Here is a 141,627-nt window from a genome sequence, read left to right on the forward strand (position 1 = left end):
TAGATTGGCTATTTAAGCACCGAAAACAAGGCAGTGATGATTTACCTGCATAATCAGCCACTTATTAACATTATGTATATATATATATATATATATATATATATATAGCAGTGATGGCGAACCTTTTAGCGGCCGAGTGCCCAAACTGTAACCCAACACCCTGCTTATTTATTGCGAGGTGCCAACCAAAAATTAAAGCAGTAACTTATTGCTCCCTGTTCAACAACTTTCAATCATATTGTCCTCCGGAGGACAGCAACACAGTAGAAAGATGGAAAATTTTAGCTTCTTTCCAGTGTCCCCCTCTGTACAGAGAATTGTGGGGCCAGCAGGAGGTCCTCCAAAGATAATTTGGCCCTGTCTACTCATTCTCCCTCTTCCTACAGTCCCAAGTAGCGAAGTAAGTATCAAAATATGACTGAAAGCAGCACCTTTTAAGTTGCTTGGAACTGCAGGAAGAGTCTTTGAGTCTTGTCTGGTGTGCTGGGGCGATGGCCCGGGTGCCCACAGAAAGGGCTCTGAGTGCCGCCTCTGGCACCCGTGCCATAGGTTCGCCACCACTGATATATAGGCCTATTTATTCTAATATTATACTCTTCCTCCGCTAAAAATACTTCTCAGAAAAGGTAAGACGGGTATTTTTACTCTTCTTGAACCAAGCTATTGCTATTGGCACATTATGTGCAATCTGCTCACCTCCTTCTGCTCTATAACATGCTGCCTGCAGATACAAGAATGTGTCAAATTTTCTTTGCTCCGCCTGCTCTATACCATGCTGCCTGCAGATAGGACACTATTTACAATCTTAAACGAAGAATGAAAAAAAATCAGGCGATACCGCTTGTGAGGCTCACTGATTATATTTGATGGTGAGCTTTGGAGAGTACTAGTTCTTTCCGTCAGACAGGATGTTATGCACGAAACCGAAAATTTACAGCAGTTTATACACACTAGACAGTGATCTGCAAAGGACATTAAAAAAAAACCTTTAAGACAACAGGATGATATATACATAGACATCTCATTTACAATATGATGTTAAGAAACAGACTAAAAACCTGTAAGGTGTGACAAGAGAGCTCTGGCTCTTATCTGCTTGTGGCCCCCGGGTCAGAGATGGGATGGGGGGGGGGGGGGGGGGGATCATGAGGCTGGCACGCGGTTATTAAGACCACTTTGCAAGGTGTTAAATCTTTGTATTAATTTATACTCCCGCACTCGGGTTATACACATCCCTAATTTATACTCGTATTCTTTCCTTTCCCTCCGTGTTTTGAAATGTCCCATTAAAACAATATTGCACAGATCTCCCGTGGCATGGTCCTCTCTGGAGAAATGTACGGCCGCTCCTTTCCTTTTGTTTTTAATATGGGATCGGTGCAGGTCCAAGCGCTGAGGAAGTCTCCCGGCTCTCTCCCCCACATACAGGCCCGTGGTGGGACACTGGCCACACATAATAAGGTGCACGGCATTGGACTACATTCAGGAAAATATCCCCGTCATCTTATGTACCTGCTTTGCTTGTGGTACAGGTACACGGTCACCCGTGGGAATGCGCCGACACGTTCCGCGTCTGTTTTTGCAGGCAGGATGAGGCGCCATTTTCTGATGGTTACTGGAAGGAAAGGAGACGGAGGACCGGGAATTCTTCTTTTAGCCTCTTATCTTTATGAAGAATGGGTTGGAGTTCCCTGGCAATAGCACGTGGGCGCTCCAGGTATGGGCTGCAGGTGACTACTAGGGGCACTCAGGCCTCCTTTTGGGTCTCTGTATGTGAGGAATCTGTCTCTGCTGACGGATGGTGCTTTGCTCATTTGGTTGTCAGTGACTTTTGGTCGGTAGTCCAAGTGGAGAAATTGAGGCGGTAGCTCCAGGAGGTGATTATTTTCCAGGCCCGTCTTGTCGGAGCAGATACGGTTGTGACGTGTAGCGTGGCTGTATATAATGGATTGTCTGGTGTGTTTGGTGGCATGGGTGGGAGCTGTCATTTCTCGGGGAGGCTGTTCCGTCTGTTGGTCTGTGGTAATGTTGGGGCCCTGTTTTGGAATAAGATGACTGTGCATATGTGACTGTGTTGTTGTTTAGGACATCTAGCACCAGGATGAAGGACTGTAAAGCAAGCACACTTCCATGCCGGTGTATGCCTCCTCTGGCAGGGTGTGCTTATCTTTGAACATCTTGTGCCCTGCTTTGAGCGCCTCAGGTTCAACTACACAATTTTTAAGGCTTTTGGTTCCTTTAAATATTCACATATCTAATAAACCAAAAACAAAGCAAAGCTTCCAGTCACAAGATACTAGAGAAGCTTCAGAAGAAGGCTGGATTCACACTACCGTTGCCCGGCGTACCGTAGCACTGCGGGCACACGGCAGCACGCGGGGAGAGGAGGAGGGGGAGAGCGCTGCTCACTCCCGCCCCTCTCCATAGGGATGTATGGCGCAAGGCGCCGTATGCCATGAAAAGATAGGGCAAGTCCTATCTTTTCACGGGGTACGGAGTGGTACGGTGCCGCACGTGTGAATGAGGCCGCCGAAGAAGGAGGAGGAGGAGCAGCTACAGCATCTACTACACACATGTGCTTTATTGAAAGAGCATAAGTCAAAATTCCATCCATTTGCACATACATACAGCATATACTGTGTGGCAGCACAGATCAAAACACGACATATACAATAAATTAAGATGGACACTTAGTGTTGACAGCACACAGGAGTATAATTCTCAACTGTGCCATGGAAACACTACACAGGCGCAGTGCTCGCTCACTGAAGCTAACTAAACAGGCACTGCATTTTAATGACGGTGACGACACAGTGTAAGATCGGGAAAGGGTGTGGGGTGAATGGGGAGAGGGTAGGGGTAACACTTGCCTGAAGCTTTATTGAAAGACAGACACAGAAGGAGAGAAAGTAAGGAAGGAAAAGTGCCAAAAGTCCACTTCCTGGTTTGGTCCATTTGCATAATGTATGCATAACCCATAATCAAGCAAAGAGTGAGTGGTTTTTTGTTTTTGCCAGATATACACAGGCGTGTTTCCTAAAACACCGGATCTATGCAAAGTCCAGCATCTTGTACTAAAGTGCAGCCATCCGGTAAAGTCCACATCTACCACACACAGGCCCTGCCACTTCCACTAACCATGGCACACTTGTTCACTGGCTACGCGGTCACTGTAGCCAACCAACAGCACATGACATTTCAATTATGGAGACAGCACCTAGTGAATTTGGGGAAGGCTGTGGGGAGAAAGGGGAGAGGGTGCAGAGTTCACAGGCCTGAAGCTTTTTTTGACATACAGACACACAGGCGGGGGAAACTAGCAAGGGGAAGTTGCTGATCTTCCACTTCCTGGTTTGCACAATTAGCATAATTCATGCAAAACCCACAATCCCCGTTGCAAAAGTCCAAAACGAGTCCAAAAGACAGGCTTTCGGTGGGAGCCGGGTAGGGGGCAGTGCTGGGACTCGCCCCGAGGAAGGTGCTGAGCTCCAGGGGGATCATCCCTGCTCACAGTAGGGGGTCTATCAAGTTGGACATGGTCTGCCCTGCTCTCATTGGGTTTATGCAGTTAAGATAGAGACTTGTGCTTCTACAGTGTTGTTGTTGGTGGTGGGGGTTGAGTAGCTATCTCTGATGTTATCCTCCTTGCATGAGAAGAAAGAAAAGGATTTCCACCATGGGTATCATTCTCTTCTTCTTTATTGTTTATAGGTCATTTCATAATCCTACAGACTGCAGCGGTCATCTTGTCCCAGGTGAAGCGCCTCCTGGTGTAGCACATGGCATTCATATAACAGTTGATAAAGAGCCCAGCTACGTGGATATCCTTAGAATGGCGCAGGTGCCCTGCATCAGTCCGTAAAGAACGGCACGGTACGGTACGGTACGTCATGGTGTTGCAGGAGGTCCTGCGCTGTATCAAAAAGAGGAGCCAGGGAGCCACAATAAAAGTGGGAGGGTAGCATTAAAGAGGGTGCATTATATGTTGCCTTATGGGTTATTATATGGAGATGGGGTAAGGAACCGAAGCCACTGGTCCGCAGGCACATGGTATTGCTGACAAGGTTTTCAAAGGTAAGCAAGAAAGTGTCCAAGTCAGTACCTTTATCCAGCAACCATGTCCGCAGCTTTGGGACATAGCTCTCTGGCAACACTGCAGCAGATGGTTGTAGCTAGCGTACCTGCAGCTCGTGTTCACCATTCAGTTTTGCTCGCTCCCACCGTTCTGCAGCCTCTGCTCGCTCACACCGTTCTGCAGCACCCATGAAGGTTTCATATGCAGCACGGTAGGCACATCCACTGTATTAGCCATAGATGTCCAGTAGATGAAGATCCCACCTCTAGGCATTCATCTTGAAATGTTCACAATATTTTGAGTCTCGGTGGGTAAACACCCCAGCCCTCCTGCTCTATAACATCCTGCCTGCATATAGAAAACCAAGATAAGCAAGATAGAGCTGCTGGTTGAGGGCTCATTTCTCCAGCAGGCAGCACCCGCTTTTCCTCCTCTCCACCTGCGCTCCAGCGGTCATAGCACCGCATCTCATCTCTATTTCTACTTATACCTTGCAATCCGTGCCTGGCGAAGGTCTGATTTTATAAGACCGTAACGTTGCAAAATAATAATTTTTGTTGGATTGCTATACTGTTTATTCTAGATTAAATAAGTTCTCCTCAATTTTTGACCTATACGGCCTCTGTATATATGGTGTAGTAACCTACTTGTGCACCCATATACTCCGAAACATCGAGTGACGTGTATTTTTTCCAAGAGCTGCCGGGTAAGCTGCATTCCACTACCACACTACCGCCAAGTGGCTGAAATGGGGTATTACTTGAATCTATTTAGATGTCTGTAAGTTGCAAGGGTTACAAGTTGGATTTACAACTTATAGTTTTATGTTGTATGATTGTTACATTATGTATCTTCCTTAGGTTTTCACAAGCTTTCAAAGGCTGCCAACCCAGAGTGCAGAGTGTCTAGACAGGCCAAACCTAAAAATATAGGATCTGTCTAGAGCTCTGGTTCTTTGGCTTGAGATTTGTGCTGTGAACACACTGCCAAATTGTATGGCGATTGTCGTGCTGCTAATGCAGCAGAGCCGATCTGGCTCCAAAGGAGATTCTTCCCAGTGAAGCTGACCACTGGTCCACGCTAACATTTTTTATGGTCACAGCCAGACCACCTACAGCCTTGCTAGCCTGAAAACAAGGGAGCCATCACCAGCTAAAAGATGTTGTTTAAGAATCTCATAAATATCATCTGCCGGAGGAGATGGACACCTAAACTGGGAGTGCCGGCCGAAGATACCTTCTACACACGCGGCCTCCCCCTCTTCCAGCTTTACCTTGCCGGCCCAGATGGCTGCGGAAGAGGAGCTTACATCAGAACCCCAGGCTTCCGGGACACCTCCGGCCTAGCCGCCAACATAGCCGGCCACTCTGGGTTCTAGTTCCTGCTGTCAGCCCTGGTAGGGATATTGCAATAGGACACTGTTGGTGGTGGATGCGAAAAGAAGGCCAGGGTGCACTACTCCGGCTTCAGTGAGTCATTGCAGAGGCCCGTGGAGCACCATAAAGGAGTCTGATGTGTCTTATTGGAGAGCCCCATTTGGTGAATACAGATACGCACACATCCAGAAAAGTCTTGAGGGCATCCGCGATGTTGACTACTACAGTCTAAAGGATATGGCGGACACTTTTCTGTAACGCTATAAGAGTTTATGACTTTTTCTGTTGCCCATATATTATATTACAAATAAGTTTCACTCTATTAACTAGGGATATTTGCCAGTTTCCCATCTTGTGTAAAGGGATTAACCTTCTCCGTAAGTGCCGTTGAGATAAATAGAGAGGAAAGCGCATGAGCGCCCATCTTTTCTATTAATTTGGGGCAAAATGGAAACCCTGTTCTTGTGATACAAAGTGGGTCCCTCTACTAGGACCCCTATCTGTCTGCAAGCCATTCCCTATCCTCTGCATATGGGAAAAATTGTAGTGAACGGACAACCCCTTTAACTTACCAGCATTTGGCCAATACACAGGAATAACATGTTGATCGCTGCGGGGGCAGACTGCCAAAACACTTACGTATAAGAAGAATGGGGGTCCTATACGAACTTGTGAATGGACAGCAGGGTGTGGCCGCGCTCCCGGCCGCGCTATTCATACTCCATACCGCCGGTAGCTGATCCCTGGGCTCTAATGGAGTAATAGTCCACATGCACAACTTTCTGCTCCATCAGTGAGAGAGCAGTTGTTCTTGTAGACCATACTCCCACCTATGTGTCCCACCCCTAGGAACAACAAGGCCTCTTCTGCGTGTTCCCTGTGTTTATTAGAGACCTCCGGGGATCACTGCCTCTCGGGCTCCGCTTCCTGCCCCTGTCTTCAGTCTCCCATCAGGTAGTTTGTTGAGTAAAAGGAACAACATTGTTTTGCCCCTACCGGGGACTAAGTGTGTAATGTGCAGGGCACCCAGAGTTGATATTACGCCGCACCTGTGGGTGCAGCTAATGTAACGTTCACTCTCTAGCGTCTCCAATAGTCGCTGCTACCGTAGAAGCTGCCGCCCTGTGATTTGCGTGGTGACACTTTATTATATGGTCCTATAACATGAGACGGCAGCGATCCCCCTCATCCATGTCACAATGCAGGACGCAGGAAAAAAGACAAACAACTGTATCTTCATTTCAGATCTTTTATTGGAGCAATAAGCAACATTGTAATAAAAGTATTACTGGCCCTGTAATAAATAACACAGTGGTCGCGGTGACTCTCGGGTCAGGCCCGGTGGAGACCACAGAACGAGCTGCAGTCCCCATTGCCCTGGCCCAAGAACCACTGGACCCAAAGATCCAGAGGAAGGCAAAGAAACCTCCCGAGATTTATACTTAAGGGGGGAAAAAAATTCCTTCCTGACCCCACATGCGGCGATCGGATCTACGTCCCTGGATCAGGTCTGTCCTGCTGCATATTGCTGTATGTGTGCGGGGAGAAAAAAAAAAAAAGGAAATACAAATACAATCCAATATACATGACAAAATATCGTTTTACTGTATAGCATCGCAAGGAGCTAATACACAGTAAATGCCCAGCTCCTGTGAGCTAAGGCCGAGTTCACACCTGTGTCTTTATTTCAGCCATAAATAACAGAAGTGTAACAGAAGATAACCTTCCATACGTGAGTGTCTATGGGGAACAGAGGGGGATCAGAAGAGCTTCCGTTCACCTTCCGCTTTTTGTTTCCGTTACAATCTCCCAAAAGGGAAAGTGTAAGGGAAAGCCCCTACACAGGTGCGGACCCAAGTGTTTTACTCCTAGGAGCTCACAATTGAATATATATAGTAAATTCCCTGCTCTAATGAGCTCACAGTGTAATGTCCTCGCTCCTAGGAGCTCACACTCAAATATACAGAAAATGCCCAGCTCTTTGGTGTTTAATATCACTCGCTGGAAAACTACTGGGGCAGGGGACTGGCTAACTATTGGGCAGGTGGCTGGCTAACTACACTGGCAGGGGGCTGGCTAACTACTGGTTCAGGGGGCTGACTGACTACACTGGCAGGGGGCTGGCTAACTACTGGGACAGGGGGCTGGCTGACTACACTGGCAGGGGGCTGGCTGACTACTGGGGCAGGGGGCTGGCTAACTACTGGGGCAGGGTGCTGGCTGACTACACTGGCAGGGGGCTGGCTGACTACTGGGGCAGGGGGCTGGCTAATTACTGGGGCAGGGTGCTGGCTGACTACACTGGCAGGGGGCTGGCTGACTACTGGGGAAGGGGGCTGGCTAACTACTGGGGCAGGGTGCTGGCTGACTACACTGGCAGGGGGCTGGCTGACTACTGGGGCAGGGGGCTGGCTAACTACTGGGGCAGGGTGCTGGCTGACTACACTGGCAGGGGGCTGGCTGACTACTGGGGCAGGGAGCTGGCTAACTACTGGGGCAGGGGGCTGGCTGACAACACTGGCAGGGGGCTGGCTGACTCCAGTGGCAGGGGGCTGGCTGACTACTGGGGCAGGGAGCTGGCTAACTACTGGGGCAGGGTGCTGGCTGACTACACTGGCAGGGGGCTGGCTGACTACAGTGGCAGGGGGCTGGCTGACTACTGGGGCAGGAGGCTGGCTAACTACTTTTGTGGCAAAATTAGGGGGCCTCGGCTTATATGCGACAATATATACGGTAGTACATTCCCTGCTCTAATGAGCTCACAGTCTAATAATGTCCTTGCTCCTAGGAGCTCACACTCAGATATACAGAAAATGCCCACCTCTTTGGGCCTAACATTTTAATATACAGGACATGGATCCTTAGAATCTAATATACAGTGTAATATCGCTGGCTGTATACTAGCTCTCCTCGGAGCCAGTACACAGTGAATGCCCAGCTCCTGTGAGCTAAGGCCGAGTTCACACTTGTGTCTTTATTTCAGCCATAAATAACAGAAGTGTACTGCAGGGATTAACAAACCCAAACCTTAAATTTGGTACTTGCCCCTGTACCTTAATAAACCATCCAACCGTTTGGTACTTGACCTTGTACTTTGATAAACCATCCAACCGTTTGGTACTTGACCTTGTACTTTGATAAACCATCCAACCGTTTGGTACTTGACCTTGCACTTTGATAAACCATCCAACCGTTTGGTACTTGACCTTGTACTTTGATAAACCTTCCATCCGTTTGGTACATGACCGTGTACCTAGACTAACCACCCAACCGTCTGGTACTTGACCGTGTACCTAGACTAACCACCCAACCGTTTGGTACTTGACCGTGTACCTAGACTAACCACCCAACCGTCTGGTACTTGACCGTGTACCTAGACTAACCACCCAACCGTTTGGTACTTGACTGTGTACCTAGACTAACCACCCATCAACAGACCGGGAAACTAAATGTTTGGGTAATGTGGGAAGGCCACAGCGTTTATTAAGAACTAAAATAAATTATTAAATAACGTTATAAATTAAAACATTTCCCAACTTGCTAGGCCCGCTTGGCATCTTCAAAATCTTGAGAACCAACTTCGCCCGAAATGGCGGCTGCGTCCCTGCAGCCGGCATGTGGGCATCTTCCAGCGCCTTAGGGCCTGTGTAACTTCCGCCTTCGCTGTGACAACTGTAGGAAAACAGAAGGAAACAGCCAGAACCAAGGAAAGAAGAGCTGAAAAGAAATAATTCTGAGGGCAGGGTGGGAGGGTGACTTCTCGCCTCTTCGGTCCAGGGGGCAGAAGGAAAGAGGCCCCCCCACGTGCTCTCGGACTTTATAAAACCACCGGGCGGGTCCTTACCCGCCCCCAAACACCACCTCCTGTGACCTCACACGGGAGGAGTAAAGGGGCAAGCCCCACCAGCCTACCAGAAGGCTTGAAACCACCCCCTACAGTCCTCAGCCCCTTCGCTAGTTGCTTTGGGGCTTGTTATAACAGAAGATAACCTTCCATACGTGAGTGTCTATGGGGAACAGAGGGGGATCAGAAGAGCTTCCGTTCACCTTCCGTTTTTTTGTTTCCGTTACAATCTCCCAAAAGGGAAAGTGTAAGGGAAAGCCCCTACACAGGTGCGGACCTAGGAGCTCACAATTGAATATATACTCTAGTATAAGCCGAGTTTTTCTGCACAAAAAAAATTGCTGAAAACCTCAAACTGGGCAAAGGGTGCTGCCACACGTTTTTGAACCGTTTTTAAAAGGACTGAAAACGCATGCGTTTTGTATGTTTACCACGCGTTTGGCTGGTTTAAACCTGTCTTTCTGAATTTCTACAAGTGTAGGCAGATGAGAAACAGATTAAAGCCAGCATGCAGAAATGCAACCGCTTTGACAAACACAATGAACACGCACCTTGCAAAACGCAGACAAAAAAAAAAAAGGCAGGGGAGAAAACGCCATGTTAATATACTTCAACCTAAAACCCATTGAAAAAGCCAATATATGCAAATATGATGCATTTTTTCAGGGATACAAAAACGCAAAAAAAAAAACGCCACGTGTGTCACCGCCCTTAACCGAAAACCCATTGAAAAAGCCAATATGCAAATATAATGCATTTTTCAAGGATGCAAAAACGCAATGAATAAAACGCAGCAAAAATGCCACGTGTGTCACCGGCCATAAAAACAATCAAAAGACGGTCCAAGAATGCCCCGTGGGGCGGCACCCTTCTAATCAAGTCAAGGAAAAAAATAAAGTCACAACTCACATTTCCGCGCAGACTATGACGCAACCCGCCGCTGTCATCATATTGTGTCTGCCGGCCGGCCCGCACTCTGATGTCAGCAGTGTCACACGGACCTGCTGCTGCCGGACCGAAGAAAAGAAGACCTTCGAGGGCGCCGGAAAGGTGAGTTTTTTTTTCAGGAATTGGGCAAACAAGGGCTAGCTGAGTGCAGTGGCAAGGGGCTGGCTGACTACTGGGGAAGGGGGCTGGCTGACTACTGGGGCAGGGGGCTGGCTGACTACTGGGGAAGGGGGTGGCTGACTACTGGGGCAGGGGGCTGGCTAACTACTGGGGCAGGGGGCTGGCTGACTACTGGGGCAGGGGGCTGGCTGACTACTGGGGAAGGGGGCTGGCTAACTACTGGGGCAGGGGGCTGGCTAACTACTGGGGCAGGGGGCTGGCTAACTACTGGGGCAGGGGGCTGGCTAACTACTGGGGCAGGGGCCTGGCTGACTACTGGGGCAGGGGCTGGCTAACTACTGGGGCAGGGGCTGGCTAACTACTGGGGCAGGGGGCTTGCTGACTACAGTGGCAGGGGGCTGGCTGACAACTGGGGCAGGGGGCTGGCTGAGGGCTGGCAAAATCAGGGGCCTCGGCTTATATTCGAGAATATGCGGTAGTACATTCCCTGCTCTATTGAGCTCACAGTCTAATGTCCTTGCTCCTAGGAGCTCACACTCAGATATACAGAAAATGCCCACCTCTTTGGGCCTAACATTTTAATATACAGGACATGGATCCTTAGAATCTAATATACAGTGTAATATCGGTGGCTGTATACTAGCTCTCCTCGGAGCCAGTACACAGTGAATGCCCAGCTCCTGTGAGCTAAGGCCGAGTTCACACCTGTGTCTTTATTTCAGCCATAAATAACAGAAGTGTAACAGAAGATAACCTTCCATACGTGAGTGTCTATGGGGAACAGAGGGTGATCAGAAGAGCTTCCGTTCACCTTCCGGGTTTTTGTTTCCGTTACAATCTCCCAAAAGGGAAAGTGTAAGGGAAAGCCCCTACACAGGTGCGGACCCAAGTGTTTTACTCCTAGGAGCTCACAATTGAATATACATAGTAAATTCCCTGCTCTAATGAGCTCACAGTCTAATGTCCTCGCTCCTAGGAGCTCACACTCAAATATACAGAAAAGGGCAGGAGGTTAGGCAAGGCCAAAAACCGTATGCCCGCTTTGACCAGTGGTAAAAGCATGCATAGGGTTAATTTTGGAGGTGGGCTACAAGAGGACGAAGGGGATTGCAGATGTCGTCAGTTCCTCTTCCTCTGGGATCCGCACGCCTGGGAGAAATGCTCTCCCGCCTGAAATGGTTGAACCTATGAGCTAACAGTCTAATATAAAGTACAAGGAATAGCGTTTACTGTATACTATTTTCTTGGAGCTAATATACAGTAAATGCCTTGCTCCCAGGATCTAACAATCCAATATACAGGTGATGACCTGCTCCTAAGAGCTTAACGGAGTTTTCCATGAATATAAAAAAAACAAATACTTACCTCTCTCCTGCTCTCGGTTGCCACACGGCTCTGGTACTGCCGGTACATGGGTCGGCACCTGGCCAGAAGTTCCGTGGGTTCACAGGACCTGCTACAGCCCATGAGTGGCCTCCTGGGACATTGCGTTTTCCAGGAGACTGCAGTGAATCGCGTGACTCCCTGGAGCTAGTGGACTGAAGCAGGCCCAAAACTAGAAGTGCCCCAGTGACCCGGGCTTCTTACATAACTGTCTACTCATTTGGCCAACATCTATCCTGTACATTATTATTGGGTAACACCCCCCCCCCCCCCCAAAACCTAACCCACCAGTCTAATATATAATCTACGTCCCGCTCCTAGGAGCTCACACTATAATATACAGTAAATGTATAATGGCTCCTAGGATCTAATATACAGTAAATCCCATTTACACTGTGGTATTTAACGTAGATTCTCTGATCACTGTCAAATACTGGGTCTAAATCAGGTCTTCTGACCCTGATTATGGGGACGCAGTATGAGGGGAGCTGCTGCTGCAGCTGGGGGGGGCGCAGTATGAGGGGAGCTTCTGCTGCTGCTGGGGGGGACGCAGTATGAGGGGAGCTGCTGCTGCTGCTGGGGGGGACGCAGTATGAGGGGAGCTGCTGCTGGGGGGGACACAGTATGAGGGGAGCTGCTGCTGGGGGGGAACGCAGTATGAGGGGAGCTGCTGCTGGGGGGGGGGGACGCAGTATGAGGGGAGCTGCTGGGGGTGGGGCAAAAAGGCTAAGGGGGAAAAAATCTCAGCGGCGTGCTACATGCGCCATGACTTTTGTTCCTCCTCCGCCCCTCCAATGGTTGGGAGGTAGATTTCACCGCCTACTATTGACTTCAACTGGAGAGAGATTTTGGCAGCAATTTGTAGATTGTAAATTGGTATCAAAATCCAGTCCTCAGTTCTCACAGCAAGAAACATAGATGTTTTCTGCTGAGATTATTTGTGGGTAAATGGTTCTAAATTGCACCATTCCCCCCCCCCCCCCCCCAAATTATACTGTGCATGACCAACGCGCCGCGGAGCCCCACTTACCTGGATGCGTCCTCTTCAAGATGTTGAGTGCAAGTGACGGCAGATGTCTCCGGGGCAGAAGCCTCAACATTCTATTCCCATTGTGATGTCATGTGGTGTCTGTGATGTCATGTGTCCTGTGATGTCACCACCACTAACACTGTTGTTGTATCAAGTTTAACAAAATAAAGGGAAAAAAAAATCACTTAAAACAAAATCATTCCTATAGTCTGTCCAGTACAGCAGGTACATGGAATACAATGCTGGATTTTTTGGCACAGCAGTAAATGGCGTTTCTGGGAAGGAGTTTTGTATTTCACTGTGGAATTTGATGTCTTTTCGGCGGTTACAAGTGCGACCCCCTTGACAAATTACACTGTGGCCCCGAGTTGAATAAAGGTTGTGCAGCCCTTGTTTAATGTATGATGGAAGATGACTACAGTTGCCTAGATTGGCTATTTAAGCACCGAAAACAAGGCAGTGATGATTTACCTGCATAATCAGCCACTTATTAACATTATGTATATATATATATATATATAGCAGTGATGGCGAACCTTTTAGCGGCCGAGTGCCCAAACTGTAACCCAACACCCTGCTTATTTATTGCGAGGTGCCAACCAAAAATTAAAGCAGTAACTTATTGCTCCCTGTTCAACAACTTTCAATCATATTGTCCTCCGGAGGACAGCAACACAGTAGAAAGATGGAAAATTTTAGCTTCTTTCCAGTGTCCCCCTCTGTACAGAGAATTGTGGGGCCAGCAGGAGGTCCTCCAAAGATAATTTGGCCCTGTCTACTCATTCTCCCTCTTCCTACAGTCCCAAGTAGCGAAGTAAGTATCAAAATATGACTGAAAGCAGCACCTTTTAAGTTGCTTGGAACTGCAGGAAGAGTCTTTGAGTCTTGTCTGGTGTGCTGGGGCGATGGCCCGGGTGCCCACAGAAAGGGCTCTGAGTGCCGCCTCTGGCACCCGTGCCATAGGTTCGCCACCACTGATATATAGGCCTATTTATTCTAATATTATACTCTTCCTCCGCTAAAAATACTTCTCAGAAAAGGTAAGACGGGTATTTTTACTCTTCTTGAACCAAGCTATTGCTACTTGGCACATTATGTGCAATCTGCTCACCTCCTTCTGCTCTATAACATGCTGCCTGCAGATACAAGAATGTGTCAAATTTTCTTTGCTCCGCCTGCTCTATACCATGCTGCCTGCAGATAGGACACTATTTACAATCTTAAAAGAAGAATGAAAAAAAATCAGGCGATACCGCTTGTGAGGCTCACTGATTATATTTGATGGTGAGCTTTGGAGAGTACTAGTTCTTTCCGTCAGACAGGATGTTATGCACGAAACCGAAAATTTACAGCAGTTTATACACACTAGACAGTGATCTGCAAAGGACATTAAAAAAAAACCTTTAAGACAACAGGATGATATATACATAGACATCTCATTTACAATATGATGTTAAGAAACAGACTAAAAACCTGTAAGGTGTGACAAGAGAGCTCTGGCTCTTATCTGCTTGTGGCCCCCGGGTCAGAGATGGGATGGGGGGGGGGGGGGAGGGGGATCATGAGGCTGGCACGCGGTTATTAAGACCACTTTGCAAGGTGTTGAATCTTTGTATTAATTTATACTCCCGCACTCGGGTTATACACATCCCTAATTTATACTCGTATTCTTTCCTTTCCCTCCGTGTTTTGAAATGTCCCATTAAAACAATATTGCACAGATCTCCCGTGGCATGGTCCTCTCTGGAGAAATGTACGGCCGCTCCTTTCCTTTTGTTTTTAATATGGGATCGGTGCAGGTCCAAGCGCTGAGGAAGTCTCCCGGCTCTCTCCCCCACATACAGGCCCGTGGTGGGACACTGGCCACACATAATAAGGTGCACGGCATTGGACTACATTCAGGAAAATATCCCCGTCATCTTATGTACCTGCTTTGCTTGTGGTACAGGTACACGGTCACCCGTGGGAATGCGCCGACACGTTCCGCGTCTGTTTTTGCAGGCAGGATGAGGCGCCATTTTCTGATGGTTACTGGAAGGAAAGGAGACGGAGGACCGGGAATTCTTCTTTTAGCCTCTTATCTTTATGAAGAATGGGTTGGAGTTCCCTGGCAATAGCACGTGGGCGCTCCAGGTATGGGCTGCAGGTGACTACTAGGGGCACTCAGGCCTCCTTTTGGGTCTCTGTATGTGAGGAATCTGTCTCTGCTGACGGATGGTGCTTTGCTCATTTGGTTGTCAGTGACTTTTGGTCGGTAGTCCAAGTGGAGAAATTGAGGCGGTAGCTCCAGGAGGTGATTATTTTCCAGGCCCGTCTTGTCGGAGCAGATACGGTTGTGACGTGTAGCGTGGCTGTATATAATGGATTGTCTGGTGTGTTTGGTGGCATGGGTGGGAGCTGTCATTTCTCGGGGAGGCTGTTCCGTCTGTTGGTCTGTGGTAATGTTGGGGCCCTGTTTTGGAATAAGATGACTGTGCATATGTGACTGTGTTGTTGTTTAGGACATCTAGCACCAGGATGAAGGACTGTAAAGCAAGCACACTTCCATGCCGGTGTATGCCTCCTCTGGCAGGGTGTGCTTATCTTTGAACATCTTGTGCCCTGCTTTGAGCGCCTCAGGTTCAACTACACAATTTTTAAGGCTTTTGGTTCCTTTAAATATTCACATATCTAATAAACCAAAAACAAAGCAAAGCTTCCAGTCACAAGATACTAGAGAAGCTTCAGAAGAAGGCTGGATTCACACTACCGTTGCCCGGCGTACCGTAGCACTGCGGGCACACGGCAGCACGCGGGGAGAGGAGGAGGGGGAGAGCGCTGCTCACTCCCGCCCCTCTCCATAGGGATGTATGGCGCAAGGCGCCGTATGCCATGAAAAGATAGGGCAAGTCCTATCTTTTCACGGGGTACGGAGTGGTACGGTGCCGCACGTGTGAATGAGGCCGCCGAAGAAGGAGGAGGAGGAGCAGCTACAGCATCTACTACACACATGTGCTTTATTGAAAGAGCATAAGTCAAAATTCCATCCATTTGCACATACATACAGCATATACTGTGTGGCAGCACAGATCAAAACACGACATATACAATAAATTAAGATGGACACTTAGTGTTGACAGCACACAGGAGTATAATTCTCAACTGTGCCATGGAAACACTACACAGGCGCACTGCTCGCTCACTGAAGCTAACTAAACAGGCACTGCATTTTAATGACGGTGACGACACAGTGTAAGATCGTGAAAGTTTGTGGGGTGAATGGGGAGAGGGTAGGGGTAACACTTGCCTGAAGCTTTATTGAAAGACAGACACAGAAGGAGAGAAAGTAAGGAAGGAAAAGTGCCAAAAGTCCACTTCCTGGTTTGGTCCATTTGCATAATGTATGCATAACCCGTAATCAAGCAAAGAGTGAGTGGTTTTTTGTTTTTGCCAGATATACACAGGCGTGTTTCCTAAAACACCAGATCTAAGCAAAGTCCAGCATCTTGTACTAAAGTGCAGCCATCCAGTAAAGTCCACATCTACCACACACAGGCCCTGCCACCTCCACTAACCATGGCACACTTGTTCACTGGCTACGCGGTCACTGTAGCCAACCAACAGCACATGACATTTCAATTATGGAGACAGCACCTAGTGAATTTGGGGAAGGCTGTGGGGAGAAAGGGGAGAGGGTGCAGAGTTCACAGGCCTGAAGCTTTTTTTGACATACAGACACACAGGCGGGGGAAACTAGCAAGGGGAAGTTGCTGATCTTCCACTTCCTGGTTTGCACAATTAGCATAATTCATGCAAAACCCACAATCCCCGTTGCAAAAGTCCAAAACGAGTCCAAAAGACAGGCTTTCGGTGGGAGCCGGATAGGGGGCAGTGCTGGGACTCACCCCGAGGAAGGTGCTGAGCTCCAGGGGGATCATCCCTGCTCACAGTAGGGGGTCTATCAAGTTGGACATGGTCTGCCCTGCTCTCATTGGGTTTATGCAGTTAAGATAGAGACTTGTGCTTCTACAGTGTTGTTGGAGGTGGTGGGGGTTGAGTAGCTATCTCTGATGTTATCCTCCTTGCATGAGAAGAAAGAAAGGGATTTCCACCATGGGTATCATTCTCTTCTTCTTTATTGTTTATAGGTCATTTCATAATCCTACAGACTGCAGCGGTCATCTTGTCCCAGGTGAAGCGCCTCCTGGTGTAGCACATGGCATTCATATAACAGTTGATAAAGAGCCCAGCTACGTGGATATCCTTAGAATGGCGCAGGTGCCCTGCATCAGTCCGTAAAGAACGGCACGGTACGGTACGGTACGTCATGGTGTTGCAGGAGGTCCTGCGCTGTATCAAAAAGAGGAGCCAGGGAGCCACAATAAAAGTGGGAGGGTAGCATTAAAGAGGGTGCATTATATGTTGCCTTATGGGTTATTATATGGAGATGGGGTAAGGAACCGAAGCCACTGGTCCGCAGGCACATGGTATTGCTGACAAGGTTTTCAAAGGTAAGCAAGAAAGTGTCCAAGTCAGTACCTTTATCCAGCAACCATGTCCGCAGCTTTGGGACATAGCTCTCTGGCAACACTGCAGCAGATGGTTGTAGCTAGCGTACCTGCAGCTCGTGTTCACCATTCAGTTTTGCTCGCTCCCACCGTTCTGCAGCCTCTGCTCGCTCACACCGTTCTGCAGCACCCATGAAGGTTTCATATGCAGCACAGTAGGCACATCCACTGTATTAGCCATAGATGTCCAGTAGATGAAGATCCCGCCTCTAGGCATTCATCTTGAAATGTTCACAATATTTTGAGTCTCGGTGGGTAAACACCCCAGCCCTCCTGCTCTATAACATCCTGCCTGCATATAGAAAACCAAGATAAGCAAGATAGAGCTGCTGGTTGAGGGCTCATTTCTCCAGCAGGCAGCACCCGCTTTTCCTCCTCTCCACCTGCGCTCCAGCGGTCATAGCACCGCATCTCATCTCTATTTCTACTTATACCTTGCAATCCGTGCCTGACGAAGGTCTGATTTTATAAGACCGTAACGTTGCAAAATAATAATTTTTGTTGGATTGCTATACTGTTTATTCTAGATTAAATAAGTTCTCCTCAATTTTTGACCTATACGGCCTCTGTATATATGGTGTAGTAACCTACTTGTGCACCCATATACTCCGAAACATCGAGTGACGTGTATTTTTTCCAAGAGCTGCCGGGTAAGCTGCATTCCACTACCACACTACCGCCAAGTGGCTGAAATGGGGTATTACTTGAATCTATTTAGATGTCTGTAAGTTGCAAGGGTTACAAGTTGGATTTACAACTTATAGTTTTATGTTGTATGATTGTTACATTATGTATCTTCCTTAGGTTTTCACAAGCTTTCAAAGGCTGCCAACCCAGAGTGCAGAGTGTCTAGACAGGCCAAACCTAAAAATATAGGATCTGTCTAGAGCTCTGGTTCTTTGGCTTGAGATTTGTGCTGTGAACACACTGCCAAATTGTATGGCGATTGTCGTGCTGCTAATGCAGCAGAGCCGATCTGGCTCCAAAGGAGATTCTTCCCAGTGAAGCTGACCACTGGTCCACGCTAACATTTTTTATGGTCACAGCCAGACCACCTACAGCCTTGCTAGCCTGAAAACAAGGGAGCCATCACCAGCTAAAAGATGTTGTTTAAGAATCTCATAAATATCATCTGCCGGAGGAGATGGACACCTAAACTGGGAGTGCCGGCCGAAGATACCTTCTACACACGCGGCCTCCCCCTCTTCCAGCTTTACCTTGCCGGCCCAGATGGCTGCGGAAGAGGAGCTTACATCAGAACCCCAGGCTTCCGGGACACCTCCGGCCTAGCCGCCAACATAGCCGGCCACTCTGGGTTCTAGTTCCTGCTGTCAGCCCTGGTAGGGATATTGCAATAGGACACTGTTGGTGGTGGATGCGAAAAGAAGGCCAGGGTGCACTACTCCGGCTTCAGTGAGTCATTGCAGAGGCCCGTGGAGCACCATAAAGGAGTCTGATGTGTCTTATTGGAGAGCCCCATTTGGTGAATACAGATACGCACACATCCAGAAAAGTCTTGAGGGCATCCGCGATGTTGACTACTACAGTCTAAAGGATATGGCGGACACTTTTCTGTAACGCTATAAGAGTTTATGACTTTTTCTGTTGCCCATATATTATATTACAAATAAGTTTCACTCTATTAACTAGGGATATTTGCCAGTTTCCCATCTTGTGTAAAGGGATTAACCTTCTCCGTAAGTGCCGTTGAGATAAATAGAGAGGAAAGCGCATGAGCGCCCATCTTTTCTATTAATTTGGGGCAAAATGGAAACCCTGTTCTTGTGATACAAAGTGGGTCCCTCTACTAGGACCCCTATCTGTCTGCAAGCCATTCCCTATCCTCTGCATATGGGAAAAATTGTAGTGAACGGACAACCCCTTTAACTTACCAGCATTTGGCCAATACACAGGAATAACATGTTGATCGCTGCGGGGGCAGACTGCCAAAACACTTACGTATAAGAAGAATGGGGGTCCTATACGAACTTGTGAATGGACAGCAGGGTGTGGCCGCGCTCCCGGCCGCGCTATTCATACTCCATACCGCCGGTAGCTGATCCCTGGGCTCTAATGGAGTAATAGTCCACATGCACAACTTTCTGCTCCATCAGTGAGAGAGCAGTTGTTCTTGTAGACCATACTCCCACCTATGTGTCCCACCCCTAGGAACAACAAGGCCTCTTCTGCGTGTTCCCTGTGTTTATTAGAGACCTCCGGGGATCACTGCCTCTCGGGCTCCGCTTCCTGCCCCTGTCTTCAGTCTCCCATCAGGTAGTTTGTTGAGTAAAAGGAACAACATTGTTTTGCCCCTACCGGGGACTAAGTGTGTAATGTGCAGGGCACCCAGAGTTGATATTACGCCGCACCTGTGGGTGCAGCTAATGTAACGTTCACTCTCTAGCGTCTCCAATAGTCGCTGCTACCGTAGAAGCTGCCGCCCTGTGATTTGCGTGGTGACACTTTATTATATGGTCCTATAACATGAGACGGCAGCGATCCCCCTCATCCATGTCACAATGCAGGACGCAGGAAAAACGACAAACAACTGTATCTTCATTTCAGATCTTTTATTGGAGCAATAAGCAACATTGTAATAAAAGTATTACTGGCCCTGTAATAAATAACACAGTGGTCGCGGTGACTCTCGGGTCAGGCCCGGTGGAGACCACAGAACGAGCTGCAGTCCCCATTGCCCTGGCCCAAGAACCACTGGACCCAAAGATCCAGAGGAAGGCAAAGAAACCTCCCGAGATTTATACTTAAGGGGGGAAAAAAATTCCTTCCTGACCCCACATGCGGCGATCGGATCTACGTCCCTGGATCAGGTCTGTCCTGCTGCATATTGCTGTATGTGTGCGGGGAGAAAAAAAAAAAAAGGAAATACAAATACAATCCAATATACATGACAAAATATCGTTTTACTGTATAGCATCGCAAGGAGCTAATACACAGTAAATGCCCAGCTCCTGTGAGCTAAGGCCGAGTTCACACCTGTGTCTTTATTTCAGCCATAAATAACAGAAGTGTAACAGAAGATAACCTTCCATACGTGAGTGTCTATGGGGAACAGAGGGGGATCAGAAGAGCTTCCGTTCACCTTCCGCTTTTTGTTTCCGTTACAATCTCCCAAAAGGGAAAGTGTAAGGGAAAGCCCCTACACAGGTGCGGACCCAAGTGTTTTACTCCTAGGAGCTCACAATTGAATATATATAGTAAATTCCCTGCTCTAATGAGCTCACAGTGTAATGTCCTCGCTCCTAGGAGCTCACACTCAAATATACAGAAAATGCCCAGCTCTTTGGTGTTTAATATCACTCGCTGGAAAACTACTGGGGCAGGGGACTGGCTAACTATTGGGCAGGTGGCTGGCTAACTACAGTGGCAGGGGGCTGGCTGACTACTGGGGCAGGGGCCTGGCTGACTACAGTGGCAGGGGGCTGGCTAACTACTGGGACAGGGGGCTGGCTGACTACACTGGCAGGGGGCTGGCTGACTACTGGGGCAGGAGCCTGGCTAACTACTGGGGCAGGGGGCCGGCTGACTACAATGGCAGGGGGCTGGCTAACTACTGGGTCAGGGGGCTGACTGACTACACTGGCAGGGGGCTGGCTGACTACTGGGACAGGGGGCTGGCTGACTAACTGGCAGGGGGCTGGCTGACTACTGGGACAGGGGGCTGGCTAACTACTGGGGCAGGGTGCTGGCTGACTACACTGGCAGGGGGCTGGCTGACTCCAGTGGCAGGGGGCTGGCTGACTACTGGGGCAGGAGGCTGGCTAACTACTTTTGTGGCAAAAATAGGGGGCCTCGGCTTATATGCGACAATATATACGGTAGTACATTCCCTGCTCTAATGAGCTCACAGTCTAATAATGTCCTTGCTCCTAGGAGCTCACACTCAGATATACAGAAAATGCCCAGCTCTTTGGGCCTAACATTTTAATATACAGGACATGGATCCTTAGAATCTAATATACAGTGTAATATCGCTGGCTGTATACTAGCTCTCCTCGGAGCCAGTACACAGTGAATGCCCAGCTCCTGTGAGCTAAGGCCGAGTTCACACCTGTGTCTTTATTTCAGCCATAAATAACAGAAGTGTAACAGAAGATAACCTTCCATACGTGAGTGTCTATGGGGAACAGAGGGGGATCAGAAGAGCTTCCGTTCACCTTCCGTTTTTTTGTTTCCGTTACAATCTCCCAAAAGGGAAAGTGTAAGGGAAAGCCCCTACACAGGTGCGGACCCAAGTGTTTTACTCCTAGGAGCTCACAATTGAATATATATAGTAAATTCCCTGCTCTAATGAGCTCACAGTGTAATGTCCTCGCTCCTAGGAGCTCACACTCAAATATACAGAAAATGCCCAGCTCTTTGGTGTTTAATATCACTCGCTGGAAAACTACTGGGGCAGGGGACTGGCTAACTATTGGGCAGGTGGCTGGCTAACTACACTGGCAGGGGGCTGGCTAACTACTGGTTCAGGGGGCTGACTGACTACACTGGCAGGGGGCTGGCTAACTACTGGGACAGGGGGCTGGCTGACTACACTGGCAGGGGGCTGGCTGACTACTGGGGCAGGGGGCTGGCTAACTACTGGGGCAGGGTGCTGGCTGACTACACTGGCAGGGGGCTGGCTGACTACTGGGGCAGGGGGCTGGCTAATTACTGGGGCAGGGTGCTGGCTGACTACACTGGCAGGGGGCTGGCTGACTACTGGGGAAGGGGGCTGGCTAACTACTGGGGCAGGGTGCTGGCTGACTACACTGGCAGGGGGCTGGCTGACTACTGGGGCAGGGGGCTGGCTAACTACTGGGGCAGGGTGCTGGCTGACTACACTGGCAGGGGGCTGGCTGACTACTGGGGCAGGGAGCTGGCTAACTACTGGGGCAGGGGGCTGGCTGACAACACTGGCAGGGGGCTGGCTGACTCCAGTGGCAGGGGGCTGGCTGACTACTGGGGCAGGGAGCTGGCTAACTACTGGGGCAGGGTGCTGGCTGACTACACTGGCAGGGGGCTGGCTGACTACAGTGGCAGGGGGCTGGCTGACTACTGGGGCAGGAGGCTGGCTAACTACTTTTGTGGCAAAATTAGGGGGCCTCGGCTTATATGCGACAATATATACGGTAGTACATTCCCTGCTCTAATGAGCTCACAGTCTAATAATGTCCTTGCTCCTAGGAGCTCACACTCAGATATACAGAAAATGCCCACCTCTTTGGGCCTAACATTTTAATATATAGGACATGGATCCTTAGAATCTAATATACAGTGTAATATCGCTGGCTGTATACTAGCTCTCCTCGGAGCCAGTACACAGTGAATGCCCAGCTCCTGTGAGCTAAGGCCGAGTTCACACTTGTGTCTTTATTTCAGCCATAAATAACAGAAGTGTAACAGAAGATAACCTTCCATACGTGAGTGTCTATGGGGAACAGAGGGGGATCAGAAGAGCTTCCGTTCACCTTCCGTTTTTTTGTTTCCGTTACAATCTCCCAAAAGGGAAAGTGTAAGGGAAAGCCCCTACACAGGTGCGGACCCAAGTGTTTTACTCCTAGGAGCTCACAATTGAATATACATAGTAAATTCCCTGCTCTAATGAGCTCACAGTCTAATGTCCTCGCTCCTAGGAGCTCACACTCAAATATACAGAAAAGGGCAGGAGGTTAGGCAAGGCCAAAAACCGTATGCCCGCTTTGACCAGTGGTAAAAGCATGCATAGGGTTAATTTTGGAGGTGGGCTACAAGAGGACGAAGGGGATTGCAGATGTCGTCAGTTCCTCTTCCTCTGGGATCCGCACGCCTGGGAGAAATGCTCTCCCGCCTGAAATGGTTGAACCTATGAGCTAACAGTCTAATATAAAGTACAAGGAATAGCGTTTACTGTATACTATTTTCTTGGAGCTAATATACAGTAAATGCCTTGCTCCCAGGATCTAACAATCCAATATACAGGTGATGACCTGCTCCTAAGAGCTTAACGGAGTTTTCCATGAATATAAAAAAAACAAATACTTACCTCTCTCCTGCTCTCGGTTGCCACACGGCTCTGGTACTGCCGGTACATGGGTCGGCACCTGGCCAGAAGTTCCGTGGGTTCACCGGACCTGCTACAGCCCATGAGTGGCCTCCTGGGACATTGCGTTTTCCAGGAGACTGCAGTGAATCGCGTGACTCCCTGGAGCTAGTGGACTGAAGCAGGCCCAAAACTAGAAGTGCCCCAGTGACCCGGGCTTCTTACATAACTGTCTACTCATTTGGCCAACATCTATCCTGTACATTATTATTGGGTAACACCCCCCCCCCCCCCCAAAACCTAACCCACCAGTCTAATATATAATCTACGTCCCGCTCCTAGGAGCTCACACTATAATATACAGTAAATGTATAATGGCTCCTAGGATCTAATATACAGTAAATCCCATTTACACTGTGGTATTTAACATAGATTCTCTGATCACTGTCAAATACTGGGTCTAAATCAGGTCTTCTGACCCTGATTATGGGGACGCAGTATGAGGGGAGCTGCTGCTGCAGCTGGGGGGGGCGCAGTATGAGGGGAGCTTCTGCTGCTGCTGGGGGGGACGCAGTATGAGGGGAGCTGCTGCTGCTGCTGGGGGGGACGCAGTATGAGGGGAGCTGCTGCTGGGGGGGACACAGTATGAGGGGAGCTGCTGCTGGGGGGGAACGCAGTATGAGGGGAGCTGCTGCTGGGGGGGGGACGCAGTATGAGGGGAGCTGCTGGGGGTGGGGCAAAAAGGCTAAGGGGGAAAAAATCTCAGCGGCGTGCTACATGCGCCATGACTTTTGTTCCTCCTCCGCCCCTCCAATGGTTGGGAGGTAGATTTCACCGCCTACTATTGACTTCAACTGGAGAGAGATTTTGGCAGCAATTTGTAGATTGTAAATTGGTATCAAAATCCAGTCCTCAGTTCTCACAGCAAGAAACATAGATGTTTTCTGCTGAGATTATTTGTGGGTAAATGGTTCTAAATTGCACCATTCCCCCCCCCCCCAAATTATACTGTGCATGACCAACGCGCCGCGGAGCCCCACTTACCTGGATGCGTCCTCTTCAAGATGTTGAGTGCAAGTGACGGCAGATGTCTCCGGGGCAGAAGCCTCAACATTCTATTCCCATTGTGATGTCATGTGGTGTCTGTGATGTCATGTGTCCTGTGATGTCACCACCACTAACACTGTTGTTGTATCAAGTTTAACAAAATAAAGGGAAAAAAAAATCACTTAAAACAAAATCATTCCTATAGTCTGTCCAGTACAGCAGGTACATGGAATACAATGCTGGATTTTTTGGCACAGCAGTAAATGGCGTTTCTGGGGAGGAGTTTTGTATTTCACTGTGGAATTTGATGTCTTTTCGGCGGTTACAAGTGCGACCCCCTTGACAAATTACACTGTGGCCCCGAGTTGAATAAAGGTTGTGCAGCCCTTGTTTAATGTATGATGGAAGATGACTACAGTTGCCTAGATTGGCTATTTAAGCACCGAAAACAAGGCAGTGATGATTTACCTGCATAATCAGCCACTTATTAACATTATGTATATATATATATATATATATATATATATATAGCAGTGATGGCGAACCTTTTAGCGGCCGAGTGCCCAAACTGTAACCCAACACCCTGCTTATTTATTGCGAGGTGCCAACCAAAAATTAAAGCAGTAACTTATTGCTCCCTGTTCAACAACTTTCAATCATATTGTCCTCCGGAGGACAGCAACACAGTAGAAAGATGGAAAATTTTAGCTTCTTTCCAGTGTCCCCCTCTGTACAGAGAATTGTGGGGCCAGCAGGAGGTCCTCCAAAGATAATTTGGCCCTGTCTACTCATTCTCCCTCTTCCTACAGTCCCAAGTAGCGAAGTAAGTATCAAAATATGACTGAAAGCAGCACCTTTTAAGTTGCTTGGAACTGCAGGAAGAGTCTTTGAGTCTTGTCTGGTGTGCTGGGGCGATGGCCCGGGTGCCCACAGAAAGGGCTCTGAGTGCCGCCTCTGGCACCCGTGCCATAGGTTCGCCACCACTGATATATAGGCCTATTTATTCTAATGTTATACTCTTCCTCCGCTAAAAATACTTCTCAGAAAAGGTAAGACGGGTATTTTTACTCTTCTTGAACCAAGCTATTGCTATTGGCACATTATGTGCAATCTGCTCACCTCCTTCTGCTCTATAACATGCTGCCTGCAGATACAAGAATGTGTCAAATTTTCTTTGCTCCGCCTGCTCTATACCATGCTGCCTGCAGATAGGACACTATTTACAATCTTAAAAGAAGAATGAAAAAAAATCAGGCGATACCGCTTGTGAGGCTCACTGATTATATTTGATGGTGAGCTTTGGAGAGTACTAGTTCTTTCCGTCAGACAGGATGTTATGCACGAAACCGAAAATTTACAGCAGTTTATACACACTAGACAGTGATCTGCAAAGGACATTAAAAAAAAACCTTTAAGACAACAGGATGATATATACATAGACATCTCATTTACAATATGATGTTAAGAAACAGACTAAAAACCTGTAAGGTGTGACAAGAGAGCTCTGGCTCTTATCTGCTTGTGGCCCCCGGGTCAGAGATGGGATGAGGGGGGGGGGGGGAGGGGGATCATGAGGCTGGCACGCGGTTATTAAGACCACTTTGCAAGGTGTTAAATCTTTGTATTAATTTATACTCCCGCACTCGGGTTATACACATCCCTAATTTATACTCGTATTCTTTCCTTTCCCTCCGTGTTTTGAAATGTCCCATTAAAACAATATTGCACAGATCTCCCGTGGCGTGGTCCTCTCTGGAGAAATGTACGGCCGCTCCTTTCCTTTTGTTTTTAATATGGGATCGGTGCAGGTCCAAGCGCTGAGGAAGTCTCCCGGCTCTCTCCCCCACATACAGGCCCGTGGTGGGACACTGGCCACACATAATAAGGTGCACGGCATTGGACTACATTCAGGAAAATATCCCCGTCATCTTATGTACCTGCTTTGCTTGTGGTACAGGTACACGGTCACCCGTGGGAATGCGCCGACACGTTCCGCGTCTGTTTTTGCAGGCAGGATGAGGCGCCATTTTCTGATGGTTACTGGAAGGAAAGGAGACGGAGGACCGGGAATTCTTCTTTTAGCCTCTTATCTTTATGAAGAATGGGTTGGAGTTCCCTGGCAATAGCACGTGGGCGCTCCAGGTATGGGCTGCAGGTGACTACTAGGGGCACTCAGGCCTCCTTTTGGGTCTCTGTATGTGAGGAATCTGTCTCTGCTGACGGATGGTGCTTTGCTCATTTGGTTGTCAGTGACTTTTGGTCGGTAGTCCAAGTGGAGAAATTGAGGCGGTAGCTCCAGGAGGTGATTATTTTCCAGGCCCGTCTTGTCGGAGCAGATACGGTTGTGACGTGTAGCGTGGCTGTATATAATGGATTGTCTGGTGTGTTTGGTGGCATGGGTGGGAGCTGTCATTTCTCGGGGAGGCTGTTCCGTCTGTTGGTCTGTGGTAATGTTGGGGCCCTGTTTTGGAATAAGATGACTGTGCATATGTGACTGTGTTGTTGTTTAGGACATCTAGCACCAGGATGAAGGACTGTAAAGCAAGCACACTTCCATGCCGGTGTATGCCTCCTCTGGCAGGGTGTGCTTATCTTTGAACATCTTGTGCCCTGCTTTGAGCGCCTCAGGTTCAACTACACAATTTTTAAGGCTTTTGGTTCCTTTAAATATTCACATATCTAATAAACCAAAAACAAAGCAAAGCTTCCAGTCACAAGATACTAGAGAAGCTTCAGAAGAAGGCTGGATTCACACTACCGTTGCCCGGCGTACCGTAGCACTGCGGGCACACGGCAGCACGCGGGGAGAGGAGGAGGGGGAGAGCGCTGCTCACTCCCGCCCCTCTCCATAGGGATGTATGGCGCAAGGCGCCGTATGCCATGAAAAGATAGGGCAAGTCCTATCTTTTCACGGGGTACGGAGTGGTACGGTGCCGCACGTGTGAATGAGGCCGCCGAAGAAGGAGGAGGAGGAGCAGCTACAGCATCTACTACACACATGTGCTTTATTGAAAGAGCATAAGTCAAAATTCCATCCATTTGCACATACATACAGCATATACTGTGTGGCAGCACAGATCAAAACACGACATATACAATAAATTAAGATGGACACTTAGTGCTGACAGCACACAGGAGTATAATTCTCAACTGTGCCATGGAAACACTACACAGGCGCACTGCTCGCTCACTGAAGCTAACTAAACAGGCACTGCATTTTAATGACGGTGACGACACAGTGTAAGATCGGGAAAGGGTGTGGGGTGAATGGGGAGAGGGTAGGGGTAACACTTGCCTGAAGCTTTATTGAAAGACAGACACAGAAGGAGAGAAAGTAAGGAAGGAAAAGTGCCAAAAGTCCACTTCCTGGTTTGGTCCATTTGCATAATGTATGCATAACCCATAATCAAGCAAAGAGTGAGTGGTTTTTTGTTTTTGCCAGATATACACAGGCGTGTTTCCTAAAACACCAGATCTAAGCAAAGACCAGCATCTTGTACTAAAGTGCAGCCATCCGGTAAAGTCCACATCTACCACACACAGGCCCTGCCACCTCCACTAACCATGGCACACTTGTTCACTGGCTACGCGGTCACTGTAGCCAACCAACAGCACATGACATTTCAATTATGGAGACAGCACCTAGTGAATTTGGGGAAGGCTGTGGGGAGAAAGGGGAGAGGGTGCAGAGTTCACAGGCCTGAAGCTTTTTTTGACATACAGACACACAGGCGGGGGAAACTAGCAAGGGGAAGTTGCTGATCTTCCACTTCCTGGTTTGCACAATTAGCATAATTCATGCAAAACCCACAATCCCCGTTGCAAAAGTCCAAAACGAGTCCAAAAGACAGGCTTTCGGTGGGAGCCGGATAGGGGGCAGTGCTGGGACTCGCCCCGAGGAAGGTGCTGAGCTCCAGGGGGATCATCCCTGCTCACAGTAGGGGGTCTATCAAGTTGGACATGGTCTGCCCTGCTCTCATTGGGTTTATGCAGTTAAGATAGAGACTTGTGCTTCTACAGTGTTGTTGGAGGTGGTGGGGGTTGAGTAGCTATCTCTGATGTTATCCTCCTTGCATGAGAAGAAAGAAAGGGATTTCCACCATGGGTATCATTCTCTTCTTCTTTATTGTTTATAGGTCATTTCATAATCCTACAGACTGCAGCGGTCATCTTGTCCCAGGTGAAGCGCCTCCTGGTGTAGCACATGGCATTCATATAACAGTTGATAAAGAGCCCAGCTACGTGGATATCCTTAGAATGGCGCAGGTGCCCTGCATCAGTCCGTAAAGAACGGCACGGTACGGTACGGTACGTCATGGTGTTGCAGGAGGTCCTGCGCTGTATCAAAAAGAGGAGCCAGGGAGCCACAATAAAAGTGGGAGGGTAGCATTAAAGAGGGTGCATTATATGTTGCCTTATGGGTTATTATATGGAGATGGGGTAAGGAACCGAAGCCACTGGTCCGCAGGCACATGGTATTGCTGACAAGGTTTTCAAAGGTAAGCAAGAAAGTGTCCAAGTCAGTACCTTTATCCAGCAACCATGTCCGCAGCTTTGGGACATAGCTCTCTGGCAACACTGCAGCAGATGGTTGTAGCTAGCGTACCTGCAGCTCGTGTTCACCATTCAGTTTTGCTCGCTCCCACCGTTCTGCAGCCTCTGCTCGCTCACACCGTTCTGCAGCACCCATGAAGGTTTCATATGCAGCACGGTAGGCACATCCACTGTATTAGCCATAGATGTCCAGTAGATGAAGATCCCGCCTCTATGCATTCATCTTGAAATGTTCACAATATTTTGAGTCTCGGTGGGTAAACACCCCAGCCCTCCTGCTCTATAACATCCTGCCTGCATATAGAAAACCAAGATAAGCAAGATAGAGCTGCTGGTTGAGGGCTCATTTCTCCAGCAGGCAGCACCCGCTTTTCCTCCTCTCCACCTGCGCTCCAGCGGTCATAGCACCGCATCTCATCTCTATTTCTACTTATACCTTGCAATCCGTGCCTGACGAAGGTCTGATTTTATAAGACCGTAACGTTGCAAAATAATAATTTTTGTTGGATTGCTATACTGTTTATTCTAGATTAAATAAGTTCTCCTCAATTTTTGACCTATACGGCCTCTGTATATATGGTGTAGTAACCTACTTGTGCACCCATATACTCCGAAACATCGAGTGACGTGTATTTTTTCCAAGAGCTGCCGGGTAAGCTGCATTCCACTACCACACTACCGCCAAGTGGCTGAAATGGGGTATTACTTGAATCTATTTAGATGTCTGTAAGTTGCAAGGGTTACAAGTTGGATTTACAACTTATAGTTTTATGTTGTATGATTGTTACATTATGTATCTTCCTTAGGTTTTCACAAGCTTTCAAAGGCTGCCAACCCAGAGTGCAGAGTGTCTAGACAGGCCAAACCTAAAAATATAGGATCTGTCTAGAGCTCTGGTTCTTTGGCTTGAGATTTGTGCTGTGAACACACTGCCAAATTGTATGGCGATTGTCGTGCTGCTAATGCAGCAGAGCCGATCTGGCTCCAAAGGAGATTCTTCCCAGTGAAGCTGACCACTGGTCCACGCTAACATTTTTTATGGTCACAGCCAGACCACCTACAGCCTTGCTAGCCTGAAAACAAGGGAGCCATCACCAGCTAAAAGATGTTGTTTAAGAATCTCATAAATATCATCTGCCGGAGGAGATGGACACCTAAACTGGGAGTGCCGGCCGAAGATACCTTCTACACACGCGGCCTCCCCCTCTTCCAGCTTTACCTTGCCGGCCCAGATGGCTGCGGAAGAGGAGCTTACATCAGAACCCCAGGCTTCCGGGACACCTCCGGCCTAGCCGCCAACATAGCCGGCCACTCTGGGTTCTAGTTCCTGCTGTCAGCCCTGGTAGGGATATTGCAATAGGACACTGTTGGTGGTGGATGCGAAAAGAAGGCCAGGGTGCACTACTCCGGCTTCAGTGAGTCATTGCAGAGGCCCGTGGAGCACCATAGAGGAGTCTGATGTGTCTTATTGGAGAGCCCCATTTGGTGAATACAGATACGCACACATCCAGAAAAGTCTTGAGGGCATCCGCGATGTTGACTACTACAGTCTAAAGGATATGGCGGACACTTTTCTGTAACGCTATAAGAGTTTATGACTTTTTCTGTTGCCCATATATTATATTACAAATAAGTTTCACTCTATTAACTAGGGATATTTTCCAGTTCCCCATCTTGTGTAAAGGGATTAACCTTCTCCGTAAGTGCCGTTGAGATAAATAGAGAGGAAAGCGCATGAGCGCCCATCTTTTCTATTAATTTGGGGCAAAATGGAAACCCTGTTCTTGTGATACAAAGTGGGTCCCTCTACTAGGACCCCTATCTGTCTGCAAGCCATTCCCTATCCTCTGCATATGGGAAAAATTGTAGTGAACGGACAACCCCTTTAACTTACCAGCATTTGGCCAATACACAGGAATAACATGTTGATCGCTGCGGGGGCAGACTGCCAAAACACTTACGTATAAGAAGAATGGGGGTCCTATACGAACTTGTGAATGGACAGCAGGGTGTGGCCGCGCTCCCGGCCGCGCTATTCATACTCTATACCGCCGGTAGCTGATCCCTGGGCTCTAATGGAGTAATAGTCCACATGCACAACTTTCTGCTCCATCAGTGAGAGAGCAGTTGTTCTTGTAGACCATACTCCCACCTATGTGTCCCACCCCTAGGAACAACAAGGCCTCTTCTGCGTGTTCCCTGTGTTTATTAGAGACCTCCGGGGATCACTGCCTCTCGGGCTCCGCTTCCTGCCCCTGTCTTCAGTCTCCCATCAGGTAGTTTGTTGAGTAAAAGGAACAACATTGTTTTGCCCCTACCGGGGACTAAGTGTGTAATGTGCAGGGCACCCAGAGTTGATATTACGCCGCACCTGTGGGTGCAGCTAATGTAACGTTCACTCTCTAGCGTCTCCAATAGTCGCTGCTACCGTAGAAGCTGCCGCCCTGTGATTTGCGTGGTGACACTTTATTATATGGTCCTATAACATGAGACGGCAGCGATCCCCCTCATCCATGTCACAATGCAGGACGCAGGAAAAAAGACAAACAACTGTATCTTCATTTCAGATCTTTTATTGGAGCAATAAGCAACATTGTAATAAAAGTATTACTGGCCCTGTAATAAATAACACAGTGGTCGCGGTGACTCTCGGGTCAGGCCCGGTGGAGACCACAGAACGAGCTGCAGTCCCCATTGCCCTGGCCCAAGAACCACTGGACCCAAAGATCCAGAGGAAGGCAAAGAAACCTCCCGAGATTTATACTTAAGGGGGGAAAAAAATTCCTTCCTGACCCCACATGCGGCGATCGGATCTACGTCCCTGGATCAGGTCTGTCCTGCTGCATATTGCTGTATGTGTGCGGGGAGAAAAAAAAAAAAAGGAAATACAAATACAATCCAATATACATGACAAAATATCGTTTTACTGTATAGCATCGCAAGGAGCTAATACACAGTAAATGCCCAGCTCCTGTGAGCTAAGGCCGAGTTCACACCTGTGTCTTTATTTCAGCCATAAATAACAGAAGTGTAACAGAAGATAACCTTCCATACGTGAGTGTCTATGGGGAACAGAGGGGGATCAGAAGAGCTTCCGTTCACCTTCCGCTTTTTGTTTCCGTTACAATCTCCCAAAAGGGAAAGTGTAAGGGAAAGCCCCTACACAGGTGCGGACCCAAGTGTTTTACTCCTAGGAGCTCACAATTGAATATATATAGTAAATTCCCTGCTCTAATGAGCTCACAGTGTAATGTCCTCGCTCCTAGGAGCTCACACTCAAATATACAGAAAATGCCCAGCTCTTTGGGCCTAACATTTTAATATACAGGACATGGATCCTTAGAATCTAATATACAGTGTAATATCGCTGGCTGTATACTAGCTCTCCTCGGAGCCAGTACACAGTGAATGCCCAGCTCCTGTGAGCTAAGGCCGAGTTCACACCTGTGTCTTTATTTCAGCCATAAATAACAGAAGTGTAACAGAAGATAACCTTCCATACGTGAGTGTCTATGGGGAACAGAGGGGGATCAGAAGAGCTTCCGTTCACCTTCCGTTTTTTTGTTTCCGTTACAATCTCCCAAAAGGGAAAGTGTAAGGGAAAGCCCCTACACAGGTGCGGACCCAAGTGTTTTACTCCTAGGAGCTCACAATTGAATATATATAGTAAATTCCCTGCTCTAATGAGCTCACAGTGTAATGTCCTCGCTCCTAGGAGCTCACACTCAAATATACAGAAAATGCCCAGCTCTTTGGTGTTTAATATCACTCACTGGAAAACTACTGGGGCAGGGGACTGGCTAACTATTGGGCAGGTGGCTGGCTAACTACACTGGCAGGGGGCTGGCTAACTACTGGTTCAGGGGGCTGACTGACTACACTGGCAGGGGGCTGGCTAACTACTGGGACAGGGGGCTGGCTGACTACACTGGCAGGGGGCTGGCTGACTACTGGGGCAGGGGGCTGGCTAACTACTGGGGCAGGGTGCTGGCTGACTACACTGGCAGGGGGCTGGCTGACTACTGGGGCAGGGGGCTGGCTAATTACTGGGGCAGGGTGCTGGCTGACTACACTGGCAGGGGGCTGGCTGACTACTGGGGAAGGGGGCTGGCTAACTACTGGGGCAGGGTGCTGGCTGACTACACTGGCAGGGGGCTGGCTGACTACTGGGGCAGGGGGCTGGCTGACTACTGGGGCAGGGAGCTGGCTAACTACTGGGGCAGGGGGCTGGCTGACAACACTGGCAGGGGGCTGGCTGACTCCAGTGGCAGGGGGCTGGCTGACTACTGGGGCAGGGAGCTGGCTAACTACTGGGGCAGGGTGCTGGCTGACTACACTGGCAGGGGGCTGGCTGACTACAGTGGCAGGGGGCTGGCTGACTACTGGGGCAGGAGGCTGGCTAACTACTTTTGTGGCAAAATTAGGGGGCCTCGGCTTATATGCGACAATATATACGGTAGTACATTCCCTGCTCTAATGAGCTCACAGTCTAATAATGTCCTTGCTCCTAGGAGCTCACACTCAGATATACAGAAAATGCCCACCTCTTTGGGCCTAACATTTTAATATATAGGACATGGATCCTTAGAATCTAATATACAGTGTAATATCGCTGGCTGTATACTAGCTCTCCTCGGAGCCAGTACACAGTGAATGCCCAGCTCCTGTGAGCTAAGGCCGAGTTCACACTTGTGTCTTTATTTCAGCCATAAATAACAGAAGTGTAACAGAAGATAACCTTCCATACGTGAGTGTCTATGGGGAACAGAGGGGGATCAGAAGAGCTTCCGTTCACCTTCCGTTTTTTTGTTTCCGTTACAATCTCCCAAAAGGGAAAGTGTAAGGGAAAGCCCCTACACAGGTGCGGACCTAGGAGCTCACAATTGAATATATACTCTAGTATAAGCCGAGTTTTTCTGCACAAAAAAAATTGCTGAAAACCTCAAACTGGGCAAAGGGTGCTGCCACACGTTTTTGAACCGTTTTTAAAAGGACTGAAAACGCATGCGTTTTGTATGTTTACCACGCGTTTGGCTGGTTTAAACCTGTCTTTCTGAATTTCTACAAGTGTAGGCAGATGAGAAACAGATTAAAGCCAGCATGCAGAAATGCAACCGCTTTGACAAACACAATGAACACGCACCTTGCAAAACGCAGACAAAAAAAAAAAAGGCAGGGGAGAAAACGCCATGTTAATATACTTCAACCTAAAACCCATTGAAAAAGCCAATATATGCAAATATGATGCATTTTTTCAGGGATACAAAAACGCAAAAAAAAAAACGCCACGTGTGTCACCGCCCTTAACCGAAAACCCATTGAAAAAGCCAATATGCAAATATAATGCATTTTTCAAGGATGCAAAAACGCAATGAATAAAACGCAGCAAAAATGCCACGTGTGTCACCGGCCATAAAAACAATCAAAAGACGGTCCAAGAATGCCCCGTGGGGCGGCACCCTTCTACTCAAGTCAAGGAAAAAAATAAAGTCACAACTCACATTTCCGCGCAGACTATGACGCAACCCGCCGCTGTCATCATATTGTGTCTGCCGGCCGGCCCGCACTCTGATGTCAGCAGTGTCACACGGACCTGCTGCTGCCGGACCGAAGAAAAGAAGACCTTCGAGGGCGCCGGAAAGGTGAGTTTTTTTTCAGGAATTGGGCAAACAAGGGCTAGCTGAGTGCAGTGGCAAGGGGCTGGCTGACTACTGGGGCAGGGGGCTGGCTGACTACTGGGGAAGGGGGCTGGCTGACTACTGGGGCAGGGGCCTGGCTGACTACTGGGGCAGGGGCTGGCTAACTACTGGGGCAGGGGGCTGGCTGACTACTGGGGCAGGGGGCTGGCTGACTACTGGGGCAGGGGGCTGGCTGACTACTGGGGAAGGGGGCTGGCTGACTACTGGGGCAGGGGGCTGGCTGACTACTGGGGAAGGGGGCTGGCTGACTACTGGGGCAGGGGGCTGGCTAACTACTGGGGCAGGGGGCTGGCTGACTACAGTGGCAGGGGGCTGGCTGACTACTGGGGAAGGGGGCTGGCTAACTACTGGGGCAGGGGGCTGGCTAACTACTGGGGCAGGGGGCTGGCTAACTACTGGGGCAGGGGCCTGGCTGACTACTGGGGCAGGGGCCTGGCTGACTACTGGGGCAGGGGGCTGGCTAACTACTAGGGCAGGGGGCTTGCTGACTACAGTGGCAGGGGGCTGGCTGACAACTGGGGCAGGGGGCTGGCTGAGGGCTTGCAAAATCAGGGGCCTCGGCTTATATTCGAGAATATACGGTAGTACATTCCCTGCTCTAATGAGCTCACAGTCTAATGTCCTTGCTCCTAGGAGCTCACACTCAGATATACAGAAAATGCCCACTTCTTTGGGCCTAACATTTTAATATACAGGACATGGATCCTTAGAATCTAATATACAGTGTAATATCGCTGGCTGTGTACTAGCTCTCCTCGGAGCCAGTACACAGTGAATGCCCAGCTCCTGTGAGCTAAGGCCGAGTTCACACATGTGTCTTTATTTCAGCCATAAATAACAGAAGTGTAACAGAAGATAACCTTCCATACGTGAGTGTCTATGGGGAACAGAGGGGGATCAGAAGAGCTTCCGTTCACCTTCCGGGTTTTTGTTTCCGTTACAATCTCCCAAAAGGGAAAGTGTAAGGGAAAGCCCCTACACAGGTGCGGACCCAAGTGTTTTACTCCTAGGAGCTCACAATTGAATATATATAGTAAATTCCCTGCTCTAATGAGCTCACAGTGTAATGTCCTCGCTCCTAGGTGCTCACACTCAAATATACAGAAAAGGGCAGGAGGTTAAGCAAGGCCAAAAACCGTATGCCCGCTTTGACCAGTGGTAAAAGCATGCATAGGGTTAATTTTGGAGGTGGGCTACAAGAGGACAAAGGGGATTGCAGATGTCGTCAGTTCCTCTTCCTCTGGGATCCGCACGCCTGGGAGAAATGCTCTCCCGCCTGAAATGGTTGAACCTATGAGCTAACAGTCTAATATAAAGTACAAGGAATAGCGTTTACTGTATACTATTTTCTTGGAGCTAATATACAGTAAATGCCTTGCTCCCAGGATCTAACAATCCAATATACAGGTGATGACCTGCTCCTAAGAGCTTAACGGAGTTTTCCATGAATATAAAAAAAACAAATACTTACCTCTCTCCTGCTCTCGGTTGCCACACGGCTCTGGTACTGCCGGTACATGGGTCGGCACCTGGCCAGAAGTTCCATGGGTTCACAGGACCTGCTACAGCCCATGAGTGGCCTCCTGGGACATTGCGTTTTCCAGGAGACTGCAGTGAATCGCGTGACTCCCTGGAGCTACTGGACAGAAGCAGGCCCAAAACTAGAAGTGCCCCAGTGACCCGGGCTTCTTACATAACTGTCTACTCATTTGGCCAACATCTATCCTGTACATTATTATTGGGTAACACCCCCCCCCCAAAACCTAACCCACCAGTCTAATATATAATCTACGTCCCGCTCCTAGGAGCTCACACTATAATATACAGTAAATGTATAATGGCTCCTAGGATCTAATATACAGTAAATCCCATTTACACTGTGGTATTTAACATAGATTCTCTGATCACTGTCAAATACTGGGTCTAAATCAGGTCTTCTGACCCTGATTATGGGGACGCAGTATGAGGGGAGCTGCTGCTGCAGCTGGGGGGGGGCGCAGTATGAGGGGAGCTTCTGCTGCTGCTGGGGGGGACGCAGTATGAGGGGAGCTGCTGCTGCTGCTGGGGGGGACGCAGTATGAGGGGAGCTGCTGCTGGGGGGGACACAGTATGAGGGGAGCTGCTGCTGGGGGGGAACGCAGTATGAGGGGAGCTGCTGCTGGGGGGGGGGACGCAGTATGAGGGGAGCTGCTGGGGGTGGGGCAAAAAGGCTAAGGGGGAAAAAATCTCAGCGGCGTGCTACATGCGCCATGACTTTTGTTCCTCCTCCGCCCCTCCAATGGTTGGGAGGTAGATTTCACCGCCTACTATTGACTTCAACTGGAGAGAGATTTTGGCAGCAATTTGTAGATTGTAAATTGGTATCAAAATCCAGTCCTCAGTTCTCACAGCAAGAAACATAGATGTTTTCTGCTGAGATTATTTGTGGGTAAATGGTTCTAAATTGCACCATTCCCCCCCCCCCCCCAAATTATACTGTGCATGACCAACGCGCCGCGGAGCCCCACTTACCTGGATGCGTCCTCTTCAAGATGTTGAGTGCAAGTGACGGCAGATGTCTCCGGGGCAGAAGCCTCAACATTCTATTCCCATTGTGATGTCATGTGGTGTCTGTGATGTCATGTGTCCTGTGATGTCACCACCACTAACACTGTTGTTGTATCAAGTTTAACAAAATAAAGGGAAAAAAAAATCACTTAAAACAAAATCATTCCTATAGTCTGTCCAGTACAGCAGGTACATGGAATACAATGCTGGATTTTTTGGCACAGCAGTAAATGGCGTTTCTGGGAAGGAGTTTTGTATTTCACTGTGGAATTTGATGTCTTTTCGGCGGTTACAAGTGCGACCCCCTTGACAAATTACACTGTGGCCCTGAGTTGAATAAAGGTTGTGCAGCCCTTGTTTAATGTATGATGGAAGATGACTACAGTTGCCTAGATTGGCTATTTAAGCACCGAAAACAAGGCAGTGATGATTTACCTGCATAATCAGCCACTTATTAACATTATGTATATATATATATATATATAGGCCTATTTATTCTAATGTTATACTCTTCCTCCGCTAAAAATACTTCTCAGAAAAGGTAAGACGGGTATTTTTACTCTTCTTGAACCAAGCTATTGCTACTTGGCACATTATGTGCAATCTGCTCACCTCCTTCTGCTCTATAACATGCTGCCTGCAGATACAAGAATGTGTCAAATTTTCTTTGCTCCGCCTGCTCTATACCATGCTGCCTGCAGATAGGACACTATTTACAATCTTAAAAGAAGAATGAAAAAAAATCAGGCGATACCGCTTGTGAGGCTCACTGATTATATTTGATGGTGAGCTTTGGAGAGTACTAGTTCTTTCCGTCAGACAGGATGTTATGCACGAAACCGAAAATTTACAGCAGTTTATACACACACGCACTGAAAATGGCTGACACGCATAGCCATTTTCAGTGACACGCGGCCGCCGGAGAGTTAAGTTTCATCTTCGGCTCCTACACGGCCGGGTGCAGTAGCCGGCAGGCTGAGAGATTGTCCAGCACATTGTAATAAATAGATGATGTGGAAAATCCCCATATACTGCCATACTGTAGTATATGGTAGGATCAATCACACAACCTAGGATTAAAGTACCCTAGAAGTTAAATAATTATACATATTTGTTATTTAAACTATAAATATCACAAAATTATGTTTTTTTTTGTCAAGGTGACACACCACCCGAGTTATGCTCGTTTTTTTGGCGAATTTTGACACACCAAGCTCAAAAGGTTGCCCATCACTGCACTAGACAGTGATCTGCAAAGGACATTAAAAAAAAACCTTTAAGACAACAGGATGATATATACATAGACATCTCATTTACAATATGATGTTAAGAAACAGACTAAAAACCTGTAAGGTGTGACAAGAGAGCTCCGGCTCTTATCTGCTTGTGGCCCCCGGGTCAGAGATGGGATGGGGGGGGGGGGGAGGGGGATCATGAGGCTGGCACGCGGTTATTAAGACCACTTTGCAAGGTGTTAAATCTTTGTATTAATTTATACTCCCGCACTCGGGTTATACACATCCCTAATTTATACTCGTATTCTTTCCTTTCCCTCCGTGTTTTGAAATGTCCCATTAAAACAATATTGCACAGATCTCCCGCGGCGTGGTCCTCTCTGGAGAAATGTACGGCCGCTCCTTTCCTTTTGTTTTTAATATGGGATCGGTGCAGGTCCAAGCGCTGAGGAAGTCTCCCGGCTCTCTCCCCCACATACAGGCCCGTGGTGGGACACTGGCCACACATAATAAGGTGCACGGCATTGGACTACATTCAGGAAAATATCCCCGTCATCTTATGTACCTGCTGTGCTTGTGGTACAGGTACACGGTCACCCGTGGGAATGCGCCGACACGTTCCGCGTCTGTTTTTGCAGGCAGGATGAGGCGCCATTTTCTGATGGTTACTGGAAGGAAAGGAGACGGAGGACCGGGAATTCTTCTTTTAGCCTCTTATCTTTATGAAGAATGGGTTGGAGTTCCCTGGCAATAGCACGTGGGCGCTCCAGGTATGGGCTGCAGGTGACTACTAGGGGCACTCAGGCCTCCTTTTGGGTCTCTGTATGTGAGGAATCTGTCTCTGCTGACGGATGGTGCTTTGCTCATTTGGTTGTCAGTGACTTTTGGTCGGTAGTCCAAGTGGAGAAATTGAGGCGGTAGCTCCAGGAGGTGATTATTTTCCAGGCCCGTCTTGTCTGAGCAGATACGGTTGTGACGTGTAGCGTGGCTGTATATAATGGATTGTCTGGTGTGTTTGGTGGCATGGGTGGGAGCTGTCATTTCTCGGGGAGGCTGTTCCGTCTGTTGGTCTGTGGTAATGTTGGGGCCCTGTTTTGGAATAAGATGACTGTGCATATGTGACTGTGTTGTTGTTTAGGACATAATAGCACCAGGATGAAGGACTGTAAAGCAAGCACACTTCCATGCCGGTGTATGCCTCCTCTGGCAGGGTGTGCTTATCTTTGAACATCTTGTGCCCTGCTTTGAGCGCCTCAGGTTCAACTACACAATTTTTAAGGCTTTTGGTTCCTTTAAATATTCACATATCTAATAAACCAAAAGCAAAGCAAAGCTTCCAGTCACAAGATACTAGAGAAGCTTCAGAAGAAGGCTGGATTCACACTACCGTTGCCCGGCGTACCGTAGCACTGCGGGCACATGGCAGCACGCGGGGAGAGGAGGAGGGGGAGAGCGCTGCTCACTCCCGCCCCTCTCCATAGGGATGTATGGCGCAAGGCGCGGTATGCCATGAAAAGATAGGGCAAGTCCTATCTTTTCACGGTGTACGGAGTGGTACGGTGCCGCACGTGTGAATGAGGCCGCCGAAGAAGGAGGAGGAGGAGCAGCTACAGCATCTACTACACACATGTGCTTTATTGAAAGAGCATAAGTCAAAATTCCATCCATTTGCACATACATACAGCATATACTGTGTGGCAGCACAGACCAAAACACGACATATACAATAAATTAAGATGGACACTTAGTGTTGACAGCACACAGGAGTATAATTCTCAACTGTGCCATGGAAACACTACACGGGCGCACTAAAGCTAACTAAACAGGCACTGCATTTTAATGACGGTGACGACACAGTGTAAGATCGGGAAAGGGTGTGGGGTGAATGGGGAGAGGGTAGGGGTAACACTTGCCTGAAGCTTTATTGAAAGACAGACACAGAAGGAGAGAAAGTAAGGAAGGAAAAGTGCCAAAAGTCCACTTCCTGGTTTGGTCCATTTGCATAATGTATGCATAACCCATAATCAAGCAAAGAGTGAGTGGTTTTTTGTTTTTGCCAGATATACACAGGCGTGTTTCCTAAAACACCGGATCTAAGCAAAGTCCAGCATCTTGTACTAAAGTGCAGCCATCCGGTAAAGTCCACATCTACCACACACAGGCCCTGCCACCTCCACTAACCATGGCACACTTGTTCACTGGCTACGTGGTCACTGTAGCCAACCAACAGCACATGACATTTCAATTATGGAGACAGCACCTAGTGAATTTGGGGAAGGCTGTGGGGAGAAAGGGGAGAGGGTGCGGAGTTCACAGGCCTGAAGCTTTTTTTGACATACAGACACACAGGCGGGGGAAACTAGCAAGGGGAAGTTGCTGATCTTCCACTTCCTGGTTTGCACAATTAGCATAATTCTTGTTAGCCCGTAGGCATATAGCCGTTGGGCTAGGGACTGCAGGCAGTGGGGAGGGCAGCTAAGGGTTAACTCTCTCTCCCCCCCCCCCCTTTTCAGCAGGAGTGGGTTACTGGCTACGTGACCGGGGGCAGGGCTAGTGCTAGCCACACCTGGGGGGCTGAGCTTAGGGCTTAAAAGAGGGTCAGAACTCTCACTCACCCTCTTTCAGGAATCCTTCTCGGTGGAATCATCTCCTGCAAGATCTGGACTACTATGGCTACTGATGACGCCATCCGTCATCGTCTCCGGGCTGAAGGCTCTGCCTGGTTGTCCTCCCTGCTTGCGGAGGCGCAGGCTGAAGATGCGGCGCCGTCGGCTCCCCCACCTCAGGAAGTGCGACGCTCCGGTAGGTTGTCACGGCCGCCTCAGCGCTTGTCCCCATCAGCGCAGGCGGCCGTGAGTACTTCTCTGCCCGCGGCGGCTCCGTCTCCCGCCGCGCGCACCCCAGCGCCTCCCTCCTCTCACCATCGGAACGGGGGACGCAATCCCTCTCTGTCACCGCGCCCGGAAGCGGTGAGGAGAGAGGAGTCCCCCGATTTCATCCCCCCCACTCCGGTTCCGGCCAGGGCCTCTGCAGGCCGGAGCCGGCGCCCATTAGTTAGTGTGGCAGCCGGGTCGGGGGGGGTTAATCCTCCTTCCCGCGCTGCCAGCAGAGGCTGCGTCGCCACACGCACCGCAGCCAGGAGTAGCTCCTCCATCAGACCCACTTCCCGCCACTTCCCTGCCCTAGCTTTGGCTCAAGGCCCGGGGGCAGCTGGTTTACATCTGCCCTCCCAGCCCCCGGCCTTGGCCCATAATGTACAGCCCTGGCATCCTCAGGATTTGAGTGTTAACCCCCAGCCTTCGTCCATCCTAGGGCCTACCGATCTGGATGAAGGTGCTGCCTCTGAGGAAGACATCATTGGATCGGAATTCACGCCCCTCGATCCGAACACCCTGGTCGTCCCGCCCCCCCTGGTTGCTCCGCTGATGGCCGGGGAATTGGGCACGGGGTATGTGCTGGCCCAAGGCCAGCGGCGTGCCTCTTCAGTGCGGTCTAGGGCCAGCTCTAGTTATAGCCGTCGCTCGACTTCGTCCAGGCGCCGGCGGGCTTCTCGCTCCCGGTCAGGGCGGGAAAAAAGGCGCCGCTCCCGCGGCCGCAGGTCTGCTTCACGGTCCGGATCGTCTCGGTCATCACGGCAGGCTTCCTCTGGATCATCTGGTACTCCATCTCCGAAAAGACAGCATGGTGGTAGCAGGTCCCGTGGGAGCTCGGTGAGGTCTCATCGTTCCAGCAGAGAGCAGGTGTCCGGTCCTTCAACGGCGTTGGCGATGGCAGCTCCTGGAAGGTCGTCCTCGGCTCCGAGGCCTGCATCAGCGTCTGGTGAGTCGGCCTGCTTGCAGGCGTGGGGTGGTTCGGGGTCTGATTCTGCGGTATTGTCGTCCATTAGATCCTTGTTGGGGGCGGCGCCTGGTGCGCCTACGGCCATGGCGTCGCCTCCTTCAACGGCAAAAGCTACGGTTGAGGCTTCCACGTCCACCTTCACACCGTCTTTACCGGCCTATAGGGATACGTATTTTTGTGGTGTATCCCCTCTTGGCTATCATCTCTCTGATGACACAAAAGAAAAAAATTTTCGCAACGACTACGTGGACATTTGGTCCTTAATTTCCGTGGACTCTGTGACGGTGGATAGGGAACGCCGCTTTGAGCGTGGTGTTGAGAGAAAACCTAAGGTGGCAAAGACGTTTAACAACTGGATTCAGGCTTTCTCTGTTTTGGGTTGCATCCTGACTCAGAAATTGCCTGAGAAAGCCCCTCAGCTTTTTGTTTATCTAGATGTCATTTTTAATGCGTTTAGGACCCACGGGGGTACCGCGTGGTGGAGGTACGATGAGGAGTTCAGGAGACGGCTGGCGCAGAGGTCGGATATCGGTTGGGATTCTAAAGCCACGGATGTCTGGCTACGTATAATGACCGCTCCCAAGCCCTTTCCGGCAGCCGCCTCCTCCTCCTCCTCGTCCTCAGCTCCGGCTGGTTCCCTTGGGCCGGGGGCGGCTCGCAGGTCGGGAACTTGTTGGATGTTCAATGAAGGACACTGTCGATTTTACGGGTCTTGCAAATTCAGGCACGAGTGCTCCAACTGTGGCGGGGCTCATGCCTCCCTCCGCTGTTCCCGTCCTGCGGCTGCCTCCTCGCGGTCTCTCAGTAGTGGTAAGCCAGAGGACGCCGGTTCGCGTGGAAAAGATGCTGCCATGGCTCGCTCTCTACCCCAAGAAGGCGGAGGCCGCGCTACTTAGAACGGGTTTTTCTTTTGGGTTTTTCATACCGTTCATTCCCAGCGTTGCTCCTGTTTTTGCAAAGAACTTGAAATCTGTCCTGCAGATGCCCGAAATAGCTCGAGCCAAGGTTGCCAAGGAGGTTGAGTTAGGGAGAATGTCTGGCCCTTACAGTTCCCCTCCTTTTGTTAATTTTCGGGTTTCTCCATTGGGGGTGGTTCCTAAAAAGGAGCCGGGTAAGTACAGGCTTCTACATCATTTGTCTCATCCCCAGGGATCATCGGTCAACGATGGTATTGATAAGAATTTGGTGTCTGTATCGTATGTTTCCTTTGACAAAGCTATATCGTTGGTTTGTGCCGCAGGTCCAGGGGCCCTTATGGCCAAGTCTGATATAGAGTCGGCCTTCCGGCTCTTGCCAGTGCATGCGGATTGTTTTCATTTATTGGGTTGCCAGCTGGATGATGAATTCTATTATGACATGTGTTTGCCCATGGGTTGTTCCATCTCCTGTTATTACTTCGAAGTCTTCAGTACTTTCCTGGAGTGGGTTTTGAAGTTTGAAACGTCCTCCTCGCTGGTGACCCATTATTTGGATGACTTTCTTTTTGTGGGCCCGCGTGATTCAGGTCACTGCGCAGGCTTGTTGTCTTCATTTCGTTTTTTGTCCCAGCAGTTCGGGGTACCCTTGTCAGCTGAAAAGACGGAGGGTCCATGTACGATCTTGTCCTTTTTAGGGATAGAAATTGATTCCATTGCAATGGAATTCCGGCTTCCTAAGGATAAATTGTTAAAGTTACGCTCAGCGATAACAGCCTGTCTTGCGGCCCGGAAGGCATCTCTACAGCAGGTTCAGTCGTTGATGGGGTTGCTAGTTTTTGCGTGTCGCATTATGCCTATGGGTAGGGTTTTTTCACGTAGACTTTCCTTGGCTACTGCTGGAGTCCGTGTCGCACATCATCGCATTCGTATGACCAAAGGTATCAAGGCTGATCTACGGGTTTGGGATTCTTTTCTAGCTGATTATAACGGGCGTACTTGCTGGAGAGAAAAGGAGATCTCCAGCCCTGATTTGCAGTTGTTTTCTGACGCGGCGGGATCGGTAGGCTTTGGGGTTATTTTAGGCACGGCATGGTGTGCGGAAAGTTGGCCGCCGCATTGGCATGAGCGGGGTTGGTGCGGGAACCTGGCTTTGTTAGAACTTTTTCCTATTGTGGTGGCGGTTGAGCTGTGGGGTAAGATTATGGCGAACAAGGCGGTAGTTTTTTGGTCTGACAACATGAGTGTGGTCCATGCGGTGAATAGCATTTCTTCTTCCTCACTACCGGTGTTGTGTTTGTTGAGACGTCTTGTGTTACGTTGCCTACAGTGGAATATTGTTTTTAGAGCTCGTCATGTGCCAGGGGTGGAGAACAGCATCGCTGACGCTCTTTCACGTTTTAATTGGCAGGTTTTTCGATCCCTTTGCCCTTTGGCGGATGCGGAAGGGACTCCGTGCCCGGGTTCCCTGTGGTCCACTCTGGAAGTCAACTTCGGGCCTTAGTTCAGTCGTCTCTTGCTCCGTCTACTTGGACAGCACATGGTAAAGCTTGGGCGGAATGGTCTGTAGTAGCCGGGGCGGTGGATTTTTCGTCTGATGCAAGGGTTCGCTTGGACATTACCTTGCGTTATTTGGAAGGGTTAAGGGATAGGGGTGTATCGGGGCTGTGTGCGCAGCGTCGGTTAGCAGGCATAGCATTTTTCTTTAAATTGCATGGGTGGGTGGATGTGACCCAGTGTTTTTTCATAAAACAGGTTATCAAGGGCTGGAAGAAGGATTCGGTTCGACGGGAATCCCGCCGTCCTGTTTCTTATTCGGTCCTGTTGCGACTGCTTGCGGTCCTGGACACGGTCTGTCGAGATGGTTTTGAGGTTAAGTTGGTCAGTGCAGCTTTTGTCACGGCGTTTTTTGGGGCTTTGCGGATTTCGGAATTGGTCCCTCCTAGTGCTAATAAACCAGGGGGGTTGTTGTTTGAGGATGTTTCAGTGTCTTGTGGTGGCTTGCGTTTGCGTATACGTCGTTCTAAGAGAGACGTATTTGGGCGAGGTTGCTGGGTGTCACTGCGTCTGGCGGTTAGTAATTTTTTAGCGATCAGGGTTGGGGGGGTTCAATTTTTCTCCCATGCTGATAGTTCCCCGCTTACACGTTTCCAATTTACGGTTTTGTTTAAAAAAGCGCTGGCGGCTGCCGGGTTTCCTCCTGGGGAATTTGGCACGCATTCTTTTAGGATTGGCGCTGCGACTACTGCGAGTGAGCTTGGCCTTTCTGATGCCGAGGTGCAAAGAATTGGGCGTTGGAGGTCTGAATGTTTTGCTGGTTATATTCGCCCTGACTTGCTTATTAACTGATTTTGTTCATTTTAGATTCCCGCCCGACGGTATGGATCCTTGGGCATTCGTTCATTTACTGGGCCGAGCAGAGGGCTATGGTTCGTCCTGGAGGAAGGTCCCTTGGCTTTTTTGACGCCGACGTCCGCTGGAGAGGAATCAGAGGCCTGCGCTGGATGCAGGCACTGCCTGAGGTGGTGGACATTAGCAGATATTCCGTCTCACCCTCCATTCTGGTTCTGCATCTTGGGGGTAACGACCTGTGTTCTGTTCGGTTTGGGGAGTTGGTCCCGTTGATACAGTCGGACCTGGAGAGGTTTTCTTCCTTTTTCTCCAGGTTCGTACTAGTATGGTCAGAGATCATTCCTAGGGCAATTTGGGAAGGGGCCAGGGACGGGGCCGGTATAGAAAGGAGTAGGAGGTTGTTGAACACTAAAGTTTCCCGTTTTGTTCGTGAAAGGGGTGGTGTGGTAGTTCGACACAGGGAGTTGGAGGGGGATAGTCGGGGCTTGTTGCTGCCTGATGGTGTACATCTCACGGATATTGGGATGGATATTTTCCTGTCTGGTCTTCAGGATGGGATTGAGAGGGCAATGTCCCTTCTGGTGGGGGGTCGGAGGGACATGTAGGTTTGCATGTCCTCCTCCGTGGCGGTTGTACAGAAGGGGGTGAGGACCTACATGCCCTCTAACGAGGCTGGCATTTCAGGTGCCCCGTTAATTATGTTCCTTTTTGTTAAAAGTTAAAAAAAGAAGTTACTACTCTATGAGTAGGTGTTTAAATGGTTAAAGTATTTTAATAAAGCTGTGGCCGACTCCCTGTTGTCACTCCACATGTTTTAAAGATATTTCCGTGTCTGTGTTTACTCTGGAAAGGGGGGTATGGTGGGTGGCTATAGTTTGTTATATGCATGCAGTCATGGAGACAGCACCTAGTGAATTTGGGGAAGGCTGTGGGGAGAAAGGGGAGAGGGTGCAGAGTTCACAGGCCTGAAGCTTTTTTTGACATACAGACACACAGGCGGGGGAAACTAGCAAGGGGAAGTTGCTGATCTTCTACTTCCTGGTTTGCACAATTAGCATAATTCATGCGAAATCCACAATCCCCGTTGCAAAAGTCCAAAACTAGTCCAAAAGACAGGCTTTCGGTGGGAGCCGGATAGGGGGCAGTGCTGGGACTCGCCCCGAGGAAGGTGCTGAGCTCCAGGGGGATCATCCCTGCTCACAGTAGGGGGTCTATCAAGTTGGAGATGGTCTGCCCTGCTCTCATTGGGTTTATGCAGTTAAGATAGAGACTTGTGCTTCTGCAGTGTTGTTGTTGGTGGTGGGGGTTGTGTAGTTATCTCTGATGTTATCCTCCTTGCATGAGAAGAAAGAAAGGGATTTCCACCATGGGTATCATTCTCTTCTTCTTTATTGTTTATAGGTCATTTCATAATCCTGCAGACTGCAGCGGTCATCTTGTCCCAGGTGAAGCGCCTCCTGGTGTAGCACATGGCATTCATATAACAGTTGATAAAGAGCCCAGCTACGTGGATATCCTTATAATGGCGCAGGTGCCCTGCAACAGTCCGTAAAGAACGGCACGGTACGGTACGGTACGTCATGGTGTTGCAGGAGGTCCTGCGCTGTATCAAAAAGAGGAGCCAGGGAGCCACAATAAAAGTGGGAGGGTAGCATTAAAGAGGGTGCATTATATGTTGCCTTATGGGTTATTATATGGAGATGGGGTAAGGAACCGAAGCCACTGGTCCGCAGGCACATGGTATTGCTGACAAGGTTTTCAAAGGTAAGCAAGAAAGTGTCCAAGTCAGTACCTTTATCCAGCAACCATGTCCGCAGCTTTGGGACATAGCTCTCTGGCAACACTGCAGCAGATGGTTGTAGCTAGCGTACCTGCAGCTCGTGTTCACCATTCAGTTTTGCTCGCTCCCACCGTTCTGCAGCCTCTGCTCGCTCACACCGTTCTGCAGCAGCCATGAAGGTTTCATATGCAGCACGGTAGGCACATCCACTGTATTAGCCATAGATGTCCAGTAGATGAAGATCCCGCCTCTAGGCATTCATCTTGAAATGTTCACAATATTTTGAGTCTCGGTGGGTAAACACCCCAGCCCTCCTGCTCTATAACATCCTGCCTGCATATAGAAAACCAAGATAAGCAAGATAGAGCTGCTGGTTGAGGGCTCATTTCTCCAGCAGGCAGCACCCGCTTTTCCTCCTCTCCACCTGCGCTCCAGCGGTCATAGCACCGCATCTCATCTCTATTTCTACTTATACCTTGCAATCCGTGCCTGACGAAGGTCTGATTTTATAAGACCGTAACGTTGCAAAATAATAATTTTTGTTGGATTGCTATACTGTTTATTCTGGATTAAATAAGTTCTCCTCAATTTTTGACCTATACGGTCTCTGTATATATGGTGTAGTAACCTACTTGTGCACCCATATACTCCGAAACATCGAGTGACGTGTATTTTTTCCAAGAGCTGCCGGGTAAGCTGCATTCCACTACCACACTACCGCCAAGTGGCTGAAATGGGGTATTACTTGAATCTATTTAGATGTCTGTAAGTTGCAAGGGTTACAAGTTGGATTTACAACTTATAGTTTTATGTTGTATGATTGTTACATTATGTATCTTCCTTAGGTTTTCACAAGCTTTCAAAGGCTGCCAAACCAGAGTGCAGAGTGTCTAGACAGGCCAAACCTAAAAATATAGGATCTGTCTAGAGCTCTGGTTCTTTGGCTTGAGATTTGTGCTGTGAACACACTGCCAAATTGTATGGCGATTGTCGTGCTGCTAATGCAGCAGAGCCGATCTGGCTCCAAAGGAGATTCTTCCCAGTGAAGCTGACCACTGGTCCACGCTAACATTTTTTATGGTCACAGCCAGACCACCTACAGCCTTGCTAGCCTGAAAACAAGGGAGCCATCACCAGCTAAAAGATGTTGTTTAAGAATCTCATAAATATCATCTGCCGGAGGAGATGGACACCTAAACCGGGAGTGCCGGCCGAAGATACCTTCTACACACGCGGCCTCCCCCTCTTCCAGCTTTACCTTGCCGGCCCAGATGGCTGCGGAAGAGGAGCTTACATCAGAACCCCAGGCTTCCGGGACACCTCCGGCCTAGCCGCCAACATAGCCGGCCACTCAGGGTTCTAGTTCCTGCTGTCAGCCCTGGTAGGGATATTGCAATAGGACACTGTTGGTGGTGGATGCGAAAAGAAGGCCAGGGTGCACTACTCCGGCTTCAATGAGTCATTGCAGAGGCCCGTGGAGCACCATAGAGGAGTCTGATGTGTCTTATTGGAGAGCCCCATTTGGTGAATACAGATACGCACACATCCAGAAAAGTCTTGAGGGCATCTGCGATGTTGACTACTACAGTCTAAAGCAGGGGTCTCAAACTCAATTTACCTGGGGGCCGCTGGAGGTAGATTCTGGGTAAGGCTGGGCCGCATCAAGTTTTCCACACAAAATGCGCTTACAAAATATCATTATTCAGATTCAAATGTCATGGCGTCTCCCAGCGCAAGGAAAGCCCTGAGCTGGGAGACGTGTTTTCTCTATGAACGCGTCCTGTGCACCGAGGGGTCCCAAGCTCCTACCGCACTGAGCCCAGTCAGGGGCTCAGTGCGAAATTTGATAATATGTTCAATGATATCATTTTTAGGACTGTACGACCTTTTGATCACTTTTTATAGATTTTTTTATATTTTTCAAAATGGCAAAAAAGTGCCATTTTCGACTTTGGGCGCTATTTTCCGTAACGGGGTAAAACGCATTGTAAAAAACGTTATTATATTTTGATAGATCGGGCATTTTCGGACGCGTCGATACCTAATGTGTTTATGATTTTTACTGTTTATTTATATTTATGTCAGTTCTAGGGAAAGGGGGGTGATTTGAAATTTAATTTTTTTTTATTCTAATTTTTTTTTTAAAAACTTTTTTTTATTTTTATTTATACTATTTTTCAGACTCCCTAGGGTTCTTTAACCCTAGGTTGTCTGATCGATCCTACCATATACTGCCATACTACAGTATGGCAGTATAAGGGGATTTTCCTCCTCATTCATTACAATGTGCTATCAGCACATTGTAATGAAGGGGTTAAAACGAAATAGCCTCGGGTCTTCGGAAGACCCGAGGCTACCATGGAGACGGATCGCCGCCCCCCGATGACGTCACGGGGAGCGGCGATCCCAGGTAAGATGGCGGCGCCCATGCGCCGCTATCTGTTTGAGGCTGTCGGCAGCTTTGCCGGCAGCCCACGCTGTAAAAACACCCGCGATCGGTGCTAGCACCGATCGCGGGTGTTACCAGTAAGCCTTTGCTGCAATATGCAGCAAAGACTTACCGCCTATGGAGAGGGCTCAGCCCGTGAGCCCTCTCCATGCAGCGCGACCCGACCGCCGCCGTGAATACACGGCGGGCGGTGCTTTTCCAAGTGGGGGCCGCAAAATGTTGTCCCGCGGGCCGCAGTTGGCCCGCGGGCCGCGAGTTTGAGACCCCTGATGTAGATTGTGTGTGACAGTAGCTGTATGTGCATGTAGATTGTGTGTGACAGTAGCTCTGTGTGCATGTAGATCATGGGTCAGAAGTTGTGTGTGCATGTAGATCATGGGTCAGAAGTTGTGTGTGCATGTAGATCGTGGGTCAGAAGTTGTGTGTGCATGTAGATCATGGGTCAGAAGTTGTGTGTGCATGTAGATCATGGGTCAGAAGTTGTGTGTGCATGTAGATTGTGTGTGACAGTAGCTGTGTGTGAATGTAGATCGTGGGTCAGAAGTTGTGTGTGCATGGAGATCATGGGTCAGAAGTTGTGTGTGCATGGAGATCATGGGTCAGAAGTTGTGTGTGCATGTAGATTGTGTGCGACAGTAGCTGTGTGTGCATGTAGATCGTGGGTCAGAAGTTGTGTGTGCATGTAGATCATGGGTCAGAAGTTGTGTGTGCATGTAGATCATGGGTCAGAAGTTGTGTGTGCATGTAGATCATGGGTCAGAAGTTGTGTGTGCATGTAGATCATGGGTCAGAAGTTGTGTGTGCATGTAGATCATGGGTCAGAAGTTGTGTGTGCATGTAGATCGTGGGTCAGAAGTTGTGTGTGCATGTAGATCGTGGGTCAGAAGTTGTGTGTGCATGTAGATCATGGGTCAGAAGTTGTGTGTGCATGTAGATCATGGGTCAGAAGTTGTGTGTGCATGTAGATCATGGGTCAGAAGTTGTGTGTGCATGTAGATTGTGTGCGACAGTAGCTGTGAGTGCACGGATCATGAGAACAGGGACCCGTAGTACCACAAATGACATGCTTACTGATGCTCCATTCATTGTGTATAGCACTGATGGAGATAGCCGAGAACGGCGCTCAGGTATCTCTGCCAGTGCCACAGAGATGAGACTAGCAGCAGGAAGCATGTGTGACCAGTTGTTCTTTCAATACAACGAATCCCATTCTTGATCTGCAGAGGTCTCAATTGAATAGTTGCACTAAGCATAGTTTATAACTATACTTGACCTGACATGGGTGGGGTGCTTGGGGGCGTCTTTCTATAGTTCGCCTCAGGCAGCAGAGAGGCTAGGTTCACCCCTGGGCGGTCCTGACCAGAGTCACGGTATACAGAGACAGAGTGGCACCAGGGAGGGTAGGTGTAACATTAATATTTTATGCTTTTTTTAGCTATTGCAGCAGCCCTGAGTAACAAATGCACCGCAGGTCAATATAATATCTGCTCAGAAAATGTACACAGGGCGTGGAGGGAATTTGTTCAAATATCACTCTGCAGGTTGAACACCTATCATAAAAGGATTTTGCAGGACTAAGGGATTGGGGCCTATTCTTATTATATGCCATCAATATTTGTTCCGTCAGTTTGATTTAATACTTAAACCCCCTCAGCAGAACAATGGCAGAGGGGGTCTCCAAGCCTTTATAGCTCTCCTTTATCTGTGACTGTGCCCATTATATTATCTTTTAGTAAAAAAAAAAACCTGTGAGCAGTTTGAGCCTTAACCCCTGAAAAGGCTCTAATGACCAGGAAATTTTTAGCGAATTTTTGCACGTGGCGTTTTTTTAATTTTTTTTGTGTGTGCTACCTTAATTTTAATTTAATTTTTTTTTATTCGGGACACATAGACCTAGTTAAAATGTATTAAAAGTTTTTTCAATTTTAGTTTCATTTAGGGTTAAAAGTGGAAAGAATGCTTTTTTTTTTGTTATTAATCGTATATATTTTTTTTCAATTTCCAAATTATCTCAAAATGAGCATTAATAATGAATTCCCTATTTTATTTTGGTGGTTTAGATATATAATATGTATAGTCTCGGGCAAGAAATGTCTTTTGTAATGGGGGATTTTTTTTAAAAAATTATATTGGGAAATGCGAAAGTATTTTTATGAATATTTATGAATTTTTTTTTGTGTTTTTACTTTATATATCCCCTATGGCAGTGGTGGCGAACCTATGGCACTAGTGCCAGAGGTGGCACTCTGACCCCTTTCTGTGGGCACCCAGGTCAACGCCCCAGAATGAAGTTCACCAGACAGAACTCAAAGAATCTTCCTGCAGAATCTTCCTACAATGATAGACAAATTTGCCCTCCTCCTTTCACATGTGTTGGTGTCTTTAGGAGGCTGAACGATTGAAAGTTGTCAAAGAACAAGGAGAATCACTTTCTAAATTTCTGCGCTGGCACTTTGCAATAAATACGTGGCTTTTTGTTAAAGTTTGGGCACTCAGGCTCTAAAAGGTTCGCCATCACTGCCCTATGAGGTCATAAAAGACCCCTGGTGGGACATCTTCACAGTTTTTTTTTTTTTTTTTTACAAATTTACAAGTTTTCCCCTGTAACTGGGCATCTATGAGAGCCCCAGTTACAGGGAAAAACGACCCTCCATGAGGGCTGGTGCTGATCAGAGCTACTTCAGCGCAATGCAGTGAGGAGTAGAGAAGGGAGAAAAGGTAATACATTTTATCTCCCTTCTCCGTAGAGTCTCTAAGTGTCTCTGAGACCCGGAGTCCCGGTCCTGCTCTGGCGTCTAAAGACATCACTGCAGACTTTGGACCTGTGCCCCATGATGTCTAAAGCCAGGGGGCGGCCCGAAACAAGTTTTAAACTAAATCTACCACTTTGACCGTGTAGTCTATTCACACCCTCCCATGCAGCAGTTCCCAAAACCCGAACTCTCGCGCATGCGCATTCTCATCAACAGCCATGTGCGTGATACAACCGGCTGCATGATATAGGTGACACGGACATATACGCAAGACTCTCCAGACTCTCCCGGCTCTCCAGAACTACGGAATGGGAGAGTGTAGATTCCCTGCAAAGTGCACCTCCCAGCACCTTCACCAATTCCAGTTTTCACGCATCCTTTTATAAGTGCTGCTCCACAGATTCCTGGCACAGTTAAAAAATTTTTCCCTAGACCCCACTGGTTCGGAGCAATCAGTGCTAGTGTTAGTTGGCACAATAAACTATCAGGCTTTGTACTGTCAGGTGGGTGGTCCCACATGATCAGCTTCAGCCTTAGGGTGGTGTCACCCGTGGCAATTTGAACCCCTTTTTAGTCATGCGTTTTCAGCCCATTAAAAAAGCGCATCCATTTTTGTCCATTTTCCCAATTATCTTAATTAAAAACATACAATTATCTTAATTTTTAAAAAACATGCGTTTTTTTTTTAGCGGACTGAAAACGCATGACTAAAAACGGATTCAAAACGCCACGTGTGACTGCCCACTTGAACCTAATTAGCATAGTAACAGCACTGATTGCTCAGGAGCGGTAGGGGCCAGAGAAAAAGTTCCAACTGTACTGGAAGCCAGCAAACCATACACTATAATGAATGGAGATTAAGAGTTGGTGGAGGTAGAGAATCAGTTTGGGGGTCTTTCTTTTTGCAAGACTAATCATGTTTTTGATGATGTAATGTTTGGGTGCCTACAACTATATCTGGAAGAAATAATTTTTTTCCTACATTCGAATTTTCTTTTTAAATTCGAAATAACATACGGTAGTTTACTTATTCTATTACAATTACGGTGATGCCAAACTTATGTTGTTGTTTGTGGTCTTGTATTTTGCAGGATGAGCTGTATTTTTTGTTTGGTACATATGGGTGCATGGGTACATATGACTTTTTTTTTTCTTTTTATTTCAATTTTTTGTGTTTGAAAGAGACCAAACATTCTACATGCCTGTAAGTGTTTTGTGGCTTTTTTTCTTAGAGCACTCACCAAGTGGGATAAATCATTTGTTAATCTTTTATTATACAAAATATCCACATTTTGAAAATTTTATTTTTTACCTTTTTATATGGTAAAATTGGGTATTTTTGGGGTATTTATATATTTTTTTCTGGTGCCATTAGGGGCATGGCAGCTAGTCAAGTCTTTTAATGAAGTTACGGCGATAAGTAGATAATGTGATCACAGTGTATGCGCAGATTAGGTCATGGGGGATGATATGTGTGAAGACATTCCTGTGGGTGAGGAATCATCGCATCTCTTTTTCTTTCTGGAAAGGTCTGAATAATGAGTAGTCCTGAGCAGCGACACGTGAGTCATTACATAACACTTATTCAGCTGAGATAAGTCATAAACCATCGAAAAATTCCCTCTGTGCAGGAAAAACTTGGTGACTCACTGCTTCACCTGCATTGCTTCAAATCCTAAGGTTAATCCCTTTCACTCACTTAAAGGAACAGTCCACCCTATGATGGTTTCTGTATTGTCCTAATGCTGTGAGGAGGACAACTCTTATAACTTTACTTATTGCATGACATCATATGGGCTGTACAAAATTGTTTAAAGGCATAGTAATCCTAGGCTACATTCACACAAACGTATGGGGGACGTATATACGGCCCCCATACACGGCTATAGGTGCACCGCACCGCACGGTACCGTTCCGTAGCTGGGAGAAAGATAGGATAGGGTAGGCAGCCTCTTCTCCCCGGCGCCGATGTGTGCCCACCGTACTACGGTACAGCGGGCATAAATCGCGTGAATGTAGCCATAGTGTGTAAACTTTGCAGAAATGAATAAAAATGCCTTCACATTTCTATGTCACTTGGCAAATTTCAATAATTTTGGGAAACCTAATTGACCTAAAACGGGAATGGTTATTTCTGATTTCTGTATATGTGTCTTTTTATAGTGTGTGTAAACTTGTTTTTTGGCTGTAGATAGAGGTGACAATTACAGTGCACCGCCGGCTAGCAGAGATGGTTCTGGCTCGTCCTGTTATACTGTGCTGAAGCATCATGAGATATCAACCAACCAGAGAAGAAGAACCAATAATCAAGGAGTCTGAAAAGTGATATAGTCAGGATGGGTTGCAGGGAGTTAAAGAGGCGCTTATACTGGAGTCGACCACCTCTTCCAAGAGTTATAATCTGCTGGCAGTGAGAAATACCCTGTATACACACTATTATTTCTCTCCATTATGCCATTTCCAAGATTTTCACATTTAACCTGTGCTCATGGACCTCTGCTGCCTAGATCACATCCTTCTTCTTCCAGTGTCTCCCCATACGTCTTAAAAGACTAAACTCCTGCTTACCTGGTGTAGACGGAATGGTCCAGGTGCTAAGGACACACCCCAGGTGTTCCAACTGCTTCATTAGCATACGGATTACAATAGGAATTTCTTGCAGCATAACAGAGAAATACCTTATATACTCGAGTATAAGCCTAGTTTTTCAGCACAAAAATATGTACTGAAAACCCAAACTCGGCTTATACTCGAGTAAACAAAATGAAGGTTTTACCAGGTTTTTGTGGTAAAATTTGGGGCCTCGGCTTATACTTGGGTCGGCTTATACTCGAGTATATACGGTAATAAGAAATTGGTGACATTCTTAGAAAAGGTCATCTGTATCAGACCAGTCCATTTGGATGTCCTCACCTTCTACAGAGGTGGATGCCATATAAAGATGGATACAAGAGTAAGAAACAAAGACCATGCTGACCTGGGGGAATAAGGGCACCGCTATGCAGAGACTTGTGAGGGGCCGGAATAATTATCATAGTAACAAGGAGGGGGCAGACGAGAATTTCCTTAAAATAACTGTTTATTCAGACAACTCCATTATACCTCACAGTCAGATCTGTATCAAAAACCAAACCCTTATACAGGCAGTCCCCGGGTTACGTACAAGATAGGTTCCATAGGTTTGCTCTTAAGTTGAATTTGTATGTAAGTCGAAACTGTATATTTTATAAATGTAGTTCCAGACAAAAAAATGTTTGCCCCACTGACGACAGAAATTTCAAACTTTTTTGCTGTAATGGGACCAAGGATTATGAATAAAGCTTCATTACAGATGCCTTACAGCTGATCATTGCAGTCTGGGACTATAGTAACATCCAGAGATATTCACCAGAGGTCACAGTGGGCAGAGGGGTGATTCTTTAACTAGGGGTCGTCTGTAAGTCGGGTGTCCTTAAGTAGGGAGCTGCCTGTATGTCCAAATATATCAACTAAGCAACTTTGAAAATAGTCTTAAAGTAAAATCTATAATATTTCTATAGGTTTTACTTTAAATATCCTCTAATTCTGAAAGGAAATCTACCATCAAAATCCATCATAATAAACCAGGGACTTATCAATTTTAAAATTAAGATAATGAGTCTGAAGGGCTCTGGGGCCGTTACCAGAACCCCTCCATAGGCTGTTACACTATGCACTTTCCTCCTCCCACTGTGTGAGATTACAGCAGACAGAGGGAGGGAGATTACACAGTGTAACAGCCTGTGAAGCCACAGCATGGAGTAGCTCAGAATTTTAAATGTTGATTGTAGAAGGAAGGAGGCCATGGATGAGAAATATAAGAAGATCACCACAGTCCCGGTGCCTGCATCTATGTGTAAGTGTCCCTGGTTTATAATTTTGGATTTTGATGCAAGATTGCCTTTAATAATTAAATGGGGGTTTTCGTGGGGATAGAATAATTTGAGCATTGGTGTACCACAACCCCTCCTCTCCACGCACGCTACAAACAGCTGTCATCAATGGTAAAAGCACCCTAAAAGAGCAAGAAGGGGAAAGATAAATGACAATGCAAAGGGCAGGATCAGACTACAAAAGATGTTGTAGTCTGTTACCATAGAAACAGAATTGAGCAAAAGAGCTGTAGACACATTATAGTAGTCTGTAATCAAGATTATTTTGAAGTTGCTTAATTTTTTTGTTGATACTTTGGAAGTTTTTGAAGGTGGACATTGCCTTTAAAAGAGCAGTTTCATCCAAACATCCACATTTCATTTGACAGGATAAAACATATGGCTGCTCTTAACACGGCTGTCTGTAAAGTGTCACTTACAGATATAGGTAAAAACGTCAGTCATGTCCATCTTGAAAAATATATTTTATTTTGGGAAAAAAAAAAATGTCTTAGTTCCTGGAAATTGATGGTCAAGAAAATAATATTAGTGGTGTTTGAGGAGTGTCCCCAGGCATGGTTCCATACATTAGTAGTGGCAGTGCCTGGTATTGCAGCTCAGTCCCATTCACATGAGTAGGACAAAGCTGTAGTGAACGGAGATACAGGCAGAAATGTTATAAAGCAGTAACCTGATAACCAATGAAGGGGGCGCAAAGTAGCCGATTAATTTGGGAGCTGATAGTTGTATCCCAAAAATACTGGCAAGCTTTATGGTTTGCTCAATTTACATCAGTAGTACAACAAGGCAGAGTGCAGGTGCCGAAATTCGACTGGTCTGCGACTTTCTTAGAAAAAATCATGATTGGTTCTAGTCCATAGAGGAAGGATAAGGGGTAATGTAGACCCCAAATACCAGAAATTAGGGATGTTACTTCCAGACAAAATATTTTCCTTCTGTTTGAACTTGCATTGGTTTCCATATTCATGGTGTTTGTGAGGGGTATGGAGAATAAGTGTCAAACATTTGGGAGGTTTTGTAAAAATTGAGGCCATAGATGGTCCTCCAAGTATCAGTGATCTATGATGCTGCAGGTCCCTGCACCCTGATATAGTGATTTCTGAGCTGTGGTCCGTAGTGGGTGCAGGGACTCCCATGATAGAGATGTTTGGAGTCGTCAGGGCAGCAATCAGCCCACGTGATTATGACATTTACAACGTTGAAATACTTGTATATTATATCAATAGAAGACAGGTCTCTTAACATCTCAGATCTGTGTATATAATCCTTAAAGGGCATTTACCACCAGGTTGAAGGATTGTATGCAAATGAGCCTGAGGGACTCCAGGCTCCATAGGTGTTAATGGAGACTGCAGACCTTCAGGCTCATTTGCATACAATCCTGCATCCTGGTGGTAGATGTCCTTTAAGGAAATTGTAAATGAAGAGGTCCTCCCCCTCTAATTCTGTCCAGATTTTCATCCCCACCATCCATGTGCTGGTCATGTGTATTGAGAAGATGACCTGCATTAAACTAACACTTCCAAATACAACTTTTGACATCCCAAAATTCCTACCACTAAAGGTGGTCCACATTGAATATTTCCAAGCAATAATCCATCACAAGTCAGGCAACCACGTTGGATTATTAGGAATAGGATTCCATTTCATATCCCAGAATAAGAATAAAGGCAGCACCTTTGGCGATGGGGCGGTTGTAAAATTTAGCCTTATATCATTGCTAAAGGGATACACCAGGATCTATAGCGTCTGGATGAGTGGTGTGGGCCCTTTTATTACTAGCCAAACACAGTGCCGTGCATTGTATAGTGGCTGTGCTCGGTATTTCAGCCATGACCCATTCACTTGAATAGAGCGGAGCGGTAAACAGGCCATGTAACCCAAGGATAAATAGTAACAAGTGGTTACAGAAGTGGTCTGTAAGGGTCTATTGTGGATGCTGGTGCTTTTCTAAAGCTATGTTATCAATAATGAAATCCTGGAATACATTTATAAATTATACCCTAACCACAGAATAGGGGATAACAAGCTAATAGGTGGGCGTCCTGCTGCCCCACCTATTATTGCGATCGGGTTCTACGGATCGCTGTTTGTTCTGTTCTCCTCATCATGGGGCTTCCAGTAGTAGGACCCTCAACGATCAGATTATAATCTCCAGTGAACAGAGGAGAACGCACAAACGTTGTACAACCCTTTTAAAGTTTCTCGGGAAAACTGAACCGAAATCAGGACCACTATAAACGGTTTAACATATCTGCAATGTGCTGGTGATGCAAATGTTTATTCATTCACAGATCTGCAGCAGGACTGGGCCCATGTGCATGCAAATTATAGGCTTCCTTATCTAAATGCAGGTACTGAATTACCAGGTATCAAATGATTTCAGAGGTTCATGAGCAGCCAGAGCCCCTGAACATACTGACAGATTTCTTCCTATTGTGCCCATGGAGAAAAGCTATGAAGGGAGAACTGCCCCCAAAGCATGGGATAAGATGTGATGTGTTATCATCATCAAATCCTAAACATAGTGTAAGGCATACAAAATCCATAAAACCTTCAATGTATTGTGAATGCCTACTGTATATGAAAACGAGGAGAAGGGAAAGCAATGGGTCCAAGTTAAACCCATCTCCTCCTTTTCGTCTATGTCCTATCCCCACCATATGGACCTATGTCTTTTGTGAACTGTCAGTGGTTATGTCTAAACTACAATTGACAAAACTCTGCTTATTTGTGGTGCATCATTTTAAAGATAGCAGATTTCCTCCTTAGTCTTGTTGGCTTAGCCATTGCTGATGGGTGATATTTCGATTATCTCTGGTATCAGAGCATATAGACGGACCATAAGGTATATCAACAACGCCCTCATATAGTGTATTATCTATATGATATGCTTATTCTCGGCATCACCATTACACTACACATGTAGAGATGGGCCCCATCAAGATGGGAAAGATCAAGATGCTAAAATCTTCTTTCAACTCCAAGAATGGAAATGAAAATATCTGCGAGGAAGCCGGGGTGGAAGAAGCTGTAACAAAGCACTGAGACAACCAAAGCCTTAAGTGTGCAATGCAAACGCTGAATAGTTAGAGACGTACTCGGACTCGCTCACAGCTTGTATACTCCGTTATCTCAGTTTTTCCGTAGCTTTAATTCTAGAAGTAGTTTTCACCAAACTCCAGAAACCATTAGCAGATCTAACAGTGTGGAGGATAAATACTGAAGAATAAGAAACATCTGAGAGGTATGCTGGGTTAAAATCAGTCTACACATTAGACTTGGGGGCAGAGTTAAGGGGGATCTCGTTGAGTTCAGTCCGCAGACAGAGATACTCGCCAGTCACTGCCATGAGGCCAATGCATACAAACATCAGCAGCCACCACGTGATTGTGCTAGGGAGGTGAGCGTTGTATATCCAACATCCCATCATGTGAAAAAGATGGACAGTCACAGTGAAATCCAGGCACTGCTTTCCCCTGCGGATAAAGTAGAGGAGTCCCAAAGCACAGGTTAAAGAGTTTAAGATGAAAGCCATCATAGTGATCCTCCCGTGTACAGAAGAAAATCCCAAAAGTTCAAAATTGAAGAGCTGGTCGAGAGAAGGGCTGTAGTGAATCAACACGTCCAATAATGCAATCCAGAGGCCCAGGCAGCCATAGTAGATGAACTGCATCAACGCTATCTGCGAAATGATGAGGACTGGATCCCACACGTAGCTCCGGAACTGGCCGGCCATTTTCATGGTACGGTCTATGGGCTCCCGGACACTCAGGAAATTACAGCTGAGGAGAACAGAAAAGAAAAAGTTAATGCAATATATTAAAAGGGTTATCCAATAAACACAGTGGGGCAGATGTATTATCGTTATTGTTGCGGATCATTTATAAATGTGTTTGCGCCAGAAAGAACAGATGTTTCCCACTATCCCGACTCCTCCAGGGTTTTTTGGCACAAGTTGGCGTGGCTTAACTTTTCCACATTATCCGTCACATTTATGTGTATTTTGTCAGCATTTTTTGGCGCAAATTTTGGCACACAATAGACCAGGATGGTCAGAGTCCAAAATTAAGGCGCAGTCCATGTAAGATTTTGGCGCACATTTCATTGATGTGCGCCACGTTAATACATCGGGCTGTGCTTTCCGGAGACATATCTCCGATGCCGACAGTCATGCTTGCGTCAGAATTAGTAAATCCCCCCAGTGTCTTGCATCCCCTCAAAACTATGAGTTATGGGTAGTATTGCAGCTCAGCACCAGTGATGTTGTGGCTGCAATACCAGAAACAACCTGTGGGCAGAAGTGGGGCTAGTAAAACTAAGACCAGGTGACCCATTTCATATCACAAAGCAAATGGATAGAAGACATACATTGAAAAAATAGGGTAACATAGAAGGGCTGTGTAGGACAACATCCTTATCAAAGTCCACAGTGTACATGTACTAGTTGTAACTTGTATTAAGACGGTGTAAACGAAGACCAGATGCATTAATCATTAAAATAATTTGGCAAAACTTTATTCTCCTTAAAAGGGCTTGTCCAAAGTATATGTTATCCCCCATATAAAGGATAGTGGATAACAAGTCAATCACAGATTGTATGACTGTTGGGACCAGCAGTGAACATGAGATTGGGACCCCCTTTCTCAGTGATGGGTGGAGCAGCAGGACATGCATGCATTCTGCCGTCCATTCACTGTTTCATGCCACCATTCAGCTGATCATGGGAGTCTCAGTTGTCAGAACCTTGCTGATCAACCAACTTATCCCCAATATTGTGATATTATTGATAAGAGATAGCTTAAATACATGAAACACATGAAACAAACACTTTAAAGAGGACCTGTCAGGTCCCTAAACCAACTACAGGTCCTAATGCACCTGTGGATTTGGGTACCAAAGCGACTTGTATGAGGGCTGTATGTGTAGGAAAAATGTAAAAAACAAGAATAAAACTTTACTGACAGACCTGTTTATTGTTCCAAATTGCCATGACGTGTTCCCTTTAAGTTATGTCAAAGTTTTGCACCATTTTCTAGGACAAATACAATTACATGCAATGTCTATTACATCTACACCGTTCTCTCTCTGAGACCATGCAGCCCTGTCTAGTAGGGTGCAAAAAGCCTCCCCAAAAAATGTAAATAAATAAATTTTAAAAAAAGCGCCTAAATCGAGGGATTGATTACTCACCTGGCATGAAGCTTTTCTTGTTACAGAAACTGGAAGATATGCGACAGGCCTGAAAACAAAACAAATGGTTAAGGAAATATAGTTCCTTGAATTTTAAGGGGTTTTCCCAAGAACAAGTACATTCAGCGACATTCAAAGTGACACGGACGTTCTCCTTCAGGCTCCTCTGGTGGCGTCAACATGGATTTTTTAGTGATTGATATATATTAAAAGGGATTTTAACTATCAAACTGTTACTTTCCAATACACTTTCACATTTGTACTTAAATTTCTGATCTTTATAAGATCTCTTTTTGCCGTCAGTAAATATTGAGATTCTTGTTTATTCCATTATTAGACTGAAGCAGACAGAGACCCGGGCTTCCTGCTTCAGTGTATCCTCCCTAGATGATCCTCTATACAGAGTTTATGCTGTGTGTAGCTCAATCTCTGGATTGTTGCGGTAATTACAGATAAAGTGCAACTGTCTCAGTGACTCTACAGAGATAAGGTATACAAGAAAGACTTGCACCTGTTCTGTGTGATCCATGATTCTTGGTTTTGGCTCAAAATAACTGAAGACCTAATGGAGATGTGAACTGGCCTTGAAGATCACAGATCTGAACTAAGAATGTCTGTTCAATCTAAGACTTAGATAGGAGCTGCAGTATAAAGTATGGTGGACAGCACAGCAGCAGTGACCAGATTAGACCTTCATTACCAACTCTTCTTACTCCATACAAGAAAGACACAATTTTGAGCCAAATTTACAGTAAAAACCTAACTGGGGGGCAGAAACGCACATAAAATGCACAGCAGCCGCAACTCTCTAGCCCAAGAGGATTCTGTGAGACCCACGATACTTGGTTTTGGCTCAAAATAACTGGAGACCTAATGGAGATGTGAACTGGCCCTGAAAATCACTGATCTAAGCATGTCTGTTCAGTCCATTGATTCTAGGCTGGGTCTCATAAATCCCATACGTACATGGAACAATTTTGACAAACTCGCTAGGCTTTAGTTTGGCTCTTTAGTTTACAAAGAATTTGGATGCAACTGAACAAAAAAAAATATAATACAAAATATGGTTTTCAGTCTCTGACAGCAAGCACAAATCTGTAAATGAGTTTAAGAACCATTGAAGACTTTATAATTGTTAGGGTCCATCAGCAAGATCTCCCCTAAAGATTCCAAAAAATGAAGAGGTACTGTGCTCATTCAGTACTATATTTCTCGGGATTAGTGGTGGCCGCAGAGATCAGACCCCCTTTTATCATAAAGTGAATGGATATCCATCATCACTTTAACAAGCAGCATTCAGACAACTGTTTAACTACATCTTCCATAGTGGCCTGGGATGACGACCGCTAACAGCAGCATCATAGGGATCTATTAAAGGGATTGGGGACACTAAACCACCCACAGGTCCTTATGGGCCTTTGTACTCATTCATTGACTGAATCCCTGACGAATGACATAACAAGAAGGATGATTTCTAAAAGGTTTTCAGTGTCTTGAAATGCAAGCAGTTAGTAAAATAGAGCGGGTGATAGTAAACTTTGTAATATACTTCATTAAGTAAAACAGCTTCTCTGCACCTCGTCTATGCTTCTTTCTCCTGCAGTGAGCAGTGTAACTGAACAGTCTGTCCAGGTCAGACAGATAAGGAGGTTTGATGTTCCAGCTCTGTACGCAGATTAGACTATCCAGGGAATGTTTGTGAAAGGTGAAGCCATTAGACCTTTTATCAGGTTCCTTTATCTCTCAGCTGTTAGTTGATACGGGAGAGAAAGCAGATTTTACAATTTCATTAAATAAGGAAGAAAGGCAGAGGAAAAAGGAGGACACTTTAATAAAGTATATTAAAGTTTATTATTATCATCTGCTCTATTCATTCATATAATGTTGTCAGAAACTTAGCTATGAGGACTGGTGCCTCTGCTATGCCCTACACCACTTACTATAAAACCCAATCCTGAGAGGGGAACATCTAACAAACTACATGTAATCTGCAGGTAATCAGGTTATGACTACACACTTCGGAATCCAGGATCATGTAGTTAGGAGACATAGGGGCAAGTCACAATATACCCCCATGTCCTAGACATCATCTGACACGTCTCAGTGACAGGCAGAATCTTTACAGAGTTTTTACTATTTATAGTTATTCCAATTCACAAACTTAGAGAAAAGTGTCTGATCGCAGGCGGTGCGACCACTAGCACCAGCCATCACCAAATCCACATAGAACACTGGGGCAGTGTGCACCTCCTCTCCTATAGATTACAGAACAATGTCCTCCACTATCCCCACCAGACCCATACAAGACAACAGAGCAGTGATCACACAGGATACTCAAAGGCACCTCTCAGGGGGTCCTGGAAGTGGATCCTTTACCCCCAGAGTGTAGCTCCATGTCCTGACATCCAGAGGGACTTGTCCCAATACAGACTAGGAGACTTAGAGAGGAGCTGCAGTATAAAGTATGGTGGACAGCACAGCAGCAGTGACCAGATTAGACCTTCATCATTCAATCTTCTTACTCCATACAAGAAAGACACAATTTTGAGCCAAATTTACAGTAAAAACCTAACTGGAGAGCAGAACCGCACATAAAACGCACTGCAGCCGCAACTCTCTAGCCTTAGACGTCATATTCACCCACCACTTATACACAGGGTATATTGTGGAGTAAGATAAGGCGCCATAACCGGACGCTTCTCACCACATTGTGTCCACTAAACAACGCAGCTCCTCTGTCACCAGCTCCGGCCCTCTCCGTCTTCAGCCATGACACCGGCCGCACTAATGCGTCACTTCCGCCCTAGCCGCCAGCACCAGCTTCGTGTCGGAAATGACGTCACTCCTTGTACACATTACACACTTCCGGCGATTACTCAACCTGTTCGCCAGCGAGACAAAAAAAAAAAAATAGTCACGTGATAAGAATTCACTACAACACATTTACCGGAAGTTGATGTCGTGCGGACGCAGGAAGTGACGTAATGCTGGCAAATGAGTCTGACAGCTAGGACGGTTCCGCCCTTAGCGCTCGGCTTCTTCCGCTTTCGACCTGCTTCTCCGCCTGAACGCGGTGTATGACGGGAAGGCGGATCCGGGAGCTGCTGCTACTGGAGGAGGAGGTGGAGGCTGTTGTTGCCGCTTCCTGGGTTCGGGGTTACCTGGAGGACTGACGGCTGCGGCCGGTGTGTGACGTCTCTGCTGTGACTAGACAAGTGTCAGGGCTGTACCGGCCGGGGAGCGACATGAACGGCACGTCCGAGCTGTGCGGCCCGGGAGAAGGGGGCAAGGTGAGAGCAGCTGTTTACATAGGAGACGCCTGACAGGACGTGACAACTTCCTCCGGGGCCACCGTGTACCTGGCCACAGCTGAGGCTCCGGCACTGTGTGTTCTCCATAACATTTCCAGGACACTAACCACTTACCTGGTACTATTCTGAGGCTTCTGATTAAAGGGTTAATTTAAAGGGATTGTCCAGAAATAGACACATCAGTGCTTTCTGTCATAAACAGCTCCACACTTATCCACAGGTTGTATTTGGTACTGCTGCTTTGCCATGTACACTTCAAAGGACTCCCAACCAACATTACGGTCTTAGTCTTAAAGGGGTTGTCTGGAGGTTTAAATCATCTCTTCTTCTATCCACACGTAGCGCCATGCCTGACCATGGGTAATGTGTGGCATTGCCACTAAGCTTATTCCTCTCTTCAGATTTCACAGCCTGAACATTGTTAGCGGGGATGATCTCCGAGCATCAGTGATATGAAACAGGGATTCCCTTCTTCCTGATAATTATAAATTGATGATCTTGTAATGCAGGGAAGAAGGGACTCCTTGCATCACTACAATTCATTGAGTCCTCTCATCTGGACTGTTGGCGGATCCTGTCAGTTATTGAGCATCATAGTGAGCGCGCTCCTCCCAGGAAGGCAGCAATTCTCCTTGTGGAGATGAAAATTGAACACACTGAGGGTATTTGATGATCCCCTGGTGCTATTGAAAGGCTTTCTAGTAGGTCACTGTAGTGGTAAAAAGATTGTTCATGTTATGGCTGCTCCTAGAACAGCGCCTCTACTCTGCATGGGTCATGTCTGGTATTGTAAGTTTCAATGAATATATAGGTTTGAGCTGCGATACTACACGACCACGGATGCTCATGGTAAGAGAGTCGGCTGAATCTGTTGGTTTCTTTTGGACAAGTCAGTTTTCTGAAGAATTTAGCCTCCACAAGAGGGGTCTCCCTTCACTCACGGGACATTGGTAGGTCCTTAGGGTGCTATTAGATTAGCGGTCTCCGCTCACACTTTCCCATTAATTCCAGTGATACCCCTGGGTGTGCCCATATTTTCATGTCCTGATGCAGCCTGGGCATCAGTGTGAGGTTCTTGCCTACCTGTGGCACCTGGTGGGTTAGTGGTTTTTGATAGACCCTCCGAATCCTGGTGCCATTTGATGAGCATTATCATGTGCTGCTTTGTGCGGCTCTACTAATCCTATGTGCATGTTGCTTTGTCATCTGTATACGTGAATGTCTCTAATATTTTGCTGATTTTGTGCTGTAATTTTGTTATTATCCATCAGTGATTGGTAGGGTAGGGCAGGGGGGTATCCAACAACCGGTGCATTGTCCTGCAAATATACAGGTGATCCTTATTACTTTCTCCTGTAGCAATGGCCGCCCGATGTAGGGGTGTACTTGTACCTTGCACACTTCTGCTCTGTGCGGGTTCCCCCTTTATGCTCCCATGTCATTCTCATAGACTACCCATTTAGTTACGCCAGTGTTCAACAACCTGGTAGCAGAGTTATAACTCCCAGCATGCCCTCATGGCTTGTCAGCTGTAGCAGTGCCCCAGTTCTGAGCAGGTGCTGACTATGTTATGCTATCAGGCACTTCTGGGAGTTGTAGTTTTTTTGCTCACAGGGATGACACAGCTGGTTAGTTCTGGGGTAAGCGGGTAAATAAGACAACAAATGTCAGAGCTGCTTTTTATTGAATATTTTTTTTTTACTTTCTATAATATAATCTTTCTGCTTGTTACATACCTCCATGCCGTAGTCGTGTGTTCGGTGCCGTATATCAGAGAACTGCATTACTTTACTCACTTGGGGGTATCTGGTTTGCGCAGTGCAGAGGGGTGAGAAATAGAGGCTTGTATCTGTGAGTCATAGCTACTATACAAAGTACTTTTAGCAGTCTCCTAGAATCTAAGGGAGTTCTGCGACTAGCCTGAAGAAGAGGAAGGTGTTATTGGAGTCCAGTTGTGTAGAAGCTGTTTGGTACTGACTGATGCTGATCCATCCCATACCTCCCAACTTATAGAGGAAGTAAACAGGAAGTAATTTGCATAGTGCACAGAGCATTGCAGCTGATCTACACACTATATATATTAGTGTTTGAGATACCTGAGCAATTTCAGCTATACCCATATACCGTGAATCTATCTGTAGGATGTATAGATAACCTTGTAAAATAAGCCTCAGGATCATAAGTAACCACAGAGCAGGGGCACAGGGTCTCTATAATGTGTATCTCCTGCGCATATTGATGAGGATACATTGTTTCTTTCTGTCTTTAGTGCATTGCAATGTCCTCTTGCTGCGTTATGTGTCTGTACAGTCCGGTGTCTCCCTCCACGCTGTGTGTCTCGGGGAGGGAGGGAGAGGTGTGACTAGCAGGTGGCACCTGATCCTTCCTTCTAAAATATTCACCAGACTGGTAATTTTCCAGAGCGAGGCCCGGAGAAAGCAAACGCGAGAACTTGATGGGTTGCATTCCATGCGCCTGCAGGCTTCTGTCCATAGGCTGTATGAGTATACATTGCCTATGGGATCTACAGATGTTGGGCTGCAGCATAGGGATTATTTATAGGATGTGGATCCCCATTCAACTCTCTATATGACTGTTAAATTACTAGCAGCCGCCTCATATAGGAGACGAAATGTCCTTTATAGAATTCTTGCTTTTATGTGAAATCTCACCCTTTTACCTATAAAAAAAAAATCTCCTCCAAACTCATGTGAAAATGATCATCTTTTCCTAAGATGAGTCAAGTTTAGATACTGCAGGGGGAGGGTAATTTCAAACGCCCCGCTGACCTATCTTCAGCTCTATAGTTCTACAACTTAGAAACCTGATTCTGGTGTCATATTTAAGATAGATCTGTCATCTTCCGGATCGCATCAGGGTTGTGATTCTGTCATCTACAGTCAGTTATGTGAATTGAAAATAAAAATCCATATCCCACTTTTTTAATTCCCTGTTTTTTGGTTCAGTAGAGCACAGTTCTGCAAGCCTTATTACCAAAAGTAGTTTAAAGGGAGCCTGTCACCAGCCTCACGGCTCTTAAACCCCACAAACGCCCTACCCCACGTGTATCGCCAGTGACCGGTGTACAGCTCAGACCTAATAATAATTCCTTTATATAGCAGACACAGATTATGCAGCGCTGCACAGAACTCACCATATCAGTCCCTGTTCCCAATGGGGCTCACAATCTAATCACCCTACCAGTATGTTGTGGAGTGTGGGAGGAAACCGGAAGACCCGGAGGAAACCCGTACAAACCTTTTGCAAAGAAAATTGTAGAGTGGAACACCACTGTGTATGGAATAAATGCCGGAGTGCTGCCTCACTTTCCACTGTTGTGAAGTATCTTTGCAAACCTTTTGCAGATGTTGACCTGGATGGGATTTGAACCCAGGTCCCCAGCGCTTCCAATCCTATTCAGATGAATTGGGTGGAGTTGCAATACCAAGCACAACCTCTCAACTACATATGGCGTTGTGGTGCATTTTAAAAGACGAAATTCTCTTCTTTACAATGTCACCAGAAGCATGGATTTATCTGCAATAGAGTGCAAGATAAGGGTACCAGAAATCACGTTCTCCCTCTAAAAGTCACTCCTCTTATGCAAAGAGCGTCTCTGCTCAATTGATTTGCATATGAGATGTTTGGTGGAGATGATTTTTTTTTATAGGGTAACGTTTCACATGAAAGAGGAAATTCTAGAAAGGACATTTCATACTCTGCCTGAGGGGCTGGTAGTTTATTTGCTTGGGTTTGCTTTAGTAGTGCCTGGGGTGTTGGATTATACCCCCACTATTGCTACACATACTGCGCTGTGTGCGCCTACTTACAGCATTGTCCACCCCTTTAATTGCCCTACGGGATGGACGAGCTTTCTCTGTTATATATGAGGGATTCTTCCTAAGAACGGAGGAGGCAGATGAGGATGTGGAGGCATAGAAATGCATCAGACTATTGATTTTCTACTTGAAGATTGTAATAAGGAAAACAAAGTCGCAAATCCCGTGTTTCGCCGCCGCTGCCCTTTATTCCTGCTATTTGGCAGGTCTCAGAGATAGACTGTATAAACAGGGCAGTCATTGAATCGGCCTTGTAGCTGCACATGTAGCACCTGGCCCCATCCCCCATGTCACCTGCACCATGTTATTCCCTTATGAACTGGATGATGAGAGTTCTCTCATATTAACTCTTTAGGGGAGATTTTAGAAATTTCTATGGACCCGATGGTGGAGATGTCTCCTGTGAGAGCCGGGAGACTAATAAAAAATGCAGAGTATATTGTGTTACTGTCCTGTAACCGTGCACCTAGACGCCGCCTGTGACGTGATGGAAAGTCCTGCGTCCTGACATGAGGGTGTATAGAAGATGCAGGAGTTGTATATACCCTAATATCAGCCCCTAGTGGAGGGGGAAAGTGGATTCTGGAAAAGCTCATAAGACCAGGCAAGCAAATGGTAACACGGGAAAGAAAAAAAAGTTTAACCTGTTCCTAGTCCGGCATCGCGACAGTCGACCATTCTTAGGCCAGACGAGCAACCTGATGCCTCAAATAGCCGTCCAGAAGTGATGTCATAGGGGCCCACTTTATTTTTGTGCCATGACCCTGTGAATCACTGAAATTCTCATTTAAAGGAAATCTACCAGTAATCTCAAGCCGGGATAAACCAGGGACTCTGAGGGTGCGGTCACATGGGGCACTTGCGTTTTGTTTGCAAGCGCAACACAAGAAACTGGGGCCGAGCCTGGACCCAATCGCATGCTTACTGATCGAAATGTTCCCATGAAAATGCATATGCAACTGGACTGAGGCCAGTCCTCAGCGCATTGCGTTGCGAAGCAAGCGCGTTCTGTGTCCATATCCTTACTCATAGATGCAGGCACCGTGACTGTGGTAATCTTCTTATATTTGTTATCCATGAGCGTGAAGGGCCCTGGAGGCAGTTATCAGAGCCTCTCCATGCTGCAGATTCACAGGTTTTTACACGGTCTCACTCTTCTCCCTGCTTCCTTGGTACTTCTCCCTCTGCTTGATCTCACTGCAGTGGAGGAAATTTTACAGTGGTAGTGGGGAAGTGCTCAGTGTAACAGCCTGTGAAGCTGCAGCACAGATGAGGCAATAGTAATGTCCCCAGAGCCCTTCTGGCTCATTACCATAATTTTAAAAGTTGATTTTAGAAAGAAGGTGGCCACAGATAACAAGTATAAGTAGATGACCACAGTCCCGGTGCCTGGATCTATGAATAAGTGTCTCTGGTTTATCATGATGAATTCTGATGGTAGAATTTTAAATTTTTTTTATGAATTAATAGTTTTTTTAAGCTCATAGAAATGGCCTTTGGGTACATTCACACGACCTTAGGGTGCGTCCACGTGTTCTTTTTTTCATATGCAGTTTTTAAAGCCAAAAGCAGGTGTGGATCATAATTATTGAGAATTTTTCACTTAGATGCTGCTCCTCCTCTTTTTTTCACTCCACTCCTGGTTTGGACATCAAAAACCATCAGAAAAACTGGACATGTGAACGCACCCTTAATGGGGACTGATATGTGGCCGCACCATTTGTGGCCGCATATTGGTCTTTATTGATGTCTATAGTGCCCGGTCACTGTGCGGTGAGCACGCGTGGTCTCCCTGCACTGTGACTGGGACCGTTTTACGGCGCCGGCCCTGCGCCCTCTATCCAGAGTGGAGGAATGGGGTGAGTAGCGCTGACGTGTGCCCGGCCTGAGGCGCTAGTTCGTGTGAATGTACCATTAAATGACCATTAAAGACTCTTCACCTCTCATCAGATGTTTTATTAAATATTATTCACCATAAAATATATATATACAGGAGGAATAACCGAGCAGCGATTCCGGGTTATGAGAAAAGATGCTCCAGTATGGCGTTGCCTTGGGAGTCAAAGTTTGATGTTAAAGTAAATGTCTGGAGCAGTGACCGATCCTCATCAATTAATGTAGAATTAGCAATTTGTATATCATTAATAGACCTGTGTTCATTCTATGTTCATTAATGATAAAGCGGGTACGTAGCAGCATAAACCTTACACGGAGTGTATTAAGGAAGGGGTCGGGGCAGGCAGGGGGCTTCCTGTAGCTACTTCTTTCGGCACTCTGAAGATCTGTGTCTGTCTTGCCGCACTACTGGTGATAATCTATGGGGGATACGTGTGAGCCGCCTCTGACTGCTCTGAAGCCTCCGCACTTTCTTGCCCTGGATATAATGGGAAATCCATGATATAGCAGACAGGCCAGAGCGTCATGTAACCGCGCCGAGCGCCTCCTCTGCCATTTCTTCTCCGCTCTTTATAAATGTCGGGAGGTTTCTCTATATTTTCATCACTCGGGCATTGAGCCCGTCACTAAGTGTCAGCAACAAAACCCTACAGGTCAAGGGTGAGGAGACGTTGTGTAACCGGTTATTTATTTTTCCGTCACACCTCAAGAGACTGGAGGAGATGGGGTGGGGAGGGGGTTAGTTTCCCTGTCTATTTTTGATTTTCAGTTACCTTTTGTTCAGAGTACAACACCTTGCAGTCTACATTTCACAGTTGTCCCACAAAATAATAATAATAATAATCTTTATATAGCGCCATCAAATTTTGCAGCACTTTACAAATAAGCCCCCATATTCCTGGTCAATCTGCCCTCCCTCCTCAATATCCCAAGCCATTGGTTTATTTCTCCCTAGTTACCCTAGGCCATCTGTCCCCCTTCTTTCACCTTCGAAACCCCTGGCCATCAGTTGTCCCTCCTTCCCTCAATACCCCTGGCCATCGGTTGCCCCCTTTCTTTCGCCCTTGATATCTCTGGTCTTCGGTTGCCCCTCTTTCCCAATATGTCTGCCAGTCAGTTGCCTTCCTCTCAATGCTCCGGTATGCTGGGTATCATTATACTCAGGTGTCTGAGGTGTCTGGAAGCAGCTTACCCTGATAGTTTGGATGGATATCTGACAACCACAGTGACTGCCAGCTTGTCAGATGGTGTTAAACTACGGGCATTGGTTTATTAAAATGCAAACATTTTGTGGACCCTTGACTCGTGTGTTCTTCCTGTGTATTCTCGCTCTCACTTTCTGACGTGTTACATTGGGTGTTACTGCGATTACCGGATATCTAGACAATAAGTTTGTCCGCCTTTCACACTGATCCTATAGAATTCCCCTTTGGACTTGGTGCGGGCTCCTCTTGGTGATATAGTAGAGCTGTGCAGTCCCAGGGCTGTTCAGCAGGTAAATAATCTTTTTACCAATCCCCTTTGCCCAGTGCGGGGCCTGTGCTCTATATTGAGGTCAGTTTTGTCGGTGGTGGCTCTTTGTAATGTCTGTAGCACAGCAGTGGTGTGGGAGTCTGGGGTGCTGGATAGTACAAGTCTTTTGTTCCCGTGGAGCGTTTTTCTAGCTGTGAAGTCTGGATCCAAAAACATTCGGTCCCCTGCACAGAGATGTGTCGGCATCTTTAGATTTCGGGACAGATCTGAGCAGCTTTTCTTTGTGCAAAACTTCCAGATGAATACTGGATGGCATTTCTATAGTCCACCTCTGACTATTGGAAATGTACTGCCATTATCCACATGTAAATTCTTTTTGGTCCACCTATACCTTAAAAGGGTTGCCCGAGGCCTTCCTTTTGCCCCGTCTATTTAGTATATGTTGCATCCAGCAGGACGCTCTGGAGGAAATAATTCAGCATACAACACTATACCATTCTGCTTATTGCTTGAAAGTGCAGCAGAGGCTATAGGGGACGGATGCTACAATATGGAATCTATCCCTGTCCTCCGCTGAACATACTCTCACAGCGGTGGTCTGGGTGTCTTGGCTTTGTCTCCACATTGATATAACTGTCTTTATAAATGACTTGGGAGACACCCAAAACATCTGGCAGCAATTTGTGTGCATTCCTCCTGGAGCAGCGGAGCCGAACTGGAAGACTTGGACCCCTGTATGAGTATACAGTGGGATATACTGTAGCCTTCAGTTGTAAAGACGCATGAGGAATAACCTTAACCCGTTCCCGCACGACGTACAGAAGCAGAGCCAGTGCAATCGCTGTGAGAACTCAGCTGTGTATGACATCCGGGCTCTCGCAGTAACTGCTGGTGACCACAGTGTTTATAGGGCAGTGCTGAGTGCTCACCTAGACTATCGGGTGAGTACTGGGACAAAATATAACGGTAGGATAAAGTTTACGAATGCCCCCATCCTATGGAGAACTCACATACAACGTAAAGTGAAAATTGCCACAAAAACACTACATATGAGGCATGGCTGAGCCCGTAATAACCCGCACTATGAAATAAAATTGTTGCTGAACTGTCACGGTGAACGCCAGGAAAAAAAAGAATAAACCTATTATTTTAATGGTATGGAGAACGGCCAACAAAAAAAGGCCAAAAACCCTGAACTAGAATTAATGATTTTCGTAAAGGGAACCTGTCAGCATATGATTCACAAATACAACTAGTGGCAGGTTCCCATAATCAACTTTATCATTTTATCTGGTATCCAGGGAGGTCTGTAGCAAGTCAGATTAAGCGTGTCCTTCTCGGGCTGAATCCAAAAACTCCTCCCAATCCCATCTCAGCATTTAGTATGTGACCAGGCTGACATCATCCTAGGTCCTTTAGCCTCCTAACATTGGCAAAACTGTACTCCATGCATATATTTGATCACATGCCTGCGTGGACTTCTACTCCTTTTAGCTAACAGAAGGGTTTTTAGCCTGTAAAACGTGATGATGCATATATGATCTGAATGGCGCTCCATTAATTCTATGCCCATATGGGGTATCCAACATTGTGGCGCTTTTCCTCATTTAGTCCTTTGTGAATGTTTAATTTTTGGCTAAAATGAATGTATTTGTCTAAATAAATTACAGTTTATAGCACCTCCTGTGAAACGCGTAAACCAGACTTCTTTAAAGTTGTTTTTTCGTACGTTGAGGGGTGTAGTTTCTATAATGGGGTAATTTGTGGGGTCTTACTATTATTTAAGCCTCTCAAAGTCATTTGGGTGCTATGGCTATTGGGTCAAGTTATTTGGCTGCTACTATCTGCCTGAAAAGCAGAGAATTTAAAACTTTGAAATGGATATTTTTTTAAAAAAAAATTTTTGCCGAATTTCAGTTTTTTACATAACTTAACACAAAAGTACAATGTGTGACGAGGCAACGGTCTCAAAATTCCCTGGAAATGTTAAGGTGTTTAAAGGTATAAAAAAAAAAAATTGGGCTTGGTCCTAAAGCCCTAAAATTGCCTTGTCATGAAGGGGTTTAAACACAATCTGAACCCAGTGTAATGGACTGTGATGAGGACGTCAGGTCAACAGCATGTGAACTCGGCAGCCATTCTCAGTTACATGTTGCTGACATCATCGATATCCATGTAATGGGATGAAGCTCAGTCTCTGTATACACAAGTATAGCATGTATGTAGATAAAGCCTGCATCACGGAGCACAGGGGGGACTTTAGTAGAAGCCGATACTTTCCAAGATATCGGTGTCAAAAATATAACCTGATGTGAACAATTTGCTATACAATAGGTAAAAGCAGAATATCTGCCATAAAATTGACATGTAACGCAACAACGCAAGTCTAAGTAGGATCAAAATTATTCATAGACATTTCAAGTAGGTGACAAATTATCACTTTCTTTCACTTTCGACATTACTGAGTGCCCTATTTATATGAATTGGGGAGAAATTTTTGCTGCAGATCATCCAAATGTATCAACAGCTTCTGCAAATTTGGTGATAATATTGGTTACTGAATTGGCCATAAGTGATGTCTTCATCGTTGTTTGCTTACTTTGCGTTGCACATACAGTTACAATATAACCTTCTTTTTGTTTTATTTTAGGTGTAAATTTTCTCTTCTGACCAACGCTTCACACCATGGAACCTGAAATCATCCGAATGTATTCTTCATCCCCACCTCCTCTCGATAGTGTTGCCGATGACGACGACGATGACGGGTTTGGAGAATTCGGTGGATTTTCTGACGTCAACAGCTCTGGAATTGGTTTTGCCGACTTTGACTCGGTCGGTTATCCCAAGACTAGAGAGGACTTTATACCATCCAAACACTTTTTACCGATACACGATTACACGGATAATGTAAATAACTTCTCTAGCCTTACCTCCATCACAGCCAATGAGAACATCTCCGAGATTGGGATTACTAAGAAGGGACCTTGTTCTGTGTTCGAGACTGATATCAACCACGAAGCCACCCAATTAAATGTTTCTGCACTCGATAATAAAGGGAGCTCAGGGGAGAACGCAAAATATTTAAACTCAGAGACCCACCTTACTCGTGTCGACAATGTCATGGGTAGAAGCCAGGAACAAATTGTGAGTACATGTAACGGTGAGAAAATACACAGTCTGGAAAATCTGACCAATGGGTTTGCGGTGGTAGATGGCGACAACCCTCAGGGATTACAAGATCTGAATAGTTTGGGACATTCAAAAGGGTTTAAGTCAATAAGTTCTCACAGTACAGATTTAAGTATAGACTTTTCACCACCGAGCCCCGGAGAGGACTTTGCCGACTTTGCTGCATTTTCATGCAAGGATCCAGTAGACTCAGACGAGGCCCAGTTAGACCAACCCAAAGGTTCACATGAAGGACAGACTGAAAGTATTGAGTGTAGCACTGAATCTAGTAGATTTGAGCACAGCGCCATCTTGACTGCTGCGGATGAACTACAGGATCCCTTCCCTGAAGAAGAACCTGATACATTAGCACTCGATAGTTTTCCTCCCCAGGAAACAACATCTACCACGCTAGATTCTGATAGTATGCAATCACTGGACGTCAGAAATGCAACACAACTTACACAAAGTGAAAAAGAGGAAGAACAGACTAGTAATACAATAAGTTCTGCTTCTCACGAGTCACTGGAAACTTCAAAAGATGGCCAAAAGGTAGAACTTGATTGTGAAGTCAAAAGCCCTCAGACGTTGGCTTCTCGCGAGGAGCCAGAATTGGAGGCTTTTGGAGATTTTGATGCTGCTGTTCCTGTGACTGGTCAGGTCACATTGGATAAAGAACCTGTTCATGAACCTTTAGAACTTCCTCCCAGTGTAACGGAGGTCAGTGATGATGACTTTGGTAGCTTTGAGGATACAAAGGTAGATTTCCAGGAGGGACCCGATGGACAGTCCGAAAAGTTGTCTCCGGAAGAAGACATACCTTCTGAGCAGTTGGCGTCTGAGGAACCGGTTGAGTTTAGTGACTTTGGAGGCTTTGTGTCCTTGCCGAAAAATGAGGATCTGAATGCTAAACAAGACTCTGATGACTTTGCAGAGTTTAATACGGTGGACAGTATTGAGCGAGCTACAGACTGGAACGCCTTTGATGAAGATCAGGGAGGAAGTTCTTCTTCTTGGGCTGCTTTTGGAGATGATGAGGTGGCGGTTCCATCTTCTGCCGAGTCTGATGATTGGCAATCATTTAGGACAGATGTTCCCTCTAGCATTGATGACCGAGGTGTAAACACAGAAAGCATCGACCTCCCAGCAGTTCTTGAACCTGCAACGACGCTGGTTAGTGAAGATCCAACTATTGCCTTTCAGGTAATAATTACAGGTTTGCATTTCTATTTTATATCCTTAAAGGAAACCTCCCACTTAGAATGGCAGGGGTAAGCTGTAAGTACCAAGCACCAGCTCAGGGTGAGCTGGTGCCGGTACTTACTTTCGTTAGTGTTATAGACCGCGGTATTGCGGTTTTAACACTTTTTAAACTCTAGACCAGAACAGGCTTAGGCGCTGCGTGCGCACGATCGTGTGCGCGCCTACATAGGAAATAGTCGTAGCCTCTCCTGCTCTAAAGTTTAAAAAGTGTTAAAACCAAGATACCGCGGTTTATAACACTAACGAAAGTAAGTACCAGCACCAGCTCACCCTGAGCTGGTGCTCGGTACTTACAGCTTACCCCTGCCATTCTAAATGGTAGGTTTCCTTTAACAGTCCACACGTCAGAAATATTAATTATAATGGTTTATTTCACCATAGACACACGGTGGGAGAATTATCTGAAGTGTCTGAGGTAAAACTGTTCAAGTTGATCATGAAAAGCAATCAGAGATCTGGTTTAATTTTATAAACCGCTGTGAGAAAATGAAAGCTGAGCTCTGATTGGTTGCCATGAGTTCTACTCTGACACTTCTGATAAATCAACCCCAAGGTTCTTTATTGGACTCCTATTAATCTGGAAAAAAGTTGACTGAAAATTCCCTGAAGTGCCCCATACGAAAGAGCATTGGTATACATGTTCAACCGACCCTCATGAGACTTTAGGGATGGCCACCCTGTAAGTCATCTAGGAAGTCACCTGGAATCGAAGAACGCATGCTCTACACGTGCCCTTTTGCTAAATTTGTTATGGAGACCTTCTGTGGACTTTTTGCACCATCTTCCTCATTGCTGGCATTCTCTTTCACACATGGTCAATCTTTTGAAAGCTTGTTCTCAAAGAATTCCCAGAAAGATGTTTCCTCCATTATCTGGTGTATTTTAAGGTAGTTCAGTCTTAGTCAATACTGCCAGTAGTGGGAGGATTGTTAAACAACCAAAAAAAAAATTAATCCAAGGCTGCAGCTCTGCAAGTTTTCTATGGGGGAGGGTTCTTCATCCTGAAGAGCTTTTTACTCTGTACACTAAGCCGCTCCACTTCCCTAAATAGCACTTGCAGAGCTGCAACCTTGAATTAAATGCTTATTTCCTCACAGCCCTGGGGGTTCTGTCTGCAGGGTGAAATCTGTGGACAGACTCCCTTTAGACTCTGATAACCACTTGGACGTTGCATTCAGCTACTAGAATGGATTAATGCTCTCCAGAACTTCATATAGGACAGCTTCTTTAAATGAAAAGCTTCACATGTTTTTTTTTTTTTTTTCATGACATGTGAGACTTTTACTTGATAGTTTTATTAATTGCATATTTTTTTCTTTATAAAATTTGCTAATAATTAACAACAAAAGTGAAAAAATTGGCTTTTTTTGTCATTTTTCCGTTTTAAAGGGAAGCTACCACCACTAATCTACCTATAAAGGTAGAACGGGTGGTAGGTGGATGTATGGGACGTGAGGATAGCCCATTTTAGGGCTAGTCCTCACATCCCCGCTATTTTAAAATCTTTATTGCCCTAATATATGTAAATTTTGTAAAGCGGCTACTGGGGCGTGGAGTAGCTGGAGCTGAGGCTACACGTTGCTACTCCATGCCCCAGTAGCCTCTTTGTTCCCCCTACCCTGACATCTTCGGTGCTTAGTTCCTCGTAGAAGCGCGCCCTCGTCCAAAAAGCCGGAGTTCTCGCATGCGTTCTGCGCATGGAACACCGGCTTCTCAGGCGAGGGTGCGCAGCTACGAGGAACTAAGCACCGAAGATGTCAGGGTAGGAGGAACAAAGCGGCTACTGGGGCGTGGAGTATCCGCAATATGTAGCCCCATGTCCAGCTACTCCACGCCCCAGTAGCCACTTTATAAAATTTACATATTGGGGCAATAAAGATTTTAAAAAGTTAGCGGGGACATGAGGATTAGCCCAAAAAAGGGCTATCCTCACGTCCCATACAACCACCTACCACCCGTTCTACCTTTATAGGTAGAATCGTGGTGGTAGGTTCCCTTTTAAAGTTTTTACCTTTCCCAGGTACAGGTGCTGAGGGTGCGTGTACTTCTGCAAAGTGAAAGTCTCCAGCAGATTCTTCTGCCTTGAGCTGACAGGTGCAGAGGGGGGGGGGGCGCATTTCAAACGCCTATATCTCCTGAACCCTGCCACCTAGAAACACAATTCTTATGTTATATTAAACAGGAGAGTCTCCCCTTTAATTAATGATTAACAGAACCGGAGAAATTCTTCTGTTTAATATGACACCGGCTTTCTGTCTCTAGGTGCCAGGGTTCAGGAGATGGAGCCAGTGAAGTTGGTCACTGTCATAGGGCGTTTATAAATGTCATTTCTGCACGGGGAATGTGACAATAGGATGTATATAGCCATATGGGGTTAAAGGGAACCTGTCACCAGGTTTTACCCTACTAAACTGTCCTTTCTAGAATTCCCTCTTGTATGTGAAATCTCAATCGTTTACCTATATAAAATATTCACCAAACTCGGGCAAATATGACTCTTCTGACCTAATTTTCACATGATACGAGTCAAGTTTAGTGGTTACAGCGGTATTGTTACTACTGTAGTACCTAAAACATGTGTTGTGTGTCATATTAAAGATAAGAATCTCCTCTTTTATATCCCATCCGCGAGCTACAAAACTGGACTTTCAGGCAGTTAAAATAGGCAGGGATTGGATCATTATTTTCAGTTTGCATTTCCAGCTGTTTTTTGCTACGTATCTCATAGTTCTGTAGTTCACAGAAACAAAAGCCTGGTGTGAACGTAAACATGAGATCCTTATCTTTAAAATGACACCAGCAGCATGTTTCTAGGTGCTATAAAAGAGGCTTCTGAAGCAACACTACCCCTGCAAGCAATATACTCATCTTGTGTGAAAATGTGGTAGGAAGTGTCATATTTGCCTGACTTTGGCGAGAGATTTTTTTGTAGGTTAAAGAATGAGATTTCACATAAGAGGGAATTCTAGAAAGGATATTTTATACCTTATCTGAGGGGCTGGTGGTTTAGTTGGGCAAAACCCGGTGACTGGTTCTCTTTGAGTTATCGGCTTCCCACAGGATAGGGGGTTACCAAGCTGATCGGTGGGTGTCTGATTTGTGAGACCCCCACCAATTCCTAGAACAGATCCCCCAGCAATGTGGAGAATGGGGCTCCTGGATTCGCTCAGTGGTGAAGCGGCTGGTCCAGTTATTGTCCTGCCTCTCCATTCAATAATACGGGAGTGTGTGAAATTGCGGAGCACAGAACACGTCCAGCACAAACTATTTCTGACACTCTCATAGTATTGAATGGAGCAGCAGGACACCTGCTCCACCCATGACATAGACGGGGACCCCCATTCTCCAGACTGCTAGGGGTCCCAGCAATCAGACTCTCTGCTATACTGAGGATATCCTATCCAAATCCTTTAAGCAGAAATGTGAGGTTATCAGGAGGCTAATGACGCTTTCTGCTAGTTTTCTAGGTCAGATGTTAGATTTGCTGAATATTCTCCCCAGTGAACAAGATCTTTTAGATGGAGTATTGTGAATTCAATTAGAGCGCATCCTCCTTCCCCGTAGACGGGTGGTTTATATCCAGTGGTCGTAACGTGCTGAGAGCTGGTGATGCTATGCTATGGATCCATTGTGAATTATTAATCAACACCCTATTTAGTATGCGAGCCAGTATCCCCATATAGACCTGGATACACCCAGAGCATCAGACGGCTTCAAATGGGCCCGACTGCTGGATTCTACCCCTCTAGTACGTTAAATTCGTATTATAGGGCTTGTCCCACTAAGAATGCATTCATTACATGGGATCTGGTGGCTGGGACCCCCAGAGATCACAACATTGGGGACATGGTGCAATCACTTTTGTGATACTATACATTAGTATGAATTGGTGCAGGTTCCTATTCTCATGTTGCCCAACCCAGCGATCATACACTTATCATATCCCATGGATTTGTGGTCTTTGTCTATAGTTAAATACAAAAAAAATTTTAAAAATCGGAGCAAATTGTAGAAAAAAATTGTAATCTTTTGATGCACAAGTGTAAATGATCATTCTCTGTGATTCAATATGAGTTTTTCTCTCTCTCCCCCTCCTAGAATCCATTACTGAGTCGTCTAGAGCGGGTTATCCAGGCCTGTTTCTCTCCACCTCCTGTTGCTGAAATAGATGAGAAGATTTCGCCTCTGGATCTTTTGCTATGCACTGAGCAGCAGAAGGAAACCTCAAAGTCCACATCCATTTCCAGGTACGGACAGGTGCCGGTATAAGGACACATCGCCCAGCTCCTAGACTTGTGTATATATCACCACCACGGTATGGTGTCCTGTCACAAGTGTAAATGACAGAACATGACATCAGAGGTTTTGACGTGTAAGAATCCAGAAGCTGAGACCCGAGCTCCGATGACTGCTTCTCCACTTCGGTCTCGCCCATCATATTAAAGATAACGGATTAAGGGTGCCGCCACACGTTCAGTTTTTCAGATGCAGTTTTTGAACCCAAAAGCGGGTGTGAATCGTAAATGGTGAGGACTTGGGGTGATGCCACACTTGGCCTTTTTGGTCTGTTTTGAAGCATGCGTTTTCAGTCTGTTTACCATGCGTTTGGCTGCTTACAACCTGTTTATCTATTAAGATAATTGGGAAAAACTGTAAAAAACGGATGCATTTTTAAACCGCATGAAAACGCATGCTTAAAAACTGGCCAAAAAGGCCACGTGTGGCATCACCCTTGTCATTAAAAAGTGCTGCTCCTTCTCTTTTTTTTTTTTTCTGGTTTGGGCATAATAAACTGCATCTGAAAAACTGAACGTGTGGACGCACCCTCAAGCTCTTGTATCATGAATACAAGTCCTCACCAAACATGTCCAGAATGTATACAGCTCTACTAGTCACCAAAGGACAAAGGAAAGTGAAAGGGGTTGTCCACTTTTAGCAAATAAACTATATAGTTTGTGTATTCAGAAATTATAGAATTTTCCAATATAAATCCTGGATCAATTACTCGTGGTTTTCTAGATCTCTGCTTGCTGTCAATCTATAGAAAGCTTTATTGTTTACTTCCTGTGGATAAAAAGCGGTCCCTGGTCATGTGATACTACACAGGTGCACGGCTCGTTATATCACAGTAATCAGAGCTGTGTGTTGTAACGAGTCTTGCACCTGTGTGACATCACATGACCATGGACAGATTATTATCCACAGGAAGTAAACAGAAGCTTTCTATAGAATGACAGCAAGTAGAGATCTAGAAAACCATGAGTAATTGATCCAGGAAGTATATTGGAAAATTATACAACTTTTTATTACACAAATCATATCAGTTACTTACTAAAAGTGGACAACATTTACAATGGGAAAAAGAGGTTTCTGTATTTGGCCAACTCATTCAGCACACCCCAGTAACCCAGCTATGTATAACTATTCTCTATTCTGGGTTTTGGAGTGTAAGTACTGGGGAAGTTGGGATCTCTCGACTTTTTCCTCTCTAACTGATATTTTTCCTGCGATTTGGTGACTATTATGATGTATATATTCATCACATGAAGGGTGTGCACCTATATTCGTGTGTAAACCTATATTTCTTTCATATTATATTTTGCTTATTTTACAGAGCTGCACGCCAATATTAGGCCCCTTGCACACAAACATATGAGGGCTGTGGCTACTGCCGCACAATTTTCGGCCACATCACTCCACCAATAGATGTCTATGGGTACTACGACCAAGCCGGGCAGCTGTGCCGCAGAATATAGGACATGCCCTATACTTGGATGTTTTTAACAGCTTGGGATCTAAAAAGATGAGATTCTTATCTTTAGCATGACACCAGCATGTTTCTAGGTCCTATAGAACCAAACATAGGGGCCAATGATGCAACATTAATAAATAACTAGGGGTCGGGTTGTTGCAGGCTTTTTAAAAATAATAAACTTGTACTCCCCAACTCCAGCGCTGCTGATATCCCGGGTCACATTCCGTCTGATCCGTTCCCCGGTTTGTTTACCGGGGCACAGAAGCCGCGCACAGGGAGCTACCGACCGGCCACTCCCATCCATCCATCCATCCCTCTCTCTTAGCATTGTAGGGTGCTGGGAGATGGTGTCAGATGGGAGCTTCTGGCCGGCCGGAAGCTCCCTATGCGCCCCTGTAAACAAACAGGGGCACGAATCACATGGACCGCGGTGCAGGACATCAACAGTGCCAGAGGAGGTAATTAGAAGTTTATTATTTTTAAATAGCCCGGCCCTTATATATATTTATTTTTTATTATCCCGGATAACCCCTTTAATGCAGTATAATCTGGTGAGTCGAGTTTCTGGCACATGGAGGGTAAAGCCTCTGCATACACAGTTGTTGAAAAACATCCAAATCCACTTTCACTGGGTCCAGCCACTGATCTAATGTGGAAGGGGCTGCTCAACTCTCACTGTATGGCAGATGTAGGGGGGATCAGGTATATTGGAGAGCCTCTGCCAAATCTTTTTGTTATCATAGATAAACTGCAGCAACATAAGCCTGGTAGCAGTTCTACTATCCAAACATGTGACAAGCATGAAGTTTGGATGCCACATCTGAACCCGCAAGTGCTCCTCACGCTTCAGGCCGCCTAAGGCGCATCAGATGTGTGTTATTCCTGCTGTGTATTCAGCAGAGTCAAGTGAGCTAACACCTTAATTTTCCACAGATTACCCACAGAAGTGCTGGACATATGGCCCGAGCTGCAGGATATCCACGATGCCTACGGACTCAAGTACCAGTGGGGAGGTTCTCACAGCAACAAAAAGCTCCTGCGCTCCCTGGGAATCGACACGAGGAACATAGTAAGTAACTTGTTCTGTCTGTGCCATTGTCTGCTTCTGCCAGTCGGATAAAGGCTCCGTAGGGAAGGAGCAAAGACGCTCCAGTGATCCCGCTGACTAGCGCTTCTTTGCCAGGCGTCATGTGCTTAGACACAGGGTTTTGGGTCAGAAATGCTTAACCCTCATTTCGGAGCGTCCGGCAAACCTGGTGTCCTGCCCGTCCTTTGTTTGGCTATTACACATCTTACTGCGCCACAACTGAATAATCCGTAGAATGGATCAGTGAGGTTTTCCAGTAAACGCAATGGATAAAAGGCTCTTCTGGTGTCATAAAACAAAACTTATTCACTGTAAATATTACACATTGCTTCAAAAATTTTCTATAGGTTTAAAATATCTGCTTAGTAATTTTCTTAGCTTAAGGCTATATTCAAGCGGCCGTATGGGGGACGTATATGCGTCCCTCACAAACGGACATGGGCACACAGCGCCATTTGGGAGAATTAAGGTGCCGCACGTGTGCGGCTCTGTACCATCCCGTATCTGGAAGAAAGATTGGACATGTCCTACCTTTCCCCGTAATTCGTTGCCATGCTCCATACATCGGCTCCCTGGGCGTCAATGTGTGCCCGCCGTACCGTATCACACAACCTTGTGTGAATGTAGCCTAAAGGATATCTACCACATGGATGCAGTATTGTACACAGAGCCCACTTACTCGCTGGTGTCTGTCCCTTAAAAAAAAAAATCAGCTTTTTAAATTATGCAAATGGCCCTCAGGGGCTCCTGTCTATGTCACAGAAGCCCATTGTGACTGCATTGTCTGCCTAGGATGCGAGCCTCTGGACCACATTACTGCCCGCCTCATCCCTCCTCTCCCCAGCCATAGGTAACGGAGCCAGGAATGTAGACTGGAGCCCCTGAGGCTCACCCGCATAACTTTAACCCCTTCCTGCACATTGATGTAATTGTACGTCATAAGGTGCAGTTAGTTACCATACTATGACGTACAGTTACATCATGGTGTTTTTCCTTGCTGAGAAGCTGAGCCTGGACAATCACTGCGGGATCCCGGCAGTATGTGACACCTAGGCTGGACACGGCTAGGGTGGCTAATGGTCAAGATCCCGGCCATTTAACCTTATAGATGCCGCAGTCCTGGTCAACGTGACACCCTATAGGGCAGTACTGGGTACTCACTTTGACTATCGGCAGCCTGTGTGACGGGCCAAGGGGTGCCAATCATTTCTATAGCGACCATGGGGTCATTGAAAGATTCCACGTCTGCCTTCAGTAGATGCCTGTGTTTCTTTTTCTTTTTTTTTTTTTTTCTTAATGGCGTTTACCATAAAAAAAAATAAAGAGATAAACTAGCAAAATCAGGGGATGCATAAAAAGCCGACATTTGGGAAATGTTAATTATAGAGTTATTTGGGTGCTTTGACTACCGTATTTACTTGAGTATAAGCCGAGTTTTTCAGCACAAAAAAATGTGCTGAAAAACACAAACTCGGCTTCTACTCGAGTCAAACAAAAAACAACACCAAAAAAAAAATCAAAACTCACCTTTCTGGCGGCCCCCTCGGGTCTTCTGTGTGATCCGGCAGTCAGCGGTCCGTGCGATGTCACAGGCACTGACATCAGCCGCTGCAATACTATTGTGTGTGATGTCAGCGGCTGCGGATCACACAGAAGACCCCATGGGCCGCCGGAAAGGCGAGTTTTGATTATTTTTTTTCTTTTACATCAACGGGGCGGGGGTCCGGCTCGGTAATGGGGCACATGGGCTGGCAGGCTATATACCGGGGCACATGGGCTGGCAGGCTGTATACCGGGGCACATGGGCTGGCAGGCTATATACTGGGGCACATGGGCTGGCAGGCTATATACTGGGGCACAGGGGCTGGCAGGCTGTATACTGGGGCACAGGGGCTGACAGGCTGTATACTGGGGCACAGGGGCTGACAGGCTGTATACTGGGGCACATGGGCTGGCAGGCTATATACCGGGGCACATGGGCTGGCAGGCTGTATACCGGGGCACATGGGCTGGCAGGCTATATACTGGGGCACATGGGCTGGCAGGCTATATACTGGGGCACAGGGGCTGGCAGGCTGTATACCGGGGCACAGTGGCTGGCAGGCTGTATACCGGGGCACAGGGGCTGGCAGGCTGTATACCGGGGCACAGGGGCTGGCAGGCTGTATTTTCCGGGGCACAGGGGCTGGCAGGCTGTATTTCCCGGGGCACAGGGGCTGGCAGGCTGTATTTCCCGGGGCACAGGGGCTGGCAGGCTGTATTTCCCGGGGCACAGGGGCTGGCAGGCTGTATTTCCCGGGGCACAGGGGCTGGCAGGCTGTATTTCCCGGGGCACAGGGGCTGGCAGGCTGTATTTCCCGGGGCACAGGGGCTGGCAGGCTGTATTTCCCGGGGCACAGGGGCTGGCAGGCTATGTACTGGGGGGCAGGGGCTGTGACCAATGCATTTCCCACCCTCGGCTTATACTCAAGTCAATAGGTTTTACCAGGTTTTTGTGGTAAAATTAGGGGTCTCGGCTTATACTCGGGCCGGCTTATACTCGAGTATATACGGTATCTTCCTGAAATGAAGAGAATTTAGAACTTTGAAAATGGAGAATTCATTAAAATTTTTGCCAAATTTCCATTTTTTCATAACTAAATACAAAAGATTTCATCCAAATGTTTTAAATAACTTGAAGTTCAATGTGTGAGGAGAAAACTGTCTCAAAGTAACCTGAATATTTTAAAGGTTTCCAAAGTTCTAGCTTGTTATAATGACACAGGACAGAGATTTGAAAAAAAATCGTGGTCCTGAAGCCTTAAAATAGCGTAATAATAATTCTTTATTTATATAGCGCACACAGATTACGCAGCGCTGCACAAATTGGTCCCTGTTCCCATGGGGCTCACAATCCAAACAACCTAACAGTATGTTTTGGAGTGTGGGAGGAAACTGGAGGACCTGGAGGAAATCCACGCAAACACGAAGAGAACATATAAACTCTTTGCAGATGTTGACCTGGGTGGGAATCGAACCCAGGATCCCAGTGCTGCAAGGTAGAAGTGCTACTCACTCAACCCCTTTATATGGCGGCACGGTGGCTAAGAACATTCGACCGTGAAGGAAGAACAATTTTCAGGAAACACACCAGCGTATGAGTGTGATTTGTGTATACACCGCGGCATCTATGTGGTAAATTTCCTTTAGTCCCAGTCGATAGGAATCTGTTGCCCTTATGGCTGCGTTCACACATGCAGTGTACACATTATCCCGATGTGATTACATAAACTCCAGCCCCAGAACTTCACAACGCAATGTAAATGCCGAATGTGACCGCATCCTCACAGTCCAAATGTCAGAATTGTGAGCCCTTGTCATGGATTTGGTACTTGTACACTACAAGCTTCCTGTCGGGGTGCGTTCACACGTTGCAGTTAAGGCTGGTGCCACATGCACCGCTTTGTCTGCGTTTGAAAACGCAGACAAAGCAGCGTCTACCGGGGCGGTCCGCGGTCCGATCGCATCGGCGTTTCTATGGAAACGCCTGTAATCGGGCCCGATCGCATTGGAAACGCCTGCGATCGGGCCGCGGCCCGCCCCGGTAGGTGCGGCTTGAAAACGCAAACGCAGACAAAGCGGTGTGTGTGGCTTGAGGTGGTTTTAGGTGAAGTTTTTTCAATTGAACGGGTGAAAGACATGAACTGAACGAGTGAATTTGATTTTGAAGGGGAAACCTGCTCCACAAATGTCATTCACTCGTTCAGTCCATGTCTTTCACCTGTTCAATTGGCAAAACTGCATCTAAAACCACCTCAAAGCTGATCGCGATGCAGTTTTAACTGCAACGTGTGACGGCACCCTCCAATGACAGCAAGCAGAGATCTTAATGACCACCCGCCGCCTTTGGAGCCCAATGTCTTTTGGTGTTGTAGGCAACTGCTCATGCTGTATGTTACTACAGCTCCTGTTCTGCTGTTTAACCCCTCGATCATCACTGTATGTTACTTGTACTATTAGCTAGTGGGATCATCAGTGTCTCTCTAACCGCAGCCTGTGTCCATAATGAAACATACAGGTGAATGTCGGGCCCCCAGTATTTACCTTTCCCCACGCCTCTGGCCAGGCTGTTTTTTGGTGTACTAGGCTCAGCAGAGACCCAAACAATGTGATACGTGAACATACAAGGACATCTAGCACCAGGATGAAGGATTGTAAACCAAGCACACTGACATACTGGTGTGTGCCCCCTCTAGCAGGATGTTCTCTTCTCTTAGATTCTTATGTCCTCATTTTTACAAGAAAAAGGCTTCAATAATTATGCAAATGAGCCTGAGGGGCTCCAGCCTCCATTAATAGCTATGAAGCCCGGAGCCCCTCAGGCTCATTTGCATAATTATTAAAGCCTTTTTCTTGTAAAGATGAGGGCATAAGAAGCTAAAAGAATATCAGATCCTGCTAGAGGGGCACACAGCAGCATGGGTGTGTGCTTGATTCACAATCCTACAGGTAGGTTTCCTTTAAAAACCTGCCCGTGGGCAGCATGGTGGCTTAGGGTGAAGACACACATGGCGTTTTTAGGCAGTTTTTGGGCCGTTTTTTTAGTGCGTTTTCAGATCGTTAAAAACGCATGCGTTTTTGATCAGTTTGAATTAAGATAATTGCTCAAACCTGTCAAAAACGCATGCGTTTTTTAACGGTCTGAAAACGCACTAACTAAAAACAGCCCAAAAACGGCCTAAAAACGCCATGTGTGTCTTCACCCTCAGGCCGTGGTCACTGTACCGCTAGACGTCCGTCATAACGTGACACTAGCGCACAGGGGGAGGTCCCCGACCCGAACGCACATGCGTTTCCAGGGAAACGCATGCGATTGTCTGGAAACGCATGTGCGTTCGGGCCCCCTGTGCTCTAGCGTCGCGTTATGAACGGACGCCTAGCGGCCTTAGTGGTTAGCATTACAGCCTTGCAGCGCTGGGGCTCAAGTCCCATGGTCATCATCTGCAAAGAGTTTGTATGTTCTCTCCGTGTTTGCGTAGGTTTCCTCTGGGTCCTCCGGTTTCCTCCCACACTCCAAAACATACTGGTATGGTGGTTAGATTGTGAGCCCCATGTGGACAGGGACTGATTTGGCAAGTTCTGTGCAGCGCTGCGTTATCTGTGTACACTATATAAAGAATTATTATTATTATGTAAGGCCTCTCCGTCTTGGTTATGTAAGGGGCCCCTTGAGGAAGTGCCACAGAAAGTACTGCGGATTAGAAAATGTTCAGTAACACTTTTCTGCCGCTGGCACGTGGCTGCCCCCCCCCCCCCCCAGTGATAATGTAATAAGGACCTCTCCATGGATTGCTCATTAGTAGGGGCCTCAATAGCCCCGTTACCTTTGCAGACTATTCGTACATGTTATTTGTGTGTTGCACGTTATGGCTTGTAGTAAGCACTTTACTGTTTGTAGCTCTTCACAGGCAATAAGAAGCAGCCTGTCATCGTTCCCATGTACGCCGCCGGCCTGGTAAGTTGTCTGCTTTCTAATAAATTTCTATTGATATAGATTTGTAGCCAGCGATTGGTTCTTACTGTGTCATTTTATGATGTCTTTGGTTTTTTTCACACCTATCCAAGTAGTGTATGTTTGTAGGCATTCACTCAGCAGGGGTCATGGCCAGTGTATTACAATTTTATCTGACCTCAGTAAAATTCTCTAATGATCTTACAAGGAAAATGGCTCATCTAATAAGCGGATATTCCCAGCTGAATTTCTTTTAGTGGTTTTACCTGAGTATGGCCACAAGAGGGCGCCCAGCGCTTCGTGTTACCAAAAGTTTTCACTATTTTTCCAGCTCCTTAGAATTTTAATGTTAATCTTTGAATTCTTTTTCCCTATTGGTGATGATGTAGGGAATGTTGGAGCCGACAAAGGAACCTCTGAAGCCTCTATCTGCTGCTGAAAAAATCGCATCAATAGGGCAATCGTCTCCTGTTCCCACAGAGGACAGTGTTTGTTCTTCTGAGCAGTTACAGGTACGTTGGTGTTTCATTCTTTACGGTGAGATTAATGGAGATTAGTGGGGGTTATTTTCATTCACCTACAGGGGTTTTCCCATGACACTAGTTAGGCCCCATCTACAGTAAAGGGCCAGGATGAGCGGAGCACTTGTACTGTCCCACTAAACTAGTAGCCCCCGCGAGTAGGGCATGAAATGTCCTTTCTAGAATCCTTTCTTCTTTGATGTTAAAACTTCCCCATTTACCTATAAAAAGTCAAGTGAAAATGAGCAGAAAAGAGTCACTTTAGACCTGAGATGAGTCAATTTTAGAGGCTGATGAGAAAGTGTCACTTCAGACTTCCCCATCTTTGGGCTCATGCTGATGTCCTACTGAATATAAGAATCCAGATAAGAATATAGGCAGTTACAGAAATAAGTGGGAACTGGATCTTTATCTACAGCCACATCTTTAACTGCCTTAATCTCTGGTTATGTATATCACAAGAACCACAAGATGATAAATGAGTTTCTTATTTTTAATGTCTCCAAAATGTGGTTCTGGGTGCTATAGAGCCAACGATGTGAGCATCAGAAATGACACTTAAGCCTTTAAAAGTGACTCTTCTCTGCTCAATTTCACATGACTTTGGAGGAGTTTTTTTTTTTCTGGATAAACGGGAGAGGTTTCACATAAGAGGGAATTTGGAAAGCCGATTTCATGCCTTACCTTTGCAGGCTGGTAGTTTAATAGGGTAAAACCTGGTGACCCCTTTAAATCCCTCAGATTTTCCACTGGAAAATCACAAAGAGCTAAGCACTATAGAACTGAAGATGGGGGCACTTGAAGTGTCACTCCCCACTGCAGCTTTTAAATGTGACTCCTTTTAGGGCAAAGATGACTCTTCTCTGCTCATTTGCTTAAGACTTTTTTTTTTTTTTTTTGGTATGTATTAAAAAAGAAAATCTCTCCTGAAGTCATGTGAAAATTAGATAAATCAGACTCTGTGGATGAAGGAGGAGCATTATTTAGACTGTAGCTGCTAGAACCATGGTTCTGGTATTGTACTGTAGAAGAAAATTTAAACTTTTTGGTTCTGTATGACTGACTGAGAATTGCGACCATTGAGGCATGTAAGTAGTGCGCCGACCGACTGAGAATTGCGATATGACCAGCGACCATTCAGGCGTGTAAGAAGTGCGCAGATACGAAGCAAGAAGGTCGGTCCTGTTCTTAAGTAGGGGACCGCCTGTACATGTCGCTATAGTTCTAACTGACTATTAATCTATCTGTTCATTCTTTCTTCCGCAGGAATCCCTCCCGCCTGTCCAGTTTGACTGGAGTAGCAGTGGCCTTACCAACCCCTTAGATGGTACGTCTCCCCATAGAGCCTCTAGCAACTGATTTAGACAAAAGAACGCTCCCGTCTCCTCTCTGCTGACCTCCCCCTTGTCTTTTTAGTGTATTTTTTTGGGTAATTCAGGCTTTCTTTCTTCATTCTTTGCTCAGCATGAACCATTAGATGAATGTATTATACTAGGGCCCAGGCTGCCACCATAGTGTTCCCTGGCACTTCTTATGTAATGTTCTCCCATCCAGTGTTACGTGGTCATTTATCCATTTTATTTATTCACTAATTATTACCAGTTGAAGATCAAGGTATGTTCAGTTTGATTCTTCTTTTTTTATATCATTTTTTTACTGTATTCTTTTATACTTTTCTTATAGTCTAGTCTACACCTTATGACTTATGTTTACCAGCATTTTATCTTTGTGCTCCTTACCGCTGTCAGTTACTTACACAAGTGACAGGCGAGAGGTGGAGGAAGGTAAAACCATGAGGGTGACCTCACCAGTAGCTGTTTGCCATCTTCAATTCCTTTCAGACTATGAGCCATAGCAGTACGGATGTGACCTCTCAGATACAGTTATATTGGGGCAATGCACATTAGAAGAGCAGTGGTGGGTCTAAGGCTGCATTCATACGACCGTATAGGGGACGTATGTATGGCTGCAAGCTTGTGCCCGTACATACATCCCACATACACTTCAATGGCCACATGGTGCAATATGGTGCCACTCCGTATACGCCATGCTTTTCTATGGAGAAGGGTCACCCCTCCTCCACTCTATGGCACCGCATGTATGCCCGGCTACGGCCCAGCAGGCATAGGTTCGTGTGAATGTAGCCTAAGAAGGGTTCAGCTTGTTGGATCTTAGCATTCGTAATCTATTTTTCTTTATAACCTTTCCCCAGTGAGAACACACGCACCTTCAGCCAAGCATGCGTGTCTATAAGGGGGGTTACGAGGAATAACTGTCTGCTAAGCTAGCATCAATATCTATCATCAATATCGGACTGATTAGGGTCAAATACCCAAAACCTTCACTTGTCAACTGCTTAAATAGGACGGCTAGTTGTAGTTTCTGGGCTAGCCACTACTCGGGGAATGGAGCTAGACTTGTTCGGAAGGTGCTCTTAGTGTCCAATTGAGCGCAATTGACATGGATGACCTCTCCTATGGATAGATCATAAAAAACATAAGCCCCGAATATGATTATGCCTTTAGGCTCCATGCACAGGAATGTGTGCTTTTTACAGACTACAAATTGGGGGTAGCCTGTGCCCATTGGAGAGGGGAGAGGACCTGCTCTATCTTTTGCAATGTGGCCACCTTACTCGGTAGCGATGTATCCTGTAAGTCAATTGCAGCCGTCTGTGCCAAATATGGCTGCTTGCATCAAGCCTAAAGGTCTATAACCACCTTTCAGATGTTGAACCCTCCTCCTTATTCATATTAGATGTTCCTGCATTGATCAACAAATGGTCATTGTGCAAATGGACCTGCATGCTGATGGTTTCCATGTTAAAACCAAGTTGTTTTTGTGGAATTTACTAAAATTAAATGGGTTTTCCAGGAATCTGCAAAACCAATAGGTGGCCAGGATGGGGATAAAACAAAAGGAAGTATACTTGCTCTACTCTAACTCCCAGTTCCTGTGTCGTTCCTGTTTTCAGCCCTGGGCCCAGCCTAAAGACTGTTGGGTCACAAGACCCACTTCATTCAATGACTGCCCTCCTTGGACCAAAGGCCGTCACTTCCTTTGTTGTTCCCCTGGTCCGAGAAGTCCAATCATTTGCTGAAGCAGGTCCTGTGACCACCTGGAACTTGCGATCCGTTGCAGGACATGAAAACAGGAAGTATCTGAGCGACACAGGAAGTGGGAGATTGGGGGTGGGTAAGTATGCATTTTATCTCTCCCCGTTTTACCCAAAGGACACAGTGTAGGTCAGTTCATGAACGAAAGCCTGAATGGACTGCTGTCTTCCTTCCTTTCTTTCTGCTGGTGTTTCCTTTTTTTATTTTACTATTGTAAAGTAAAAGGGATATTCCAGAATTTTTATTGATTCTTCTTATTCTTGGGATTGTTAAAATGTCTGATACCCTGCAATCAGCTGTAACGAGAGACTTCAGTATTTTGATGAGCACTGTGACGGCTTCACTTTCCACCAAGCACAGCGCCATGCCTTGTATCGTGGCTGTGCTTGGTATTGCAAATCAGCACCAATCAATTTAATGACTGAACGACAAACCCTTCACAAAGGCTTGTGAAGTCACTGGAGTAATGTGCCAGCTTGAAATAAACCATTGGCGCTGACGCCAAGCCTCCGGCCCTGCCATTCTGATATTCATGACCTATTCTAAGGTTAGGAAATCAAAATAAATCCTGGAATACCCTTTTTTTTTTTTTTGATGTTTTGAAGGGAAACAATCCAGGTAATTTTTTTTTTTTTTTTTTTTTAAATCGCCTTCAGCGGTTACTAAGTGGGTGATCTGATCTTTTTTTTGGAGCTTTCCAAGGTCACAGTATGGATGACCTATAGCTTATTAGTCACAGTCCTTCATTAGGAAAAGATGTAGTAACACAGCTCAACCACTACACATAGAATGGCGCTGTTCTTCCAGCTCCGTTCTCGGGGTATAGGAAGGCAGCTGCAGTTCCTGGCGATCAACCACTACACAGAGAATGGATTAGCGATGCAATTGTCCTGGGAATATTCTAATAAAGTAGATTGGTGACATCATCACATCATGACCTGGTGATGTCATCAGCTATGTATGATCTAATTGGGCGCTTACTAAAAGTATAACTAATGTAAGTATCGGTCATCAAAAGCTTAGTATACAAGTAGAGCACCAGCGTGGATCATGTCATGTTTACCCGCCGCGTGTTGTGCAGATACAACGGGCTGTTTCCCTTTAAGCATTAGAATGTGTTTTGTTTTTGTGTTTTTGTTTTTCTTTTAATATGTTATAACTTAACTTTAAGCATTATTACGTTCTGGAGAATTATATCCCACAGACCTGAATTCTATACTGTGAATTATTCTGCATTGTCTTCAGTGGCTCTTTTGCCCATAACCATGTAAGATGTTGGATTCTAGTGATAATGTGCTGCATGTTTAAGTGTGTGTGTATTTTACCCTCAATCCGCCCTCACGGCTGAATTCCCCAACACGGTCAATGAATTTCAAGCTAGTGGAGGGTCTACTCTTCTGAATCTTGATTTCTTTGGACCCGTGGATGACAGTGGCTTTAACAGCACCACCACTATCCCAGGTCAGCGGAGTGTCACAATGGTTGCCTTAGGAAGCATGAGCACGTCACTGTGGCTTTCCTACAAACAAGAAACCCGCTCTCTTACAAAAAACATTGCTGAACCTTGCTCCTAGTAGTGGAGCAATAGGGGAAATACTTGGGATACATGTGAGAGGGATACGAGATTACATTACATCCCCGCACGTCACAATAGTCACACAATATATCCCAGACATTGTGGGGTTTTGCATGTTCATGAACTTTTATGGTAAGTTTTTTTTAGTCTTGAATATTATCCTTATTTTCACCTTTTTCTTAAAGGGATTTGTAGTTTTTGTTATTTTCGTACTGAAGGTTGTAAAGCCATCTAATCTACATCCTGCTGTGATACAGTCCCCGAGCTGAGATATTGGGGAATCTGCAGTATTGGACGTCATATCTATTCATGAGCGCTGTACTTGTCAGAGCGATCTGGGACATTAAACTGACACCCCATTAGGACCTGTCCTAAACTGGCCAATAAGGTTGCTGACTGGGGCCAGGTTACATGGACCAAGGGGGCTATACAAATAACAAACAAGCGGTACTTGCCCCTCTCCGGTGCTCTGGTTGCTCAAGTGCATGGCTGTCAATGTGACGTCACCACTGAGCCTGTGTATAAAGAGTCTGCTGGAGACTCAATCCAACGTTCCTAACAACATGTAAATTTATGCTAATGAGCTGGAAAGGCAGTTGGGGCCATTACTAGAGCCCCTCACTTCTGTAGCGCCATAGGATCTTACACTATGTAGGAGCACTTACTCCCTCCCACTGTGTCAAATTACACCAGGTGGTGGGGGAAGTGTAGAGGAGGCATGAGAGAGGGGGGGAAGAGCTTCCTGTACAGTGTAACAGCCTGTGAAGTTGCAGAAGGGAAGGGATCTGGCAACACCCCCCTTCTGGCTCATTAGCATAGTTGTAAACGTTGGTTTTAGATGGAAGGAGGCCATGGGTAACATAGATGAGAAGATTACCACAGTCACAGTGCCTGGATTTTGGTGCCCCTGGTTTATCATTCCGGAAATAAACAGTTTGCCCCTATTGACCGAAATTTAAAAGCTCTTTGTAACCAATCACAATGCACTGCGACCCCTGAAACTGCCAGAGAGACCTGAAAGAAAGGCAAATAAATAGAATTTTTTGTTAAATTTCGCTTGTATCTCATTAAAGGCGCCTGTATATTTTTCATAGTAGTATATGTAGTATAGTAGTGACGGGCTTACATGGATGTGATGGAATGACTATGTTACAATCACACTACATGTCGGCACATGATATCTTGGCATCCGCGTTCCGGCCATATTGTAATAAGATCGCTTGTATCATGTTTAACCCAACCAGGATTAACCATTGCCCATTGTAACGCCCCCTCTAAACTATTCTTATCTGCCCAGAGCAGATCTCCTTCAGTAGCAGACGTGTATTTCATCATCTCAGTGCCGTCTCCTTGGAGTATCACTGTGTATAATTAGCATTGCTTAGCCTTTCTGTATCTTATCATCCGTACAATGGGCGCCTCTTACGCTCAGTCTTATTACATGAAATGAAAGGTACAATACCAGAAGATGTGAGCTTAAGTCCGTATAACATGGAGAAATCTTATCCCTTTGTCAAGTGATCAGAGTAGTATCATCCAAGACTGAGCCTGTCATATCGGATGCTTCTCACAGAATTAAGATAAGTTAAAGTGTAACTAAACTTTTCACCAAGTTTTAAAAACAGCAGTGCAAATGATTCTAGTAAGCATTGTAATACATTTTATTAAAAGGTGTTTTCTTTCACCCTCCAGTTTTTTCCTACTTTTATCAATGTGTATAAACTTCCCCTCCAGGACTCCCACAGACAGCTGATAGATAAGGAGAAGCTGATAAAGCTTCTGATGACTTAACTCTTTACAGACAATTACTGGATTGTCTCATCTTCTTATACAGAGCTACATGAGAAGAAAGGACAAAGAAACTTTTTATTTGTTTAAAGGGGTATTCCAGGAATAGGAACTTCTGATACAAAGACCCATGAAGCTATAAATAAACGAATATAACAAAACTCAATGTCATTAGTCACAAAATGGAGCTTAAATTGTTTTAAATAGTTTCAACAGCTCATAAAATTTTGTGAATCCTAAAAGCAGAGTTTTATCCAAGATGCTCGTCATCTAAAACTACAAGTCCCATGATCCTTCAGGTTGCCGTAACAGACTGTCCTGCCTTGTTACCATGCTATTGATGTGTAACTGCCATCACTGCACATTGCCTCTCACCACGTCTCACCACAACACTGGACCCCTTTAAAGGGGGATCTTTTAATAAATTTGTAAGGGGATGTTGGCATTGACTGCTCGTTTTCCCTGCAGTGGCCTCTACAGGTTGATGTTAATATCACATGCAGGCATTCCAATGTATTGCAGCTAGACTCCAGCTGCTGGAGCTAGGGTCTGGAGCAGGCGAACCTTACCTTTATGACCTCCATACGATAACCCTATTGAGTCATTTGCCCTCCACTTAGGCTTTATTCTTTGACAGTTCTCACCCCCTGTTGCTATATGAGTAAACATCCGCTGGATGAGTATACTTGTGGCTCTCTAAGATGGGGAACTATAAAATCAAAGTTAATATTATCTATTTATTGTGTAAAAGCCTTAGAGGAAATCTTTCAGCAATTTTGACCATACAAAAGTTACAGGCTGTTTTGGGTATTGTCCCTGGAGAGCTGTGTAACCTTTGTGTGTCTGTTGTAAGTAGTGACAGGAATTGGAAAAGTGAAGTAATAATCGAGCTCTGCAGCTCTTGTGAGGGATTTGGGTGGGTCTACGAGCCTGAAGAGCTTTCCACTCTTGGCACTGTGTTGCTCCACAGCCCCTCCCCTCTGTTAAGGTTAGGACATACATTCGCGATTTTGGTTGGACACTTACAGAATTGATTCAGAGCAGAGGGGAGGGGCTGTGTAACAGTTCATTGCAAAGAGCTCTTCAGGCTCAAAGATCAAACCATCCTGAAATAAAAGTTCATTTTTCACAGGCCTGCTGCTACTTATGACACACACAAAGCCATGGTTACACAGATATCCATGCTCAATATCTAACACGGCCTTAGTTTATTATAGTCAATACAAATGACTGATTCCCTTTAAAGTGACTTCTTGCAATGATTTGTAATGGGACCTCCGAGGCGGCTTATTGGATGATTCCGGATGTCTCATTATGCATAGGACAGGTAAGGGAAGCTTGAGGTCTACCACTCTGCTGATGACGGGCTCAGACGTTTATTTCCAATTGTAGACCTAATCCCTTTAAGGATAGGCCATCAATGTTTGGTCTTGTAAAACCCCTTTACAAAATTGCAAACAGTATTAAAGGAGATCTACCGTTTGATTTGATGCATTATGAAGCAAACATACTTTGAGAATGCTGTAGCTACACTGATGCAGGATCATATCTTGTTTAATTCCTGTGCTGAGGGGTTTTCCTGAAAAAACAATTATAACATTCAGGACCTTGGGAAAGCTGGGTCAGCATGGCTGCCTCGATCAACACATTACACAAGGGAGCTTAGAATTACAAATGGCGGTTCGTGAAGCATGACTAATCAACCTGAGCTGGATCACTCGTACACAGCAGCTGGGGGATGGTGCAGCAATCGTTTATTCTGTCTGACAGGGACAATAGTGATTGCATTATCTTCTCCTGCACAGGCTAGGAGAACCACGGAAGTATCCATAGAAGGGACAGAGCTTCATTATCATAATGTTTATATCTGTTTTATCAGCAAAACCACTCAGCTCAGGGATTAACCAAGATATGTTTCTGCATCAGTGTAGCGAAAGCATTCTCAATGTATGTTTGCTTCATAACACATCACCTCAAATGGTAGGTTTCCTTTAAAGTGCTAGACACGTCTGCCACCAATATAAACATCATCTATTAGAATATAATGAGCAGGGTATGACCTGGGGTTCTTGGGAGACCCTAAAAGGTTTCAACTTTCATTTCTCAAAAAACTAATACTTGGTGTATTCTAGGATTTTAAGGATTCCCCTACTACTCATCGCACATTACTAACTTGTTTACTAACTCTACACTTTTTAACTCTTCAGGAACCTCTGGTCACTTTGGGATAACAAAATAAAATGGTCTTCGCTGTCTTTTATTTTATTTTTTTCGGGAACCCTGCCAATGGTAGCTGAGGCTTTGTCTCATTTACTTTCAGCGGTTTCCAAACTAACACTATAACACACACACAAAGTTTTACTTGTTTCTGGGAAAGTCATTTGTTCGAGCTTGCTGAACATTTGGGAGTGGTGTTGCTCTATTTGTGTAGCGGCCATGCCTTGGGACTCCACAGGTTGACCAACAAGTACAACTGTGCCAAACCATTCACTTACACTGCTTAAACATATCCGAGTAGGATGTTACATGTTGTAACACAGTAAAAATATCTTAATCCTCCCCCTTTCAAGCTTAAAGGGAGTCTAGCAGCTACCGAATCTCTCCATAAGTGATGCCAGCATTGTATAGGGCACTTTGTAAGCTTTCCAGCCATAATTGTCCTCTTTACCAACAAATTATTATTTTAAAGAAAATTCAGGTTTTAGATTTATGCAAATAAGCAACTTATTGGGAGTGTGGTCATGTCTGCTGGTGCAACTGGTGTCGTCTGTGTATTCTGTTTATTGCTACCCAACATTGTTCTATACACAATGATTAAAGGAAAGTACATAAAAAAACGGGTTGCACCAGTGCCCATGCCCTCAGTGTGCACCAGTAAGCTAATTTGCATAAATATAAAAATTTAATTTTCTTTTAAAATTGTTGGAAAAAGTATGAAGTTCCCTGTACAATGCTGATCTCCCCAATGGGGTTATGTAGGAGTTGGAAGACTCCCTTTTAAGATCTTTCGAAGAACACATTGCACGGTAACACTACAAGCAGCGCAGTAGTTGTGGTCGGCTTGTCCTGGAAGTGCCCAGGCATGTGATAGTAGCTGGTGGTGCAGTGGTGGCTGTCTAATCTAGTGGCATCATGTAACGTCTTGGGCTACGGTGGCTTCGCAGGTGAAGGGTGTTAATTGTTCTTCTCAAGATGCTCATCTAGGAACAAGAGGAATAAGACAGAGGGCAGAGTTTATAATAGCCCCACAGACGGGCAGCTGAATAGTACTGCCCTACCATAACCTCACGTGATTGTAATAGTAAATTCTGAGCTACTAGGAGGTAAAGAATTATGGCCTGGATCTTTATAGTGTTGAGTTGTCCACACCCCATCTTTTGCTGGTCATCTCCAGGGTTTATGGAGATCAATTATTTGTCTTGCCAGCCGAAGAGTGAGTGACCCCAGTCAATCTTATCTGAGAGCACTATACTACAGCTTCTCTTCATCTCATATAGTGACTAGATATTAGAGAAAGAAAAGCTGATTTCAGATTTAAAAAAACAGAGCAATCCTTGCAGGACTCCTAGGTGTGACTGTAAGAGTCCTGCTAACACATTGATACAGAGAGAGCTGTCATTCACTGTATGTGGGTGGGATTAAAGGAACACTCCATGCAATGCTGATTCATTGAATAATACTTGGTGCATGGCCTGAAGGGAGGAGCTGGACTCATTTTGATTGTATTCCTAGAGTCATGCTCCTCCATACAGGCCAGGCACAAGGTATAATTCAATGAATCGGAATTACTGGAGTGTCCCTTTAAGTGTAGGAAGGTGTATCGGGATTCTTATGGGGAGATTTATCAGGGCTTGTACACCCATTTTCAAATGTACAAGTCTTGAAATATTCTCTGTGCTTTTCGAACAACCATTGCCCAAGTGGTTGTAGAGGAGCTTGAAGGGTAGGGCGCAGCTGGCAGCCTACCATACCGGCATGGGGCGTTCTCAGTCTGCAACTGAGAACTCGCTATTAGCTGCGACTGTTCAGTACTGAATGGTCGCCGGCTTTAACTCAATTCTATGCCAGCGCAGTCGCCTATGGGATACATCAGGAGGCCAGAGCCTCTTTATGTATCCGGCTGTGCCAGAGAGGGGAGGGGGGGGCTTCATAATGGATCTCTTCCCTGATTTCTCAACTTTTAGTCCAGTCAAGATTGAGTAAATCCTGGCTGGACTTCTAGATGAGACGACAGGAGTCCTCATAAACCTTCCCATGCTTAACCCTGTAACCTTGTGTTTTCAGGACTGTTTTACTCTTGTAAGAGTCCTGTCAGGATTTCTATATTTTTTTTTTTTTTTTTTTGTTACTTATAGACAAATCCAGACAGGACCCTTTGGTCAGACGGTACGAGTCCTGATGCACCTGCCTACACTGAAGCCCCTCCACACACAGTGATTGACTGCTCTCATTGTATCATAGTGTCATCAGGACTCCTACTGTCTCCCCTAGGAGTCCTGCCAGGTTTTACTCTGCTCTTTCCTCCTATAAAACTCTCGCAAAACCTTCTGTACCAAAACCTGGATGCAATCTATTAACAAGGTACTGTACCATTAATCCTCACGGGTTCCATCTTCATAAGAAGCCTGTTAAGGCTGTCTCTGTTGATTTGTTGGTGTCCCTAATGCTTCAGCAAGCTTACGTCGCGGCGAGTAGTAGATTTATAGTAGAGTGGTTTAGTGCGTGTCTTCTGCATACTACCTCTAAGTATCTGAGTGTATTCATTGCTTATTTATAGGCCTATGTCAGCAGATAAAGAGTTGAAGGCCTCCTCATATATGTGGCTCTCCCGTTTAGACCTATGCATTACACATCTGTGTTATAACTTGATATATACATATAGGGCATACCTCTACCTCTCTTATTACACCACCGTCATGTCCTGATACTGACACTGGAGTGCTCAGATACTAAGAGGAGTGTGAGGTTTGTGCTGTGCTTTTGTGATCCATGAGGTGACTGTCCTCCATCTCTACTGACTTCTCCCATCACTGATTTATCATTTTATGCTGAAAGGTGTGGATCCGGAGCTCTACGCACTGACGACGGCAAAGGTGGAAACCTCCAACGCCGGCAGCAAAGTGACTGATGCATTTGCAAGACTGATGTCTACAGCGGAAACCACAAGCACATCGGCAAGGTAAACCACCCTTCAGGTCATCGAGTACGGATCATGAGACAGCTTCTTCTCACCGCAATGTAACATTAGCAATGTTTAAAGTAGATCTAGTTTCACACGTTTGCCATTCTGTTAAGATTAAAGATGTTTTTTCCTGCTAATTTGTGTGGAAAATCAGGGCCAGATTAAAGAAAGGGCTCCAGGGGCGAACACCCCGGGGCCCCCACCACTTTCATCACAAGGCGCCTCAACCAGCAAAGTCCGACAGTCGGCTCACCTCTGTACCTAATTCATTCAACTTCCCAGACCACCCCCCCCCCCCCCCCCCAACAATTTTTAATAGTAATGTCTAACACTTTCTGTGCTACGTTCAGTGGGGTCCCCCAACAAATTTTGCGCCAAGGGGCTTCCACCTACCTTTATCGAGCTTTCTGGACAACCTATCCTTAAGATATGCTAAGGTGGGAGAGGCCCATTGGGTGCGGCAGGCTCAGCCTCTATTTAATCCAATGGGAGTCGATCCTGCACTAACCCTGAAATGCTGCTGCCCACCTATAGATAGGTCCTTATCCTTCATGGCCCGGGAAAACCCCTTTAACTTTCAGAACATGTAGAGGAGATGGAGCCTCGCAGGTAAAGGAATTATTAATGCTACCATTCCCAGATGAACTGAATTTAAAAAAGGGCACATTGACTTCTTTCTCCTGCTACCGGAAATGTAGAGCATTGGGAGATCTGTCAGGTCCATATGGCTTTTTTTCATCTCTGGGAATTTTTTTTTTTATTTAATGGGAAAACCTTTTAAAAGTATCTGGCAACACTAGATCCCAAACCTAAAACAAGTATAATGATCAACTGAAAAATGATTTGGTTCTATAACCCTGAGGATGTGCGATAACAAAATCATCAGGAGTCCAACTGCTAGGGTCACCACTAGAAATTAGCCGACCCAAACTTTAGGTTCGGTTTCCTCTATTTAGCAGCTCCGCCCAACCCGACGTGTTGCATGATGGGCTGCAGGGCAGCCAATCGGGCAGCTTTGCGCCCCTGGCAAATGGGGATGGCTGTGATTGGCCAGGTTGATACCTGGTGGACGCACCTGACCAGTTATGCCGTTTCTAGTTGCTGGGGGCGTAAAGCTGCCTGATTGCTTGGTGGACTGCAGAGCAGTCAATCGGTCTGGGTTAGGCGGATCTGCTGAACGGAGGATGTCGAACCTAATGTTCAGATCCGTTCGTCTCTAATAATGGAGGTCTTCCTCCTCTTAGTACTTGATGGAGCAAAAAGTTAACACTGCTTCTTGCTGCTGTATTCAGTACTATAGAAGTGTTAGAAATTGCTGAGCCCAGCGCTTGGCTATGTCCGGCACTCACATAGACCATAGAGGACAGTGTCGGAGATATTTGAGCACTGTGCTCTGCAATTTCGGACACTCCCATAATATTAAATGGAGTGGCCAGATGTATACCCTACCTGCTGCTCCATCTGTTCCAAGAATGGCACCTGTGCTTTTGTACTCTGCAGGGGCCCCAGCATTTGGACCCTACTGATCAGGTTGGTATCTCCTATCCACAGAAGCAGTGAGCCTCAATTTAATCTTTTCTGGTAGTACTTTAATATCGACCACTCAAATGCAGAAGTATTTAGTATTTTTCCGAAAGCCGTATCTTTCTGCACTGGGTAGGTTGCTGTTCTAGATCTGCATCAAATCTATCCTTGTTGCTAGTCACCATGGCAACCGGGAGAGCGACTTACTTGTACCGCTCGCGTACAACATGCCAGGTTTATGCGTCTAGACAAGGAGCCTGCTGCCGGTGACCTGAGCGATCGCTGCTTATGTAAACCAGCACTAGCGTTCAGTTCTACATATGCTAATTGTGGCTTTGACGTGAAGCTCAGGACCATCCCGTGGGAATTCTTTTTCTATTCTGTTTGATCACATGTTAACAAGACGTGCTGAGGGCATACGGTGAGCACGTCCTCTTTGTGTCTGCGGCTACATCTAGAAATCTGCAGTACAGCTCATGTTTAACTCTTTGTGTTATTGTTTGTCGTCTTTGTAAAAAAAACAAAAAAAACACAGAATATAATTATTCCCTTCTCCATGTGCTCGGCTTCATACTAGATACTCATCATATGTTCCTTTTTATTACTTTTCTGTTTTATTAATTAACATTTGACTTGAGTAATGGATTAAATGTCTGGTTTTACTCCTAACCACATTTGGTAACATTTAAAATTTTAAGAGGGTCTGTCTCCAGTACCAAAAAAACGGCCCTCATTTTGTTGTCACTGTTCCTCTGATCAGTTTGGTGTTGTTTTTTTAAAAGTCCATTCTCCCGTTCAAAAGATATGGAACTTTGAAGTTTTATATGTGGGTTAGCGCTGTAAAGGGGCGGTAACCGTTTTATTTGGATACAACGGACACACAAGGACACACCCCCTTTGTACCCGCTAGTTCACATATAAACTTCCAAGGGCCATATCTTTTGAACAGGTGGACGGATTTTTACAAAACAAACGCCAAATCGATCAGGGGCACGGGGGCAATCGAGTAAAGATGAGGAAGATTATGAAATATTTTAGTCCTATTTTGACTTAACCAAATGATGTTTCATCTTATTTCTCACAGGAAACCTAGAAGGGACGAGAACCTTAGCGACGAGGCTGCGAAGGTCATAGCCAGCCTCCCCGATCTATCCTTCATGCATGCTAAGGTGTTGATGTTCCCAGTCTCCTTAACACCTTTATCAAGTTCTCAAGACAAGGTTGACTGATTTAAAAACACACACACACAAAAACAAAAAAAACTTAAGAAAAATAATACAGAATCCAAAACGTATTGGATGTTTTATATCCAAACTTTTTAAAGAGGAATGAAAGTGTTCTTGCATTTTTTTTTTTTCACAAAATCACACGGGCGGATTTGTCGGTAAGCGACACTATAAAGGGTATATACGCTCTGATGTATATTTCCGCACTGAATACTTCATTTATATGAGAAAATCTTCAATTTAATTTGTATATAAAGGCAAGTGGGAAATGTTTTTTTGTTTGTTTTGTTGATGTGCTGGGTACATACACTGGTGGATCCTTTCTTACAAAAGAAAAATCAAAAACGGACAAAAGTGAACATGCAAAACCTTCACTGCCTGTGAGCCTGTGGTGGTGACTTTATTATTATTTTGTGTCTCCTGCTCCTGGTCGTATTGAAGTTGTTGTACTGTTACATCTAAATGTTCAATGTTGTTTTATTTTGTGTGTTAATTTAACTCTTAAGTTGGAGCCGACTGCGGGATCTGGAGCGGGGAGCATTGAAACCAGTTGGTATTTTAGTTTTTCTCTTCTGTGAAGTTATCAATTTTTTTTTTTTTTTTTTTGTTCCCTCGATTGGATTTGTTTCTTGGAAAACTGGGTGATGGTCAGTATGGCCGTTGTTGGAAATGATACGAAATGGAAAATATTTGCAGTGATGCTTCCATATCTTAAGGGAAAGGGATTGGACATGTTGAAAGCAATCAGCCTAAGGGTACATTCACACGGCCGTATGACCCCTCCCCTCTCCATAGAGAATATCCCCGCACAGCCTGACACATGGGGAAAGATGGAGCGTGTTCTATCTTTTCCCCATGTACGTCCCGGAACACGTATCCGCACCGGGCCGCCATTGCCGTCTATGGGGACGTATATGCGGCCACAAATTTGCGGCCGCATATACATCCCCTGAGACGGCCATGTGAATGTCCCCCTAATCCCAATCTTTTGGGATTACACAGTGTTTTATACACTTTTTATACACTTTTAGTCCAGTTTAGTTTCCGCTATGCTCTCGGGGATGAGGCTGACATGTTAAACTAGTGCATCAAAGGGCACTGGGACTTTACATTAAATTTACAACATGGACATGCGGGCAGTAGTAAGTGCATATACCTGTTACTTGATATTCATGATTACAGTATACACTGGGGTATGTATCTTGACACCAGAGTCTACGTGTAACACTTTCCTATAGTACCATTAAGCAGATAGAACAAATCTTGCGCCCTCCTCCAATCTTCACTGGAGACTTGTGATGAAGCGGTCGATATCAGACTGTGATGTTAAGAAATATTAATATTGCCATATTATTATTTCTTTATGTGACGGTATCCTCCCCCATCTCTATTGGCTACTCCAGTAGGTAGCTGGAATACCCCTTTGAGTTACATATGTTTTTGGGAAATCTGGGTGACGATGCCAAGTAAAACTATGGCTAAAATGTACTGGGGGGGGGCAGGACTGTAATTAAAAGTTATTGTGTTATAGGCAGAAGAGCTTGTATAACTTGGTGATGTGGTAGCGCCGCTCCTGGTGTTCCCCACACTAAACTTCCTGTGTGACTACCACAGGGAACACTAGGGGTAACCACCAATGATATTATAAAATTTAGCCATCTGGTAGCACTGCTCCTAGTGTCCACCATTTATTTCTGTGTAACTCCCCCAGTGAACACTAGGGGGCAGCCACCATGAGCTTCTAAAACTCCCCCTCCTAGTGTCCATCGCGCTGCACTTACTGTGTGACTCCCACAGGGAACACTAGGGGTAACCACTCGGCCAATCAGTGGCAGAGGTGTGTCATCTCTACAAGCAATGATTGGCTGATAGCCCTCCTATGTGCCCCCTGTGGTGTAGGGAGTTGTGCAGAGAGTGCAGTGTAGTGATAGTTTTATTGTATTACCACACCCCAGCAGGATGTTACTTGGCTTGAAAACCCCCTTTAAGGGCACCTTGTGGCTCTCCCGTGATGTCTGATTTAGTAAGTGCTTTTTCACAGTTCTCTGTATTGTACCTTTCCCCTATTAATACTCCTGGAAATGTATCCATAAAACTTTCCATTACCACTCCCCCAAACAATAGGGTGTCTGTGGACTCCAACTTGCACTCAGTTTTAGACTAGTAGAAAAACCTTATTATGAAAATAGTAACTAAAGCCGCCATGTCGGGAGGGCCGCCCCCCGTCTTTCTGTAGAATCTATAGCGATATAACAGACGAGGTCCCTCAAGGACTTCATGTACAGGTGATGTGATGCTCCCTGATCCAATCCCCACCAGAAGTAACTGCAATGGTGGCAGAAGATGTATAATGGTGTCTGCCAGGACAACAAAACCAACCATCCATCCTCCGAGCATCTGTGCGTCTGTCCTGCTCCATTCTGTCTGTGTGTAAAAAAAAAAAAAAACAATTGCAGGGTTTTGGGGACTTAATCAGTTTTGATTTGGGTTAAGAAGGACCAAAATAATCTGAATGTGTTTCTGATTTACTGTTCTGATTTTTAGTTTTTATTTGTGTCTATTTGTTGTACCACTATCCTTCTGATTTGCACAGTGTATAAAATAAAAATTAAAAAAAACAAAAGGCATAATCATAGGTTGCTATGGTTTAGGCTGTACATACATTGAAGACTTTGGGATGTAAATTTATGGGAAAATTCCTATGGAAAAAAAAAAACAAAACAAACAAATTTGATCTGTAGCAGCGAGGTCCAAGTGCATGCCCAAGTTCTTTTGAAATGTAAGCGTGTACATTTTTCTTTTAGCTTACACAGAAATAATAAAAAAAAAACAATAAGCAAATTGTTGTCTTTTACTTTGTCCATAATCCAGGTGATGGGGTCAGTTTGGGGCTCATTCTACACTTTTATCTCGAGTCCGAGAAACTTGGTCTGCTGCCTGGAGCTTGGACATGAACTGCATTACTGTATTGACCCATACTCTGTCCATACATACTCGTACTCTGTATTAAACCGATTTTAGTTAAAGGGAACCTGTCACCACATTTTTACATATACAACCAGTGACAGGTTCCCTCAAAGCCCTATTTACTAACTGACGCCTTTCTTTTTCGCAAAAAATTGTTTCCCTTACATCCACATTAATCAACTTTTTGTTGCCTTCTCTAGCATCAGAGAAGGCGTGTCCTGCTCGACGAGCCCCTCCTACCTACTCCCTATGTCCCGTGCCTCTTCTCATATGACCAGGCGCAAATCGTCTAAGATCCTGTTACATCTACAACGTCTACCCCATGTATGTATCTGATCACTTGAAATCACAGCAGCTTCCATGGACTTCTCCTCCTTCCCATCTTCCATGCATGTTGCTGCAGTGATGTGATCAGATACATATATGGGGTAGATGTAACAGGATCTTAGATGGTGTCATCCTGGTCACATTAGAAGTGCCCAATGAGGTAACAGTTATCTCTCGATGTTCCATACAGAATATCATAGCACAGTTTGACTTGTCGATCAGGACAAGCAGGTGGGACAATGCTCATCTTAGTAGTGATTTAACCAACACTTTTAAAAAGTAGGTCAGACAAGGCTTCCAGGGAACTACTTCTAGGAGTAAGGATACATGAATGTGTGTGATGTGTTCTTTTTTTCAAACCTAATTACTTCAGTGGATGATTTTGGCCGGTGTAAATGGCCCATATTTCCAATCACAAAATAGTGATAGCTCTTCCCTTCTCTGCTTGAATTGCATTTTAAAGAAGACCTGCAGGGTTGATTTGGGACCCTAAACCAACTACAGGTACTTATGGTGGATGGAGGAAAAGTATAAAAAATTTTTTTTACTTTTATACTTGCCTAGATGCGAGTCTGATGAGGCACATCCGGCTCGCATCTCAAGATCCCACGCCGGCTCCTCCTCTTTTGTTGGGATGTTCTATGCTGGCTTTCCTACCCACAACGCGCATGCACCGAAGGATCGAGAGCGGAAACAAGTATAAAGCTTTATTTGTTTTTGTTTTGTTTTTCCCGGCGCACACTTCAAAAATCATACAGGGCGATTTGGGATCTAAACCACTGCTCCAAGAATATGTGGCTGGTCTGATCTTTAAAATCACCCAGACAGGGCCTCATGTGAACATGTTCTTGGGCCTCATGCACACAAATGTATGATAACGGCTGTATATACGTGTAACATAAGGCCCCATCCATGTCCGTGTTGTGTACCATACCGTACAGTTTTTGAGCATATAGAGCATGTCCTATTTTCTCATGTATTTCCGTTCCATATGGCGCATAGAAGTCTATGGGAACGTATAAAATACGTTTTGCATAGGGCTGTGCATAGGTATGCTGCCATATATACCTACAGTATCCATGGAGACTATAGTCGGCCAGCCATCATTTGCCAGCCCACTATATTTTATACGTATATGGTAATATAGGTGCTCATACGGGTGAAAAATGTTCTGTATTTTTGGCCAAAATACAGCTGTATATATATAACAGCACGAGGCCTTAGGCTGCATTCTCACAAATGTGTGATTTCTCCAGTCCTGTATTTCCATGCTGCATGAATCCATATACCGTACTCGAGTCAAAAAAAAAAAAAAAATCCATACTTGCCTTTCCAATGCCATCTGCAGGTCTTCTCTTTGATCTGTCCATATTATTGTGTGTGCCGGCTGCATGGGAATGCTGTTGCTCGACAGATTGAAGAGAAGACCTGCAGAGGGTGTCGGAAAGGTGAGTATTGACTTTTTTTTTTGAATTGGGCAAACTGGAGCTGCCTATATAATGGGGGAAATGCTGGCTGGCTATATAATGGGGCAGGGGGCTGCCTATATACTGGGTAGGGAGGCTGTGACATGTGACTGGGGGAAGTTCATTTCCCACCCTAGGCTTATATTCGAGTCAATAGGTTTTCCCAGCTTTTTGTGCTAAAAGTAGGAGCCTCAGCTTAACTCTGGTCGGCTTATACTCTAGTATATACAGTAGGCGTGATGTTCTCCATCCGTATGTGCACGTCTGTCACTGTATTTGTATATAAAATACAGTGGGCTTGCACATGAAATGCCCCTCCCACCGCTTCCGGTCTCCCTGGATACTGCACATATATACAGCAGCATACGGTGCCGAACCATATGCAACCTGTATTTTATACGTTCCCATAGACTTCTATGGCGCATACAGAACAGAAATACTGGAGAAAATAGGACATGCTCTGTACAGCGCACAATATGGCCACTGAAATGGTCTTCTGCTACACGTGTATACAAGCGTTTTCATACGTTTGTCATAATAGGCTGCAAATGTGGCCCCAAAGCTACAATAGTATCATGTGTCCCTTTATACTGCCAGGTGTAGTTATTGGGTCTCGGGAGAACAGTCAGTACATCTAAGGCCCATGTTTTTGGCTGTGTGCTATCCATTCGGCACACATCCTCATGTATTTCTCATATACAGATGCGGTCGCCATAGCACAAAGTGTCAGCAGACTGCCCGAGCCACAGATTACTAAGCAGGTCCCAAATAACGGACCAAAGGCTCAATATTGTTATATGTATGAGGGAGACAATATTCTAATTCTCTTGTCTGGCGCTACATTACCAGCCCCTTGGAGATGTTTTTTCTGTGGATTTTAAGCCAAAACTTTGTGTAGAATATCTGTAACGTATTCACATACCTAAAAGACCCTCCGGCATCGCTCCGTCCCCACATTGTTCTGGAGTCATTGCTATTTCGTGCTATCTTGATGATGGTTGTTGCAGCCAGTAGGGGGCACTGCTTGTTTTATTCTTAACAAATCTCCATAATCTCAGTGGAAGAGAAGAAGGAATCCATGTGTTGGAAATTTTAGGTATCACATGTTCTGAGAGCGATATGATGAGGGGCAGCGTCTTTGTGTTGTAGGAATCAGGAGCATATTATTTTCTGTGATTTTTATATATATATATATATATATATATATATATATATATATATATATTTGTGTATATATAAATTATAAAAAAAAAATTTTATTCTATTTGAACAGGGATTTCTTTTTTTTTTTTAATGTAACAAGCGACCAAAAATGGTAACCAAAAATAGTTAAAAAACACCAGTAGGTACAATGACGTGTCAACCTATAGGGGATCTGTGGGATTTGAGATGTAAAGCTTGTTCCAATGAGAAGCAGATGTAAGTGCACTCACTTTCATACTCGATGTGCGGGAATGGGGTCACCTCCGGCAGGTGTTGTAGTCGCTCCGCGGACATTGTGTGAGTGTTACATTCAGGACTCTCATGGGTGATGAACATTATGTAGAAATCTATTTACTGCCCTCTGCAGAGGTGGCTCACACAATCCTGTTTTATTTGTCTAATGGAAGATCTGAGATGGAATTCATATCTCTTAGGATGATGGGCCAGAAATCCAGAGCATGCACAAAGCTTGTAGGAGTTCATTATTGTCTGTGATGAGAAGCATCGTGCGAGTAGTAAGTACAGCAAGTAATCTTTCAAATATATATTTTTTTTTTCCTTGGGTAACCCCTTTAAGGCTCGGAGCATCAAGCAACTCTTCAATGGTGTCTATACATGTCATTGCAATAATGTACCATTAAAGGGGTTGTCCTCCAGTTGAAATATATGGCCATATTCTTCCAAAATAACCCCATACTGAAAAGTGCCCCTACACTAAACAAGCAATGTCTCCACACTAAGCAATGTCCTACGGTGCTCAGTAATGTCCTCACAGCTCCCCCCAGAAATGTGTCCAACAGTCCTGTACCCAGTAATTTCCTACATAGTCCCCACCAGTGATGTCCTCCACAACCCCCCAGTCGTCTAGTTATGTCCCCGTAGTGGTTCCCCTTCACAATACAGTAATACTCACCTTTCTTACTCTCTCACCACCTCTTCTTCTCTGTGTGCAAGATGGGGTCGGGGTGATGTCATCACACCACGCCTCCTACTCCTGTAGTCAGCGGCTAGCAGCAGGAGGCGCGGTGTAATGACATCACTGGTCTCCTGCTCACTACAGCTCCACGTGTCACTACAGGACTCGGCTCCAGAGGGCAAAGATAGAGGTGAGAGTTCTTAAGCAATGCCCGTACAGTGGGTCAAGTGTCATCCAGGGCACAGGTCAAAAGATTCAGGTCTAGCTACGAACCTGAGCAGCGCTTTACTGATATCATGATTACAGTTCACTGCTGCTGATCTGCAGGGAAGAAGGGACTCCTTGCCCTATCTATAAGACACACTTAGACCCCTCCTCTGCATTGTGGTGACCACAGTTGTGAGATGCTGGCCTAACCGGGGGAGCAGGGCCAGCACAGCATTGCAGTGCGCATTAGTCTACCCCCATATGTTGTGGATTGTCATTTGGAAAATCTGCACCGTTTACACACAGGTTTTTTTTGAGGATTTCCATGCACTTTTTTTGTTACCTCTTTTGTTTCACCTGATCTGAAGCCATTTCAAGCAGAAACCTGCATGAAATCCTCACCTTGATTCGGATTTTAGGCAGATTTTCACTCTCCCAGACTACAATGTAAAAAAGAAAAAGTTATAAAGCTCCTCCTGCTTTATAATATGCTGCCTGCAGACAACACTGGGGCACATTTACCTATCCATCCTCTGGAGTTCATAGAAAGTGCAATGCCGCGATTCACTAAGGTGTGCCCGATATCCTGCATATGTGGCTTCCCCCCTGAGAAAGGGTTCACCATCTTCTTCCTGGTGCATGTAAGTGCATTGTCTTGTGACACAATTTAAAAAGTTAAATCCCGTGCTCATTCCGAATGAGTCGGATTGTCCGAGGGCCTGCCCCCCAATTTGTGCTACATGGAAACCAGCGCAGCTGCACAAAAAAAAGGTTTGCATGCGTCAAAATCCCAGCGCAGACACCTGTAAAATACCTGTCCATCCGCGCAATCTCCGAAAAAGGCGAACAGTCTAACAAAAGTGAGCAACACAACCCTTAGTAAATGAGCCCCACTATGTACAATCTCCACAGCTCCCCCTGCTCTATAACATGTTACCTGCAGATTGGACACTATTGGGCAGATTTACTTACCAGTCCTTGTGCGATCCCCGACGATACTGTGGCACTGTGCCGCAATTCACTAAGATCATGCCCCCGATATCCTGCATGTGTCACTTCCCCGCTCTGGTCTGCCGGAGTTCACCTTCTTCTTCCTGGTGCATGTAAGTGGACACAATTTAAATGTTAAATCCTGCAGTTTGTCTGAATCTAACGGATCATCCGACGGCCTGCCCGCGGATTTTGTTCCATGAAAGCCGGCGCCAATGCGCCAAAATCCGATTGCGTGTGACACAATCCCTGGGGTGATCCCGCAAAACCTGTCGAAAATGCGGCTGCGGGACCCTTGGTAAATAAACCCCTATGTAAGATCTGCTCAGCCCCTCCTGCTCCATAACATGCTGTATGCATATAGGACACTATGTACAATCTGCTCAGCTCCTCCTGCTCTATAACATCCTGCCTGCAGATAGCACACCATATACAATCTGCTCAGCTCCTTCTGCTCTATAACACTACATTTCAAGATGACATGAAACTTGCTGTAATAAGCCAAAAATGAGTATGAAATCTGAGGAGGAGGAGGGGGACTGTGGAGCAGCACATTGTAGAGAGCAAAAAACTGTCTGAAACATCCATCCAGAGCCCTGACAAGAGCTGCACTTTTCACTGTTCTGTCACTTCTAACAACATACCTAAAGTTATAGTTACACAGATCTCCAGGGCCAATACCTAACACTGACTGCAGCTTTGAATGGTCAAAACTGCTGACGGGTTCCCTTTAATTTCAACATAAAAAGTTGTGGGTGTAGTTTGTGGTAGGGATGAATGGGTTAAAATAGTTTCCAGCTGCCGCATTGTGAATAGTAAGTATTTATAGCTGTATAAACTAATATCAAGGTATCCTACATGAACCATAACTAAACTTCACAAGTGAATTCAGCAGAACGCACCCGGAGAGGACCTATAAATAGATAGTGTCATAGTAACCAACAATCTACAAGGTCTATCCCGTCACTTCATCAGGTTCCCGGTCAGGAGTAGCACGTGCCCGGGAACTTGAGAGCCTTGTAAAACCTTGACTGTACGGTCTCAAAGTAGTACAACACAAGTGGCACAAACATTTCCCCAACTTACAAAAGTCTCGGAATAAATTCCTTCCTAATGGAGCGTGTCGTATTACAATCCTCTCTTGTACTTTACTCGCTCTGGAAGAACAGGGCAAAATCCGAACACAAAGTTGTGTCATCGGCCATGAAAAAATTCCAACTATTCCGAGCTATTAAGAAAGGGGAAAAAAAAAAATCTGGAATTTATTTCTAATACTGACTCTGGAGGAGATCTGGGGGTAATAAAGTGTGTGGAGAGTAGTAACCACTACACCGAGAATGTACAAGGAAAATCTTAAAGGAAACCTACCATTTCATTTAATGAATTATGAAGCAAACATAACTTAAGAATGCTGTAGCTACACTGGTGCAAAAACATATCTTGTTTAATCCCTGAGCTGAGTCGTTTTGCTGAAAAAAAACTATTATATAATTTAGGACCTTGGGAAAGCTGGGTTGCATGCTGCTTGCCGTTCATAAACACATTACACGGAGCTTCCTGAAGTGTCCAGACAGTACTAATCAACCTGAGCTGCATGACTTATTCACAGCAGCAGCGATTTATTACTTCTGCCTGTTAGGCACAACACAGTGATTACATAATTCCCCGAATAATAAGAGGAGAAGCGCCAAGCCAGGCAAAGGAGTGACAGAGCCGCATTATCCTGAATTTTATAATAGTTTTTTTTTTTAGCAAAACCATTCAGCTCAGGGATTAGACAAGATATGTTTCTGCATCAGTGTAGCTACAGCATTCTCATGTTATGTTTGCTTCATAATGTATCAAATCAAATGCTAGGTTTCCTTTAAAAGTATTATTTCTCTTTTAGAGAACACCATATAGGTATAAGTAGTCATATACCCCATGGACTGCTTCTCTAGAAAATCTGTATGCAAATCATCTCTCTCCAAACAGAAAAGTGTGGTTGTGTTGGAAGATATGTGAGTGTTTGGGTTTGCTTGCATCGTGTTGCAAGGATTAGGCATTGACTTCAAACAGGAGGCAGAACTATCTTTAATCCCATTAATTACATGGGCTTGTTGTTGTCAAGGGAGTATGAAGAGGTTCTGACATGTGCCATTAACTACCACGGTCAGGGCTGCCACCAACAGTGCTGCTGGTGGGTGCTACCATTTTTAAGTGCTGTGACATCATCAGAGGGCACTGAGGCTGCCATACACGTCATTCAGCATTCTGCCGAAACCAGGCTTTAATATCAAAGCAGTATATTGCCAATATACTGCCAAACAATTGTATGGCCGTATATAGTATAAGTGATCAGACCCCATAGGGTTGAAGTAGCCAAAGGGGTCTGCAATAATAGTTTAAAAAAAAGTTTAAATCCTATGAATGAATAAAATCATAATAATATAATAAAACTAATCTTTATTTATACAGGACCATCCTATTCCATAGCGCTTTACAAATCATAAATATGTTAGGTATCCTCGTGTCCCAAAATGTCCAATCTATCAAAACATAAATGTGCTTTAATGGAAAAAATGCATCCAAATGTCTAAATTACCATTTTGCATCCCATAAAAATGAAAATAAAAGGGATCAAAAGACGGCACAGTTGTCCAAATGGTCTAATTTAAAACGTTATCCCATCCGGCAAAGAATGGCACCTTATCCAGCTCTGTATACGAAGGTATGAAATAGTTACGCGAGTCAGAGTATGGTAACAAAAGAGGTTTTTTTTTTAAGAAAGTTTGTAAAAAAATTTCTAAAGGCATTAAGACACAAAAAACTGTATAAATGTATTATCTTATTGATCGTTCTGAGCCAGAGAATACAGAGATGTTGTCCTTTGGACTGCATTATGAAAGTTGTAAAAACAAAAATATGGCTTGTGGAAGGAGGGAGTGTGAAAATTAAAACGCTTAAACCTGAAAAACCTGGGTTTCAAGGGGTTAATTAATTAGAAATGCTTAGAAATTCTGCCCCAACACTGTCACTCCTGGCGTCTTCTTATGTGGCAGAATGGCCGAGGTCACTTATTTATTGCAAAGTGCCAACACAGCCATTTAAGTAGTAATTTATTGCTCCCGCTCTATCAAAGCTTTCAATCATATCAGTATCACGAGGACACCAATACAGTAGAAAGAAGGAGCTGAAAACTGTGCCCTAACAAGGGCTTGGCATGGGCAAACCTTATATCCCCAAGCACACTGGACTAGAGCAGTGGAAATGTTTTGTGTGGAGTGGTGGATTATGCTTCTATATCTGGGAGTCTGATGGAGGACGCTGGCCAATCCATAGCACATTGCAACATAAGTTTGCTCCACAAAGCCATGGAAAGTACAGCTGAGACAATGCCCAGTGTGAAAGCAGCCTAACCCCAAGGCTACATGCACGCCAAAGTGGGATTTGTCTGCGTTCTATCTATTAATTCAACAGATTGCACACAGGCAATTGCTTTTCTGTGGTCTCACACCGTGGTTTCTATAGCCCCATGTGTGAGCCGACTGCCCAGGTCACAAGCCAGATTTTGTTACTGTCATTGTGGGTGAGCGGACCTCAAACACCAATGACACGCGGCCTGTGAAAAAGGACCACAAGTCCATTATTTGTGGCCCGAGAGGTAAACTAATCGTTGCAAAAAATTTCAGCAAAATTTCTGCTGACCATATACCTTTTATAGCTTTAGATAAACTGAGATGAACCCATAGGCTATGGAGAAGTAATTATTACTTAATATTCTTTCATTTTCAAACTTTACATTTTGATGAACTTTTTGACAAACTTTTCATAACTCGGATTCAATCTTCTCTCTCCAGCTCGCCTGAGATGGTTGTTAAATTTGCAGCCGGCTCGACAAGCCAGTGAGAAGCCATGCTCTGATCCAGCTCCCACACCTTGTGGGCCGCAAAGAAGGCGGGCCTGTGTCTCCCTCTTTTGCTACTTTCCATCTCACTGGCTTCAGTCGGACTGTGAGATGGGAAGCTCCCAGCTGTCTCCTGCAATAATCAGATCACGTGCACCTGAGACAGGTCCGAATAGGCTTTTGACCTGCGATGCACCTGACTTGGAGCAGGAGCACGTGATGACGTCATCGTGGCGCAACACAGGAATCAGTGGAATCTTTAATGTAGGTGCCAGCGTCAGAGAGGTGAGTATTAACTTTATTATTTTCCTGTCTACTATGAGGGCACTGTGACTATAAGTATGCGTCCGGCACTGCAAACTGGCATAAACTGTAGCCCAAGACAAATTGTCAACCAGGCGTTACCTTACTCCCTGTCTGTAAGATCTCATAGTAGCACCAGCAATTATTATATATAAAAGGCGGCACGCACCGATAGTATAGACTTTTTTTATTCAAGCGTTGCAAACATAAATGGGACGGACGCCAGGCACGCCACAGAGACAGGACACTTCCTCTAGCTTTCTCTGACATTTCTTCTGAATTCCATATTACGAGCAAGACAGACAGAAGTGCGGTGTACCCATCGGGGGGGGGGGGGGGGGAGTGCAGCCGCCGGGCAAAACTTTGCCAGGTCTGACCTGTAAAAACAGCAAGTGAAAGTGGGAATGCCCCGTTCTTCCACGAGTTCTGCAGTCACCTGCAAATCCCTGTTGAGTGGCAACTTCCATATAAACTCTTCCCATACAACCCATTCCTCAGGTTGTAAACTGAAAGTAGTAAAAATCAAGTAATTAAAAGGCAAAAATTAAACACTTTAAGCATTTTACAGCAATTTTACAGTTTTGTTCCCCTAGAAGGTAAATTGTAAGTAATTAAAATATAACAAACTACTGTCAGTTGTCAGAGTCATATGCAAATGAGTTGAGAAACGATATTTTGCATGGGATGAGTCAGTCTTAGAGAGTTTTATTGATGCCCTCTGGTATTCGAAATTCAGTCATGGAGGCAGTAGAACTATAACATACAGTCAAGCTACCCCACCTCTTAACTGCTGCTGACACTGCTAACCTGACCCCTTCAGAAATGAGGGGACTGAGAGAGAAGTTGCCTGTGTGTGACTCACTGGAGAGAATTCTTGAAGGAGCGGTGAATGAGGGGCTTGAGGGAGACACTGGGAGTGTGTGACTCACCACAGAGAATTCCTGAGGGAAGAGTGAATGAGGGGGTTCAGAGAGACACTCGCTGGAAGTGACTCATTGAAGAGAATTCCTGAGGGAGGAGGGAATGAGGGAGATGACATAACCAGCATCTCTCTCAAACCCCTCTCAGGAATTCTCTTCAGTGATAAACAGAGAACTTCTCTCTCAACTCCCTCATTCTACTCCTCTCTCATTCTTTTTTTTTGTAATTTTCCTTATTGATGACAAGGATACAGACAAGGATCAGGAACGCAGTCCTCAATATTTCCAGTAAAATATAAACACACATATTGAGTATAAGTCATATAAAGTAGAACAGCTTTAATCAAGACATGTGAACCTGCTTACTTGAAAATAAAGAACATGCAATGAAGCCCCACCTGTCTCCCAGCTTTTTTTATGATAAGGGATATTGGAAGAGCCCAGAGACCCTGCAGAGTCTGCAGAAGGGCCCTCAATAGGATAAGAATGAGGAGAAGAAGATATAGACTAGAATACATATAGAATAAATACGTATAGAGCAGTGGCGTAACTTGAAGTCTGTACCAGGCCCCCACTATAATCTATACTTTATAATACTAGTCTCCTTATATGGTAAAGTGACATCTTATGGGCCCCCTAAGCCTTTTGGGCCCGGTTGTGACCGCACCCTCTGCACCCCCTTAAGTTACGCCCCTGGTATAGAGGAAGGATGAGAAAATGGGAAGGAGTGCCCCATTAGGGGAGGAAGGAGAGGGCTATGACCACTAGCAGAGTCTGTACTCCGCAGATTGCTGAAAAATGATCCATGGCTGCTAGGTCTTATAGATAGACGCGGTAAGGTCCTCCATGTGCATGATGTCATTTACCTTCGCTACCACATGGCTATTGTAGGAGGGGTGCTCTGTTTCTATATAATCGGGATACAGGAGCGTGCAGTAATGATACAGGTAATGATACTGTGTAACGGGGAATGCTTATAAGTTTGGGTCCGCAATGCCACAGTGATGGAGAAGGACGAGAGGAGGGTCCAATGATCTACAGATCGGTGAAATGAGACGCTGTAGCTCTTGCCAAAAATGGATAGAGAATCCATCAAGACCAAAATACATCTCTCCACATCTCCACCATGTGGCAGAGTCCTTCAGAAATATCGTGTGTAACTTAGTGGGTACTCTGTTCCACCTAGATAAGAATTTGTATCCCGCTTCCTAAAACCTAGAACCAATGGGGGGAATGGGACATAGCTCAAAAATCCTAGTGTCAGATTCTCATTGCGTTAGGTATTGGGGTGCTGGATCCTCCGGAATAGGTATTAGACACGAGTATGCTGATGAGAGTGTGTGACACAAGGTCCCAATGGCAGATCATAGACTTTCAAAAGTTGTCCAATTTCGGGAGAATTAAGAACAGGGGGGCAAATAGACTAAATAGTGCCGCATGTTGTTTAGCCATCCACTAACCCAAAGGTACAGGGTCTGTAAGGTCCAGTAGTGAGTGCATAGATAGCCAAGTACAGTCTTCCATGAACTACTCAGATCAAAATTTACCTGTCCCCCTCCAATGCTTAAAAATCTTCACATCCCAGGGGGGAAGTTTGGGTGATCCAAGACCGGAGTCAACCCCCTCTCTTATTCTTAAGGGGGGCGTCTGAAGTGATGCTTCCTCTGTAGCCTCACAGCTCGACTCATGTCAGGCAAAATATGACTCTTCTCTGACCATTTTCACATGACTTTGGAGGAGATTATTTCTAGGAAAACAAGTGAGATTTCACACTAGGGGGGGAGGGGGGGGGGGGTTCTAGAAAGGACATTTCATATCCCACCTGAGGGAGTTGCTTGTTTAATTGGGTTAAATCTAGACTGACTTGCATCCTTCGGCTTCTGGATATAGTCTCAAAAGGTAGTGCTACCTCTGTGAAGGTCCATGATTGATACTGGGTAAAGAAGGGATCTCTCCATGGAGGGTCGCTGGATAAAGCGGTAGGGTAGGCCATGTTATTAGCTCCATTCAGACCTATGGCAAGATTTGAGTAAGTTGAAGCCAATGCACCCAAAGACCTTTGGGAACATGGAGGTCAAGGTCTCCATCCCTAATTCCTCCTACCAGTTTATTGCTTATGTTCATTGCAATTTTTTTTTTTTTTTTAAACTTAAGTATTCCTTGATTTTCTCTCATCAGAGCCCCCTGCCATATAGTTATTGTAAGGACCCCTAATCCTAATGTTTTCCAACTAACCAATCGTATTCTGCTTTGTGAATAGTGAGTTTTTAAAAAATCTGCAGCAAGTCACTTATATGCAAACCAAGGTGTGATCTCTAAAATGCTTGGGACTTTTATTTTTCATTTGCTATTGTGCTGCTGCTGAGTTCTGAGGATGATTTTGACTCTACGGGAGAGATCTATCATAAGTTTCTGAGGTTAAACTGTTCTAGTTGCCCATGTAAACCAAGCTCAGCTTTCATTGAATAAACAGCTGTGGAAAAATGAAAGCTGAGCTCTGATTGGTTGCCATGGGGAACTATAGTAGTTTTGCTCTAAGAGACTTCTGATAAAGCTCCCTCTATATAACTTTATCAAAACCATCTAAAAGTAAAGATGTCGCCCAAAGCAACCAATCACAGCACAGCTTTCATTTCATTCAGCGTAATTGTAAAATGAAAGCTGTGTTGTGATAGCTGTTAACGAGAACAAAGACAGACTTTGTTCCAGTGAAAGAAAATGGGGAAACTTCAGTCTTTCCTTCTGAACTTTCTGGGTGACCTTCTCATGGAACATTCAGAATTGGTCGTAGAAAAGATCCTACTACTGACGGTAACGGTGTGTGCGAAGGAGACCGTGAAATACTGCGCAGAAGATGGGTCAGGACCACACTATATCCTCTTGTTGAGACCACCCTATCATGTGTAGGGGGGGTTTAATGGTTCTGCATGTACCCCTGAGGATTCTGGGAAAAAAAAGAAAATGGTTGACATCCTGGATCAGAGGTGTACACAGAAAACTAAAGGACAATGTTGTGTGGACTGTCTTGCCCCTGTCTCAACCGAAAAGATACACAAACTTACATCTTCAAAAAATTTTAATGAATGAAATAAAAATATTCATGTTAATTTACCGTTACCTTGGTTTTTTAAGGCATTTTTTTTTTTCATTTTGACTATCGCTAATCAGGGAAACATAATCCTGGTCCACTGCTTTATAATATGGCAGATGTGGAAAGCCTATTCAGGTTTTGTGAAGCCCGCATTGCGCTTTATGTTCATTTGAATATAAAAAATATGATTGCTGGAATTTAAAAATGGCTGCTTATTTTTCCCCAAAAATACGGTAGCCTCATTCTTGTGTTTTGAATGTATCTGGTATTGCAGCTCAGCCACATGCTGCTTCAATACCATGGACTATCTGTGGGCAAGAGTGGTGCTATTTCTGGAAAATTGGAGACAAACTGCATAAAGAAAATCTAACATCAAAATCAACATTTAAAATTATGCTAATAAGCCAGAAGGGCTCTGGGGGCATTAGCAGCGCCCCTCAGTGTTGCAGCTTCCCAGGCTGTTACACTGTCTCCCCCTCTCCGTCTGCTCCCACAGCTCTTTTCTGTAATCGCAAACAGTGTAGAGGGGGAAGTGCCCCTGTCCAGTGTAGCAGCCTGTGAAGCCAAAATACAAAGGGGATTAGGATAAGGATGGAGGATTGGGATAATTTATTGATTTTAGGAAGAAGGAGGCCACGGATAAGAAATATAAGAAGATTAGCACAGTTACGGTGCCTGGATCTATGAGTAAGTGTCCCTGGTTTATCATGGTGGATTTTGATGGAAGATTTTATTTAAAGGGGTATTCCAGGAATCAGCATAATTCATATACAAGTGGCCACTCAAAATATAAGCTAATGTGTAATTAGTTGTTATTTAAAATTTTGCTCCCCTTAGCAGAAAATGCTGGTGACATAGACTGTAATGAAGAATTAAAATGCTACTGGCCCTTTAATCAGTCCGTTAATTTCCTCCGCGCGGTCCGTTGCAGGACAGAAGATGGCCGCTGGTCACATGTCCACATCACATGTCCTGCACCTTCCTGGGCAGGTCATGTGATCACCACTAAGTTTGGCTGTAGTGGGTTGGTTGCAGTGCATCCAGTATGGCCAATGTTGTGCTGATGGCAGTTACACATCATTACTATGGTAACAGAGCAAGAAAACCTGTTACATCATCACTGGGAGCAGAGCATAAGAGGGAGGAGGAGTTACTGAACTAAAGGATCATGGAACTTGTTTCCAGTAACTCCACCTACTTTAGAGAGGCCGTAAATTTTGTAAATCATAAAATCAAATTATTTAAGCTCCGTTTTGTGACTAATGACATTGAGTATTGTTGTATTCATTTATTTATATCATCATGGGTTTTTGTGTCAGACGTTCATATTCCCGGAATACCCCTTTAACCTTTTTAGACATAGAATACCTCAAAATTCCAGAAAGTCTATGTTATATCAGCCTGAGGTAGCGGCGATACATGCCAATTTTAAAAAGCTTCTTTTGTCAATTGATTCAACTGTATTTTTGGTTATGAAATTGTGTAGGAATTTATTCTAGAATATTATTATTCGATTGCTTTCTTAGTACTTAAGTTAAAGGGTTGTCCCATTTTAGAAAATTGATGCAAGCAGAGATCTAGAAAACTATGGGGGACATTAATCATAGTCTGTTAGACTGTTTTGAGCGTCTTTTAGCGCAAAAATCTGGCGCATCTCGTTAATTTGGCGCATTTATGCACGGCAAAGTTCGGCACTTAGTGGTTTTAAGTCCCTGCGCCTTATCTGACATAGTGAGTGCCTCCTATACAGATGTTTGCACGGGATCTATCACTAATTTGCGCCTAAAAAGGTGCAAAAAAAGGCGCAGAAAATGCACCTCCTCTGAGCAGGTGCACTTCCAAAAAAAATCACTTTACATTACTAAAAACATACATTTTAGGTTCCCAAATGAAAAATTCCCTCCATGCAACATGGAAAATACTTCGGAGCAGTTTTAAAATGTAAAATTTCTCCAGTAACGACTTCATCATTGTCTATGGGATCATCTCTGGGAGTGATTATTGTCTTATTGTACAGATCTGAGAATATTATCAGACGCCATTTACTGTAAATTATAATACAAAAGGAAAAGACTCATTTCAGCAAGAAGTTTTTAAAAATTTTTTTTACATATCTGTAACTTTTAGTCCCTGCAGTTACATCACAATAGTTTTTGTGCAGAGATGAAGCCCTGAATGTTCTGTCACATTTTCTCAGTCTCCTTTCATTATTGCTCACAAATGAGATCTAACAATTGCGCCAAATTTGGCGATAATTTAGGCGCAAATGAATCGGACATGCGACAATTCCAAAGTGCATTTACTAAGGCAGAACTAGATCCATCATAGATCAGGAGCCAAAAAGAAGAGCAAACCAGGCGCAAAAATAGGCGAACCTGAGACCCACTATGATTAATGTCCCCCTATGAGTAATTGATACAAAAAGCATATTGGAAAATGTTATAACTTTTTATAATACAAACAATAACATTAATTTGCTGAAATGGGAACACCCCTTTAAGTATAGGTGGTGGCAGCTCTATTTTGAGTGGATTTTGGGTAGCAGAGAGAGTAGAATTTTTACGTGAATGCGTTATCTTGGAGAGGTGTATTGTTTGTCTTGTGATAATTGTGGGGCTCCCTAGTGTAAGTGTCCCACTTGAACTGACCAGAGAGTGTGGGTTTGTCACAACATTTATCAACTTTTCTTACAAACCCTGCTCTGCATAGACACTGAGGGCCACATTTACTGAGGGCCGTATGCCAGTTTTCTGTCGCACGTTTTTTCATGTGCACACTACTTTCACACGTATTTAAAAAGTGTCTGCGCCAAATATGTGTCTCAAGCAACTCATTTGTTTCACGGCTGCGCTGGGCCCTGCATAACACAAATTTCTGCAAGTAAAGGGGCGTTCCGGTGCTCAGTCGGTCCATGCGCCACATTTATCAGACAGAAGTGTGAGAAACGCTCCATTTTAAAAGTGCACAAAAAAAAGTTGGTGCACTCTGTCGGGGCAGTGCATAGGACCCAGAATCATGACAAAGGGGCACTAGAAATCCTGAATCTGGCACGCCCTGCACACTACACAGGCAAACTGCACATAGTACAGAATGCTAGATCTTTTGATAGATGTGGGCCTGAATGTTTTCCTCTAGACGGATAGTTCTTAAGAAATCTAATATATAAAGCTGAGTGTATGTATTTGTGCATGTATGTGTATATATATATATATGTGTGTGTGTATGTATGTGTGTGTGTGTGTCTGCTAAAGGAATCGCGTTTACAATCACCAACTTTAGCACAGCTGCTCTCTGTGACTCAGGGAACGTCATAGACTTGGTTTGGAGTCGAAATATCCACCCTGCACTTTTCAAAATCTACTTATTAACCACCATATACAGGAGCCATTGTCTGCTCCTGCTGATGTGGCATTTGGAAGCTGAGCCGTGATTGGCTGCTGTTCTGCCACAGGTCATTAATATGAGTTTTGAGTTTTTGATTGGTTACTATAGGCAATGAGTATAAGATGCTTATGCGTGAGGCAAGATGGATAGAGAGATGAGAGAGAAATGTCTGAGGTAAAACTGTTCCAGTTGCCCATGGAAACCAATCAGAGCTCAACTGTTATTTTATAAACAGCTGTGTGAAAATGAAACTTGTGCTCTGATTGGTTGCTATGGCCGAGTAGAGCAGTTCTGCTCTAAGACACTTCTGATAAATCTCCCAAGACAAAGTGACAGTCAGAGACAGTCACTAAAAGAGACTATTAGAGACAGTTACTAAAAGAGTAGGTCAAAGACAGAGATGATCAGTGACGGTCACTGAAAGAGATTGTCATAGACAGTCACTGAAAGAAACGGTCAGAGACAGTCACTCAAAGAGAAGGTCAAAAACAAAGAAGGTCAGTGACAGTCTTTGGAAGAGATGGTCAGAGACAGTCACTGAAAGAGATGGTCAGAGACAGTCACTCAAAGAGAAGGTCAAAAACAGAGAGGGTCAGTGACAGTCTTTGGAAGAGATGGTCAGAGACAGTCACTGAAAGAGATGGTCAGAGACAGTCACTGAAAGAAACGTCCAGAAACAGTCATTTAAAGCGACAGTCAGAGACAGAGAATGTCAGAGACGCTCAGAGATAGTCATTAATAGAGACGATCGAAGACAGTCTCTGGAAGAGACGGTCAGTGGCAGAGAAGGTCAGAGACAGTCAGTGACAGAGATGGTCAATGACAGAGAGATACAGAGAGAATCAATGAGAGAGACAGTCAGAGAGAGAGATAGATACATATAAAATATTTTTCGTTACCCCATGGTTCTTTGTTACAGGAAAGAGCAGTTCTTTCCTGTCCCGGGCAGCGCTGGGACCTACAGCTAGTACTATATAATAGTAACTTAGGACAGAGGATCTTGCGGCTTGTGAATGAAATACAACGTATCCACTGCTGTGAGATGTCTGGTAACACAAGACAGTTTTGTAAATACAGAGTTTAATGTTTCCATGGTAACCAAATATTTGTGAGAATTTGTGAAATCCTGTTCTATTATATTAAACGCTGGCGTGTAAATGGTATGGGGGTGACACAGAAAAGTCAGGACCTTTCATTTGCTTTACTTCATTTTCTTTAGATTCATAATAGACAAAGGGAAAAAACCCCTTTAGATGCCTTCAGTACAATGCGAAATGCATCACGGAGTGTAAGTACATGGAGTGATTTTCTGACAGGCTTTGTCCTTCTGTTCAGCTTCCTCTAAAAGGCTCCATTTACTTTTAATAAAGAAGTGGTCACAAATTCTACTTAGTGGAGAACACAACGTGACCGTATACACAGCTGAGAGAGGATGAACAGTTACCGATAAGACAACGCACCGGAACGCGCATCATGTTCTGCTCTATTGTGGGGACAGGGTGGGCAGCACACAACTTTGTTGGAATAGGTGACCACTTAATAATAAATAATAATGATAATTCCTTTATCTATATAGCGCACAAAGATTGCACAGATTTTGCCAAATCAGTCCCTGTCCTCAATGGGGCTCACAATCTAATCAACCTACCAGTATGTTTTGGAGTGTGGGAGGAAACCGGAGGACCCGGCGGAAACTCACGCAAACACAGAGAGAACATACAAACTCTTGTATGCAGATGTTGATCCTGGGACTTGAACTCAGGTCCCCAGCGCTGCAAGGCTGTAATGCTAACCACTAAGCCACCGTGCTGCCCGTAGGGCACTTGTGTGGTTGAGGGTTGCCATTTTTTTTTATTTCCAATTTTAAAAAAATTAAACAGCCAGGACAAATCCAAAATGCACATGTAGCATGTAGCCTAAATCACTAAGCATTTTGTAGAACATACATCTTCAGATCAATGAAGAGTTTAAATCATGATTTACTGTTGGCTTGAGGAACTCATAGATGGCTCCCAACCGGAAGTGTTAAAAAAACCAACCTGTTTTTGATAAAACCGAACTTGTTTCCCTTGTATAGTGGCATGCTTTATGTTTTGAGTACTGGTTAAAGGGGTTGGACACTTTATCCCATGTTTTTGTAAAGTGTGTGTAAGTGTGGGGGGTGGGATATTAGGTAATTTACCAATAAACATCTGCTCTGCCTTCTTGATATGTATGGAGGGTCATGTGATCTCTATCTGTCCATGAGCAATCGCCCTGCCAGTACCTTGATCTTATATTCATGAATACTATCATAATGTCCTTGGCAGGGCGATTGTTCATGGACAGATAGAGATCACATGACCCTTCATCTGCGGCCATTTTATGGACAGGAATCTCTGGCTAATGAGGAAAGAGACAGGAGGCTTCACTTTACATCAAGAAAGCGGAGCAAAACTATTAATAGATGTATATTATTAAATTACCTAATATCCTGCCCCCCACACTTACACAAGAAATTCCACAATACATGATCTAAAGAGGCCAGTCCCTTTTAATTTCTTGACTAGAAGCATTCAAAAAAATTATTTCATTGAATAGTTCTTATCCAATAGATCTATAACTTTGACTTCTCTTCAAATATGATATTTTCTTATATTCTATCATATGTGTAATGGTGCTGTAAGGAAACAGACAAGTATAGAAAGGTAGGAAAGACACGAACAGCTGTCCCTGCCTAATTGCCAATCCTACCCTAAGTTGTAGATGACAACTTGTCAACATTCCCTTCCTGCGCCAATGTGAAAAAAAAGAAACATAAACAGGACAAAACAGACACAGAAGAATAGCAATTACAGGTCAAAACCAAAAACTACGTTGCAGTACAGAATCAAGAGACAAACAGATGGTTACAAGACAGGCAAGGCTCAAAGAATTGTACCAGTTTTCCAATACACTTTTTTGCATCAATTCCTCATGGTTTTCTAGATCTCTGCTTGCTGTCATTCTATAGAAAGCTTCATTGTTTACTTCCAGTGGACAGAAATCTGACCATGGTCACAAAGGTGCACAGCTCTAATCACCCTCTGTGATATAACGAGCCATGCACCTGTGTGACCACAGTCAGATTTCTGTCCACTGGAAGTAAATATAAAAGATTCCTATAGCAGAAATCTAAAAAACTGTGAGAAATTGATGCAGAAAGTATATTGGAAAATTGTATAACTTTTCATTATTAAAACAAAAACATTTATTTACTGAAATAGGAACACTCCAATAGGAAAACCTGAATGAAGTTGCCCTCCCAACCTTGTTGGAAGCAAACAAAATTGGTGTCAAGTTTTTGACGCCAGTTTTGTTTGATTCGGTTAATGTGGGCGTGGGTGTTGGTTGACCTTTTCAATTTTGTTCATATATTCAAAACAAAAGCAGCACAAACACAAATTTGAGCAGCAAAAACCAGCACAAACACAGCACAATGGATTGACTCCAGTGCTGTTTAATTTGGGCAATGTGGGGAAGGAGGCTGGTTGACCTCTGATGACCTCTGGAAACTTTTATTAATATCTTAAAAACATTAGCGGCACAAACGAAAATTTCTGCTGCACAAACCAGCAAAACATAGCACAAACGTTTGACAACAATTTTGTTAGATTTCAACAAGGAAGGGGGCCAACTTCACTCAGGTCCTGGGAAATGGGAAGTCAAACCTTTTATGAGATATCTGAGTCCTGGTAAAGAGTGATTGGACCGGTTCCCCGACAACTAGGTAAACCAGACTAGCAAGGGAAGAATATGAGTGGAAGCATCTGTCCATCACAGGTAGTTTAAGCATCAGCCACTCAGAACAATGTCAGCAGGAGACAGCCGTGTGTGTGATGAAAATTGATTAATACAGCTAAGAGTAAAATAAGGCAGTGTTCAGACTAGTGCAGGACAGAAGTTAAACTAAGCACAAAATTACAGTCAGAAGCTACATCTTCTTCCATACTTTGCAACTATAGGACTCTGTGGCTAATTTTACTGCAGGTAATACATTTTAAGATATTTTTTTCAAAGACTGCTGGAAATCCCCTTTAATAAATTACTCTAGCATCACCCACACATTGCCCTCAATAAGAGATAAACCAGCGCCCGACTGTTTCTATTTTTTGCATGGTTTCAGTTAGAAATAAAAAATGTTCATATTAAAAGAATACAGGCGGTACCCTACTTAAAGGAAACCTACTATTTGATTTGATGCATTATGAAGCAAACATACCTTGAGAATGCTGTAGCTACACTGATGCAGGTTCATATCTTGGTTAATCCCTGTGCTGAGTGGTTTTGCTGATAAAACAGATATAACATTATGATAATGAAGCTGTGGCTGCTTCAGCGCTTCTCCTAGCATGTGATTTATTCACTGCAGGAGAGGATGAAGTAATCCCTGTTTTGTTCCTGAAGGCAAAATAATCAATTGCTGCACCATCCCCCAGCTGCTGTGTATGAGTGATCCAGTTCAGGTTGATTAGTCATGTCTTGACTAACCTCCATTTGTAATTACAAGCTCTGTGTAATGTGTTTATACAGGCAGCCAGCCTGACCCAGCTTTCCCAAGGTCCTGAATGTTATAATTGTTTTTTTCAGCAAAACCACTCAGCTCAGGGATTAACCAAGATATGATCCTGCATCAGTGTAGCTACAGCATTCTCAAGCTATGTTTGCTTCAAAATGTATGTATGAGATCAAATGGTAGGTTTCCTTTAAGAACACCTGACTTGCAGACGACTCCTAGTTACAAACGCACCTCTGGATATTGGTAATTTACCGTACTTTACTGCAAGGCTACAATGATCAGCTGTAACAGTTATCACAGGTGTCTGTAATGAAGCTTTATTGTTAATCCTGGTTCTTATGACAATCCAACATTTTTAAAATCAAATTGTCACAGAGACCAAAAAATTCTGCTTTTAGTTATAATGATAAAATAAACAGTTCCTACTTACATACAAATTCAACTTAAGAACAAACCTACAGACCCTATCTTGTACATAACCTGGAGACTGCCTGTATCTAGAAAGTCAATTATAACCAAAAAAATGGTTGTATTAAAGGGAACCCGTCACCACTATTTTCACAAATACAGGTAGTGGCAGGTTCCTATAGAGCCCTAGTAACTATCTGACCCCCTGCTTTTAGCTAAAAATTGTTCCCTCAGATCCCCATAAAATCAGAGTTATAATCTTGCCTGGTATCTATGCAGCTTTGGAGCGAGTCCACGGGGGCGTGGCCTAATGTCATGTGACCAGGGTGACATTATCAAAGGTCCTTGAGCTACTTAATATGAAAACTATACCCCATGTACATATCTGACCACATAAAACCATCACAGCAGCCTCCATGGACTTCTACTCCTCTCCATGCAGACTGCAGTGATTTCATGTGATAAAATATGCTGTGATTTCATGACATATATGCTTAGTGTACAGTTCCTAATGCTACAAAAGCCATAGGACCTGTGATGATGTCACCCTGGTCACATGACATTATAGCAGCATACAGAGATAGGGATGGGGAGGAGCTGCTGGATTCAGCCCGAGGAGGCCACGCCCACCTGGACTACATGTAGCCATGCTTAGTTACCAGATAAAACTATAAAGTTGAATATATAGGAATCTCAGGGGCATAATTTTTAGCTACAAGCAGGGTGTCAAATAGTTATTAGAGCTCTATAGGAACCTGTCACTACCTGTATTTGTGAAAATAGTGGTGACGGGTTCCCTTTAAGAGCCCAAGCGGGGTGACTTTTTCTGAACCTGGAGGCATGTCTGGAATATAAAGTCTTAACATAGAAGTAATGGAATTCACATATCTACATCTTACTCACAGCCTAGTTATGAACTACCAGGGATGTTTCTATCAAAAAAGAGCAGGCAAGTCTAGTCCTGTAGACATGATGCAGAGTGTTGCATATAGTTGGACACGTTTGATTGGACAATTAGCCTACGTTGCTCTCTGATGCACTTAGGGCAGTGGCCACAGGAGAGGATTGGACTGGTTTCTGACTTGTTTACCTGTTTCTGCCCAGGTTTAAGGTCTTGGGGTAGAGATAAGAGAATTATTCAAGATTCAATTACAATGGGGCTCATTTACTAAGGGTCTTGTGGACGCACTTTGGTTGGATATTCCGACGATTTCCGATCCGCGCCGCATTTAGCAGAGGATTTTGGCGCACGCGATCAGATTTTGCCGCATCAGCACCGGCTTTCATGCGACACAAGTCGGGGGGGGGGGGGAGGTCTGTCGGACTATCCGACTGATTTGGACTAAGTGCGGGATTTAACTTTGATATTGTGTCGCAAGCCCAAGAACTTACATACATCGGGAAGAAATACGTGAACTCTGTCGGACCTGAGCGGGGAAGCGACACATGCAAGATATCAGGCGCATGATCTTAGTGAATCGCAGCAGAGTTCATCCTCGTCAGACACTCCGGATTGGGGATCGCGCAGGGATCGGGTAAGTAAATGTGCCCCAATGAGTCTCATTACATTTTTAAAATTATTCGGTTCGGGTCTGAATTGAGTTGCTCCAAACCAATGGTGCTCTAATTATCCTGAAAATTGGTATATGACACCCTCTAGTGCTCTAAAAATTGTATTTTTCAAAAACAGCTCCTATGTCATTTTGATAAAAAAATCACATTCGATTTGGTTCCTGAGAAAAGCCACATTTGTTCCGACCTACAGACCCAAAAAACAGAATCACTCTAGTCCTGAGTGACTCTTGTTTTTCTCTGGGCTCATTCAGATGGTTGTTTTTGAGGTCTGTATGTTATCCATTTTTTATGCATGATATACTAACCCATTGATTCCTATGGGTCTGTTTACACATCCATTTTTTTCCATGGATATGCAGACAGTAAGAAAAAAATTGCAGCATGCGCTATTTTTTTCTCACATGCGGACCATAGAAGTCAGTGGATCCGCAAAAATAAACGGCGCACCGTTTGATGACATCTGAATGCAGTCCACTTTTTCTCAAATGATGCTAGGCAACCAACTGGGCAGGGTAAAATGTAGATTAAAACCCATCCTTTTTTTTGCGGATGTAAAAAAAAAAATGGATCCAGGTACAATATGGACTGAACACAGACATCAAACATTCACATTTTTTCCAAACGTGCAGCGAATAGGCCCTTAGTGCTCACTCAGACAGGCGTTTTTGACATTACTATACTATCGTTTCGGTTTTTTTTTGCAGCCTGTGCCAGCACTGGGCATACCTGAGTAATTGCCAGGGCCCAGAGCTGCTGGTGGGGGGCACATAAGCCTGTACACAAGGAATACATAGTTAGTGAGGGGGCTTTATCTACTGAATCCATAGGGAGTGAGGGGGGCTTTATATAAAATAACCATGTGGGGCAGGGGCGGACTGGGAATTTAAAATGGCCCTGGAAAAAACCTATAAAAGTGCGATTCAACGGATTCGGACTACGCGTGGGATTTAACAAATCAATTTGTGTCGCAAGCCAAGCACTTACATGCACCAGGAAGAAGAAGGTGAACTCCGGCGGACCTGAGCGAGGAAGCGACACATGCAGGATATCAGGCGCACGATCTTAGTGAATCGCGGCAGAGTTCATCCTCATCGGACACTCCGGATTGGGGATCGCGCAGGGATCGGGTAAGTAAATGTGCCCCAATGAGTCTCGTTAAATTTTTCAAATTATTCGGTTCGGGTCTGAATTGAGTTGTTCGAACCAATGGTGCTCTAATTATCCTGAAAATTGGTATATGACACCCTCTAGTGCTCTAAAAATTGTATTTTTTAAAACAGCTCCTATGTCATTTTGATAAAAAAATCACATTCGATTTGGTTCCTGAGAAAAGCCACATTTGTTCCGACCTACAGACCCAAAAAACAGAAACACTCATCTCTAGTCCTGAGTGACTCTTGTTTTTCTCTGGGCTCTTTCAGATGGTTGTTTTTGAGGTCTGTATGTTATCCATTTTTTATGCATGATATACTAACCCATTGATTCCTATGGGTCTGTTTACACATCCATTTTTTTCCATGGATATGCAGACAGTAAGAAAAAAATTGCAGCATGCGCTATTTTTTTCTCACATGCGGACCATAGAAGTCAGTGGATCCGCAAAAATAAACGGCGCACCGTTTGATGACATCTGAATGCAGTCCACTTTTTCTCAAATGATGCTAGGCAACCAACTGGGCAGGGTAAAATGTAGATTAAAACCCATCCTTTTTTTTGCGGATGTAAAAAAAAAAATGGATCCAGGTACAATATGGACTGAACACAGACATCAAACATTCACATTTTTTCCAAACGTGCAGCGAATAGGCCCTTAGTGCTCACTCAGACAGGCGTTTTTGACATTACTATACTATCGTTTCGGTTTTTTTTTGCAGCCTGTGCCAGCACTGGGCATACCTGAGTAATTGCCAGGGCCCAGAGCTGCTGGCGGGGGGCACATAAGGCTGTACACAAGGAATACATAGTTAGTGAGGGGGCTTTATCTACTGAATCCATAGGGAATGAGGGGGGCTTTATATAAAATAACCATGTGGGGCAGGGGCGGACTTGGAATTTAAAATGGCCCTGGAAAAAACCTATAAAAGTGCGATTCAACGGATTCGGACTACGCGTGGGAATTAACAAATCAATTTGTGTGTTGCAAGCCAAGCACTTACATGCACCAGGAAGAAGAAGGTGAACTCTGGCGGACCTGAGCGGGGAAGCGACACATGCAGGATCTTCATGAATCGCGACAGATGGGCATTCCGGCGGACAATGCACCTCAATGTGCCCCATTGAGTGAAATTAGAAATATTGAACATAAATAAAGAATATGTTATGTATCAAGGATTGATTTTACTGCATATTGTGGCCTCCTGTCCTCAGTGATCCTTTTCATATTGTGGCCTCTTGTTCTCCGTTATCCCTCTCATATTGTGTCTTCCTCCCCTCAAATTGTGGCCTACTGTCCTTCATGATCCCTTAAACAAACAAAACAAAAAAACCTTGTCACTTACCTTAACTTGTTCCCCCGCAGTCCTGCTTCTTCTTCAGCGGAGGTTCTAGGATGACGTAGAGGATGGATGGGGCCACAAAGGGGAGCAGCTGATCCTGATGCCTAGTCTCAGTCGGGATAGGACATCTCTACTTATAGTATGTCCCCTCTCATGATCCCCCCCCCACCTCATAGTGTGGCCCTCTTCATCTGCCTCTCTTATCTCTCCTAGCCCCCTATTAGTGTGGCCCCCTCTCCTCTTTACAGAGTAATTAAAAATAATAAGCACTAAATCCCTCCACTTTCCTCAGCAGCTCTTGTTTCTTCTTATTTACCCGCTGCGGAGGCCAGCAGATTATGATGTCATCATACTGCGTCTGCTGCACACTGCAGCGGAGAGGCACAGTGGTTCTGGGGGGACTGACAGCTCTCTGCAACATCTTTGATTTAATCATTGATTTCTATCTGTGTCTGGAGGAAACAGGAGTCAGGAGGAGTTAGGGTGATGGCACACGTGGCGTTTTGAACGCGTTTTTGGCCCGTTTTTAAGCAGTCCGTCAAAAAACGCATCCGTTTTTGACAGGTTTGACCAATTATCTTAATTAAAACTGTGTTTTTTTAATGGACTGCTTAAAAGCGGGTTTAAAACGCCATGTGTGCCATCACCCTTAAAGTGGAGTTACCTGCAATACTGCCGAGGGTGCAGAAATAGGGGCGGCAGAGTCAGCAGGTGTCGGTTCTCAATCACATATACACTTCCATACATATATTTCCATATGTATATATTCACTGTCACTGTCGGGGAGGTGGTGGTGTGGGAGGGGGGGGTGTCAAAGGTCACAGATATCATGCACAGACTTCATGCAGTCCATGAAGTGCAGACCACATGGGGGAAGTGGACCGCAGGTAGTAGAGATGAAAGATTCCTGGTACTACTGTCCTGCTGTCCTTTCTGTGCACTGTCAATGATGTGCACTGTTTATATACAGCATAATATGTGTATAAATGGTGCACATCCTCCATTCTGAAGTGTGATATGTTGAGTGCTGGGCCGCTGACACTGCGGGTCCCTTAGCATCTGCTACGCCCCTGTAGTTACACCCCTGGTAATGTGATTGGTGAGTATCTTAATGCTGGGACCACAATGATCACGAAAACTGACCACAGCAATGAGGGTCTACTTTTCACTAATTGATAGAGCACATGTTTCCTGCCAGAAATACCTAAGCGCTGTGCTCCCATAGTATTGAATGGAGTAGCAGGAAGTGTCCTTTACCTGGTGCTTCACCCACAAGGGAGAAACATGTGATCAATGGTCAGACCCCCCTCCAACCAGATTGTTATCCACCGGATACGGGATAACAATCAGACTTGGTGGAACCCCTTTAAAGGTGAAAAACCACTTTTAGCAGGAAGCTGTGCCTTAGCGTTTCCGCTTTTGAGTAGTGGCACATATGCCATTTTAAACCCGTTTTTGGGCCGTTTTTAAGCAGTCCGTCAAAAAGCACACGCATTTTCGACCAGTTTCAGTTAAGATAATTGGTCAAGCCTGTCAAAAACGTATGCGTTTTTTATCGGACTGCTTAAAAACGGCCCAAAAACAGGTTCAAAACGCCACTTGTGCCACCACCCTAAGTAATTTTCCGCATTGTGTGCACAGGATTATCATCAATCCTATACACTACAAAGCTATTGTAATACACTGCAGATTTGCTGTGCCGAAAATGCAGTAATTGTCAGACTGGGATTGTAGCTGGACTTGGAGCACTAGGGGAGCTTCCGCACACTGCTGTGTTCTTTAATTTCTGCATTCATACTGCTCCCCATCCTGTCCACTGCACTGTACTGTTATATGTAACCAGAATCCCACTTCTGCTCTTACTCAGGGCAGAGGGGAGGGGCTGTGATGTGTTCAGTCAAGAGATCTCACACCCCAGTGCACTCCAGTGCTCCAAGTCCAGCTACATTCCTGGAATATAAATCCATATATTACAGTCCTACTGCTACTAACAACAGATATGGCAACACACCTCTCCAGGGATAATTCCTTTGGGTGATGTCACACATGGCGTTTTTAGTCCATTTTTAAGCATATATAATTGGGAAAAAACTCAAATACTGTCAAAATCATATGCGTTTTTTAACAGACTGAAAATGCATGCTAAAAAACTGACTAAAAATGCCATGTGTGGCATCACCCTAAGGCCCATCCATCATTTGCTCCGGTCTTTAGTTATTTGCATCAATTATTGAGAGCCAATAGCAGAAGCGGCCAAATACAGCCAAAAACAATTGCAACTCTTTCCCGTGACAATATGAAGGTATAAGGGAAAGACTCGCTCTTGTTCTGTGTTTCGTCCACTTCTGGCTTTGGATCAAAATAACTGATGCAAATAACTGATGACCTAACAGAGATGTGAACTGTGTCTAACACTGACTGTAGCGTCATATGGTCAGAACTGCTGGAAGACCCTCTACATTATCTGCTCTTATACTAAAACAAGAAATGAAGAGGACACGCAGTGAGATTTCGAATATCATTTTTTATTGTTCCCTATTTTTAAAGTCATTGATCCAGAAGAAGGCAAAAAACCTGGACAGAATTTTCAGTCTCAGGCAAAAATTCCTTCTTGACCCCGGGAAAAGGCGATCGGTTCTGAGACCCTGGATCAGGACTATAATACAGCAATTATAATTACTATAACATTACTACTACTATTACACTATTATTACTGCTCTATAATGTTCTAGATTCATGTTATACATTTAAAATAAATCCCTAAACCTAAACATTCTGATCCAGAAGAAGGCAAAAAACCTGGACACAATCATGTGACGCAGGGAAAAATTCCTTCTTGACCCCTGGAAAAGGCGATCGGTTCTGAGACCCTGGATCAGGACTATAATACAGCAATTATAATTACTATAACATTACTAGAACTATTACATAATTATTACTGCTCTATATTGTTCTAGACTTATGTTATAAATTTAAAATAAATCCCTAAACTTAAACATTCTGATCCAGAAGAAGGCAAAAAACCTGGACACAGTCATGTGACGCGGGGAAAAATTCCTTCTTGACCCCTGGAAAAGGCGATCGGTTCTGAAGCCCTGGATCAGATGTATAATTATAACTCATGTGATTATATTATAATAGTCTGTTCCTATTATACATATTGGGGGGAATTTATCACGACTTTTACACCCGAATCCCAGTGTACAAGCCGTGATTTAGCAGAGCCAGATAATTATAGATAATGCCCCCTCTACACCACTTGGAGTGGGTCAGCGCGAGATAGAGGCGCAGGCTATATGTTTTATTACTATACTACTTTTATTTAATCAATTCTATAGATATATTTTTATTATTATTACAAAAATAATTACTCTTATTACTATATAATAATAATAATAATAATAATCTTTATTTAAATTATTACTATAGTTATTACTATATTTTTTCTTTTTTTCTACTACAATATTACTATTTTATAATTACTATGTTTTCTTATACTATATTATTATATATTATATTATATATACTATATATATACTATATACTATACTATTATTATGACTATTTTTCTATTACTATAAAATTACTATATATTACTATATATTTTACTTTTATATATATATTTTACTAATATATTTTATATATTTTACTATTATAATATTACTATTTTTTTTGTTTTTGTTTTTTTTGTTGCTATATTATCACTATTATTATCACTACATTATTAATATTATCAAGTAGCAATATATTATTACTGTATTCTGTCAAAAATATTGCTATATGTTTTTTATATTACTACTATTGTTATTACTATAAGATCACTAGAATATACAAGAATATATATTTTAACTATATTATTACTAATATTATGACTATATAAGGAATATTTTTTTAATATTAAATTATTGTTGTAACTATATTTATTATTACCATATATTTTTTTACTACTATAATATTACTATTTTATTCTTACTATATTTTTTTTTTCTTTTTTGCTATATTGCTATCATGATGACTAATCACTATGTCTTATCACTATGACTACATTATTATTAACATTAACATTACATGACATTACTAGTATGTATTTTCTTAACTATATTACTATTACTACTAACATTACTACCGGTATAACATTACTAGTATACTATTCTTTAACTATATTATTACTGTTATTATGACTATATTTTAATACTTTATTACTAAATTACTATAATTACTATATAGTTACCAATCATCCTATGGCAGCCATCCTGCGCTGATGAAGTAGTGGCTGCCTGGGAGCAGGATCTTCAGCCAGGATCTTCTCTGGTGGCTGAGTGGAAATCGGCAGGTGTTGTGCTGCATCGTCCTGCGTCGTCTTGGGGGCTCTGCTTCCTCTTCAGAGTCTTCCTCCCTTTTCCTCTTCTTCACCTGTAGTTTGATGAAGCATGGCCGCTCTTCTTCCTCATCGGAGTCAGCGCAGAGCTCTCTTACCATGGCCGCTCTAAGTAACAGAGTCCTGTCCATGGCTCTTGCTCTAGGAGGTTCTTCCTCTTCTTCTTTTCGGAGGTATTGCTGCTGGGCTGCAGGGTTGGTCGGCATCAGGCGCTCCATCTTGAACAGCGGAGATGGAAGGAGTCCTGCGCAGAAGGCCAGCCGTCTCAGAAGCTCTTCCAGAGGGATGCTGGCGTAGACTGAAGAGGAAGAAAAATTAAATCAAATTCTTATACGGATATCATCTCCATAGACAAGGTCCTCAATATTAGACTGATGGGGTCTTACACCCAGCACCCCCACAGATCAGCTGATATACAGAGGAGGGAACAGGAAGGAGACAGCGCCGTTCTCTATGTAGCGCGCAGTGACTCAGTTCAGCCACTACACAGAGAATGGCGCTGTCTGCTTTGTGTTTATCAGCTGATCTGTGGTGGAGCTCGTTGTTCATTGCCCAACAACCTGATATCATGATCCCAGCAAAGCATCTGGCAGACTACTTACAGGATCCATAGTCGGGGGAACATCCAGTGTCCATTTTCTCTCTTCTCTCTTTGTCTCCAAAAACAAAATAAAAACTCCTGTTAATATTGGGTTCGGTAAAAGTGAGACGTTTGCCCTTGTCTTGTATAGTGACCCCTGCGGCTGATATTAGGGCAGAGAACTGGACTCGTCTATCAGCGGCTGCCATGAAATAACACAAACTGACATAACGGCAGTGACATGTACAGCACTGGTCACTGGGGGGCGCTGATGGACGGGTCTGGTCTACTGCCCCTGTCATTTTGGGGATTGTACTATATACAGGGGTTGGGGTTCCCAGTAGGCCCTGAACCTGCAATTACTCTACAGGATTGAGTATTTGGGGGGGGGCGTAAGGATAAAGTGGGGCCCCCCCTTAACCCCCCACCTATAATACATTACCCATCCGCCACTGACCTGTAACAGACTGAAGATAACTGATTTTTTTTTCCTGGTTCAAAACTAAACAACGCAATCCTATTGGCTGTTCGTTCAAACTGTTGCTATGGTGACAGATGCAGCAGATTATTCAAAGGCACATGACACTATTCTCAGTAGAGATGATATTAATGGATCTTTCCTTTTATATTATCTAAAGCATGATGGGATATAGAAACAATGCGCTGGGTGATCTTTAGGTTCAGATAATAACATTCTCCAGCCATGCGGGAAGAAGTATTTTGCCTCAGGCAGCATTTAAATTCTCCTCCAGGTGGGAGGTTCTGCAGGGGGGAGCTTCCCTTCACCAATTTTTTTTTGGTAAAGGACATGCTACTTTGCCTCAGGCAGCAGAAAAGATAGGTGCACCCCGACACACCCCATTGACTATGCAGTGTGTCAGCTATAAGCCCCTTGTATTTTACCAGACAAAATACAGCAGCAAAACTGATATGACCTACTGTACTATAGTCAGACGCATTTTCACTTTTAAGGAGCTTCTACCTTCAAAAGTTTTTTAAAGAGGACCTGTCACCCTGAAATAGCCCCCCACCAAATGTGCCCCCCCATAACCCACTCCCTAGCCCCTTTCTCCCCAGAATTTTTTTTTTTAATTTATGTTCGGAAAGGTGGTTTAAACAGATCCGACCTCTCACCAAATAAGAGGTCGGATCCTCAAATCTCGTGCACTGCAGTCGGCGTTATTCATAAGGGGGCGGCCGCCACTCCCCCAGCACGCCCCTGTCAGCTACGACCTATAGGAGAAGCGATGCGGCCATTCCGCACTAACAGCGGTGCGGGGCTTATCCACATGGCCGGCCGCGCTGCACTGCCCGGACAATAAGCCTGGCGCAGATTGTACCCCAGACATAGAATTAATGGCCCCAGACACAGAATTAATGGCCCCAGCCTGCCCCAGACATAGGATTTCTGCCCCCTGCCCGCCCCAGACATAGGATTTCTGCCCCCTGCCAGCCGCAGAAATAGGATTTATGCCCCCTGCCTGCCCCAGACATACAATAATGCCCCCAGCCTGCCCCAGACATATAATTAATGCCCCCTGCCTGGCCAAGACATATAATAATGCCCCCAGCCCGGCACAGACATATAATTAATGCCCCCTACTTGCCCCAGACACAGAAAAATGCCCCCAGCCCGCCCAAGAAATAGAATTAATGCCCCCTGCCTGCCCCAGACACAGAATTAATGGCCCCAGCACGCCCCAGCCATAGGATTTTTGCCCCCTGCCCACCCCAGACATAGGATTAATGCCCCCTACCTGCCCCAGACATAGAATAATGCCCCCTGTCTGCCCCAGACATACAATAATGCCCCCAGCCTGCTCCAGACAAATAATTAATGCCCCCTACCTGTCCCAGACACGGAATAATGCCCCTAGCCCACCCCAGAAATAGAATTAATGCCCCCTGCCTGCACCAGAAACAGAATAATGCCCCCAGCCCGCCCCAGAAATAGAATGAATGCCCCCTGTCTGCCCCAAACACAGAATAATGCCCCCAGCCCGCCCCAGAAATAGAATGAATGCCCCCTGCCTACCCCAGACATAGAATAATGTCCCCAGAACACCACAGACATACCATTAATGCTCCCTGCCTGCCCCAGACACAGAATAATGCCCCCAGCCCACCCCAGACACATAATTAATGCCCCCTGCCTGCCCCAGACACAGAATATTAGCTCTGCCTGCCCCAGACATAGGATTTATGCCCCCTGCCTGCCCCAGACATAGAATAATGCCCCCTGCCTGCCCCAGAAATAGAATTAATGCCCCCTGTCTGCCCCAAACACAGAATAATGCCCTGAGCCCGCCACAGACATACAATTAATGTCCCCTGCCTGCCCCAGACATAGAATAATGTCCCAGCCCACCACAGACATTTAATGAATGCCCCTGCCTTCCCCAGACACAGAATAATGGCCCCAGTCTGCCCCAGACATAGGATTTATGCCCCCTGCCCGCCCCAGACATAGGATTTATGCCCCTTGCCTGCCCCAGACATATAATTAATGCCCCCTGCCTCCCCCAGACACAGAATAATGCCCCCAGCCCGCCACAGACATATAATTAATGCCCCCTGCCTGCCCCAGACACAGAATAATGCCCCCAGCCCGCCACAGACCTATAATTAATGCCCCCAGCCTGCCCCAGACATAGAATTACTGCCCCCTGCCCGCTCCAGACATAGGATTTATGCCCCCTTCCTGCCCCAGACATAGAATAATGCCCCCAGCCCGCCCCAGATATATAATTAATGCCCCCTGCCTGCCCCAGACATAAAATAATGCCCCCTGCCTACCACAGACACAGAATAATGCCCCCAGCCCGCCACAGACATATAATTAATGCCCCCTTGCCTGCCCCAGACACAGAATAATGCCCCCAGCCCACCACAGACCTATAATTAATGCCCCCAGCCTGCCCCAGACATAGAATTAATGCCCCCTGCCCGCCCCATACATAGGATTTATGCCCCCTGCCTGCCCCAGACATAGAATAATGCCCCCAGCCCGCCCCAGACATATAATTAATGCCCCCTGCCTGCCCCAGACATAAAATAATGCCCCCAGACTGCCACAGACATACAATTAATGCCCCCTGCCTACCACAGACACAGAATAATGCCCCCAGCCCGCCGCAGACACACTATTAATTCCCCCTGCCTGCCCCAGACACAGAATAATGCCCCCAGCCCACCACAAACATATAATTAATGCCCCCTGACTGCCCCAGACACAGAATAATGCACCTGCCCGGCCCAGACATATAATTCATGCCCCCAGCCCACCCCAGCCATATAATTTATGCCCCCTGCCTGCCCTAGACATATAATTAATGCGCCCTCCACGCCCCAGACATATATTTCATGCCCCTAGCCTGCCCCAGACATATAGTTATGCCCCTAGCCAGCCCCAGATAAAGAATTAATGTCCCCATTCTATAATTTAAAAAAAAACCTAATACTCACCTCTTCTTCTTTGGCGCAGGTGTCTTCTTGTCCTCAGTCTTCGGTAGCTTGGTGTAGAGGCACGGGATAGTGACGTCACTGCTCCGCACACGTGCGGCACCGTACCGCTCCATACCCCGGAAAAAGATAGGACATGTGCTATCTTTGTCCGTAGTACGGCGCCGTGCGCCATAACTTCCTATGGAGAGGGGCGGGGGTGAGCTCCTCCTCTCCCCGTGCACTGCCGTTGCCCGCTACAGTACGGTACAGGCGGGCAACGGCAGTGTGAATATAGCCTTACACCAGGCCGCGGAGCTACATGGAGGGCCGGACAGCTGACATCAGGTAGGTGTCAGCGCTCCACCATGCTACACAGGTCGCGCAATGACGTCAATTGCGTGACCTGTGTAGCTGAATGTATACACAGACGCAGAAGCAGTGGTGCTGCGCTGCATCTGTGCACTAATCAATAGTACCTGCATCTTATGATGCAGGTACAATAGATTGAATGAAAATTTGTAGGGAGGTAGTGCGGACCGGCCCTGGATCAGCTCCGGACCACCGGGAACATTCCCGGTGGGTACAATGGCCAGTCCGCCCCTGATGAGGGGGCTGTTTGGGATGATAAACTATGGAATATTTTAGGGGACAAAAAAAAATTGCAGCATGCACTATTCTTTCTCACATGCAGACCACGGACCTCCATAGAAGTCAATGG

The 141,627-nt window shown here is 45.3% G+C and overlaps 4 protein-coding genes across 6 annotated transcripts; 2 read left to right on the forward strand and 2 right to left on the reverse strand.

Annotated features, from left to right (window-relative positions):
• The first annotated feature begins 41,070 nt into the window (after positions 1-41,070).
• LOC140121131 (uncharacterized) lies at positions 41,071-46,284 on the forward strand. Its single transcript, XM_072140393.1, has 2 exons — positions 41,071-42,243; positions 45,543-46,284. The coding sequence occupies exons 1-2, from the start codon at positions 41,094-41,096 to the stop codon at positions 46,133-46,135; spliced, it is 1,743 nt and encodes a 580-aa protein (XP_071996494.1). The 5' UTR covers positions 41,071-41,093; the 3' UTR covers positions 46,136-46,284.
• Positions 46,285-59,549: 13,265 nt separating this feature from the next.
• On the reverse strand, positions 59,550-64,515 carry SYS1 (SYS1 golgi trafficking protein). 2 transcript variants are annotated; one of them, XM_072140396.1, is made up of 3 exons: positions 64,321-64,515; positions 61,617-61,665; positions 59,550-60,208 (listed from the first exon to the last, which is right to left on the reverse strand). In XM_072140396.1, exon 3 carries the CDS (start codon positions 60,166-60,168, stop codon positions 59,692-59,694), a length of 477 nt encoding a protein of 158 aa, XP_071996497.1. In that variant the 5' UTR covers positions 60,169-60,208; positions 61,617-61,665; positions 64,321-64,515; the 3' UTR covers positions 59,550-59,691. The 2 variants fall into 2 exon arrangements, with proteins under 2 accessions (XP_071996497.1, XP_071996499.1); XM_072140398.1 differs by lacking the exon at positions 64,321-64,515 and adding an exon at positions 64,261-64,285.
• Positions 64,516-64,580: 65 nt separating this feature from the next.
• Positions 64,581-106,610, forward strand: AFTPH (aftiphilin). Of its 2 annotated transcripts, XM_072140394.1 has the most exons (10): positions 64,581-64,906; positions 74,786-76,506; positions 80,665-80,813; positions 83,255-83,390; positions 88,846-88,902; positions 89,289-89,411; positions 90,687-90,747; positions 93,914-93,997; positions 100,956-101,079; positions 103,691-106,610. In XM_072140394.1, the coding sequence occupies exons 2-10, from the start codon at positions 74,821-74,823 to the stop codon at positions 103,833-103,835; spliced, it is 2,565 nt and encodes an 854-aa protein (XP_071996495.1). In that variant the 5' UTR covers positions 64,581-64,906; positions 74,786-74,820; the 3' UTR covers positions 103,836-106,610. The 2 variants fall into 2 exon arrangements, with proteins under 2 accessions (XP_071996495.1, XP_071996496.1); XM_072140395.1 differs by lacking the exon at positions 93,914-93,997 and having other exon boundaries at positions 64,582-64,906.
• Positions 106,611-136,315: 29,705 nt separating this feature from the next.
• Positions 136,316-137,912, reverse strand: LOC140120433 (uncharacterized). The gene is made up of 2 exons (XM_072139483.1): positions 137,488-137,912; positions 136,316-137,183 (listed from the first exon to the last, which is right to left on the reverse strand). The coding sequence occupies exons 1-2, from the start codon at positions 137,765-137,767 to the stop codon at positions 136,747-136,749; spliced, it is 717 nt and encodes a 238-aa protein (XP_071995584.1). The 5' UTR covers positions 137,768-137,912; the 3' UTR covers positions 136,316-136,746.
• Between the last annotated feature and the right edge of the window lie 3,715 nt (positions 137,913-141,627).

This window comes from Engystomops pustulosus, chromosome 3, assembly GCF_040894005.1.
Source record: "Engystomops pustulosus chromosome 3, aEngPut4.maternal, whole genome shotgun sequence".
NCBI lineage: Eukaryota > Metazoa > Chordata > Amphibia > Anura > Leptodactylidae > Engystomops > Engystomops pustulosus.

Bases quoted from the DNA above. Each gene is read 5' to 3' on its own strand.
- SYS1 (XM_072140396.1), bottom strand. From the start codon at position 60,168: ATGAAAATGGCCGGCCAGTTCCGGAGCTACGTGTGGGATCCAGTCCTC.
- AFTPH (XM_072140394.1), top strand. From the start codon at position 74,821: ATGGAACCTGAAATCATCCGAATGTATTCTTCATCCCCACCTCCTCTC. The intron at 83,391-88,845 runs GTAAGTAACTTG...TACTGTTTGTAG, and splicing joins GAATCGACACGAGGAACATA to CTCTTCACAGGCAATAAGAA. The intron at 93,998-100,955 runs GTCAGCGGAGTG...TTATGCTGAAAG, and splicing joins CAGCACCACCACTATCCCAG to GTGTGGATCCGGAGCTCTAC.
- LOC140120433 (XM_072139483.1), bottom strand. From the start codon at position 137,767: ATGACAGGGGCAGTAGACCAGACCCGTCCATCAGCGCCCCCCAGTGAC. The intron at 137,184-137,487 runs GTAAGTAGTCTG...CTTCCTCTTCAG, and splicing joins TTCCCCCGACTATGGATCCT to TCTACGCCAGCATCCCTCTG.
- LOC140121131 (XM_072140393.1), top strand. From the start codon at position 41,094: ATGGCTACTGATGACGCCATCCGTCATCGTCTCCGGGCTGAAGGCTCT. The intron at 42,244-45,542 runs GTGAGTCGGCCT...TGTTCATTTTAG, and splicing joins GAGGCCTGCATCAGCGTCTG to ATTCCCGCCCGACGGTATGG.